Genomic DNA, 141663 nt, shown 5'->3' with positions numbered 1-141663 from the left:
GTCTTCTAGGTCCTTCCCTTGGTGATCCTGTCCCGCAGCTTCTCAGCCTGTGGTACTCAAACTGTGGGGGCACTTCCGTTTCACGAAGGGAAGTGCCGCCATGTTTTGAGTGTTACCGGTTGAGAGAGTAGCTTCCACTTGGGGAAATGGTGTCAGTGCTCCTTGCCATTCCTTTTTAAACTCTAGTATGAGTGGTCTTTGGTCGGGCTGTCTCCTGTGAATACACGTTAAGTATTAACTGGGGCCTTGGTATGAATGGGGAAGTTCTCTTCCAGGAACAGTTTCCAGTAACTCAGACCGGGATGCTCAAAATGGGAGCGCTTGCCGATTTGTGACTGGAAAGTGCTCCCATTTCGAGCGTCCCTGTTTGGGAAAACCATCTAAGGGCTGGAATCTGATTAGACTAGCTGCTCGCGTTCCCTCAGTTTTGTCGGAGATTTCTGTCAGCAGCCAACTGTTTCTGTTCTGTCCAGGGTTTTACAATTCCAGGGCTTGTCCTAATGCTGAATAGTCAACACCACCTTCAATGTTGTCAAATCTGCAGTGTTCAATACAATGCTCCATTAAAAGCTCTGCCTATTGTAGTTGTATTTCAAGCTCTTGGTTTAAATGTTTTAATAAAACAGTATACCTATATTGCGTGTGTTATTTATTTCCAAAGTTGGAAACACTATGGGGAGTTTCTGGGGGGTTGCTGGAAACTGGGTCTATCTTAGTGCCTCAGGAATCTCTAAGGCAGGAAAAACGTGTTTTCCATTAGCATTGTGGGACCCTTGTATGAAGTGGGTAAGGCCATCCTTAAAATGTAAGGGGTGCAGTTTCAATCCCTAGAGGGAAAACGATGAAGATCCTGCATGTTGCTGGAGGTAGTTTCTAGGGCTCTAGCAATCTGACTCCCTGGGTTGGGGACTAGGATCACACAAGAGCCAAGTCCAGAAACTTGGATGTGTTACCTGTTCTCAAACGAGGAACCAGGGACTAGTTATGTGGGAGACAGTTTCATAAGGGGATGGGGGCATGGTTCATGTGAATCAGAAGTGGGGAGCTGCAGATAAAGGTTTGCTTGCGCCTCACCTCCTCTGTGAGCCTCCATCCCTATGCAGCCGGGGTGGAGGTCTCTAATATTGGGGGATGGCTGCCATGGTTTTAACATTTTTTTTTCCCCCCAAGTTTTGGCTAGTAGCACTTGGGGCATAAAATACCCTTAAGGCTAAAAGGAATTTGTAGCTTTCTGACAAGCTTCACAGATTGCAGAGTGTTAAAAGTGCACAAATGGTGTTAAAGGTTTCCCTGGCGGCTCAGAAGGGTAAAAGAATGCCTAAAATATCAGTTTGTATCTGATATGTGGCTTCCCAGGTGGCTCGGTAAAGAACCCAGCTGCCAATGCAGGTTACATAAGAGATGGGTTTAGTCCTTAGGGGTTGGGAAGGTCCCCTGGAGAAGGGAATTGTAACCCACTTCAGTAAACCCTGGAAAATGGGGACAGGCGTCTGGCAGGCTACAGTCCATGGGCTCCCAAAAGAGCCAGACACCACTTAGCAACTAAACAGTCTGGGCGTTTAACATGGAATGTTACGAATTAAATAACAAGTTTAGAATTTGTTCACAAGTTCAAGCGGCTGAACTATGATCTTAGAATCAATGGGCTAGCAGTCTGCCGAGATCCTTAACCTGTAGGTAAATGTGGAAAGTCACTTGCCAGGTCTCGTGCTTAGAATTGAATTTAGAGATACAGCTTCATGTAAGTTTTATTGATAATTGGGTAATTCTGGAATCTACTAAAATACAGTTGATAAGATTACAGGTGTGTAGTAATGGTGATTCACAATTTTTAAATGTTATACCTCATTCGTAGTGGGAAATCCTGTCCATTATAATTGGGACATCCCATCTCTGAGAAGTTGCGCCCTGTAGTCCTCCCCAAACCACCCCAGCCACTGGACCTTGAGTGTCCAGTGATTAAATCCTGGGAGTCTTGTGTTGCTTGTTTTAAACTAAGGCTTACCCGATGGCTCATCGGTAAAGAATCTGCCTGCAATGCTGGAGACAGTTCTGACTAAAAACCAGAAAACTCTTACCTTCACCTTAAGGTGTACTCTCAACTTTTATGCCCACAGGTTTCACTAGCCTTCAGCTTTATGACATCCTGTGCATGTGCTAAGTCCCTTCAGTCATATGTGACTCTTCGTGACCCTGTGGGCTGTAGCCTGCCAAGCTCCTCTGTCCATGGGATTCTCCGGGCAAGAATACTGTTGCCATGCCCTCCTCCAGGGGATCTTCCTGATCCAGGGATCAAACCTGTGTCTTTTACGTCTCCTCCATTGGCAGGCGGGTTCTTGACAAGTAGCGCCACATGGGAAGCCCTTATGACAGCCTAGGGGTTGCTTTAAGTGGGTCAGGTTACCCCTAGTTCAGTCAGCCTTAAAAAGCTTGCTCGTGAATTTAGGGTTCCCCTCCCCCAGAGGGGAAGGATGGGGGGAAGGGATAGTTTGGGATGGAGAATATACTGCTATATTTGAGATGGATAACCAACAAGCAGCACCAAGTTCCTTATCGGGAACTTCTGTTATGAGTAAACTCAGGCAAGCAGACCTGGCCAAGGTGGGGGATTATGGTCAATAGTTCCCTAACACTTCGTCGTGAGAAATGTCGGTATATTTTTATTTTATACGATGTTTATAGCAGGACTTCACAAACTCTCCCCAGCCCAGTGACCTCTGACACTACCGGGTGTCCTGGGAGGGGAGAGGTTGGGGGGACTGACAAAAATCACCCTCAGTTGAGAGCTTCTGTTCTAGAATCATCTGGGGCACCCTGCCCTGAATTCTCTCCATGGCACCAACTCTCCAAACTAAAATTCCACCCTCTTGCACAGTGATCGCACAGACCCCAAGCAGCAAAGAGTATCCTGCAGAGGATATTGTCTCTTGAGGACGTTAAAGAGACAGAGATCCTCGTGGATTCACGGGTCCTGGGACGGTCCTCTTCTGTCCTGACTTCAAGAGAAGAGCCAGCAGCTGCAGCCACTCAGCAGCCAATGTCCAAGTAAGGTTTTGTCACTCGAAGTGCCGCCAAACTTCGGTGGGTCATTTTATTCAGGTCCATTCCAAACAACCTGAGGACACAAGATGGGAAATATTACAGGCCGCCATGGAGGCATTCAGTCCTTACAGCAAATCTCTCACACATCCTGCTTGTTTAAAATATGTTAATTCCGTTAAGTAGTTCTTCATTGTAAATCAAATCCTACTGGGAGATAAGCTTGCTCTAAGCTACACCCCATTTTTAAGACCCTAGCCTGCAAATTTAATTTGTAATTATCTTATGAAAGGGCTTCCTGTGGTGGCTCAAACAGTCAAGAATCTGCCCTCAATGTGGGAGACCCAGGTTTGATCCCTGGGTGGGGAAGATCCCCTGGAGGAGGAAATGGCAATCCACTCCAGTATTCTTGCCTGGAGAAGCACATGGACAGAGGAGCCTGGGGGCCACAGTCCATGAGGTCGCAGAGAGTCAGACTCGACTGAGTGACTGGGCACACTGCCTCCGGACCCCAAGCCCCGGGTCCCGTCTCCTCCAGAGGCAGGGACCATCTCTCACCAGAGGACTCGAAGTTTGCAGGCCGGGTGGCTCAGCCTCTCGCACAGCAGCCTGACACCTGTGTTCCCCAGGGCGTTGTTGGTCAGATAAAGGTCTGTGAGGGTCTGGTTGACGCCCAGGGCAGAAGAAATGTCCTCACAAGCTTTGCCTGTGAGGCTGCAGCTGTCGAGCCTGTGCAAGACGAGAAGTGGTTGAAGCAACGTCGGCGGTTCCTGTTGGAAAGTGTCAGCTTCGAAGGGAATCAGGGTGATGTTTTTAGGGACCAGTTTAAGAAAGAAGTAGACTAGAATCAGATCAGTCCAGGTTAAGGCCGATGCGGTGAGGGAAAGCATTTAATAACGGCATTGAAAGACACCTCCCTTTGCTGTACAGTACAATCTAACACAACGTTGTAAAGCAACCATACTCTGATAAAAATTTAAGTTTTTAACAATTTTAGTTATTTTTAATTTTTGGTTGTGCTGGGTCTTCATTGCTGTGTGGGCTCTGGTTGTGGTGAGTGGGGGCTACTCCCTAGTTGCGGTGCTCGGGCTTCTCACTGCGGTGACTTCTCTTGTTGCAGAGCCTGGGCTTCAGCAGGTTCAGCTCATGGGCTCAGTAGCTGTGGCACTTGGGCTTAGTTGCTCCCTGACATATGAGGACTTCCTGGACCAGGAATCGAACCTGTGTCTCCTGCCTCTGCAGGCAGACTTTTTACCACTGAGCCACCAGTGAAGCCCCAAAATTAATTTTTTAAAACAAAAGAAGAAAGAAAGAAAGAAAAAAGACTTCTCAACTCACAGCTCCATCTGTAATGGATATCCTGATTCTGCAGCCAAGAATTTCTCCTTCTGGTAATTCTATCCCAATTTCTCACTGAAACCCCCATCTCAGGGATTAATGTCTACAAGCTCTAGCAGTAGATATAGGGTCCAGGCCTAAGCTGGTTGGTTTCCTTGTCCCCAGCCACCACGAGTGGTTCCCTCTGGGCACAGGATCCATCCAAAATGAGTGAATCAGAATCACACTTTCCCTAGAGATTTTTTCGTTCAGAACTTGCACCTGAAAAGAAGTCATCTATAGAGCTGTAGGCATTTTGCCACCATGTATTGGATTAAGGCTAACCTTAACTCATAATGGAGCCAATACAGCAATAAGTAGAGAAGATAATGGAGATCAGCATCTGAATGCCTAGATCAAGCCATACCTGAAACCTACATTCCAGTTACACAACTTGATCAATGCTCTCCCCCATCTTTTTTTTTTTTTTAAAGAAGCCAGCATGATTTGGGCTGCTTCCTGCCCCACCCCACACTATGCTATCTGATTTTCTCTGGTTTCTATTCTGTAATTGTGTTTCTTTCCTGTATTCCATGCTGTTACAGTAAAAACAGGTAGCATTATTGAAGTGTTGTTGTAGCTGGGATGTTAGATGGAAATATTTTCATCTTTAGCTGAGGCTGTGAGGCAATATGTGCCTCCAAACAAGGTATAAGGCAACAATTCTGTACTCACAGGTACAGAAGAGTCAGGAGTAGGACATATGGTGAGAGCTGGGGAGGGGATTGTGGAAAGAGCTTGACCCAGATCATTCCATGTCAGGAGCACCTCCTCTGGGGTCCCCATGAGAACACACGTATGATCCCCACGAGAGAGGTATCATTTGGACACCTGCCAGACTGGGAGGGGGTGGTACTGACATCTCAGAGGGAACCTAGCCGCACCAATGAAGGGAGAGGTGGGGCTTCCTTGGTGGTCCGGTGGTTAAGAATCCACCTGCCAATGCAAGAGACGTGGGTTAGACTCCTGGTCTGGGAAGATCCCACAAGCTGAGGAGCCACTAAGCCCATGAGCCGCAATCACTGAGTCCGTGCTCTGGAGCCTGCGCTCTGCAAAAAGAGAAGCCACCGCAATGAGAAGCCTGTGTGCTTCAACTAGAGAAAGCCCTCTCGCAGCAACCAAGACCCAGTGTGGCCAAAAATAAATAAATAAAAGGGAGATATGCTGTCCCTAAGCCCTCACCTTTGTTTCCAGTTACCCAGGGCCCCAGATAAGCAAGAGATTCACGAAGGGAAGAAAATTAAAAATAGATAAGCCTGGGCTTCCCTGGTGGTCCCGTGGTTAAGAATCTGCTTGCTCATGGAGGGAGGTGAGTCACAGCGACTGCAGCCTTCCTGCCTAGATCCTCTAAGAGATTTTTGACCATCTGAGCCACCAGCAGAGACTCACAAGAAGAAAAACCAAGGCAATGAGAAGCCCTTGCCCCGCAACAATGAGTAGCCCCCGCTCTTTGCAACTAGAGAAAAGCAGTGAAGACCCAGCACAGCCAAAAATAAGTTAACTAATACATACAATTAATTAAAAAAATAGACACAGCCTCCTTTCATTCTAAGTCTTTTGGGAGGAAGGGGTGGGCTGATGTTGAGAGAAAGGGGAAGGAAGAAAGGTTCATTAACATTTGGCTGAAGTTTATTCTGGACCAGACTGAATTTTTTTAAAAATATTTATTTATTTATTATTTATTTGACTGCATCACGTCTTAGTTGAGGCATGTGGGATCTAGTTCCCTGACCAGGCATTGAACTCAGGCCCCCTGCATTGGGAGCGAGGAGCCTTAGCCACTGGACCACCTGGGAAGCCCCAGATTGAACTTTTATTACATAAAGGTTACCAGAAAGCTATAAATCTGCCCAAGTAAATGCCTGGAGAAAAGGGAAGTTTTACAGAACATACTCAGAAGCAATGACTGGATGGAAAATTTCGGCATCTTCTGTTTGTATTCCAGAGGCTGAATTACTCTGCGACTCGTTCACACAGCTTTTCTTTCCACCTCTGAGCATCTCATAACCTCCAGAGAAATGGAGGGATGGAAGGATAACCGTCCAACAGAAAAAAGACAAGGACAGGAAAACGCTTGGTGCCCCCCACCCCACCCCCGCCAGGGACCAGCATGACAACCAGCAGCCCTGCCTCCCAGCCACTCACCACAGTTTCTGGAGCCTGCAGGTGGGGTGTCGCAGCCCCTCACACAGCAAGGACATGCCGCGGTCTCCCAGGTCGTTAAAGCTCAGGTCCAGCTCCCGAAGGTGGGGGCTGACCCCAAGCACAGCAGAGAGACCCTCACAGGCCGCAGAGCTCAGCCGGCAAATGCCGAGCCTGGGAAGACATGAAGCACAGGAGAGAGTTGGCGCATTCCTTCTGAAGTTTTTTGGGGGAAAGAGAGGGGTTGGATCTCAGTTCCTCGACCAGAGATTGAACCCTGGTCCTCGGCAGTGAAAGCAGGGAGTCCTAACCACTGGACCACCAGGGAATTCCCAGATGTCTGCAGCTTAATGGGGTAGAAAATGCTGCTGAATACAGCAAAACTACGCAAAAGAAGCAGACTCACAAAGAACAAACTAGTGTTTACGGTGGGGAGAGGGGATGGGGGAGGGGCAAGACGGAACTGACAGTCTTGCTGCTTTTTTTTTTGCCCCACCCAGTAGCTTCTGGGATCTTAGTTCCCCAACCAAGGATTGAACCCCAGGCCCCAGCAGTGAAAGTGCAAAGTCCTAACCACTCGACCGCCAGGGAAATACCCAATTTCCTTTTTTTTTTCATTTGCTTTTTCATCTGTTCCACCATTTAAAAATATAATCTCTGAGCCAGATCTTATGCTAGCCATTGGAACACGTTGTTGCCACAATGTGTTGTTCCTGTACTTCCGGAATACAACACACACACACACACACACACACACACACACACACACACATTTTGATAAGTGACACTGAGGAGGAGAATAAGGTCAAATAGGATCCTAAAAGTAATCTTATCTAGGGGTTGGAGAAGGTGTGCATGAAGAAGCATTTGCTTTGAGTCCTAACAGATGAAACAGGTGTTATCAGGGTCAAAAAAGGAGAAATCAGAGCAGAGGTGCATCTCAGGGGCACTTCCTTGGTGGTCCAGTGGCTAAGACTCCAGGCTACCAATGCAGAGGGCCTGGGTTCGATCCCTAGTCAGGAAACTAGATTCCACCTGCTGAAACTAAGAGTAAAGATCCTGCATGCTGCAAGTAAGACCCCGGGGGGCAGCTAAATAAATAAATGATAAATAAAATAAATATTAAAAGAAAAAAAAAAGGAGTGCATTCCAGGAAGAAGGAACTGCTTGTGTGAAGGCCCTGTGGCAGAAAAACCTTTGACAGGAGGCCAATGGAGCTAGAGGTTAGGAGAGGAGGGGAGGGAGACGGCCCCACTGAGCCAAGGCAGGAGGGCAGGAATCATGACTTTGGACCCCTAGAAGGGTGAGGAAAGCGGGGACTCACCGGAGGGTCTGGAGTTTGCACTGGGGGTGCCTGAGGCCCTCACACAGCAGCAGCGCCCCGGGGTCCCCCAGGTCATTCAGGCTTAGGTCCAGCTCCATCAGACTCTGGTTCACGCGGAGGGTGGACGCCAGGTCTTCACACGCAGCACCAGTGAGGAGGCAGATCTTCAACCTGCAGAAAATCCAGTTCAGCGTGTGTTAGGGAGGGTTTCCCGTATAATGCTGATGCTATCCTCCCTGCCCCCAATCTTTTTAAAGAATGTTATTACAGTAGACTTGCTTTACAATGTTCTGTTAATACCTGCTGTGTAGCAAATTGACTCAGTTATACATATGTGTTCTTTCTCATATTCTTTTCCATTCGAGTTTATCACAGGATATTGGATACAGTTCCCTGTGCTGTACAGGAGGACCTTGTTTATCCATTCAGTTTATAACAGTTAGCGTCTGCTAACCCCCAACTCCCAGTCCTTCCCTCCTCCACCCTGCCTTCCCCTTAGCAACCACAAGTGTGTTCTCTGCAACAGTGAATCTGTTTCTGTTTCATAGATAAGTTCACTTGTGTTGTATTTTACATTCCACGTGTAAGTGATACCATTTGTCTTTCTCTTTCTGACTGAGTTCGCTTAGTATGATAATCTCTAGGTCCATCCATGTTGCTGCAAATGCCTGCCCCCCATCTTAAAAGTAATGTTTTCAAATAAACAGCTTGTTTGAAATACGGCCAAAAGCCTAAATAGACATTTCTCCAAAGAAGACATAAATGGCCACAAATCACGTGAAAAAAAATGTTCAACATTATTAATCATTAGGAAAACGCAAGTCAAAAGCACAGTGAGATATCACCTCATACCCGTTGGGATAGACATTATCCAAAAAACAGAAAACAACAGGTGTTAGTGAGGATGTGGAGAAATTGGAACCTCTTTGCACTGTTGGTAGAAATGTAAAATGGTGCAGTGGCTACGGAAAATAGTATGGTGGTTTCTCAAAAAATTAAAAATAACTGTGTGCGTGTGTGTTCAGTTGTGAGCAACTCTTTGCAAACCCATGAACTGTAGCCTGACAGGCTTCTCTCTGTCCATGGGATTTTTCAGACAAGAATACTGAAGTAGGTTGCCATTCCCTTCTTCTGGGGATATTCCCCACCCGGGGTTTGAACCTGGGTCTCCTGCATGGCAGGCAGATTCTTTACCGTCTGAGCCTCAGGGAAGCCCATATGAAGTCCCTAGAGGAGTCAGAATCACAGAGACACCAGTAGAACTCACCACAAAATCCGCAGCCTACAGACTGGGTGCCTCAAACCTTGACACAGGAGCCTCAGGCCCAAGTCTTCCAGCGCATTTCCTGTCAGGTCCAGCTCCAGCAGATGGCGACTGGTGCTGAGCACAGAGGCGAGCTCCTGGCAGGCCCCAGCCTCCAGCTGACACTTCCTCAACCTTGGGAGGAAAGAGAAGAGTTGAAGAGGGCACCATCTTGCTTTTCCATGTCCTGATGGTTCCTGCCCTGGCCCATTGAATCAGCCAACATGCTTCCCTGGTGGCTCAATAGAAAAGAACCTGCCTGCCAATGCAAGAGACGTGGTTTCGATCCCTGGGTCAGGAAGAACCCCTGGAGGAGGAAATGGTAACCCATTCCAGTATTCTCTCCTGGGTCCTGGGAAACCCCACGACAGAGGAACCTGACAGGCTACAGTCCATGGGTTTCGAAAGAGCTGGACACGAACCTACAATCGTCCCTAAAGTTACAGAGACAAACAGGATTTTGTCATTTCCAGAAAGGAGAATCCTGTCTAATTAGACAAATGAGTAATTATGATCCAGTATAGGTGGTCTCATGGAGGCAGCATACACAGCAATAGTTCAGAGCAGGGTCTCTAGGGTTCAACAACCTGTTCCCCACCCCCCATACTTTGACCTCAAGGGAGTTTTTTTGTTTTGTTTTTTTGGGTTTTTTGTTTGTTTGTTTAGCTGCACCCCATAGTGGCTTGTGGGACCTTAGTTCTGAGACCAGGGATTGAACCCTGACCCTTGGCAGCGAGAGTACAGAGTCCTAACCACTGAACCACCAGGGAATTCCCTCAAGTGAGTTTTCATCAGGTCTCAGCTCTCTGTTACATGTGCCACCATGTCTTAAGTCACTGACTAAAATAAGGATAATAATTGTGCCGGCCTCTGAGGGTTGTTGTGAGGATCACATAATCTATGAAAAGCAGTGGGTGTAGAACCAGCCTGACGTGTGGTCAGTGCTGCATCACATGAGTTACTGTTTGTTGAACATCCTGGTGGAGGCGCCTCCTCACCCAGCTTTGGCAAATGGTGTGCAGTGAGGGAAGGCTCTCGGGGAGGATTTGAGCTGGTTCTCGAAGGGTAAATAGAAGTTGATTTGGAGGAATAAGATGAGGGGCAGTGAGATAATATAAAAAAAAATACACACACACACACACACACACACACACACACATACACTGGTCTCTGCTCTGGCTCCTGGCACAGAGTTCCTAAATCTCTAATTTCCTAAGTGATAAAACAAAAGCAAAAACATGGGACTTCCCTGGTGGTCCAGTGGTTAAAATCTGCCTTGCAATGCAGGGGACACATCCAGGCAATGAAGCCTTACTCTGACGCCATCTCCAGGTAGATAGTGTTAGAACCAAGTTAAACTCCAGGACACCCAGTTGGCGTCACATGCCTTGGTGTGGGGATAATCCACACATAAAAGTGCCAGAAGTAGAGCGCTGGGGGACTTCCCTGGAGGTCCAACAGTTAAGAGTTTACCTTCCAGCTGGTGGGGGGAGGCGGTCTGGGTTTGATCCCTGGTCCGGGAACTAAGATCCCACATGCCTTGTGGCCAAAAAACCAAAAATATAAAACAGAAGCAATATTGTAACTAATTCAATAAAGAGTTTAAAAATGGTCCACATCAAAAAAAGAAGTCTTAAAAAATGGGGAAAAAATGGAGGGTTGTTATGAGTAGTAATGACCCAGAGGTGGGAAGGCAGGGTGATTTTTTAAAACAGCGGCACTGCAGAAAAAGGAAGTTGCACAAGAAAAGGATCTTTGCGCGGAGACCTCTGGGGTTCTGACTACTCAGGATGTGGTCAATAAATAGGATGTGGGTTCTGGGTGGGCAGGTGGCCCCAGGGACTCCTCACCATGTGGAAATGAGTGGGGTCAGAAGAGGCCAGAAACAGGTTCTCCAAAATGCAAAGAGTCCAGGGTGGGGGTCTCAGGTCAAGGGTCTAAGGGCAGCTCTAATTCGAGGTCACTATACCACGAGGCTCAGTGGTAAAGAATGTGCCTGCCAAGCAGGAAACGCAGGTTCGAACCCTGGGTCGGGAAGATCTCCTGGAGGAGGAAATGGCAACCCACTCTAGTGTTCTTGCCTGGAGAATCCCATGGACAGAGGAGCCAGGTAGGCTACAGTCCACAAGGTGGCAAAAGAGTCAGACACGACTGAAGTGACTCAGCACACTCGCACAAACTGCAGAGCCCGGGAGTGGCAGGGGAGGGCATCTCAGGTCACAGGTCCAAGGGCAGCTCTGATGTGACGTAGGGGTTTGGGGATCAGCATTTGGGAAGATGCTTCAAGCCCCGGGACACAACCAGCTTGTCCCAGGAGGTCACAGAGGTAAAGGACATGCTCTCGGGGGGGGGCACTCACAGCACCACTTGCAGCCTGCACTTGGGGTGCTGGAGCCCCTGGCAAAGCAGCTGCATGCCTGGCAGCCCTAGGGAATTGCCACTGAGGTCCATCCTCAGTAAGTGCTTGTTGGTGATCAGCACGGTCGTGAGGTCCTGGCACACGGAGCTGGAAACTCGGCATCTCTTCAACCTGGGATGCAAAGAAAAGAGCCTGGTGATTTCATTTGGGGTTGTTTTGTAAAGGGGCTTCCCAGGTGGCACTAGTAGTAAAGAACCCGCCTGCCAGTGTAGGAGATGTAAGAGGTGCAGATTCAATCCCTGGGTCGGGAAGATCCCCTGGAGGAGGGCATGGAAACCCACTCCAGTATTCCTGCCTGGAGAATCCCATGGACAGAGAAGCCTGGCGGGCTGCAGTCCATGGGGTCACAAAGAGTCAGACACAACTGAGCGATTAAGCATGCATAGCTGGTTTGCAGTGTTGTGTTAGTTTCAGGTATACAGCAAGGTAAGGTGATTCAGCTATACTGAATATATACATATATAAAAATATATATGAATACATACATGAATATATATATATATATTTCAGATTCTCTTCCTTTATAGGTTATTACAAAATATTGAGTAGAGTTCCTTGTTCTCTACAGTAGATCCTTGTTGATTATCTATTTTATATATGAGCTTTCCTGGTGGCTCAGAGGTAAAGAACCCACCTACCAATGCAGGAGATGCGGGTTCAGTCCCTGGGTTGGGAAGATCCCCTGGAGAAGGCAATGACAACCCACTGCAGTATTCTTGCCAAGACTACAGTCCATGGGATCACAAAGAGTGGGACCCGACTCAGCAACTAAACAACAACAACAACAAAGTGTGTATATTTTAATCTCAACCCCCTAATTGATTCCTCCTCTCCCCATTCTCTCTTCTTTTCTCCATCACTACAAGAAGGTAATTAAGTTAAAGTGAGGTCATTAGGGTGGACCCTGGTCCAATGTGACTGGTGTCCTTATATGGAGAGGAGATTAGGACACAGACACACAGAGAGGAAAGACCGTGTGAGGACACAGGGAGAAGGTGGCCGTCTGCAAGGCAAGGAGAGAGGCCTCAGAGGAAACCAAGCCTGCTGACACGTTGATCCGGAACTTCCAGCCTCCACAGCTTTGAGAAAATCAAAGTCCATCATTTAAGTCATCCAGCCTGTGGTGCTTTGTTATGGGAGCCCAAGCAAACATCAGCCTATGATTTTTTTTTATTTTGGCCACACCACACAGCTTGCAGGATTTTAGTTCCCCAACCAGGAATTAAACCCATGTCCCCTGCAGTAGAAGCAGGAAGTCTTAACCACTGGACCACCAGGGAAGTCCCATCCTATGCTCTTTCTGATGGAGCCCCTTGAGATGGAACGGTAGGGCCCCCAGAAGCTCACAGACCAGCCTGGACTCACCTCAGGTTCTGCAGTCTGCAGTTGGGGTGTCTGAGTCCTTGACATAGCAGCTTCACTCCCCGGCTTCCCAGGGCGTTGCTGTGCAAAGCCAGCTCCACCAGGTTGGGGTTGGTGCTGAGGGCAGCAGCGAGCTGCTCGCTGTAGATGTCAGGTAAAACGTGCCTCTCGGGGCTGCAGGAAGGACAGACAGGACCGTCGATTTACGGAGATGTTTGGCCCCTGCATGCGTGCTCCGTCCCTCAGTTGTCTTCCACTCTTTGCCCGCCAGGCTCCTCTGTCCATGGAATTTCCCAGCAAGAAGACTGGAGTGGGTTAGCATTTCCTTCTCCGGGGCATTTTCCCAACCCAGGGATCGAACCCACATGTCCTGTGTCTCCTGCATTGGCAGGTGGGTTCTTTACCACTGAGCTTGAGGGCTTCCCAGGTGGCGCTATTGGTCAAGAACCCGCCTGCCAATACAGGAGACGTAAGAGACAGAGGTTCGATCCCTGGGTCGGGAAGATCCCCTGGAGGAGGGCATGGCAACCCACTCCAGTATTCTTGCCTGGAGAATCCCAAGGACAGAGGAGCCTGGCGGGCTACAGCCCGTGGGGTCGCAAAGAGTCGGACACAACTGAAGCGACCTAGCACACACATGCACCAGGGAAGCTCTAAATTTGAGTATGGACTGGGTATTAGAAGATATTAAGGAATTGTGTTTTTTGGTTGTTGTTTTTGGTTTTTGCTATGCTGATCGATCCCTGGGTTCAATACCAGATTGAATCCAGACCCTTCACAGTGACAGCGGGAAGCCCCAACCACTGGAAAGTGAAAGTGAAAGTGAAAGTGAAGTCACTCAGTCATGTCCAACTCTTTGCGACCCCATGGACTGTAGCCTATCAGGTTCCTCCATCCATGGGATTTTCCAGGCAAGAGTCCTGGAGTGGGTTGTCATTTCCTTCTCCTGGAGATCTTCCTGACCCAGGGATTGAACCCAGGTCTCCCGTATTGTAGGCAGATGCTTTACCGTCTGAGCCACCGGGGAAGTCCCTTAACCACTGGACCACCAGGAAATTCCCAGGAGTTGTTAGTTTTGTTGGGAATGAAGATGCCATGGTGAGGGAAGCGGGCACAGGTTCGATCCCTGGTTGGGGAAATAGGATCCCACAAGCCTAGCAGGAGCAACGCTCCCCAAAATTTTTTTTGAGGAAAAAATAAAATAGATGAAGCACATTTGGCAAAATGTTGCTAACTGGTCAAATAAATGATGAATATATATATATTCATCTATCTATCTATATGTACTCTGTGTATATTTGAAATATTCCATTGTAACTTTTTTTTTTCAAAAGCATTAGCCAGCAATTCAGAGAGCGCAGAAAACCACACAGCTCTGCTCCTTGTTCACTTACTTACTAACAGGGAGCTCTTTACATTTATTGGTTTATTTATTTTGGCCGTGCCATGCAGCATGGGGGATCTAAGTTCCAACCAAGGATCGAACCCACTGCCCCTGCCGCAGAAGCACGGAGTCTTAACCACTGGACCACCAGGGGAAGCCCCAGGGAGCTCTTTAAAGCCTTTCATCTGTACTTGCGGTTCTCAAGTGTGGTCCCCAGGCCAGCAGCATCACCTGCTCTGCCGGTCTTCATTCTCTTTCAGTAAAGTTTGGGTGTTTCCCCCTGTTACGCTGTCTTACGTCAATTTAATTCCTAGGTCCAGCCAGAGACCCTAAGAAGGAAAAGGATTCTTCTTCCACTGTGGTTCCAAAGCTGATGAAATCATTGTGAGACTGCACAAACAATGATTCCATCCATTTTCCCACACATTTGCCTTTCCACAGTTTGCCGCACCGGACACTCACAACCCTTTTCTTTTGTCTCGTCACAGCCCTAAAAACGTTCTTTTGTTAAGACTGTACGTAAGCCCAAATTCTTTTTGTTTAAAATTTATTTTTAATTGGAGGATAATTGCTTGCCTGGAAAATCCCATGGACAGAGGAGCCTGGTAGGCTACAGCCCATGGGGTCGCAAAGAGTTGGACACGACTGAGCGACTTCATTTCACTCACTTCACTCACTTCATACTTTATCACTGGAGAAGGAACTGGCAACCCACTCCAGTATTCTTGCCTGGAGAATCCCATGGACTGAGGAGCCTGGCAGGTCATGGCCCATGGGGTCGCAGAGAGTCGGACACGACTGAAGTGACTAGGCACAATTGCTTACAACACTGTGTTAGTTTCTGCCATACACCAACATGAATCAGCCATAGGTATATGTATGTCCCCTCTCTCTTGAACCTCTCTCCTGTCTGCCACCCCCCTAGGTTTTCACAGAGCACCAGGTTGAGCTCCCTGAGTCAAACAGCAGATTCCGGCCGGCTGTCTGATTTACACATGGCAACGCATATGTTTCCATGCTCCTCTCTCAGTTCCACCCACCCTCTCCTTCCCCCACTGTGTCCGCAAGTCTGTTCTCTTTGTCTGTCTGTGTCTCCATTGCTGTCCTGCAAATAGGTTCATCAGTACCATCTCTCTAGATTCCATATATATATATATATATATATATATATATATATATGCATAAGCCCAAATTCTACGGATCCCTTTGGGTTACTCATTTCCGGGTCCATCCACGTGTAAGTGGGAACGAACCTGCCAATAAACTTTTTTTTTTTTTCCAGCTTGTGAATCTGCCTTTTGTAAGTCTAATTTATAAGCCCCCAGTTTCACAACCTAAGAGAGGAGAAGGAAAAAAGAACGTTTCCTTTCTACTCCACTTACGTTGAAAGCCTTGCTTCTAAGGTGACTCCTCAGGGAACCCAAACCAAAACAAAGTCCTAGCCAAACACACACACAAAGAACGTCACTTCTCAGAGTTTCCTTCACTGACCACCTCCTTTCACGTTGCCCTTCCCCCTCCAAGTCACTGTCTGTTATATAATATTACCGGGTTTTATTTTCTTCGTAATAGGTAACTCTGCTACACCTTAATCATCAATTTCATTTCATTTACCTATTTGTTTATTTATTCTTGTTTGTCTATCTTCCTTCTCCATTGGATATTTGCTCTGTTACGGGCACTGACTGGCTTATTCATACTGTCTTCAATCTATTAAAAAAAAGTGCCCAGCAACAGGGACCTACTTACTGTATAGCACACGGACCTATACTCAATATCTTGTAATAAGTTACAATGGAAAAGAGTCTGAAAAAGTATATACATATGTATTGTATCTGAGTCACTTTGCTGTACACCTGAAACTAACACAGCATTGTCATCAACCACACCTCAATGTGAAAAAATTTTTAAGGAAAAAAAAAAGGCCATATAGTAAGTTTAGAAAATCCCTGGGAATTCCCTGGAGGTCTAGTGCTTAGGACTGTGCGCTGTCACTGCTAGGGGCCCCGGTTCCATCCCTGCTCAGGGAACTAAGATCCCCTAAGCCCGGCAGGGCAAGGACGAGGGAAAAAAACCTGAAAAAAAAGGGAGAGCCCAGCCCACAGATATAAGGCCCTGGATAATATGTGTTGACTGCATACATTCTCCTTGACATGGGTCACTATTTAGTCCTGATAAGTATTGCTTAGGGCTTCCCTGGTGGCTCAGTGGTAAAGAATCCGCCTGCAATGCTGGAGACCTGGGTTCCATCCCTGGGTCGGGAAGATCCCCTGGAGAAGGGCATGGCAATCCACTCGAGTATTCTTGCCTGGAGAATCCCATGGACAGAGGAGCCTGGCAGGCTACAGTCCGTGGGGTTGTAAAGAGTTGGACACAACTGAGCCACAGTTAGTGGTTTTGTTCTTGTTGTTTAACAACAAGAAAACGACCTGGGCACTGTTGACACTTTGGAGCCAAATCGTTCTTAGTGATGGAGGCTGCCCTGTGCATTGTAGGATATTTTTGCAGCATCCCTGACCTCCACATCTGTCTGATCTCCCCCAACTGACAGCGAAATCCTTCTCCACATATTGCCAACTATCTCCTAGGATGGGGAAGACAATCATCCGCTTTGAGAACATGAACTTGGTTAAGGGCAGGAACTTGGGGAGCGAACCCCAGCAAATACTTACGATGTTGCTAGGGGCCATCTCAGCCCGTCTTCTCCATCCGCTTGGTAGGCAGCCCCGAACAGCTGCAGCACCTCGGCGTTCCTGCAGCTCTTCACACAAAAGGAGGACACCATGTACTCCATCTTGGTGGTGATGCTGTTGACCACGACCACCTGGAAGTGGCTGAGGGCTTGTTGGATGAATTCCTCCTCCTGGAGCTCGTACAGGCAGCCGAAAACCTCCAGGGCGCCCCGCTTCAGGGTGGACCCCTCGCTCCGAGCCTTGCGGTGGATCCACTCGAGCAGCTCCGTCTTGACGCCAGGCGAGACCTTCCAGCCCAGCGTCTTCTCCAGGTAGCTCTTGGTCTCCTCGTTCAGGAGTCCAAACAGGAAACGGACCGTGAGGGCTAAGAAGCTCCTCTCGGAGAAGGCGTACTCGGCCAGCAACCTGCTGAGGTCCCGCTCGGGGCCGGACCCGCTCTCTCCATCATCCAAGACGTAGTGCATGGCTGCGAAGAACTCCTGGAAACTCAGGTGGATGAAACTGTAGAGCGTCTCGCAGTTGATGTCCTTCTGGAAGATGTTCATATTGAGGAAGGAAGAGACGTCGACCGCGTTCAGGCCGTGCTCCCGGAGGTCGCGCTCCGCAAAGAGGATCTTCTGTTCCCAGAGGCCGTGGGCTGCCAGGGCACACAGCCCCCTCCGGTTGGGCGGCGACGGCAGGGTGGGGGTCCCCGGCTTGGGTTGCATCAGACTCAGGAGGTAGAGCAGGTACACGGCCGTCGTGGTCCTCGACCTCCGTCTTAAGAGCCCCCCGCCCTCCAGCTGCTGCTTGAGGCAGGTGCAGACCACCCAGCACACCATGGGGACAAAACACAGAGTGAAGAGGGGCTCGTCGTCCCTCACGAAGCTGAAGACCTGGCCGGCCTGCTCCCCGTCGTGGAAATACCTGTGGAAGTACTCCTTGCGCTCGGCCTCGGAGAAGCCCAGGATCGTCACGTGCCTGGGATGCTCGAGTGAGCGCTGGAGCTTGGCCAGAGCGGTGGGCCGCGTGGTGATGAGCAGAGACAGCTCGGGCAGGAGCTTCTTACGAATCAGGCTGCCCAGGAGGACCTCCGCGGGCGCTTTCTTCTCCCAGCAGAGGCACCAGGGGCCCTGCGGGTCGTGGAAGGAGGGTCTGAGCTCGTCGAAGCCGTCCATGATGACGAGGAGACGGTCAGGCACGCGGACGAGCTCCTGGAGAGGAGCGCAGGGCTCCGGCCAGCAGCTGGCCAGGAGGTCTCGCGCGCTGCGCTCCGCGGTGCCCCGGTTCATCTCCCGGCAGTTGATGTAGCAGACGTAGTCGAACCTGTCTTGGAAGAGCTTCCCGTCGGCCCAGTCGACCATCACTTTGTGGGCCAGCATGGATTTGCCCATGCCCGCCGCGCCCTGCAGAACCACGGTGCGCGGGGGCTCCGGGCGCTCTTCATCCGGCTCGAAGAGGGCCTCGATCTGGATGAGGCTGGCCGGCTGGCCGGCGGTCCCCGCGTGTCCCCGGCCCATGTCCAAGAGCTTCTGCTGGGCCCCCCTGGGGCTGGAGTGTTCCTTCGCCAGGAGGAGCCGTGTGTACCGGTGGCTGAGGTTGACGCATTCCCCCAGGCGCGCGTTGCGGTCTTCCATCAGCCGGAATTTCCTGCGGACGTAGTCCCTGTAGGTTTCCTGGGGATCTAATGGAGAGGAATGAAGGACCGTGGAAGATTGGTCAGTAGCCTTTAATGAATGCATGCATTAATGCACAGCGTGGTCTAGTGAACTATCTGCTTTGTGATGACCTTGGAAGTTTTTTCTAGATGGAGCCTGGGAACTTTGGTCCTTGGGTACAACAACACAGATCTTGCCTCCTTGTGGGAAGCAGAAGCATCAACATGGGAACTATTCTTTTTTTCTTTTTTTTTTAACTTCCCAGGTGGCTCAGATGGTAAAGAATCCGCCTGTAATACGGGAGACCTGGGTTCGATCCTTGGGTTGGGGAGATCCCCTGGAGAAGGGAACAGCTACCCACTCCAGTATTCTGGCCTGGAGAATTCCATGGACAGGGGAGCCTGGTGGGCTACAGTTCACAGGGTCACAAAGAGTCAGACACAACTGAGCGACTTTCACACTTGATGCTAGTAGGTGACCCAGTGGTAAAGAATGTGCCTGCCAGTGTAGGAGATGCGGGTTCAGTCTGTGGCTTGGAAAGATTCCCTGGAGAAGGAAACGGCAATCCCCTCCAGTATTCTTGCCTGGGAAATGCTATGGACAGAGGACCCTGGAGGACTGCTGTCCATGGGGTCTCGCAGGAGTCAAACATGGCTGAGCTCACATGCAGTGATAGTTGATTTATTTTACAGTGTTGTACCCATCTCTGCTGTACAGCAAAGTGACTCACTTATACACATATGGACATTCTTTTTCTAAATATTCTTTTCCATTATGATTTATCACGGGATATTGAATGTACTTCACTGTGGTACAGTAAGACCTCATTGTTTGTCCATCTTATATAGAAGGGTTTGTATCAGCTAATCCAAAACTAGTCCGTCCCTCCCCCACCCACCTCCCCCTTGGCAATTAGGAGTCTGTTCTCCAGGTCTGTGAGTCTGTTTTGTGGATAGGTTCATTTGTGCCATATTTTAGATTCTACACATAAGTGATGTCATATGGTATTGTCTTTCTGACTTCACCAAATGTGATCATCTCTAGCTGCATCTACGTTGCTGTAAATGGCATGATTTCATTCTTTCTCACGGCTGAATAGCATTCCAGCTTCTTCAGGCTGGAATGGATAAAGAAGACGTGATATATATATATATATATCTTTCTCCATTCCTCTGCCGATGGACATTTAGGTTGTCTCCATGTCTTGGCTATTGTGAATAGCGCTGCTGTGAACAGAGGGGTGCGTGGATCTTTTTGAATTAGAGTTTTGTTCGAGTATATGCCCAAGAGTGGGATTGCTGTATCGTACGGTAATTCCGGTTTTAGTTTTCTGAGGACCCTCCATGCTGTTTTCCACAGTGGCTGCACCAGCTTACATGGCTCGCGGCTCACCTTTTCCTGGAGCGGCAGGCAAGACTTCTAGAGAACATGTGGACTCGCTGCCCAGTGAGGGTGGGCCACCAGGTGGAGCGTCTGGAAGAGAAATTTTGCCAGATCAGCTGGCGTGTATCTGACTAGCCCTTCATGACATTAACTTCCATTACACCAAACTGTCTACGTGATAATAACTCACTGCCCATGTGGGTATCGATCATAGTGATTGGCATCTCCACCCATCTGATTAATCCCTCAGCCAGGGAGTTCTGCGTCGGCTTGGATTCCTCCTCCCCTTCAGCCCCACACCAGAAACTAGCATTTTTGAAATGTCTTTTATACATGTGTACCTGGCATATTTTTTGATTCGATACTTATCTATTGAGCATCTTCTATTCTTTCATGGACTCCAAAATATATATTTATTAGGCATTTAGTATGAAAAGTGGAGTTTCCAAGCCAGCCAGGGTGACTGAGGATAACGAACACGGGGAGGGAGAAAATGAGTAAAGGAATCACAGAGAAAGCAGTGCCTTCAGGGTTCTGACGGACGAATAGGAGTTTTCCAGGTGAAGAAGATAGAGGGAGGTACTCCAGGCAGCTTGAACAAAGGCCAGGGGGATGGGTTAGAGGCGGGTCTAGGGAGCCCAGCGATCATCAGAAAGGAGAAGAAGGGGATCTTCCCCAGTGGTCCAGTGATGAAGAATCTGCCTTCCAATGCAAGGGGCACAGGTTCAATCCCCGGTGGGGGAACTAAGATTTCACAGGCCTCCGGGCAACTAGAGAGAGAAGCCAGCATGCTACAACAAGGACCCCACACGCCACAATTAAGACCAGGTGCAGCCAAATTGATTAATTAATTAATTTTTTAAAAAGGAAGCAGCAGAAAAATCTTGAAAAAAACACAGCCAACAAAAACACAAAAGAAGGCAATTGGTGGGTGGCAGCCTCGGCCTGGGCTGTCACCTCCTTACCCCTCCCTCGGTCCTCTCCCTGGCCTCTCTCCCACAGGTCCTTCCTGTTGATCCGCTGAAAGATGCCGAGGGCCAGCAGCCAGGCCTCCTGCGTCCCGAAATGAGCTGCCAGCAGCTGGGCCATTTCCAGGGGACCCGCTGGCTCCATCCGCCCCCAGGGGATCTTGCCCTCCCCCATTTCGGTGGCAGTCCCCAGGTATAACTTGAACTTCTTCAGCTCCACGGCCTCCAGTTCCTCCAAGTAGGAGCAGAGGCGACCCAGGTCACTCCTGAGCGGGGCTGGGGACATGGGGGCACCGTGGACTCTCCAGGAGAGAGGCTGGAGGGGTGTTTCTATACCCAGGAGGAGCAAGTGTCCATGCCCAGCGCTGACCACCGCAGGCAGAGACGTGAAGGCAGAAGGACTGTCCTTCTGTTGAAATAGCGTCTCCTCCCCCTTTGATTCCTTCCCACCCTCTCCCCACCACGCCCCCACCTCACCAACAGGTCCGCTTTGAAGAGGAGGAAGTGGAGACAGATTGGGAAATAGCAGGAGGCCTTGAGTCGTAGTGAGAAAGAACTTTCACTTCTCTCCCTTCTTCCCTGCTCTCCGGACCAAACACTCTGTCCTGCCTACTGTCTTCCTTGCCTCACTGGGTCCGAGGTAGATCATTATCAAAATAGTTACTGCCCTTGGGGGTTGGGGGACGTTTCCCTGGTGGGGCTAGTGGTAAAGAGCCCGCCTGTTAATGCAGGAGACATAAGAGAGGGGGGTTCGATCCCTGGGTCGGGAAGATCCTCTGGAGGAGGGCATGGCAACCCGCTGCAGTATTCTTGTCTGGAGAATCCCATGGACAAAGGAGCCTGGTGGGCTACAGTCCATGAGGTTGCACAGAGTGGGCCATGACTGAGGCAACTTAGCATGCATGCTTCCTCATGGGAGAATTAGACCTCCTTTCCGATGATATCAGACTTGGATGTGTCGCTTGCATTAACCAATGTCGTGGGATCAAATGTGAACGTGAGATGTGGGCGAAGGTGAGCAAATTTCTCTTCCAGGTATTAATGAGGGAGACAGAAGCTCAGAGGGGTACATGGATTCTCCACCATCACACAGCTAAGCCAGAGCAGAGGTAGACATCTCATCTCCTTCAGACCAGGAAGCTGCCCTCGGATGAATTAAAAGGGCATAGTCGGGACTTCCCTGGTGATCCCATAGTTCAGAATCCCTCTTCCAGGGCAAAAAAAGAAAATACCGTCTGGAGAAGGATGTAGCTCAAATAGCTATCAGGTGTTAATGCTGGGGAAAGATTTAGGTTGGATGGGGAGAAAGGAGGGATCTTATAATTAGATATTCTTTTTTTTAAAAGATTTATTTATTTATTTATTTTTGGCCATGCTGAGTTTTCAGTGCTATACACGGGTTTTCTCTAGCTGTGGCGAGTGGGGGCTATTCTTCCTTGTGGTTCTCATTGCGGTGGCTTCTCTTGTTGCGGAGCTCAGGCTTTAGGCCGATGGTCAGTAGTTGTGGCCTCGGGGTTACTTGCCTCACGGCACGTGGGGTTGTCCCAGACCAGGGATAAAATCCATGTCTCCTGCACTGACAAGCTGATTCTTATCCACCGTGATGCGTGTATGCTAAGTTGCTTCAGTCGTGTCTGACTTTTTGCGACCCTATGGGCTGTAGCCCGCTAGACTCCTCTGTCCGTGGGATTCTCCAGGCAAGAATACTGGAGGGGTTTGCCATGCCCTCTTCCAAGGAATCATCCCAACCCAGGGGATCGAACCCACATCTCTTGTATCTCCAGCATCGGAAGGCAGGTTCTTTAACACTAGAGCCACCTGGGAAGTCCCTTATCCGCTGTTCCACCAAGGATGTTCGGGGAGCCAGTGAATGGTTTTGAACACGGCAACAAGGTGAAGAAGGGGTTTGGGGGAAATGATTTGGTTTCTAGGTCTTTCCAGGGACAGTGATGCAGTGTGGATACCCTCTATGGTCTTTATAATCCTCTCCTCCCACCCCTCGCCCTGGGGCTTTTCTGGTCAAGTGAGAGCCTGGAAGAGCTTTCTAAGTTTCCCCCTAAACTTTTACAGGCTCGGTGAGAAAATGAAGAAATAGGACACCGCATAAGTCTTCCCATAGTTTATGTAAACTGGGAATTTCAGAGATGAGGTGTCTGGCTCTGACGCTTACATGTGACGTGCTCTAATTGTCCTGTTCTCACTTCCCTCTTTCCTCAGCCACCATCCCCACTGGAAGTCTGCCTCTTCAACTGCCAGTGCTTCTAGAAGCAAAGACAGGACCGCTGTGCTTAGCAGAAAGAGGGCGGTTTCGTGAGGGCCAGTCAAGCTTTCTGGACTCAGAATAGAGCTGGATCCATCTGTAAACAATATGGCTTTTTCATGTAATAAACTATAGTGAAATTGATTAATATATATATATTATATGACTGAATCACTTTGCCGTATGCCTGAAATTGGCACAATACTGTAAATCAACAATGCTTCAGAAAACATTTTCAGTGGTTAAGGAATGGAACTGGGGGTAGTGAACGTTTCTGGGTACAGTTGCAAAATCATGTCTCCAGGCAGCGATTCTTCAACCCTCATGTGCACCACCAGGAGATCCTACTGAAATAAAAATTCTATTTTAGTGGGTATGAGGGTCTATATTTCTTTCTTTTTATGAATTTTATAGGAGTATGGCTTCTTTACAGTGTCGTGTTAGCCTTTGCTGTACAGCAAAATGAATCAGCCATCATGTGCACAGACCCCCTCTTTTTTGGGTTCCCTTCCCATTTAGATCACTGCAGAGCACAGAGCAGAGCCCGAGTGCTGTACAGAAGGTTTTCACTGTTACCTGTTGTGCATATATGTCAATCCCAATCTCCCGGTTCATCCTTACTTTCCCCTTGGTATTCATACATTTGTTCTCTACGTCTGTTTCTGCTTTGCAAATAAGTTCATCTGTACAATTTTTCTAAATTCCACACATGGGCAATATTATATATTTGTTTTCAAGGTTCAGCATGTAATAGTATATGTCAGTACCTCATTCCATTTTTGGGGGAGCTTCCCTGGTGGCTCAGACGGTAAAGCATCTGCCTACAATGTGGGAGACCTGGGTTCGATCCCTGGGTCGGGAAGATCCCCTGGAGAAGGAAATGGCAACTCACTCCAGTATTCCTGCCTGGAGAATCCCATGGATGGTGGAGCCTGGTGGGCTACATTCCATGGAATTGCAAAGAGTTGGACACAACTGAGCAACTAACACTTCATTCCTTTTTATGGCTGAATACTATTCTACAGTGGGACTTCCCTGGGAGCTCACTGGTGAAAAATCTGCCTGCAATGCGGGAGACGCAGGTTCTATCCCTAGGTCGAGAAAATCCCCTGGAGGAGGAAATGGCAACCCACTCTAGTATTCTTGCCTGGCAACTTCCATGGACAGAGGAGCCTGGTGGACTGTGGTCCATGGGGTCGCAAAGGAGTCGGATATGAGTTGTTGACTAAACAGCAACAATATTCCTTCATACAATATGGAATGGTTTTGAGCATGGGAGGGATGGAGTCACACCTGCACCAGGAAAGATGTTTCAGGGTGATAATGGACAATGAACCAAAGGAGGCAGCCTGGAGCCATGGTGCAGGCTCTGAGCTGGGACAGGGAATGCATCCGAGGAATTCAGGGGTGAGAAAGGCAGGGTGTGAGAAAGAAGGTGGTGCTAGGCTGCACCCTCTAAGGGTTAGACCTGGGCTTCCTGGATGACGTGCTCATTATCTTACCTCTTCCCCTCCTCTCCCAGGAGGGAAAAACGTAGTTCTAGGAATTCAGAGGGGAGGGAAGCTGAATTGCTAACCTGTTTCCTAACACTCTTTCAAGAAAACCCTTCTTTCTCATGGGAAGGAAGAGACTTGGCAATTTCTGGGCCTTCCGGGGCTCAGCACTGTTTCTGGAAACACACGAAAGGAGGCATTCCAGTGAATCACTTCAACTTCCGCTTCTACAGACAAGGAGGGACAATTTTTTTTTTTAAAGCCAATTCAGAAAACACATAACATGCTTCCTGAGACTGTTCCCTCTCACCAAGAAAATGTGATTTTCTGATCTTAGACAATGACATCTCTGTCTCTGTCTCTTTTTTGGCATGTGAGATTTTTAGTTCCCTGCCCAGGGATGGAACCTGTGCCGCCAGCAGCTCAGAGTCTTAACCTCTGGACCTCCAGGGAAGTCCCAGCAATGCCATATCTTTATTTATACATATTCTAGTGTGTTAATAAGTGGACGGAAATGTAAGGAGTTGAAGAAATTCAGGGGCTTTCCAGGTGGCTCAGCAGTAAAGACTCTGCCTGCCAATGCTGGAGACGCAGGTTCGATCCCTGGGTCGGGAAGATCCCTGGAGGAGGAAATGGCAACCCCCTGGAGTATTCTTGCCTGGAGAGTCCCACGGGCAGAGGAGCCTGGTGGGTGACAGTCCACAGGTTTGCAAAGAGTCAGGCAGGACTGAGCGTCTGAGCATAAGCTTGGTAAAGGATGCTGAAGAATCAATCTCTGGCCGAAGTCTGAGACACGATTTTCTTGTTGACTGTAAATCTAAATTCCCTCATGTAGGGGAGACATATCCTAGTTTTTTAAGACATATTCTTGCTTTTTCTTAATGGAGTTTTTTTTTTTTTTTACTATATATACATATTTTTAAATTTGTCTGTGTTGGGCCTTAGTTGAGGCGCATGGGATCTTTGTTGAGTTGTGGTATCTTTCATTGATGTATGGACTCTCTAGTTGTGGTACTCAGGCTATTTTTGGCATGCGGGCTTAGTTGCTCCTCAGCATGTGGGATCTTCAATTCCCAGGGACTGAGCCCATGTCCCCTGCATTGTAAGGCAGATTCTTAACCACTGGACCACCAGGGAAGTCCCAGTGACTAAAGGGAATTTTTAATTGTCTTACTCTATGCGGTATGATGAAAACTCTCTCTGCCCTCTTTCAGCCCCATCATCGGTGTAATCTACGTTACTCACTAACACATTGTAAGCTGGACTTGCTTTTGCATGAGATGTGACCAAATGCTGAGTTCTTAGCTGCAACTGAATGAGACTACAGGCTGCTCCGTGGGGCATCACAGTGGTGGTTTACATACCTTGTTGTTGTTGTTGTTGTTCAGTTGCTAAGTGGCTTCCGACTCTTTTCCAGCCCATGGATGGCAGCACGCCAGACTTCCCTGTCCTTCACTATCTCCCCGAGTGTGCTCAAACTCATGTCCATTGAGCCAATGATGCCATCCAACCATCTCATTTTCTGTCACCCCCTTTGTTGTCACATAAAGAAAACATAAAGCGCTACCCCCTCAAACATGCTCATCACCACCAGCATCACCACTAGCATCCCCAGCTCATAACCAACTGACCAAAAAGAGAAACCATCACTCCCAGCTTACAGATGGGGAAACTGAGGCTCAGAGGGAGGCCCAGAGAGTGTGACCTGTACAGCAGGGCTAGAAGATATATGACCTTCAAACTCAAGTCAGTCTGGCTCCAAAGTTCAAGCTTTTAAACGCTGAGCAGCTGGAAGGGCACTTATCAACCCAGCAGACCACTGCTCCAATTTGAAAGGGGCCAAAGAAGTGAAGTGACCTGCAAACCATCACACAGCTCCCTAAAGCTGTTATGGGGTCAGTCCTCCCACTGCCCAGGGACCCACTGTCAACAGGTCCCAGTCGCGCCTCCTGTGCCCCGAGGTTGTGCAACTTCCTCAGCCATGTCCCTACTCTCTCTGACCACAGACCTCAGCAGAAAGCTCCCAGCCCAACTGGTGCCTCCCCCACTGCATTTGAGGAACAGTCAGATATTAACAGATCATTGCCCCAGAGGCTCCCACTGTTCCTGCCCGGACCACCACTCGCTGATGATATTGAAAATGAACATTGAGGGGGCTTCCCTAGTGGCTCAGTGGTAAGGAATCTGCCTGCCAGTGCGGAGACACGGGTTCAATCTCTGGTCTGGGAAGAGCCCACAGGTGGAGAAGTACATAAGCCCGTGGGTCACAACTACTGAGTCTGTGCCAGAGAGCCCGGGAGTTGCAACGACTGAGCCCACAAGCCGTTGCTACTGAAGCCCGCACTCCCTAGAGCCCATGCTCTGCAACAAGAGAAGCTACTGCAATGAGAAGCCCGCGTACTGCAACTAGAGAGTAGCCCCCAAAGCAATGAAGACCCAGCACAGCCAAAAATAATTTTAAAAATAAAATTTATTTGAAAAATTAACAGAGAGCAAAAATGGGTGGTACTTAGAGAAAACTTGTCAGGTTCCTAATATCACAGACCAGCACAAGTCTTGTCCCTCTTACAAGCTCTCCTAGGATCGCGGACTTAGCCTTCATGGCAAACAGCGTGGTTTGCAGCTATTGATAGGTATCGCCCTTGCCCAATTAGCCTACGACCACCAAGAACAGACCTGTAAGACTGAAAAAGCTAAGTTTATTCCAGAGGAAACAGGGTGAGACCTGAGACAGGACAGGGAGGGAGGCAATGGAGAACTCTCACCCCATCTCTGGTTTCTGGATTCCTGAACAAGTGTGGTCCCTGGAGCCCAGCCTGTTTTGTATTGGAACACCCTCTCCAACCCAGAGTGCACACCTTTTTTACTTCCACAGCAGTTCTCTCCCCCATCTTTGTCTTCCTTCCTTTCTTTTTTTTTTTTTCCCTTGGCTCTGCAGCCCGTGGGATCTTAGTCCCCTGCACAGGGATTGAACCCGCAGCCACCAGCAGTGAAAGCAGAGTCCTAACCACCGGACGGCCAGGGAATTCCAGGTTCTGTCCCTTTAACTTGGCTTCTCCAGCCCAGGTTTTACTCTGAGAATTTTTTTTTTTTTTTTATAGCTGTATTACCAGGGAAGTTGATGGTAAGCTGATGTAACCAAGAATCCTAGGGGTGAGATAAGATAGACCTTCATTTTCACTCGCAGAGGATGTCCGCTGTTGAGGCAAGGCCAGCAGGTGGCGCTGTTCCACACGCTTATCCAGAGACCCAGACTGACGGGGTGTGTGTTGTTCGGTGGCTACATTGTGGACGACTCTGCAATCCTCTGGGCTGTAGCCCTCCAGGCTCCTCTGTCCACGGGGTTTCCCAGGCTAGAATACTGGAGTGGGTAGCCATTTCCTCCACCAGGGGATCTTCCCAACCCAGGGATCGAACCTGTGTCTCCTGCGTTGGCAGGTGGATTTTTTTAACCATCGAGGCATCTGGGAAGCTCGACGGGGTCTCTACTTTCAACAGTTGCTTCCACCTCTTGTCCTTCCACAGAGGTCACATTCCCCAGGCAGCAGGAAGATGGGAGGGGAAAAAATGGAGAGAAGGCAGTTTTCTTATGAAATCACAGTCCACGAATCACACAGATCGTTCCACATACACCCCATCTTCTAAGACTTAGTCGTGAGACCAAAGGAGCTGCAGGAAGGAGGGGAAATGTGGTCCCTAACTGGACATTATGTGTCCGGATACAATTCAAAGTCTTCTGTTACTAACCTGGAGACTGGATAAGCAGAATGACTAGCATTCTCCATCAGTTCAGTTCAGTGGCTCAGTCGTGTCTGACTCTTTGTGACCCCATGGACTGCAGCATGCCAGGCTTCCCTGTCCATCACCAATTCCTGGAGCTTACTCAAACTCATGTCCAGTCTCATGGTGACTACCAAATGATTGTGCTTTCTGAGCAGAGGAGCAATCCATTTCATCTTCTATTCTGCGGGAACGCAGAAATAACCACCATCAGCTTTCCCACTAGCAAACCTTTTCTCCAAGGCCTTCACTGAAAAAAAGAAATGGATTAAATCCCGAGCAGCCCCTCTGGAAGCCTTAGGCTCTGAGTTTCTTGGGAGAAAACCTCAGCCTCCTCGATCAGCAAATCCCTGCTAACTTTCCGGACCAGCTCATTCCTCAGGCAGCAGATGATGGGTTTCACCAGGGTCGACATGATCGCGTGGCAGAAAGTCCCTCCTTTTTAGAGCTCCAGCCACGTGGTCTGCCTGGGGCTCCGGTACACGGAGGAGGGGCGGGGCGGGGGAGGCTGAGCAGCTTGCGGAGGTGAGGGAGACCACCAGGACGTGGGAAGAGCGGGTGGAGAAAGCCTTGCGGCGGCCCCTCGAGGCAAGCAGGTGCAGGCCTATGCCAATGATGCAGAGCCGTAGGACAGGCCGGGCCCCGCCACGGCGCCGGCCAGGGCGCACACGGCCATCAGGAAGGACGCCAGCGGCAGGGGCTGGGTGGCCGCGCACACCAGCTCCAGCAAGGGTGTGCTGTCGCAGAGGGAGTGGTCCAGCATGCTGGGGCCACAGACGGGGAGAGGACCCAGGCGAGGGGCCCAGTGAGGAAGAGGAGGCTGCCCGCCCAGCCGCCTGGTCCGAGGTCCAGGCAGATGCGCACGCGTGCAGGACGCTGGGTACCACGGGGGCAACGTGGCCCGGCAGCAGTCTGCGGACATCCCCGCCGCAGCAGGAGCTCCGCGGGGCCCAGGGCGAAGCATCCGGCTCGGGAGACAGTCCCGCGTCCCGTCCTGTGGGCGGTGGGCCCACAGCTGCAGGGTCACGGCCGAGGTGAAGCCCACCTCTGGCAACGAGAAGGGCCGCAGAAAGGAGTCCCTGGCGGATGGCCAGGTGGCGGTCGGCCAGGGTCAAGGTGATGATGAGCAGGTTTTCCGGAAGGGTCAGCACCTAAGGGACAAGGAACACCGCGAAGGGCAGGGCCTAGTGACCTCCAGGAGCGTGAACCGTCCCCCCGCCCCGGCCCGGCCTGGGGGGTCCTCTCTGGGGGTTCGGTGTGTGGCCCGCGGTCCGAGCGCCTGGTTTGGTTCTGGCTCTCTAGGGCTTAGCCTCTTTGGGGTCTCCTCAGTGATGCAGGGATGGGAAGAGTACCCACCCCAGGGGGGAGTCGTGAAGAGGAAATGAAGGAAAACTTCGAACAGGACTCGGCTGGTCATAAACACCCTCCTGGATGCTCGCTATTATCTGTATGTAGTGGAAGGAATATTTCATCAGAATTTTCCAGGACTTCCCTGGTGACCCAGTGAATAAGAATCCACCTGCCAATGCAGGAGAGGCAAGTTCCATCCCTGGTCGGAGAAGAACCCACATGCCTGGGAGCAGCTAAGCCGGTGTCCCACAACGACTGAACCTGAGCCCCCTAGAGCCCCTGCTTGGCAATAAAAGAGGCCACCACAGTGAAAGGCCTGGACATGCCACAAAGAGTAGCACCCGCTCTCCACAGCTAGAGAGAGCCTGCTTGCAGGAACAGAGCCCCACGGCAGCCAAATGCATAAATACAACTATAAGAAATTTTTTCCTCTTGCCTCCCACAAACCCTGTTATTTACTTATTTATTTGACTGCCGTGTCTGTTGCTGCAGGCATGTGAAGTCTAGTTCCCTCTCTAGGGATTGAACCCAGACCCCCTACATTGGGAGCGGGGATCTTAGCCACTGGACCACCAGTTCAGTTCAGTTCAGTTCAGTCGCTCAGTTGTGTCCAACTCTTTGCGACCCCATGAATTGCAGCACTCCAGGCCTCTCTGTCCATCACCAAATCCCAGACCACCAGGGACATCCCCAAACCTGTTATTTACTGATTAAATACTTTGTTAATCTATTGACAGGTGAGGTCTGTTACTTGAAGGGCTTTTATTGTCTACAGAGTGAGTTCATATAGATTGGAACCAGAAAAAATAATATAGAGGACTGCGGTTTTGCTTTTCACAGCTATTTAGGTATCTGTTTGCTTATGTTTATGAATGGTAATGTCATGTACTTTTTCAGAAGTGCATGTGTCATTACTGGTTTTTTTTTTTTTTGCACTGCTGCATTTTCTCAAATAGAGCATACAGTTGCAACCAGCACCCGGATCAAGATGCAGAGTAGAACAGCACCTTGTGTCCCTCATAGTCACAACCCCCCTCCCGAAAGTTCTTCCCTGGTGACTCAGTGGTAAAGAACCCTCCTGCCAATGCAGGAGACCCGGGTTCCATCCCTGAGATGGGAAGATCCCCTGGAGGAGGAAATGGCAACCCATTCCAGTATTCTTGTCTGGAAAATCCCATGGACAGAGGAGCCTGGAGGGCTACAGTCCATGGGGGTACAAAGAGTTGGACAGGACTTAGCTCCTGCTTGTCGCAACTAGAGAAAGCCCGTGTGCAGCAACAAAGCCCCAGTACCCTCAAAAATAAATTAATTAATTAAATTTTAAAAAGAGAATTCTACTGCTCAAAAATAAGTTAAAAAAAGAAAAGTGCATCTGATTGATTTAGGAAGTCTGTATAAAGTTAACATTTTTTAAAAAAATATAGATTTTTAACCCGTGCCCCCTGAAGTGGAAGCACCCAGTTTTAACCACAGGACTGCCAGGAAAGTCTCAAGCCAAAGTAAAAGTTTGCTCCTCTTATCATTGATCTACTGTGGCAACCAGTTTAGGGTAGCCAAGTAAAATGCAGGGGGCAAGGTAAATTTGAAGTTCCAATAGACAATGAATAAGATTTATTTATTAAATGTGCATGTGTCATGTAATTTAGGGTAAATTTGCTGGGGACATGGTTGTGCCAAGGGTAGTGAAGCAGTCATGCTTGCCCCCTTACCTCCTCTCTCTTCTGCCTCTGTACTCATCTCTCCCAGCAGACAAGAGCTGCTTGAAGAAGAGGACTAAGTTGCTTTCCAATTCTTCATCCTCTTCCATCCCACATGTGCGATGCTTGTTATTAATAAATGCTTGTGTTGCTTGAATTAACATCCGAGATATTAAACTCCCTTTCTCCTGGTTGGAGCACAACTGGGCTAGGGGTCCCCCACACTGGAGTGTGTCAGGTCGCGTGCAGACTGTGGGGAGTCGAGTCGCAGAAGAGGACTGGGAAGGAGCAGGGTTAAGTGGGGTCCTGAGTCTCACAGCCCATACTTCTCAGGGTCCTTGATGACCAAATGAATTCAAGTGTCCCCAGAAATAATCAATAAGCAATCTGTAATTGGAATAAGAAAGAGTTTTATCTGAGCTGAACTGAGAACTATAGCAAGGGAGACAGTGTCCCTATAGCTCTGGGAAGCTGCTCCATTGAATCACGGTTTCCAGCATCATCTTACACCTCATCCAAACAAAGTGCACACATCAACAGGGTACATTCCTTCAAGGTTTCCAAAGAGACAGTACAGAGACAGCGAGGCAATAGCACACCGGTGTCTGGGAAAGAAACTTGATCTCCCAGGGATTGTTAACATGGACATCATGAGAAGGGAGTTATTCATTCTTATCTTCCAAATAGATGCTCTTTACCTCAGTGGTTAAAGCAGATGAGCTGTGAGGGTTGGACAGGCTGTCTTTGTTCACACACAGTTCAGGCTGAACCATGGATGAGCCAAAATGACGTTCCCATTCCTCAATATGTGAATGTTTTCTCCACCACGGGCATATAAAAATCTTAGAACCATATGATCTAGCAATTCTACTTCTGAGAATATATCCAAAAGAATTGAAAGCACACTCTGAAAGAGTTACTTGTAAACGCTTGTTCATCGCAGCATTATTCACAGTAACTACAGCATGCTGCTGCTGCTGCTGCTGCTAAGTCACGTCAGTCATGTCCGACTCTGTGCGACCCCACAGACGGCAGCCCACCAGGCTAAAGCAAGTCAAATGCCCATTGACCAAGAAAGGGTAAGCCAAATGTGGTATGTGCCAATAATAGAGTATTATTTATCATTACAAAGGAAGGGAATTCTAACACATGCTACAACATGCAGGAATCTTGTGGACATTTTACTAAGTGACATAAGCCTGACAGGAAACACTAATAAATATTCTGTGATTCCACTTAAGTAAAGGACCTGGAGTAGTCAGTTTCATGGAGACTAGAGAGCAGAAGGGTGATTGCCGGGAACTGTGAAGGAGAAAGGGGGAATTGTTGATGGATGGATGCAGAGTTTAAGTTTTGCCAGATGAAAAAAAGTCCTGGAGTTTGGTTGGACAAAATGTGAATGTACTTAATGTGATTGAACTGGACACTTGAAGATGGTTAAAATGGTAAATTTTATATTATGAATATTATACTGCAACAAAACCCATCTTGGAACTATTCCCTGAGGGTAACCACAGAAGAGTCGGGGCTGATAGCAACACGGCAGATGCTCCCGCCCGCCCAGCCCCATCTCCACCCCAACAACCCAGGGGTGAGGAATGTCTTCTGTGCTCAGGACTCCCCACTTCGGTTCTTGGAGATGTCTCAGCTCCAGCCCCGCACGGCTTAACCTCAGCCTCCCTGACTGACCCAGGGTTCCAGGCTCTGCTCCAAGGATCCAGTAAGTCTCGGGTCACCCTCTTCTGTGGAAGACTGGGCGCTGAGTTCACAGTCTCCCAAAGAGACCTCTGCAATCCCAGAGTGCAGGGGGATCAGCCTGGCTCCAGCCGGAGGGTGGAGAGACCAATTTTCCAAATGAAAGCAGGAGCTGGGAGCTGGGGGTGTGTGTGAAAAAAGGTGTGTGGGGGTGAAGAGGGGTGATTGGACAAGTGTCCTGATGATATATGAGTATGTTTGACTCATATAATAACAATAATTACTCTTATACAGTGAATGTGACATGTGGATCACTGATTTCAGTCTTCACTATACTCTCTGCCCTCCGTGTCTGTGGGTTCCTTATCTGAAGATATGGGAGTGACTCCAAGGAACTTGGGCATCTTCGGATTTGGGTATTTGTGAGGAGTGACAGTTTGGTGATTTATATTATATAACTTTTGGGTTTGCTACACCCAGCCCTGGTGGCTCAGATGGTAAAAAATCTGCTTGCAGTGCAGGAGACCTGGTTTTGATCCCTGGGTCTCAAAGATTCCTTGGAAGAAGAAATGGCAACCCACTTCAGTATTCTTGCCTGGAGAATTCCATGGATAGAGGAGTCTGGCCGGCTGCAGTCCACGGGATTGCAAAGAGTCAGACACGACCGAATGACTAGCACACACACACCCAGCAACTCTGTGAAGCCAGTTCTAGTATTTACCATTGGTAGCAATTTAAACAATGGTGGTATAATACAAGTTACATGAAATTTACCACCTTAGCCTTTTTTGAGTGTTGTTGTTCATTCACTAAGCTGTGTCTGACTCTTTGCAACCCCATGGACTGTAGCCTGCCAAGCTTCCCTGTCCTTCACTATTTCTTGGAGTTTGCTCAAATTCATGTCCATTGAGTCGATGATGCCATCCAACCATCTCATCCTCTGTCACCCCCTTCTCTTCCTGCCCTCCATCTTTCCCAGCATCAGGGTTAACAAATTCAATTTGCTTCATATGGGGGGGGGAGTAAAAATTCTGAGGCACATGGACAATTAGGTAATTGAGGGTTACACGCTCCCCTGAGCTAAGGAGAAGGAAGTAGGGATCTGGGGCTTCAAAAGGGAGGAAGACAACTTATAGGAAAATGGGAAGAGCAAATGCTTGAGAAAAAATGTTTGCAGCTCCAGGCAGGAGAGTCTTTCTGAGATAAAAAGTTATCCCTGGTAATAGGTCCTGGTATAGGTCGCCTAATCTAAATGATTTTGAGCCATAAAGCAAGAGGAAAAAAGATTTTTTAAATTAAATTAATTTATTTATTTTAAATGGAGGCTGATTACTTTAAAATATTGTAGTGGTTTTTCCCATACATTGACATGAATCAGCCATGGGTATACATGTGTTCCCCATCCTGACCCTTCCTCCGACCTCCCTCCCCATCCCATCCCTCAGGGTCATCCCAGTGCACCAGCCCTGAGCACCCTGTCTCAGGCATCAAACCTGGACTGGTGATCTGTTTCACATATGGTAATATTCATGTTTCAATGCTATTCTCTCAAATCATCCCACCCCCGCCTTCTCCCACAGAGTCCAAAAGTCTGTTCTTTACATCTATGTCTCTTTGGCTGTCTCGCAAATAGGGTCATCGTTACCATCTTTCTAAATTCCATATATATGTGTTAATATACTGTTTTGGTGTTTTTCTTTCTGACTTACTTCACTCTGTATAATAGGCTCCAGTTTCATCCACCTCATTAGAACTGACTCAAATGCATTCTTTTTAATAGCTGAGCAATATTCCATTGTGTATATGTACCACAGCTTCCTTATCCATTCGTCTGCTGATGGACATCTAGGTTGCTTCCATGTCCTGGCTATTGTAAACAGTGCTGCAATGAAATTTGAGGTACACGTGTCTCTTTAAATTCTGGTTTCCTTGGTGTGTATGTCTAGCAGTGGGATTGCTGGGTCGTATGGCAGTTCTATTTCCAGTTTTTTGAGGAATCTCCACACTTTTCTCCATAGTGGCTGTACTACTTTGCATTCCCACCAACAGTGTAAGGAGGTTTCCCTTTTCTCTGCACTCTCTCCAGCATTTATTGTTTGTAGACTTTTTGATAGCAGCCGTTCTGACTGGCATGAGATGGTTCCTCGTTGTGGTTTTGATTTGCATTTCTCTGATAATGAGTGATGTTGAGCATCTTTTCATGTGTTTGTTAGCCATCTGTATGTCTTCTTTGGAGAAATGTCTGTTTAGTTTTTTTGTCCATTTTTTGATTGGGTCATTTATTTTCCTGGAATTGAGCTGCAGGAGCTGCTTGTATATTTTTGAGATTAATTCTTTGTCAGTTGCTTCATTATTTTCTCCCTTTCTGAAGGCTGTCTTTTCACCTTGCTTATAGTTTCCATCCTTGTGCAAAAGCTTTTAAGTTTAATTAGGTCCCATTTGTTTATTTTTGCTTTTATTTCCATTACTCTGGGAGGTGGGTCATAGAGGATTCTGCTGTGATTTATGTAAGAGAGTGTTTTGCCTATGTTTTCCTCTAGGATTTTTATAGTTTCTGGTCTTACATTTAGATCTTTAATCCATTTTGAGTTTATTTTTGTGTATGGTGTTAGAAAGTGTTCTAGTTTCATTCTTTTACAGGCAGTTGACCAGTTTTCCCAGCACCACTTGTTAAAGAGATTGTCTTCTCTCCATTGTATATTCTTTCCTCCTTTGTTGAAGATGAGGTGTCCATAGGTGCGTGGATTTATCTCTGGGCTTTCTATTTTGTTCCATTGATCTATATTTCTATCTTTGTGCCAGTACCATACTATCTTGATGACTGTAGCTTTGTAGTATAGTCTGAAGTCAGGCAGGTTGATTCCTCCAGTTCCATTCTTCTTTATCAAGATTGCTTTGGCTATTCAAGGTTTTTTTGCAAGGTTTTTTTTTTGTATTTCCATACAAATTGTGAAATTATTTGTTCTAGTTCTCTGAAAAATACTGTTGGTAGCTTGACAGGGATTGCATTGAATCTATAAATTGCTTTGGGTAGTATACTCATTTTCACTATATTGATTCTTCCAATCCATGAACATGGTATGTTTCTCCATCTCTTTGTGTCCTCTTTGATTTCCTTCATCAGTGTTTTATAGTTTTCTATATATAGGTCTTATGTTTCTTTAGGTAGATTTATTCCTAAGTATTTTACACTTTTCATTGCAATGCTGAATGGAATTGTCTCCTTAATTTCTCTTTCCGTTTTATCACTGTTAGTGTATAGGAATGCAAGGGATTTCTGTGTGTTAATTTTATATCCTGCAACTTTACTGTATTCATTGATTAGCTCTAGTAATTTTCTGGTGGAATCTTTAGGGTTTTCTCTGTAGAGGATCATGTCATCTGCAAACAGTGAGAGGTTTACTTCTTCTTTTCCAATCTGGATTCCTTTTATTTCTTTTTCTTCTCTGATTGCTGTGGCTAAAACTTCCAAAACTATGTTGAATAGTAGTGGTGAGAGTGGGCACCCTTGTCTTGTTCCTGACTTTAGGGGAAATGCTTTCAATTTTCCACCATTGAGGATAATGTTTGCTGTGGGTTTATCATATATGGCTTTTATTATGTTGAGGTATGTTCCTTCTATGCCTGCTTTCTGGAGGTTTTTTTTTTTATCATAAATGGATGTTGAATTTTGTCAAAGGCTTTCTCTGCATCTATTGAGATAATCATATGGTTTTTATCTTTCAATTTGTTAATGTGGTGTATCACATTGATTGATTTGCAAATATTGAAGAATCCTTGCAGCCCTGGGATAAAGCCCACTTGGTCATGATGTATGATCTTTTTAATATGTTGCTGGATTCTGTTTGCTAGGATTTTTGCATCTATGTTCATCAGTGATATTGGCCTGTAGTTTTCTTTTTTTGTGGCATCTTTGTCTGGTTTTGGCATTAGGGTGATGGTGGCCTCATAGAATGAGTTTGGAAGTTCACCTTCCTCTGCAATTTTCTGGAAGCGTTTGAGTGTGGTATGTGTTAGCTCTTCTTTAAATTTTTGGTGGAGTTCACCTGTGAAGCCATCTGGTCCTGGGCTTCTGTTTGTTGGAAGATTTCTGATTACAGTTTCGATTTCCATGCTTGTGATGGGTCTGTTAAGATTTTCTATTTCTTCCTGGTTCAGTTTTGGAACTTCATACTTTTCTAAGAATTTGTCCACTTTTTCCAAGTTGTCCATTTTATTTGCATATAGTTGCTGATAATAGCGGAGTAGACACTGGCACCCCCCTCCAGTACTTTTGCCTGGAAAATCCCATGGACGGAGGAGCCTGGTAGGCTGCGGTTCGTGGGGTCGCGAAGAGTCGGACACGACTGAGTGACTTCACTTTCACTTTTCACTTTCATGCATTGGAGAAGGAAATGGCAATCCACTCCAGTGTTCTTGCCTGGAGAATCCCAGGGATGGGGGAGCCTGGTGGGCTGCCGTCTATGGGGTCGCACAGAGTCGGACACAACTGAAGCGACTTAGCAGCAGCAGCAGCTGATAATAGTCTCTAATGATCCTTTCTATTTCTGTGGTGTCTGTTGTGATTTCTCCATTTTCATTTCTAATTTTGTTGATTTGATTCTTCTCTCTTTTTTTCTTGATGAGTCTGGCTAATGGTTTGTCTATTTTATTTGTCTTCTCAAAGAACTAGCTTTTAGCTTTGTTGATTTTTGCTATGGTCTCTTTTGTCTCTTTTGCATTTATTTCTGCCTTAATTTTTAAGATTTCTTTCCTTCTACTAACCCTGGGGTTCTTCATTTCTTCCTTTTCTAGTTGCTTTAAGTGTAGAGTTAGGTTATTTATTTGACTTTTCTCTTGTGTCTTGAGGTAAGCTTGTATTGCTATGAACCTTCCCCTTAGCACTGAGTCACATAGGTTTGGGGTTGTTGTGTTTTCATTTTCATTCATTTCTATGCATATTTTGATTTCTTTTTTGATTTCTTCTGTGATTTGTTGGTTATTCAGAAGCGTGTTGTTTAGCCTCCATATGTTTGTATTTTTAATAGTTTTTTTTCCTGTAGTTGACATCTAATCTTACTGCATTGTGATCATAAAAGATGCTTGGAATGATTTCAATTGTTTTGAATTTACCAAGGCTAGATTTATGGCCCAGGATGTGATCTATTCTGGAGAAGGTTCCGTGTGCACTTGAGAGAAAGGTGAAATTCATTGTTTTGGAATGAAATGTCCTATAGATATCAACTAGGTCTAACTGGTCCATTGTATCATTTAGGGTTTGTGCTTCCTTGCTAATTTTCTGTTTAGTTGATCTATCCATAAGTGTGAGTGGGGTACCAAAGTCTCCCACTATTATTGTGTTACTGTTAATTTCTCCTTTCATACTTGTTAGCATTTGTCTTACACATTGCAGTGCTCCTATGTCGGGTGCATATGTATTTATAATTGTTATATTTTCTTCTTGGACTGACCCTTTGATCCTTATGTAGTGTCCTTCTTTGTCTCTTTTCACAGCCTTTATTTCAAAGTCTATTTTATCTGATATGAGTATTGCTACTCCTGCTTTCTTTTTGTCTCCATTTGTGTGAAATATCTTTTTCTAGCCCTTCACTTTCAGTCTGTATGTGTCCCTTGGTTTGAGGTGGGTCTCTTATAGACAGCATATATAGGGGTCTTGTTTTTGTATCCATTCAGCCAGTCTTTGTCTGTTGGTGGGGGCATTCAACCCATTTACATTTAAGGTAATTATTTATAAGTATGATCCCATTGCCATTTACTTTGTTTTGGATTCTAGTTTATAAACCTTTTCTGTGTTTCCTGCCTAGAGAAGATCCTTTAGCATTTGTTGAAGAGCTGGTTTGGTGGTGCTGAATTCTCTCAGCTTTTGCTTGTCTATAAAGCTTTTGATTTCTCCTTCATATTTGAATGAGATCCTTGCTGGGTACAGTAATCTGGGTTGTAGGTTTTTCTATTTCATCACTTTAAGTATGTCCTGCCATTCCCTTCTGGCCTGAAGAGTTTCTATTGAAAGATCAGCTGTTATCCTCATGGGAATCCCCTTGTGTGTTATTTGTTGTTTTTCCTTTGCTGCTTTTAATATTTCAAAACAGATTTTCTTTACCTCGAGGTTAAAGCAGATGTGCTGTGAGGGCCTGACAGGCTGTCTTTGTTCACACAAAGTTCAGGCTAAACTACAGTAAGCCAAACTGACTTCTGCCTGTCTGTCTGTGAACACCTTCTCCATCACAAGCAGCTAAAAATCTTGGAACCATATGATCCAGCAATTCTACCTCTGAGGATAAACCCAGAAGAGTTGAAACCACACTTGGGGAGAGACGTGTACACTCGCGTTCACAGCACCATTATTCACAGTAACTAAGACATGAAAGCAACCCAAGTGCCCATTGACTAAAGGATGGATGAGCCAATGTGGTAGGTACCAATAACAGTGTATATTCAGCATTTAAAAAGAGAATATAATTCATGCTACAATAGGGATACACCTAGTGGACATTATACAAAGTAAAATAAGCCTGACAAAAGAGGACAAATACTGGATGATTCCACTGAAATGAAGTGGTCAGAGTGGTCAGATTCATAGGGAGAAAGTAGAATGGTGATAGCCAGGAACTGGGAAAGGAGAAAGGAGGAATAGTTGTTGAATGTGTAGAGTTTCTGTTTTGCCAGAGGAAAAAAGTCCTGGAGTTTGGTTGCACAAAATGTGAATGTACTTAACTTGGAAATGGGGCAGGTTGTTGACCCCCATGTCCTTTGCCTGCCTTCTGTCTGTGGTAAAAGCTTAACCAAAGAATAAGGTTAATCCAAGAAGTGAGAACATGCAGAAACCAAGGAAAGCAGTCAAAGGAGAACAAATAATAATTATAATATGGTGACTAGGCATAGTTATGGACCTTTGGTTCCTTGTCAAGGGCTATAGACAATATTCTGAGAACATGTAGATACAGACATTTCCACCAGCTGGAAGAAGTTAACTAACTGATGACCAGAGTGTAGCCGTGACAACAGCTGTCCCAGTTCTGAGAACTGGCCTCAAGGAAATGGGAATGAGCTGATGTTGTTACTGAAGATTAACTGTACCTAAAACAATCAAGACAATGCTGGTCAGCTCACTGATGACCAATTTCAAGATGACTGTCAGAGTGGACTGTGCTGTTTCTGAATGTATCCCCCTCCCTGTGTCCATAAAAGCTCTTGTGCTGTGCGCAGTCATGTCTGACTCTTTTTGAACCTATGGACTGTAGCCCATGAGGCTCCTCTGTCCATGGGATTCTCCAGGCAAGAATACTGGAGTGGGTTGCCATGCCTCCTCCAGGGGATCTTCCCAACCCAGGATTTGAACCCAGGGCTTCTGCATTCCAGGCAGATTCTTCACTGTTTGAGCCACCAGGGAAACCCAAGGATACTGGAGTGGGTAGCCTATTCCTTCTCCAGGCAATCTACACAAACCAGAAGTCGAAGTGGTATCTCCTGCACTGCGGATGGAATCTTTACCAGTTGAGCCACCAGTGAAACCCATTAAAGCTGTTACTGTCTGCTTGTTGGGGTGGGCAGGGAAGTTGACCTTTGGCAGTAGTATAACCCCCTTCTCCCCCATTGCTGGCATCCAAAATAAAGCAAATTTTTCTTCCACCAACCTGGCCTCCTTAATGGCTTTTGAGTAGCCAGCAGCTGGACTCTGCTTTTGGTTACGACATGACTGAACTGATTACTTAAAGACGGTTAAAATGGTCAATTTCGTGTTATTTGTACATTGGTGGTGGTTTACTCGCTAAGTCGTGTCCGACTCTTGGGATCCCATGGACTGTAGCCTGCCAGGTTCCTCTGTGCATGGGATTCTCCAGGTAAGAATACTGGAGTGGGTAGCCTATCCCTTCTGCAGAGGATCTTCCCGACCCAGGAATAGAACCTGGTCTCCTGCATTGCAGGCAGATTCTTTAGCGACTGTGCTATGAGGGAGATGTCATTTGCACGTTACCCCAAGTAAAAAAAGTCTTTGAAAATCCCCTGACAGTAACCACAGAAGTGTTAAGGGCTGACAGGAACTTTGCATAAGCTTCCGGTCCTCCCAGCCTCCTCCCCACCCAATTACCTAGGGGTTAAGGGTTGTCTTCTGTGCTCAGGGACTTCCCTCTTTGGTTTTTGGACAAACATCAGCTCCTGCCCTGAGCGACTTAATCTCGGCCTCCCTGACTGACCCAGTGCCCCAGACTCTGCTCGAAGGATCCAGTAAGTCTTGGGTCACCCTCTTCTGTAGGAGACTGGGTACTGAGTTCACATCCTCCCAGAGAGACCTCTGCAATCCCAGAGTGCAGGGGGTCAGTCCAGCTCCAGCCTTAGGGTGGAGAGACCCATTTTCCAGATGAAAGTAGAAGGAGCTGGGAACGGTGTTTGCATGAGAAGAGGAGCTGGGAGAGATTGGACCAATGTCCAAAGGCTCTTGGGCTGGTTTTAGTCTGGTGCTCACACAACACTAAGATGACCCTCATATAGAGTTTGTGATACGAGTACCACTGACTTCATTCTCCTGTCTCCTCTCTGCCCTCCATGTCTGCTGATGCCTTATCTAGGAGCTGAGCATTCCGCTGAGGATGACTCAGTGGCGTTTTGTGTTAAATTACCTTGGAGTTGTGTACACTCAGCAGCTCTGTGAAGCTGGCTCTCCTGTTTATCACTGGCATCATTTTTTTTAAATTGTGGTAAAATACACGTAAATTTGCCATTTTCACCATTTTTAAATGAACCATTCAGCAATCTTGGGTAAATTTACGCAGCTGTGACACCAATTTGCAGAACCCTTTTCATCTTGTAAAACTGAAACCAGGCTCTAATTTAACAATGACTCCCTATTTTTCCTCTCACCCAGTCCCTAGCAAACCACCGTTCTCTTTTCTGTCTCTGTAAATTTGACTATATCAGGTACTTCAGAGAAGTGGAATCATACAGTATTTGTCTTTTGGAGACTGGCTTTTTATCATTTAGCATATTGTCCTCAAGTTTCTTGTCCACGTTGTAGCATAGGTCAGCGTTTCCTGTCTTTTTATTCCTGAATAATATTCCTCTGTAGGTACAGATCACTTTCTGTTCATCCATTTTCCGTGGCTGGCCATTTGGGTTGCTTTCATCTTTCAGCTATTGTGAACAATGCTGCTACAAACATGGGTGTGCAAACATCTCCTGTGACCTCACTTTCAGTTCCTTTGGGTGTACTCTCAGAAGTGGGACTGCCCAACCATGATGGTAATTTCAGTTTTGGTCTTTTGGAGGAACCACCATACTTTATCCATAGCAAATGCAGCATTTTACGTTCCTAATGACAGTGTTCAAAGGTTTATCAGCAGCGTTTGACCAAGAAGGAAACACAGGTCTAGAGATGTATGTGACTTGTTCAAAGGCTGAGAGGCGTTGGTGGGGCCTAGATGCTAATCATAGCTTCCTGACTCCTTGAATGGTTGCCCTCAACCATGATGATAAACTCAGACCCTAGAGTAACGTGGACAGAAACCCCCTGACCTTAACTCGTGTTCACCGAGTCAGCCTGGCCCTGCAGAGCACTGTGGTGGGGAGACATTTTATGTCTCAAAGGATAGAAAACACAGTCTGTCATTTCTGATTCAGAATGAAGATTAGTCCTCCCTCCCTCCAGGCACTTGGGAGGCCATCTGTTTTTCCTTTTTTCAAATTTTAATAATACTTTATTTTTTTTTAAATTTTACCATTTTTTTAGTTGGAGGATAATCGCTTTACAATGTTGTGTTGGTTTCTGCCTTACAGCAAGGAGACTCAGTCACAATTGTATGTATATATCCCCATCCCTCTAAGTCACCACGGAGCGCCAGACTGAGCTCCCCATGTTCTGCAGCGGCTTCCCACGAGCCATCTGTTTCGCACATGATCGTGTATAGATGTCAGCGCTACTTTCTCAAGTCGTCTCACCCTTTCCTCCCCTCAACTGGGTCCACAAGTCTGTTTCCTACGTCTGCATCTCCATTCATTCCCTATAAATAGGTTCATCTGTACTTTTTTAGATTGCATATATGCATAATATACAACATCTGTTTTCCTCTTTCTGAGTTTCTTCACTCTGTATAACAGACCCTATCTAGGTTTATGCACCTCACTACAAGGGACTCACATTCATCCCTTTTTGTGGCTGAGTAATACTTCATTGCACATGTCTGCCACCTCTTCTCTATCCATGCATCGGTCTATAGACATCTAGGTTGCTTCCGTATCCTGCCTGTTGTAAACAGGGCTGCAATGAACATCTGGGTACATGTATCTTTCTGATTTGGTTTGATTTGATTTTGGTTTTCTCAGGGTTTATGCCCAGTAGCGGATTGCCCGGTCGTGTGGTAGTTTTAGTCCTAGTCTGCTCAGGAATGTCCGTCCTGTTCTCCACAGTGGCTGTGCCAGTTTACTTTCCCTCCAACCGTGCAGCAGAGTTCCCTTCTCTCCACATCCTCTCCAGCATTTATTGTTTGTAGATTTTCCGATGGTGACCATTCTGACGGCTGGGAGGTGAAAGCTCCCTGACGTGTGGACCCAGTGGGGGAAGGGGAGGGTTGAACAGACTGGGGGATTAGGACTGACATATACACACCACATGTGCAAAACGGCTAGCTAATAGGAACCTGCACAGAGCACAGGACCCTCAGCTTGCAGCCGTGTGGTGCCCTAGAGGGCTGGGATGGGGGACAGGGTTGGAGGGGGGCCCAACAGGGAGATGACATGTGTATACATACAGCATTCACTGGGCTTCCTTCCTTTGTGGCTCAACAGTGAAGGATCCACCTGCCAACGCAGGAGACACCGGTTCGATCCCTGGGTTGGGAAGATTCCCTGGAGAAGGAAATAACAACCCACTCCAGTATTCTTGCCTGGAGAATCCCACGGACAGAGGAGCTGGTGGGCTACAGTCTATCGGGTGGCACTGAGTCAGACACAACTGAGCGGCTAAACAACAACAAAGCTGTTTCACTTCTTTGTGTCTCAGAAACTAACACAACAATGTAAAGCAATTATACACCAATAAAAAATCAAAAAGGGGAACACTCATAGAAGTAAAACCAGAAATGAAAGTGGAGAGATTATCAATGGTACCTCAAATATACACATTTTTTATACTATGAAAAAGTATACGCCAACAAATTGGATAGACTGGAAGGAAAAAATAAACAATCTGAGTAAAGCAATAACAAGAAAGGAGGTTGAATCAGTGATAAGAAACCTCTCAATACAGAAAAGATGGTTTCATTGGTGAATTCCAAAAAACATTTGATTTAAAAATGTTTTAAAACAATTTCGGCCTCACTAGGATTTTGTTGCTGCGGGAGGACTTTCTCTCTAGTTGCCGTGATCCCGGGCTACTCTTCACTTTGGTATGCATGCTTCTCCTTGCGGTTGTCACTGTTTTTCTTCAGTCCCTCAGTCCTGTCTGGCTCTTTGGGACCCCATGGACGGCAGCACGCCAGACTTCCCTGTCCTTCTCTGTATCCCGGAGTTTGCTCAAACTCATGTCCATCGAGTCAGTGATGCCATCCAACCATCTCATCCTCTGTCGTCCCCTTCTCCTCCTGCCCTCAATCTTTCCTAGCATCAGGGTCTTTTCCAATGAGTCGGCTCTTCACATCACGTGGCCAAAGAATTGGAGCTTCAGCATCAGCGGGTAGATTCTCACCCACTTGTACCACCAGCGAAGTCCAAAAAACTAAGAATTGTAACAAACACAAGAGACTACATTCATTCCTAGATTCCTTCCTTTTATAAGATAATGGAGAAAACCCGTTTGTCAGTGTGTATTCTTTCGAGGGTCCCTTCCTAATGGAAGAATCTTTGATGCACCGTGATTGGGAATTTTCTCATCCTCTTCCCATGTCACATGGTTTTCTCTCAACTCCCCTCTGATTTGGTTTCCATCCTGTCAGGGCCAGCCTGGCTTAGGGATTTGGACAGTTTCCATTTGCAGCCAAGGCAGGAAATCCACTGGCCCAAGGCACTGTAATGAATGTATGTCAAAAACAGGATGCATGGGGAGATGGGGCAGTAGGAAGAGAGAAACAGAGACAAAGAAGTGTTCCCATCTGAGACAGAAAAGAGGCAGGAAGTGAAATGAAGTCGCTCAGTCATGTCTGACTCTGTGCGACCCTGTGGACTGTAAACTACCAGGCTCCTCCGTCCATGGGATTTTCCAAGCAAGAGTACTGGAGTGGGTTGCCATTTCCTTCTCCAGGGGATCTTCCCGACCCAGGGATCGAACCCAGATTTCCCACATTGTAAGCAGATGCTTTACCATCTGAGCCGCTAGGGAAGTTCAAAAGAGGAAGGAGGAGGAGGCAAAGACAGAAGGATTAAGACACCAAAGACTGGTGAGGGGATGGGGGCTGATTATCAATTGTGAATTACAGGTCACCCTGAATGCAACATCAGTTTAAATAATTCACATATAATGTATACGCAAAGCACCCAAACTCAGCAGTGGTTATAGAATTGAGCAATAATTTCAGATACTTCAGGAAATACATGAAAAAGAAAAGCTGTTAGTATTTGAGAGATAGAGGTCAGAAGGCTGGGAAATTAGGGAAGGGGTGATGATCAGGACACTCACCTTGAAATACAGGGCGGCTGTTCAATGAAAAAGGAAAAAGAAAAGGAATGTGCGCATATCTCTGATACCTCAGTCCCGTGAGATGTATTAAAAACATGGGAAATCATATTGAAAAGATGAGAGGGTGGGGAGAAGGCAGCAGAGGTGGACCTGAGTGAGTCTCTCATGAATCATAATGAGGAGAGAGTGCCTGATAACTGGGGTTGTCTACTGGGCTTTCCTGGTGGCTTGGTGGGAAGAAGCCAACGCAGGAGAAGGTGGTAAGCCAATACAGGCAGTAAGAAGCCAGTTGGTCTCCTGCCAATTTAGGAGACATGGGATTGATCCCTGGTTTAGATAGATTCCCCTAAAGGAGAAAATGGCAACCCACTCCAGGATTCTTGGCTGGGAAATCCCATGAACAGAGGAGCCTGGCAGGCTACAGTCCATGAGGTTGCAAAGATTCAGACACGACTGAGTGACTAAACAACAACAGAAGGAACAAAATTCTATACGATGTGATATCAGACGTCCCATCCTCAAGGCTTAAGTGTCTGTTCTTACATTATTTTAAACTCTGTATGTTTTCTCCTATAGTTGTGTGAAAAGTCAGACTCTTAAACGATGTGGAATTTTTTCAACATATGTAGGTGGACTTGATTCCAAATGTCCTTCTGTTGTTAAAGAGGGGAGTGCTCCTTACTTCTAAATCCCCAATGCCTACATTAGATGTCTTTTATCTTTTTCTAAATTTATACTCTCACTTGTTTGGCTGCCTCAACCTGAATTATTTTTTTTTAATTTATTGAAGTATAGTTGATTTACAGTGTTGTGTTAATTTCTTCTGTAGAGCAAAGTGACTCAGTTATATGTATGTATTGATATGTTCTTTTTCATATTCTTTTCCATGACTGTTTATCACAAGATATTGAATATAGTTCCCTGTGTTATACATTAGGACCTTTGTTGTTTATCTATTCTATATACAATAGTTTGCACGTGCTAATTCCAAACTCCCAATCCTTCCTTTCCCCTCTTCCTTGGCCATCATAAGTCTAGTCTCTATATCTGTGAGTCTCTTTCTGTTTCATAGATAGGTTCATTTGGGTCATTTTTTAGACTCCATATATAAATGATATCATACAGTATTTGTCTTTCTCTTTCTGATTTACTTCACTAAGTATGATAATCTCTAGGTCCATCCGTACTGCTGTGTGTGGCAGTTTCATTTTTCATGGCTGAGTAGTATTCCACTGTCTGTCTGTCTGTCTGAATATATATATTTGTTGTTGTTTAGTTGCTAAGTTCTGTCTGGCTCTTTTGTGACCCCGTGGACTGCAGTTGGCCAGGCTCCTCTGTCCATGGAATTTCCCAGACAAGAATCCTAGAGTGGGTTGTCATTTCCTTCTCCAGTGCATGAAAGGGAAAAGTGAAAGTGAAGTCGCTCAGTCGCGTCCGACTCTTAGCGACCCCATGGGCTGCAGCCTACCAGGCTCCTCCGTCCATGGGGTTTCCCAGGCAAGAGTACTGGAGTGGGGTGCCATTGCCTTCTCTGCAATAATTATGAATGATGGCCATCTTTCCTGTGTATGTTGGCCATGTTTTAGATGTCTCTTTTAGTGTCTATTTTAGGATGCCTTTTGGCAATATTAGCTGGATGAATTCTGTACACTGCTTCTTTCCCTTGGCCACATACTTTATTAGTGAAAGAAAAGTGAAAGTATTAGTTGTTCAGTTGTGCGCAACTCTTTGTGATCCCATGGACTATAGCCTGCCAGACTCCTCTGTCCATGGGATTCTCCAGGCAAGAACACTGGAGCAGGTTGCCATTCCCTCCTGCTGAGGATCTTCCCTACCCAGGGATCGAACCCATATCTCTTGTGTCCTGCATGGCAGGCAGATTCTTTACTGTCTGAGCCACCAGGGAAGTTCACATCATATTGTTGAAACATTTAAACTTTACTGCTGTTGGGGCAGAATATCTTGTTCTCTATCCTCTTAGGTTCTTTGTCTGGAGTCTGCAAAGTAGACACATGAAGGGCAGATGAACAAGAGAAAGAACTACATTTACAACTAGCCTTCTGTTTACATTTCCTAAGAAAGGAGGCCAGTGGGCTCTAGGCTAGATATTTACAGTCAGCCTTATGTTCCCACTTGGAGATGGAAATGACAGGAACAGAGTAAATAGCTGGGCTTTGCCTGCTATGGACACTGTAATATAACAATCACGGCAGGAACAGAGAGGGCTAAACCCTGTGTGTGTAAAAGATCAAGAGGTCACATATTTTCTATTTTGGGGGCACTGCACAGGCACAGAAAGTCTCCTTGGGGGGCAAAAAGGAGGGGGTGCCATCCCATAATAGGTGATGTCCAGGCCCCCACAGGCCTGTGTGCTGGAATCCATCGAGGAAAAAAGCTGCACACACCTGTCAGGGAGTGTCCTAGGGCAGGGCAGGTAATTAGCCAAAGGCAAACAAAGACAGGAAGAACTGCCCTGTATAGAGGATTTAGCAGTCTGTTTACAGAGCTCCTCCTCCTTCGGGAGGACGCCCACAGCCTTCTCTTGGTTATGAACTCTGCCTGGCTTCTGTCTTAACTAAACAAACTGTTCCTCTGTGCTCCCCCAAGACTGTGCTGTGACTCCAGCAATGCACTTTTACCATATTTTTAGTTTTTGCCTCCTGGAGAAATGCCTTTTTTACTGGGGGCAAGAGCCAGGAGAACCTTGTTTCTAGTTTCTAGCTGCTGGTGGACTAGAGATTAGGATTCCTGGTTTTTCACCCAGGCCAGCCGGGTCCAACTCCTGGGCAGAGAACTAAGCCACTTCTAATGGTTGTCTCTCCTGGAGATCATTGATGCTGAAGCCCAGGATTTCAAGGTAAACTGCAGGTCTCCCCAAACTGCTGGCTGGAGACCTCTGCCTTTCTCTCTCCCACGAGAACTTGCTTACTCTCACTCTCTGCTTTGTTCCCTTTCCAAGACCCACAGGGCTGAATCTAGGTCCGCTCAGTGAAGGAGCCCTAGTTACGTTTTTCTCTCTCCTCTCCCTTTCTCCGGAGAAGGCAATGGCAACTCAGTCCAGTACTGTTGCCTGGAAAATCCCATGGACGGAGGAGCCTGGTGGGCTGCAGTCCATGGGGTGGCGAAGAATCGGACATGATTGAGCAACTTCACTTTCACTTTTCACTTTCATGCATTGGAGAAGGAAATGGCAACCCACTCCAGTGTTCTTGCCTGGAGAATCCCAGGGACGGGGGAGCCTGGTGGGCTGCCATCTATGGGGTCGCGCAGAGTCGGACACGACTGAAGCGACTTAGCAGCAGCAGCAGCAGCAGCCCCTCTTTCTCTTGTTCTGCCTAAACTACAACTCCCAGCATGTCCCTCGCTCCAGAAGTGCTTCCTCATCGGCTTTGAGAAACACGCCGGGAGTCAGAGCTGGGCGCCTCCCGCCGCCACCAGCAAATCGCTCCCAGCTATGTTGTTGCTGTTCAGTTGCTCTGTGGTGTCTGAGTCTTGCAACCCCATGGACTGCACCCAGCCAGGCTCCAAGTTCTCTTGCTCCTGCAGATTCTTCTGTAATTTTAAGATACTGTATTTGTGAAAAGAAAAAATGCTAAGAATCATTTGACCATCACATGGTTGCCATAAACCTTCAATTTATAAGAAATGGTAGTATCTTTGCTGCTGCTGCTGACATCAATTTGCAGAACCCTTTTCGTCTTGTAAAACTGAAACCAGGCTCTAAGTTAACAATGACTCCCTATTTTTCCTCTCACCCAGTCCCTAGCAAACCACCGTTCTCTTTTCTGTCTCTGTAAATTTGACTATATCAGGTACTTCAGAGAAGTGGAGTCATACAGTATTTGTCTTTTGGAGACTGGCTTTTTATCATTTAGCATATTGTCCTCAAGTTTCTTGTCCACAAGGGTATTGTCCACGTTGTAGCATAGGTCAGCGTTTCCTGTCTTTTTATTCCTGAATAATATTCCTCTGTAGGTACAGATCACTTTCTGTTCATCCATTTTCCGTGGCTGGCCATTTGGGTTGCTTTCATCTTTCAGCTATTGTGAACAATGCTGCTACAAACATGGGTGTGCAAACATCTCCTGTGACCTCACTTTCAGTTCCTTTGGGTGTACTCTCATAAGTGGGACTGCCTAACCATAATGGTAATTTCAGTTTCGGTCTTTTGGAGGAACCACCATACTTTATCCATAGCAAATGCACCATTTTACGTTCCTAATGACAGTGTTCAAAGGTTTATCAGCAGCGTTTGACCAAGAAGGAAACACAGGTCTAGAGATGTATGTGACTTGTTCAAAGGCTGAGAGGTGTTGGTGGGGCCTAGATCCTAATCATAGCTTCCTGACTCCTTGAATGGTTGCCCTCAACCATGATGATAAACTCAGACCCTAGAGTAACGTGGACAGAAGCCCCCTGCCCTTAACTCTTGTTCACCTAGTCAGCCTGGCCCTGCAGAGCACTGTGGTGGGGAGACATTCTACATCCCAAAGGATGGAAAACACAGCCTGTCACTTCTGATTCAGAATGAAGATTAGTCCTCCCTCCCTCCAGATACTTGGGAGGCCATCTGTTTTTCCTTTTTTCAAAATTTAATAATACTTTTTTTTTTTTAATTTTTACCATTTTTTTAGTTGGAGGATAATCGCTTTACAATGTTGTGTTGGTTTCTGCCTTACAGCAAGGAGGCTCAGTCACAATTGTATGTATGTATCCCCATCCCTCTAGGTCACCACGGAGCGCCAGACTGAGCTCCCCATGTTCTGCAGCGGCTTCCCACGAGCCATCTGTTTCGCACATGATCGTGCATAGATGTCAGCGCTACTTTCTCAAGTCGTCTCACCCTTTCCTCCCCTCAACTGGGTCCACAAGTCTGTTTCCTACGTCTGCATCTCCATTCATTCCCTGTAAATAGGTTCATCTGTACTCTTTTTCAGATTGCATATATGCATAATATACAACATCTGTTTTCCTCTTTCTGAGTCTCTTCACTCTGTATAACAGACCCTATCTAGGTTTATGCACCTCACTACAAGGGACTCACCTTCATTCCTTTTTGTGGCTGAGTAATACTTCGTTGCACATGTCTGCCACCTCTTCTCTATCCATGCATCAGTCTATAGACAGCTAGGTTGCTTCCGTACCCTGCCTGTTGTAAACAGGGCTGCAATGAACATCTGGGTACATGTATCTTTCTGATTTGGTTTGATTTGATTTTGGTTTTCTCAGGGTTTATGCCCAGTAGTGGATTGCCCGGTCGTATGGTAGTTTTATCCCTAGTTTGCTCAGGAATGTCCGTCCTGTTCTCCACAGTGGCTGTGCCAGTTTACTTTCCCCCCAACCGTGCAGCAGAGTTCCCTTCTCTCCACATCCTCTCCAGCATTTATTGTTTGTAGATTTTCCGATGCTGACCATTCTGACGGCTGGGAGGTGAAAGCTCACTGACGTGTGGACCCAGTGGGGGAAGGGGAGGGTTGAACAGACTGGGGGATTAGGACTGACATATACACACCACATGTGCAAAACGGAGAGCTAATAGGAACCTGCACAGAGCACAGGAACCTCAGCTTGTAGCTCTGTGATGCCCTAGAGGGCTGGGATGGGGGACAGGGTTGGAGGGGGGCCCAACAGGGAGAGGACATGTGTATACATATAGCATTCACTGGGCTTCCTTCCTTTGTGGCTCAGCAGTGAAGGATCCACCTGCCAATGCAGGAGATGCCAGTTCGATCCCTGAGTTGGGAAGATTCCCTGGAGCAGGAAATAACAACCCACTCCAGTATTCTTGCCTGGAGAATCCTGTGGGCAGAGGAGCCTGGCAGGCTACAGTCCATGGGGTAGCACGGAGTCAGACATGCCTGAGCGACTAAACAGCAACAAATCTGATTCACTTCTTTATATAGCAGAAACTAACAGAACATTGTTAAGCAGTTATACTCCAATAAAAAATATAAAAAGAGAACACTCAAATAAATAAAATCAGAAAGGAAGAGATATTATAAATGGTACTTTAAATATGCACGGTCTTATAAGAAACTACTATGAAAAACTATGTCAACAGATTGGATAACCTAGAAGAAATAGACCAAGGTTTTAGAAATATCCAAATTACCAAGACAAAATCAGGGTTAAAAAAAACCAATACGAATAAACCAATAACAAACAAGTAAGGAGGTTAAATCAGTGATAAGAAACTTCTCAACATAGAAAAGATAGTTTCACTGACGAATTTTACAAAACACTTATTTTTAAAAAACTGTTAAAAATGTTGGCTGTGCTAGGTTTTTGTTGCTGCGCCTGGGCTTTCTCTATGGTTGTGGCGAGGGGGCTGGTCTTTGCTTCCATGTGCTTCATGCGGTGGCTTCTCTGATTGTGGAGCACAGGCTGAGTAACTAGGGAGCACAGGCTGAGTAACTAGGGAGCACAGGCTGAGTAACTAGGGAGCACAGGCTGAGTAACTAGGGAGCACAGGCTGAGTAACTAGGGAGCACAGGCTTAGTTGCTCAGTGGCTCGCGGGATCTTCCCAGACCAGCAATTGAGCCTGTGTGCCCTGCATTAGCAGGTGGATTCTCATCCATTGTGCCACCAGGGAAGTCCAAAAAACTAAGAATATTAACAGACGCAAGAAAACTACACTTATTTCCAGAGTCCTTCCTTTTACAAGATAACGGAGAAAACTCGTGGAGGGTGTGTGTTCCCGAGAGGGTCCCCTCGTAAGGGAAGAACCTTTGATGGCACCATGATTGGGAATTCTCTCATCCTCTTCCCGTCTCACATGGTGTTCTCTCAACTCCTTTCCGATTTAGTTTCCCTTCTGTCAGGGCTAGCCTGGCACAGAGATTTGGCTTGGTTTCCAAATGCAGCCAAGACAGGAAATCCACTGGTCTAAGGCACAGTGATGAATTCATGTCAAAAACAGGATGCATGGGGGAGGGGGCAGAAGGCAAGAGGGAGACAGAGTTAGACGAAGAAGTGTTTCCATCTGAGACAGAAAAGAGGCAGGAGGAGGAGGCGCAGATGGGAGGACTAACGTGCTGAAGACTGGGGTGGGGGCAGGGCCGGGCGTGGGCAGGTCATCAACTGTGAATCACGGGTCACAGGGAGCTCAACATCAACTTCAAATATTCACATATAATGTAAATACAAAGCACCCAAACTCAGCGATGGTTATAGAATTGACTAATAATTTTAGACACTTTAGGAAGTACATAAAAATGAAAAGGTGTTAGTATTTGAGAGATAGAGGTCAGAGGGCTGGGAAGTTAGGGGAGGGGTGATGATCAGGACACTCACTTTGAAACACAGGGTAACAGTTGAATGAAAAAGGAAAAAAGAAGAGGAATGTGAGCGTGTCTCTGGCTGTTACCACAGTCACCGTGAGATGAATTAAATACATGGGAAATTATGTTGGAAAGATGAGAGCGTGGGGGGAAGGCAGCAGAGGTGGACCTGAGTGACTCTTTCATGATCATAACAGGAACACAGTGCCTGACAATTGGGGTTGTCTACTGGGCATCCCAGGTATATCAGTGGTAAAGAATCTGCCTGCCAACGCAGGAGACCTGGGTTTGACCCTTGGGTTGGGAAGATCCCCTAAAGGAGGAAATGGCAACCCACTCCAGTATTCTTGCCTGGAAAACCCCATGGACAGAGGAATCTGGTGGGCTACAGTCCATGGGGCCACAAAAGAGTCAGACATGACTGAATGATCAAACGATAAGAAAATTCTATACAATGTGATATCAGACATGCCATCCTCACTGCTCAAGTCTCTGTCCTTACATTATTTCAAACTCTGTATGTTTTTTCCTATTATATTACAGTTGTTTAAAAAGTCAGATTTTTTTTTAAAACCAGTGTGGAATTTTTTTCAATATAAGATATGTGGGCTGGATTCAAAATGTCCTGCTGTCGTTAAAGAGGAGAGTGCTCCTTACTACTAAATCCCTAATGCCTATTTTAGATGTCTTATTTTTTTTTAATTTAGACTTTCACTTATTGGCTGCTTCAATTTGAACTATTTTCATTTTATTGAAGTATAGTTGATTTACAGTGTTGAGATAATTTCTTCTGTACAGAAAAAGTGACTCAGATATATATATATATTGATACATTCTTTTCAATGACAGTTTATCACAAGATATTGATTATAGTTCCCTGTGTTATACAGTAGGATCTTGTTATTTATCTATATATAATAGTTTGTATGTGCTAATCCCAAACTCTCAATCCTTGCTTCTCCCTCTCCCTTGGCCATCATAAGTCTGGTCTCTATATTTGTGAGTCTCTTTCTGTTTCATAGATAGGTTCATTTGGGTTGTATTTTAGATTCCACATATAATTGATATCATATGGTATTTCTGACTTGCTTCACTAACTATGATAATCTCTAGGTCCGTACTGCTGCAACTACCATTATTTCATTTTTCATGGCTGAGTAGTATTCCACTGTATGCATGCATGAATATATATGTATGTGTATATATATATATATATTTGTTGTTGTTTAGTCACTCAGTTGTGTCTGGCTCTTTTGTGACTCCATGGACTATAGCCTTCCAGGCTCCTCTGTTCATGGGATTACCCAGGTAGAATACTGGGGTGAGTTGCCTGACCCAGAGATCGAACTGGGAACTCTTGCATTGCAGCCAGATTCTTTACGTCTGAGCCACCAGGGAAGCTCTCATCATATTGTAGAAGCATTTAAACTTTATTGCCCTTGGGGCAGATAATCTTGCCCTCTATCCTCTTAGGTTCTCTGTCTGGAGCCTGCAAAGAAGACACATGAAGGGCAGATGAACAGGAGAAAGAACTACATCTACAACTAGCCTTCTTTTTACATTTCCTGAGGAACAAGGCAGGTGAGGTCTAGGCTAGATATTTACAACTAGACTTCTGTTTGCACTTGGAGATGGAAATGACAAGAACAGGGTAAATAGCTGGAGTTTGGCTGCTGTGGACATGTTACTATAACAGTCATGGCAGGGACAGAGAGGGGCTAAACCCTGTGTGTGTAAAAGATCAAGAGGTCACATATTTTCTATCTTTGGGGCACCACACATGTCTCCACAGAAAGTTTCCTTGGGGGCAAAAAGGAGGGGGTGCCATCTCATAATAGGTGATGTCCAGACTCCCACAGGCCTGTGTGCTGGAATCCATCTAGGAAAAAAGCTGCACACACCTGTCAGGGAGGGTTCTAGGGCGGGTCAGGTGTGGAAAAAGAAACCGGGTAATTAGCCAAAAACAAACAAAGACAGGAAGAGCTGCCCTGTATAGATGATTTAACAGTCTCTTTACGGAGCTCCTCCTCCTTCCGGAGGACGCCCACAGCCTTTCTCTTGGGTGTGAACTCCGCCTGGCTTCTGTCTTAACTAAACAAACTGTTCCTCTGTGCTCCCCCACGACGGTGCTGTGTCTCCAGTAATAACACTTTTACCATATTTTTAGTTTTTGCCTCCTGGAGAAATGCTTTTTTTTTTTCCACTGGGGACTAGAGCCAGGAGAATCTTGTTTCTAGTTTCTAGCCCCCAATGGACCGGCGACTAGGAGTCCTGGTTTTCATGCAGGCTACTCAAACCCAATTCCTGGGCAGAGAACTAAGTCAATGTTCATGGCTGTCTCTCTCTCTCCGAGATCATTTGGGGCTGAAACCCAGGATTTCAAGGTAAACTGCAGGTCTCCCCAAACTGCTGGCTGGAGCCTTCTTTCTGACTCTCTCTCTCTCTCTCTCTTGCAAGAGAACTTGCTCTCACTCTCTGCTTTGTTCTCTTTCCAAGACCTGCAGGGGTTAATCTAGGTCCGCTCGATGAAGGAGCCCCAGTTATCTTTTTCTTGCCCCTCTCCCCATTTCTCTCATTCTGCCTAAAAGACAACCCCCAGCCTGTCCCCCACCCAAGCAGAGCTTCCTCATCACCTTTGGGAGAACCACGCCCAGAGTCAAGGCTCAGCACCTACCACCACCACCAGCAAACTGCTCCCACTTTGTTGTAGCTGTTGTTTAGTCGCTAAGTCATGTGTGACTCTTTTGGACCCTGTGGACTGTAGCCCACCAGGCTCCTCTGTCCATGGGATTCTCCAGGCAAGGATACTGCAGTGGGTTTCCATTCCCTCCTCTGGGGCACCTTCCCCACCCAGGAATCGAACCTGGGTCTCCTGTACTGCGGGAGGATTCTTTATTGTCTGAGCCCCCAGGGAACCTCAACCCGGGAGGATCCCCTTTAAAAGCCAGATGGGCCAAGAAAAGGAAAACTCAGGTTTGCTTTAACAATGTCTGGCCTTTATTTAAGTTGGGGATTGGAAAGTGGCCTAAAACTTGGATCTCTAGATTATAATGCTATCTTACAATTAGATCTTTGTTGCCACAAAATGGGGAAATGGACTGAGGTTACTTCTCCTGACATTCTAAAATGACCCCCTTCTAACTTCTCCCAGCTCTCAAGGGGAACCCAAGCTTCCCCCATGCCTGTCATTGTTGTTGTTTAGTTGCTCAGTCTTGTCTGACTCTCTGCAATCCCTTTGACTGTAGCCTGCCAGGCTCCAGGTTTCCCTACTCCTTCAGATTCTGTAATTTTAAGACACTGTATTTGCAAAATGAAAAATTGCTAACCGTCATCTGACAATATATGGTTGCCACAAACCTTTATTTTTTTTTTTTAAAAAAAGGCTGTATATTGAGGCACAATAAATGGATGTATGTTTGTGCTTGTATATGTACATTTGAGCAGTTAAGGGAGAGATAAAAAGCTTTTCCTGAGCCTATGGGTCTTAACTGCCTTCAGCTCAAGACAATCCAGGGATTCCCCAGGGGTCTCAGTGGTAAAGAATCCACCTGCCAATGCAGGAGACACAGGAGACTCAAGTTCAATCCCTGGGTTGGCAAGATCCCCTGGAGAAGATCATGGCAACCCACTCTGGTGTTCTTGCCTGGAAAACCCCTGACAGGGGAGCCTGGCAAGCTGCAGTCCACGGGGTCTCAAAGAGTCAGACAGGACTGAGCACATACACACACCAAACAATCCATATTCCAAGGGGCACATTTTGGGGGAGACTTAATCCATTCCACCTCACTTGTCTTTAAAAAGCCTTTCCAGTAACTTTGAAACATGCTAAAAGATTTCTTTGTGTTTGAAGAAACCAAAGGTCAGAGATGGAGACATTGTCCCAGGTGTCCTTTTACCACCTGCCCCTCATGGTGCCACTGCTCTGTGGAATTGGGCTCCTAGAGCCAAGGGCAGATGGACCTTGTTGATGGCTTCGTGTCTTGTTTTCTTAGCAGATCACAGCTCCTCAACTCCATCTAGGATGCGGTGTCAGGATCTCCACCAGTTCGGTCAGAAGCTGGTCCGCAGGCGGCTCCTGGAGCGCAGCGAGGATTCTGAGAGTCCCACGGCTCCTCTGAACACCCTGAAGCTGGTAGCCTTCAGCGTGGCCAGCACCCTGGGGGCCGGCGTGTACATCCTGGTGGGAGAAGTGGCCATGTTCATCGCTGGACCAGCGATCATCATCTCCTTCTTGGTGGCTGCCCTGTCTTCTGTGTTGTCTGGGCTCTGCTATGCCGAGTTTGGGACACGGGTCTCGTGGACCGGTTCTGCGTATCTCTACAGCTACATCAGCGTGGGAGAGCTGTGGGCTTTCGTCACTGCCTGGAACCTCATCCTGTCCTGTGTCGTTGGTGAGAGGATGGGTGGCGGGTAGGAGTGGGGCTGAAGTTCGGGAGACCAGGAGGGAGGGTTTGGGTCTTCGGTCGTGCATGAGAACTGCGTCATCCACTCTGTGAGGGCAGGAGGGCAATAACGTCAGGAAAAGTCCACAGCTTCATTCTTCTCAGCTCTCCCCTGCTTTCCTTAAATGATGGACCAAGAACCCAGATCGGAGGGAACTGTCTGGAGTGGGTGAGAGGGAAGTGTGGCCCACAGGCTCATCCCCTCACCATACTGAAGTCTCTGCTTGGCGGTTGCCTTCATAGAGTTTCCATTAGCATTTGAACTAAAATCTTAATCCTCATCGCTCAGACAACTTGCTCCCGCTTCCCTCGTTTCTTGTATAACTTTGATCTCCCACTAACATTAAATAGTTGACCTATTTTAGAATTATCTGGGTCTATTTTCCCCACCCCATGAAAAGAAACTCTTTGAGATTTGGTATTTTGTATTTTTTCCCCAACACACACGACTTTGTGTATTTGTTGCTGTTGTTTGGTCACTAAATTGTGTCCGAGTCTTTGCAACCCCGTGGGCTACAGCACGCCAGGCTCCTCTATCCTCCACTATCTCCTGGAGTTTGCTCAAACTCATGTTCACTGAGTCAGTGATGCTGTCCAACCATCTCATCCTCTGAGGCCCCCTTCTCCTTTTACCTTCAATCTTTCCCATGTTGGGCGCCTTCTGACCTGGGGGGTTCCTCTTCTGGCATCCTAACTTTTTGCCTATTTGTGCTGTCCATGGGGTCCTCCTGGCAAGAATGCCGGGGTGGGCCGCCATTTCCTTCTCCAGTGGCCCACGTTTTGTCAGAACTCTACACTGTGACCCGTCCTTCTTGAGAGGTCCTCCCTGGCAAGGCTCATAGTTTTATTGAGCTATGCTAGCCCATCACCACGACAAGGCTGTGATCCACGAAGGGGTCTTGGTGTTTCAGGGGGTAAAATTTATAATTGTCAACTAACATTCCTTCTTATTCTGCTGTAGCCACGGGCAGCGTGGCCAGGGCCTGGAGCATCGCCTTCGACAGACTGATTGGGAATCACATCTTTCAGGCTTTAGAGGGAACTTTCTCTCCGTATATGCCCTACTACCTGGCCAAGTACCCAGACTTTATCGCCCTGTCCCTGGTGCTGTTGCTCACAGGTGAGACAGGGATCCAAGTTAGGATGAGAAGACTGGGATGTGGGGTGGCGGGGGACCTAGGGTGGGAAAGGCCTGAGGTGGCAGAACTGTGGAAACTAGAAATTAGGGTCTGTGATATGAAAGATAGGAAGTCATGACATAGACCGTTGTTTCCCACCCTTGGCATTGCTGACCTTCTAGGCTGAAACAGCCTTTGGTGTTGGGGGCCAACCTGTGCACTGCAGGATTTTCTTAATTAATCACTCTCAGCTGTGTAGCATCTTTGGACTTCATTCACTAAACACCTGTGACTCGTATTTCCCAAACTGTGACAATCGGGATGTCTCCAGATGTTGCCAAAGGTCCCTTGGGGACCCAAGTCACCCCCAGCTGAGAATCATTTACTTAGAGTGATAAGTTTGTTCCTCTGTGCCGAGACTTTTTTCAATTGGGAGGAAATTAACATAGCATAAAATTAGCCATTTTGTTATTTTCCTTAGCCTTATTGATATATAATTGACATACAACATTATATAAACTGAAGGTGAACATCATGATGATTTGATAGATGTGTATATTACGTGACTGGAGTAGGAAATGGCAACCCACTCCAGCAATCTTGCCTGGAAAATTCCATGGACAGAGGAGCCTGGCAGGCTACAGTCCATGGGGTCTCAAAGGGTCGGACACAACTGAACAACTGACCCCATATTATATGATAATGGCGACAGTAAGAAATGAACCATCTTAAAGCAGGCAATTCAGTGGTACTTAGGGCATTCAAGACATAACCATCACCTTCATCTAGCTTCAAACATTTTAATCACAGCGAAAGGAAACCCAGTACCCACTGGGCAGTGACAGTCCATCCATCTTAACCTCACAGCCCCCTAACCCCTGGCAACTACTAGTCTGCTTTCTGTGTTTATGGATTTGATTTGGTTATCTTGGAATGTCTCACATTCCATCTTTCCCACAGGAGTACTGGTTCTGGGAGCTCGTGAGTCAGTCCTGGTTGGAAAAATATCCACAGGCATCAACCTTTCGGTTCTCAGCTTCATCATCATCTCTGGCTTCATTAAGGGAGATTTGCACAACTGGCAGCTCACGGAACAGGACTACACATTGAACACGTCTGAATCCGGTGACACCTATAGGTCAGGAGGGTGCTCCTGGTCCTTGTCATGCTTGTGGGGGCTGATGCAGAGCTGGGACCTGGCGGGGACTAAAGAGATCTGGGCTGGGGGATCCGGATAATGAGGCCCTGGAGCCCAGGGCTTGTAAAGTCAGGTAGAGATGATAGAAGCACCTCCCTCAGGGTCTTTCTTGTTCCCTCTCTCACTGTAGCTTGGGCCCGCTGGGCTCTGGAGGGTTCGTGCCCTTTGACTACGATGGAATTCTCCATGGAGCAGCTCTGTGCTTCTACTCGTTTGTGGGTTTTGATGACATTGTCACTAAAGGTAACAGGGTCACTGTGTGTGCCATCAGGGGACTGGGCTGCCCTTGGGCAGAGGGGTTGAGAGAAGATTTTAAAAACCTTTTAAAAGCCTTTCAAATTTCAAGAGGAAAGTGGATTTTGTTCTGTGCCATCAATGTTTTCCTAACCCGAGACATTCACCCCCCCTGCAGGGGAAGAAGCCCCAAATCCTCATCGCTCCATCCCCATCAGCATCATGACCACGGTCTTCATCTGCTTTGTGATGTATTTTGGTGTCTCGGCGACTCTCACCCTCATGGTGCCCTACTACCAGATTCAGCCTGAAAGCCCCTTTCCGCAGGCTTTCCTCCACGTTGGGTGGGGCCCTGCCCGATATGTCGTGGCTGTTGGCATCCTCTGTTTTCTTTTATACAGGTCAGTGTCAAGGCTTTCTCTCCATGAACTCTCAGATGCTCAGGTGTTTCAGCCCTTGGGATTGAGAGACGAGAGGGAGAGACCCCTTATCCCAGGTAGACTAGGGAGCCAAAGCCCTGGTCTCTCCTGCTTCTCAGCATCCCCACCGTGTTCCCATCGTCCCTTCCAGACTCCAGAGCTCCTTGTTCCCCGTGCCTCGGGTGATCCAGGAAATGGCAGAGGACGGGCTCCTTTTCCGAGGTCTTGCCCGGACCCCTGCCCGCACGAAGACCCCCATCATGGCCACCGTGTCTCCTGGAATTCTCGCAGGTGAGCCTCAGAGCCCACTCCTCCTTTGATCACTGTCCTTATCTGGATACCAGTGGTTTCTCACTGCCATCCCCCGCCTCGTTCGTGCCCTCATTTTAGGGATCCTGGCGTTGCTCTTTGAGTTCAGTGATCTGGTGGACCTCATGTCCATTGGACACCTGCTGGTTTACTCCTTGGTGGCGTTTTTTGTCCTTGTCCTCAGGTGAGACTCCACTGCACCCTGACTGGGGCTCTTACGTTCCTAAAGACTGAGTGGCGGTTCATCCTCTTCAGCCTTCTAAACTCCTGCTCTGCTTAAGGCAGGAAAGCTGTGCATTGGGCTGCCTGTGTTTGAATGAGTAGGGACTGCTGTTAATATTCCCGTAATATCTCTAATGCAGGTACCAGCCAGACTGGAATTTAAGCAAGAATGAGAAAATAGAAGACAACATTCAGATGAAGCCTCTAGTTAAGGAAAATCCTTTGGCATCTGAACCTGAAGCAGGAACCTCTAAGACTCTAAAGAGTGTGTGGTTCCCTCCCAGCACCACCCCTACGCTGAAATCTGGCCAGATTGTCTATGGATGTGCCTTCCTGCTGGGTGAGCGCTGGGACTTCTTGGTCATATTTTGAAATTGACGGGATGGAGTGAGTGTGTATATTTTGTCAGTGGAGGAGTCTGGGAGATATGATGGCCCTTCCTGATATTGGTGGTTTCAGGGAAGGGTGTGACCCGAGGTCCTGACATCTTTGTCTTCTGGGTCCAGCCTGCTCTCCACTTTGACCCTTGCAGTTCTCCTGCTGATAATCCTGAGCGTGATCCTGGCCCACTGGCCCAGCCAGGTGTTCTCTGGAGACCCCGTGCTCACAACCATGGTTGTGCTGCTGCTGCTGCTCATCACTGGGGTCACGGGCATCATCTGGAGGCAGCCCCAGGACCCCTCTCCTCTTCACTTCAGGGTAGGTGACCTCATGTGTCCAAACTGTCCACATTGAGTGAATGAAGTCTGTGTCCTTTGACGGCAAAATATCCTTTCCTGGACAGGGAATGAGGGGAGTTACTGAAGCCAGTGGGCTCTTCCCTGACCCACACTCAGTGCTTGGCACACACAGTCTCAGTGGGCAATGAACGCACAGCCTGAGGAGGACAGGAGTCTCCCGCCCACATGGGGTCGGGTCTCCCTCTCAGACGTCTGGGCTGTGCTCAGGGATGAACTGACTCTGCCCACAGGTCCCTGCTCTGCCTGTCCTCCCCCTGGTGAGCATCTTCGTGAACGTTTACCTGATGATGCAGATGACCTCTGGGACCTGGGCCCTGTTTGGCATCTGGAATGTCATTGGTAAGTTGCTTTCTGGGATAAAGAGGTTTCTTGAATGACTGAACCCAGCATCTTCCCACTGTTTCTCCCCGCACTGTATCAGATGCCATAGGAGTTCTACTGGGCATTTGTAAGTAAGGAGAGCACCTACATTTCCTTCTTATCGTCTCATCTCCCTACTAGGATTTCTCATATACTTTGGATATGGGATCCGACACAGCCTGGCAGGGAACAATCATCAACAGCCACCAGCCACCAGCCTCCACCTCCCAGACTCTTGACAAAAACATCCCTGGTGCTGAGTCGTCTTAACCACAGGAAGTAGATGCTGCGTGGAATCCCCCCATGCCCTGGAGGATCTGCTGGTTCAAGGGACACTGTGAGCCTCGGTGGAGTGTGAAGGTGGATACCTAAAACCCTGTATTTATTGCTAGTGGACAAAGTGACTGGACCGTTGTGCAATTTTCAGTAAACTTTTAAAAGCATACTATACATACTTATAAGTGCATGCTTCATAAGTGTGCAGCAAGATGAATTTTCACAAACAAAGTGCCACAATGTAACCAGCAAGTAGAGGAAGAAATAAATTATTAATGGGCACATTGGAAGCACTTTCTTGTACTTATTTCTAACAAGAACACAGAGACTGCCCCACTGGAAGGAAACTCAGGTGAGTACATATTATGTGAAGAGTTATACTCCAGGGACTTCCCTGGAAGTCCAGTGGCTAAGACTCCACGCTCCCAGTGCAGGGGGCACGGGTTCTGTTCCTGGTTGGGGAATAAAGACCCCGCATGCCCCATGGTGTAGCCAAAACAATTGGTTTAAGAATGACTGACTTTCCTCCCCTAGCTTCGCCTTAGTAAACATACAGGTGGACCACACGGACAAGAGAATCTCCAGTTGCAGGTGGGACACTCAAGCAAGACAATGTCCCAGGGAAAATAGGAAGTCAGCAGGCTTGCAGCTATGGAAAAATGACACTGACTTCCTGCCTTAACGATTAACTGAGATTGTTTCCCTTTAAAGACGGTCATGGCTGAGCAGAACTGTCATGGATGCAAGTCCACCTTCTCCTCAGATCACTGGCTTTTCTGAATAAAGCATCTTTTTTCTCAATGAAAGCTTGCCCCTTGATTTATTGTCTGTTGAGCAGCAAGTGGCTGAACCTGCATTTGGTTACAAATCTAACTCCGGGTGCAGAATAGCCAATGGGTCCATATGGGTCACCATGTCTCTAAGTTAATATGCTCAGGGCGAATCTTCTATCTTCAAGAGCAAAGAGTGAAAATGGTAATTTATTATTAGGATGGCCTGATGCTGGAGCCTGGGCTATTGCAGATTTTAAAGCATTTATACCTTTATGGCTTACGTCATTTGTTCAATGGGTCTGGTTGGGTAGACTTTATTAAGGCACAGAGAGATTGGACAATGTGGGAAAAACTAGGTACCCAATTTCTGTAAAATCTTGTTGTTGTTGTTCAGTTGCCAAGTCATGTCAGACTCTTTGTGACCTCATGGACTGCAGCATGTCAGGCTTCCCTGTCCTTCACTATCTCCTGGAGTTTGTTCAAACTCATGTCTGCTTAGTTGGAAACTCCCTGAGAGATTTCTTTATTCTGAGAATTGAAAAAACCAGGATTCTCTTAATTCTTTCAGAATCAATCAGTAAGCCTGTCTTAGTGATGTGTGCATTTACAAAGTCCATTCTCACCCTTTGCGACCCCATGGACTGTAACACTTCAGCCGTGTCCGACTCTCTATGACCCCATGGGCCGTGGCCTGCCAGGCTCCTCTGTCCATGGGATTCTCCAGGCAAGAATACTGGAGTGGGTTGCCATTTCCTCTTCCAGGGAATCTTCCCGATGCAGGAATCTAACTGGTGTCTTCTGCTTGGCAGGTGGATTCTTTACCACTGAGCCACCTGGGAAGCCCATGAGAAGGGAGTTACTCATCTTTATCTTCAAAACAAATGTTCTTTACCCCAAGGGTAAAATGAGATGAGCTGTGAGGGTTGGACAATGCAGCCTTGGTTCACACACAGTTCAGGCTGAACCATGTATAAGCCAAATTGACCACCCCTCAATATGTGAACATTTTCTTCATCATCAGCAGGGAAAAATTTTAGGACCCCATGATCCAGCAATTCTACCTCTGAAGATATACCTGGAAGAATTGAAAGCACACTCTGGAAGAGATATTTGTATACCCATATTCATAGCACCCGGAGAAGACAATGGCAACCTACTCCAGTACTCTTGCTTGGAAAATCCCATGGACAGAGGAGCCTGGTAGACTACAGCCCATGGGGTCACAAAGAGTGGGACAAGACTGAGCGACTTCATTCCACTCACTGCACTCACTTCATACTTTATCCCTGGAGAAGGAACTGGCAACCCACTCCAGTATTCTTGCCTGGAGACTCCCATGGACAGAGGAGCCTGGCAGGCCATGGCCCATGGGGTCGCAGAGAGTCGGACACGGCTGAGGTGACTGAGCAATTCATAGCACCATTATTTGCAATAAGTAAAGCATGAGAGCAATCCAAGTGCCCAGGGACTGAGAAATAGATGAACTGATGTGGCAAGCACAAATAATAGAGTATTATTTATCATTAAAAAGGAAGGGAATTCTAACATATGCTACAACATGAAGGAACCTTGTGCACATTCTTCTAAGTGAAATAAATCTGCCAGGAAAGGACAAATATTCTGTGATTCCACTTAAATGGAGTATCTGGAGTGGTCAGATTCATCAAGACAGAGAGGAGAAGGGTAATTTCCAGGAACTGGTGGAGGAGAAATAGCTCAGCTGGAATTCCATCACCTCCACTAGCTTTGTTCATACTGATGCTTCCTAAGGCCCACTTGACTTCACATTCCAGGATGTCTGGCTCTAGGTGAGTGATCACACCATCGTGGTTATCTGGGTCATGAAGATCTTTTTTGTATGGTTCTTCTGTGTATTCTTGTCATCCCTTCTTAATATCTTCTGTTTCTGTTAGGTCCATACCATTTCTGTCCTTTATTGTGCCCATCTTTGCATGAAATTTTCCCTTGGCATCTCTAATTTTCTTGGAGAGATCTCTAGTCTTTCTCATTCTGTTGTTTTCCTCTATTTCTTTGCATTGATCACTTAGGTAGGCTTTCTTATTTCTCCTTACTATTCTTTGGAACTCGGCATTCAGATGGATATATCTTTCCTTTTCTCCTTTGCCTTTCTTTTTCTTGGGGATAGTTTTGATCACAGCTGTGAAAGTGCTGCACTTAATGTGCCAGCAAGTTTGGAAAACTCAGCAGTGGCCACAGGACTGGGAAAGATCAGTTTTCATTCCAATCCTCAAGAAAGGCAATGCCAAAGAATGTTCAAACTACTGCACAATTGCACTGATCTCACATACTAGCAAAGTAATGTTCAAAATTCTCCAAGCTAGGCTTCAACAGTATGTGAAACAAGAACTTCCAGATGTTCAAGTTGGATTTAGAAAAGGCAGAGGAACCAGAGATGAAATTGCCGACAACCACTGGATCACAGAAAAAGCAAGAGAGTTCCAGAAAACACCTACTACTGTTTCATTGACTATCTAAAGTCTTTGACCGTGTGGCTCACAACAAACTGTGGAAAATTTTTAAAGAGATGGGAATACCAGACCACGTTACCTGCCTCCTGAGAAATGTGTATGCAGATCAAGAAGCAACAGTTAGAATCAGACATGGAACAATAGACTGGTTCCAAATTAGGAAAGAAGTACATCAAGGCTGTATATTATCACCCTGCTTATTTAACTTATATGCAGAGTACACCATGAAATGCAGAGCTGGATGAACCACAAGCTGGAATCAAGATTGCTGGGAGAAATATCAATAACCACAGATATGCAGATGACACCACCCTTATGGCAGAAAGTGAAGAGGAACTAAAGAGCCTCTTGATGAAAATGAAAGAGGAGAGTGAAAAGCCTGGCTTCAAACTCAACATTCAAAAAACGAAGATCATGGCATCTAGCCCCATCACTTCATGGCAAATAGTTGGGGAAACAATGGAAACAGTGAGAGACTTTATTTTCTTGGTCTCCAAAATCACTGCAGATGGTGACTGCAGCCATGAAATTAAAAGACGCTTGCTCCTTGGACGAAAAGATATGACCAACCTAGACAGCATATTAAAAATCAGAGGCATTACTTTACTGACAAAGGTCCATCTAGTCAAAGCTATGGTTTTTCCAGTAGTCACATGTGTGCGTGAGATTTGGACCATAAAGAAAGCTGAGTGCCAAAGAATTGAACTGTGGTGTTGGAGAAGAACTTTTGAACTTTGAACTGTGGTGTTGGAGAAGACTCTTGAGAGTCCCTTGGACTGCAAGGAGATCCAACCAGTCCATCCTAAAGGAAATCAGTCCTGAATAGTCACTGGAAGCACTGATGCTGAAGCTGAAACTCCAATACTTTGGCCACCTGATGCAAAGAACTGACTCATTGGAAAAGACCCTGATGCTGGGAAAGATTGCAGGCAGGAGGAGAAGGGGACGATAGAGGAGGAGATGGTTTGTTGGCATCCCCAATTCAATGGACATGAGTTTGAGCAAGCTGCAGGAGTTGGTGATGGACAGGGAAGCCTGGATTGCTGCAGTCCACAGGGTCACAAAGAGTCAGACACAACTGAGTGACTGAACTGAACTGACGGAGAACAAAGCAGGAGTTGCTGATGAATGGGTACAGAGCTGAAGTTCTGCAAGATGAAAAAAGTCCTGGGGTTTGGTTGCACAAGTGTGTATGGACTTACTACTACTGATATGGAGACTTAACGATGGTTAAAATGGTCAATTTTATGTTATGTGTGTTTTACCCCAATAAAAAAAAAGCCCTCTCAGGATCTCCCCTGAGGATAACCACAGAAGTGTCAAGAGCTGATAGCAACATTCCTCCCCGCCTGCCCAGCCCCATCCCCACCCCAATAACCCAGGGGTGAGGACTGTCTTCTGTGCTCAGGACTCCCCGCTTCGGTTCTTGGAGATGTCTTGCCTCCAGCCCCGCATGGCTTAACCTCAGCCTCCCTGACTGACCCAGGGCTCCAGGCTCTGCTCCAAGGATCCAGTAAGTCTCGGGTCACCCTCTTCTGTAGGAGACTGGGCGCTGAGTTGACATCCTCCCAGAGTGCAGGGGGCTCAGCCCAGCTCCTGACTGAGGGCGGAGAGACCCATTTTCTAGATGAAGCAGGAGATGGGATTGACAGATGCGCCTGAAAAGAGAAGGGGGGGGGTAGTGGGGGGGGAATGACTGGATCAGTGTCCTTACATATAAGACTATTCTGACTCATGTACAAATAGTAATTACGCTCGCACAGTGAATGTGACATGTGCAACACTTACTTCACTCCTCACTCCACTGTCTGCTCTTCGTGTCTGCAGATGTAGGGGTTACTAGGAGGAACTCGAGCACCCACGGATGTGGGTATTCGTGAGGGGCGACTGTTTGGTAATTTATATTATATCACGTTGAGGTTTGCTACTAACAGCAACTCTGTGAAGCCGGCTTTATTATTTACCATGGGCAGCAGTTTAGGAAAGTGGTGGTAAAACACACATAACATAAAATTTACCGTCTTAACCGTTTTAAGTGAACAGTTAAGCAATGTTGAATATATTTAAATTGTTGTACATCCAATCTCCAGCACTCTTTTCATCTTGTAAACTTGAAACTGTGTCCCCATTTAGCAATAACTCTCTGTTTTTCCCTTCACCCCTCCCCTGGAGAAGCAACTGTTTTTCTTTCTACCTCTATAAATTTGACTACTTTAGGGACTTCACACAGGAAGAAATACACATATTTGTCATTCTGTGACTGTGAGATCACTTATCATAATGTCCCAATGGTTCCTCCACATTGTAGCATGGCCCAGAATTTCCTGCCTTTTTCACGCTGAATAATATCTCGATATGTACAGACCACACTGTGTTTATCTGTTCCTTCCTGCATGTACCTTGGGCTGCTTCCAACTCTCAGCTGTTGTGAATAATGCTGCTATGAGTATGGGTCTACAAAGATTTCTTTGAGATCCTATTTTCAGTTCTCTTGGGTGTACACCCACTGGAGAAATTGCTGGATCACACAGTAACTGCATTTTTAGTTTTGGGGGGAGCCACCATAGCAGTTGTACCATTTCACATTCCTACTAACTGTGCACCACGGTTCATCAGCCCATTTAAACAAGAAGGAAGCAGAGGGCCAGAGAAGGAAATGAATTGTTCAAAGGCACAGGTGGTATCAAGATTCTAACCATACTTTCCTGGTTCTTTGAATGTTTATTCTAACCAAGATGATAAACTCGGCCTTTGGAGTATCACAGGCAGAAATCCCATGGCAGTAACTCGTGGTCACTGGGTCATCCTAGGCCTGCAGAGCAGAGTAGTGAGGGGACATTTCACGCCCCAAAGGAGCAGAGAGCAGAGGCCTGTCCTTTCTGATGCAGAATGAAGGGTAGTCCCTCCCTCCAGTTGGGAGACCACTCTGGTTCGATGCTCTGACTGATCTGGGCCACAACGTGTCCCTCCTACAAATTCTACCTCCTTTGGCCGCAAAGCAGAGTTCCTATTCCAAGTCACTCTGCGAGCAACGAAACAGGAAGATAACCAGTTTCAGGATCCTTGGTGAAGAAATGTGTGGAGTCTGAACTCTCTGATCATCAAGCTCCTAAAAGAGTCACTTCAAGCATATCAAAGAAGGGAGGGAATAATGATGATAGTAAAGTTCCCTGTTTTATGGAGTAAAAGTGTTAGTCGCTCAGTATTGTCCAACTCTTTACGACCCCATCGACTGTAGCCCTCCAGGCTCCTCTGTCTGTGGAATTCTGCAGGCAACTCTACTGGAGTGGGTTTTCATTCCCTTCTCCAGGGGCTCTTCCTGACCCAGGGATTCAGTAAAAGGAGACAAAGGGTGGTATGTAGCTTGTGCAAAATCAGACAAGCTAATATGTAGCAGAGTGAAATATGAACCAACAGATGGATTTCTATTCAAAAGTCAGCATTCTTATCCACTCAACTCATACCAACTAAGCAGCTACTCTGTGCCTGGCACTTTGCTGGAAGCCTTCGCTTCTGTAGGAGCAGAAAATTTTTCTTTATAGGTGCTTTGACTGGTCTAATAACTAAATTGGCGTAAGTTAGATTAACAAGTTTAATTTGTTATGTGTTGGAGCCCCATGAAAACTCAGAGGCTCAAAGACAGGCATTTGAGGCTTATATGCCCCCCTGAGCTAAGGAGAAGGGATTAGGGATCTGAGGCTTCAAAAAGGAGGAAGACAACCCACAGGACGAGGGGACGAGCTAGTGCTTGGGAAACAAACGTCTGCTGGTCCAGACAGGTAAGTCTTTCTGAGACAAAAAGCTATCCCTGGAAATAACTCTCTTCCCGCCATGCTGCTGCTAAGTCACTTCAGTCGGGTCCGACTCTGTGCGACCCCACAGACGGCAGCCCACCAGGCTCCCCCGTCCCTGGGATTCTCCAGGCAAGAACACTGGAGTGGGTTGCCATTTCCTTCTCCAATGCATGAAAGTGAAAAATGAAAGTGAAGTTGCTCAGTCGTGTCCGACTCTTCGCGACCCCATGGACTGCAGCCCACCAGGCTCCTCCGTCCATGGGATTTTCCAGGCAAGAGTACTGGAGTGGGGTGCCATTGCCTTCTCCACTTCCTGCCATAGGTCCCCTAATCTACATTATTTTGAGCAGTTAAGGGAGAGACAAGGAACTTCTCTTGAGTCTGCTGGGTCTTAACTGACTTTAGCTCAAAGAAACCTGCATGCCAAAGTGGGACTTTGGGGGAGATATAGTCTGCTCCCCTTCACTTCTCTTTAAGCAAACTTTCTAGTAACTTCAAATCGTATTAAGAGTCTTCTTTATGCTTAAGAAACCAAAGCTCAGAGATGGATAACTTGGCCAATGTGTCCTTTGTCCACCTGGTCCCCATCACGCTGTTCATCTGTGAAACTTCCAGGGCCAAGGGTGGACAAACATTCTTGATGGCTTTGTGTCTTGTTTTCTCAGCAGATCTTACTTCCTCAACTCTGTCTAGGATGCGGTGTCAGGATGTTCGCCAATTTGGTCAGAAGCTGGTTCGAAGGCGACACTTGAAGCCCACTGAGGGGTCTGAGAGTCCCAAGGCCCGTCATCTGAACACCCCTGAGCTGGTGGTATTGGGCGTGGCCAGCACCCTGGGGGCCGGTGTGTACATCCTGGTGGGAGAAGTGGCCATGTTCGTCGCTGGACCAGCGATCATCGTCTCCTTCTTGGTGGCCGCCCTGTCTTCTGTGTTGTCAGGGCTCTACTATGCTGAGTTTGGGACACGGGTCTCGTGGACTGGCTCTGCATATCTCTACAGCTACATCAGTGTGGGAGAGCTGTGGGCTTTCGTCACTGGTTGGAACCTCATACTAGCTTATGTCATTGGTGAGATGATGGGTGGAAAAGGTGTGGAGCTTGAGATCAGAAATTAGGAGTGAGGAGTTGGGTCTTTGGTCATTCACAAACACTTTGTCATCCACTTTGTTGGAGGAGGAGGAGGGTAATGGTGTCAGGAAAACTCCACAACTTCATTCTACTAAGCTTTCTCCTGCTTCCTTAAATGATGGACCAAGAACCCAGAGGAAAGGGAACTGTCGGAGTGGGTGAGAGGGAGGCGTGTCCCATAGGCTCCTCCCCTCACCGTATTGAAGTCTCTGCTCCATTGCTGCATTCATGGGATTTTCCTTTACCACTTGATTTAAGATTTCAACCCTCGTCTCCCATCTTTCCTGTTCCCACTTCACTGTTTTCTTACATAACGTTGATCACCTGCTAACGTGTTAAATAGCTGACCTCTTTGGTGATCATTTGCATCTACTCTCCCCACCTCATGAAAAAGAACTCTTTGAGAGTAGGTATTGATGCAAAATCTTGGCTCTCTGTGCACCAACACCAAACAGAAACACAGAGCCAGAGTCAAGGAGGAGAAGGAGAGAGTGGCTTTATTTCTTTGCCAGGCAAAGAGGGAACAGAGTAGGTTAATGCCTTAAGAACTGTGCCCTCACTCCCTGGGGAATAGGGAGAGGTTATACAGTCAGGGCTCCTGGTCAGAGTTATCCTGACAAGCTTATGGTATGTGCAGAGTCTCAGGTGATCAGGTCTCCTAATTATTTTTTAAGTTTTTCTTTCTTTATTTCTTGAATATTTATTTATTTGACTGTGTGAGGTCTTAGTTATAGCACACAGGATCTTTCATTGTGGGGCATGGACTCTCTAGTTGTGACGCTGGCATTTAGTTGCTCTGTGCCGCATGGGATCTTAGTTTCCTGACCAGGAATCGAACGTGAGTCCCATCATTGCAAGGCAGATTCTTAACCACTGAACCATCAGGAAAGCAACCAACAAAACACCTAATATTGATGAGCTTCTGTGGTCCCTTTAATCTTGCCTCGTGTGGCTTCTTGGCCCCCCTGCCTTGATTAGCAACTCTTTGAATCTGTCCTTTGGAACCCAGGGAAGGTCATGGAGGCTGGAGTTTTGCCTACAAGAATTGGGGGACAAAAAGGCCTCTGTGCCTAGAGTCCCACAGAGCCCTGCTCAGCATCAGTATTTTGTAATTTTCCGCCAAAATATATCCTATGGCACACAGAGGGGTTCAGTTTATGTTTGTTAACAAACGTTCCTTCTGCTGCTGTTGCAGCCGTTGCAAGTGTGGCCAGGGCCTGGAGCCACACCTTCGACAGCCTGATTGGGAACCACATCTCTCAGGCGTTAGAGGGAACTTTCTCTCCGTATATGCCCTACTTCCTGGCCACGTACCCAGATTTTGTTGCACTGGCCGTGTTGCTGCTTCTCACTGGTAAGCTGGGGATTTTCATGACAGGATGGGAAGAGTAGGGTGTGGAGGGGGAAGTGGGGTGGGAAAGGCTTGAGGTAGCAGCATGGTGGGGGATTAGAACTGGGAAGAATGGTCTGTGGTATGAGAGACGGGAAGGCAAGATATAGACCGTTGTTTCCCACCCTAGGCATTACTGATCTTCTAGGCTGGAACAGCCTTCGGTGTGTGGGCTCACCTGTGCACTGTAGGGTTTTCTTAATTTAATCATTGTTGGATGTGTAGCATCTTTGAACTATGCTCATTAGATATGGGTGACACCAACCCCCCAAATTGTGATAATCAGAATGTCTCCAGGGAGTTTCTTGGTGGCTTCACTTCAGTTCAGTCACTCAGTCATGTCCAACTCTTTGCAACCCCATGGAGTGCAGCACACCAGGCTTCCCTGTCCATCACCAACTCCCTGTCCATCACCAACGAGTTTGTCCATTGCTCAAACTCGTGTCCATCGAGTCAGTCATGCCATCCAACCATCTCATCCTCTGTCGTTCCCTTCTCCTCCTTCTTTCAATCTTTCCCAGCATCAGGGTCTTTTCCAATGAGTCAGTTCTTTGCATCAGGTGACCAAAATGTTGGAGTTTCAGCTTCAGCATCAGTCCTTCCAATAAATATTCAGGACTGATTTCCTTTAGGATGGACTGGTTGGATCTCCCTGCAGTGCGAAGGACTCTCAAGAGTCTTCTCCAACACCACAGTTCAAAAGCATCAATTCTTCGGCGCTCAGCTTTCCTTATAGTCCAACTCTCACATCCATACATGACTACTGGAAAAACCATAGCTTTGACTAGATGGACCTTTGTCGGCAAAGTAATGTCTCTGCTTATTAATATGCTGACTAAGGTGGTCATACCTTTTCATCCAAGGAGCAAGCGTCTTTTAATTTCATGGCTGCAGTCACCATCTGCAGTGATTTTGGAGCCCAAGAAAAGAAAGTCTGTCACTGTTTCCATTGTTTCCCCATCTACTTGACCTGAAGTGACGGGACCGGATGCCATGATCTTCGTTTTCTGAATGTTGAGCTTTAAGCCAGCCTTTTCACTCTCCTCTTTTACGTTCATCAAGAGGCTCTTCAGTTCCTCTTCACCTTCTGTTGTAAGGGTGGTGTCATCTGTGTATCTGGTGGTTTAGTGGTTAGGATTCTGGGTTTTCACTGCCATGGCCCAGGTTCATCTGTGGCAAGGGAATGGAGATCCTACAAACCATGGCATGGCCAAAAAACGAACCCAAAACAAAACAAAGAGAATGTCTCTTGGGGAACAAAACCACTCCCAGCTGAGAAGCATTTACTTAGACTGACAAGTTTCTTCCTCTGTACTGAGATCAAACTTTTTTTTAATTGAGAGAAAATTTACATAGCATAAAATTAACCATTTAATTATTTCTCCCCAATTTTATTGAGTTAATTGACATCCAACACTGTATAAGTTTAAAGTGCATAACATGATGATTTGATAGACATGTCTACAGTAAGATGACGGCCACAGTGAGAAACAAGCCTTTGGAAAGTGTACTTAGTGGGACTTAGTACCTTCAAAGTGTGGTATAACCATCACCTCCATCTAGTTCCAAATATTTGTATCACAACCAAAGGAAACGCTGCACCCACTGAGCAGTCACTGTCCATCTATCCACCACCATCAGCCCTCCTGACACTGTAGCCACTGGTCTGCTTTCTGTCTCTATGGATTTGGTTATTTTGGATGTCTCATATTCCATCTTTCCCACAGGACTACTGGTTCTGGGAGCTCCTGAGCCAACCCTACTTTACAAAGTGTTCACAGGCATCAACATTTTGGTTCTCAGCTTCATCATCGTCTCTGGCTTCATTAAGGGAGACCCGCACAACTGGAAGCTCACAGAACAGGACTACGCACTGAACACATCTGAATCCAGTGGCACCTCCAGGTTAGGAGGGTTCTCTTGTCCACAGCAACACTTGTGTGATGGAGGGTGCAAGTCTGGAAATCTGGTGGGGACTAAAGAGTGGCCACCCACTCTAGGATTCTCACCTGGAGAATCCCATGGACAGAGAAGCCTGGCAGGCTACAGCCCACGGGGTCGAAAGAGTCGGTTATGAGTTAGTGACTGAACCACCACCAAAGAGACCTGGGCTGATGGATCTCAGTGATGGGGGTCCTGGAGCCCAGGACTTGTGGTATGAAGTGAAGAGTCCAGTAGAGATGGCTAAACTCACCTCACCCATGTTCTTCCTCATTCCTTCTCTCACCATAGGTTGGGCCCTCTGGGTTCTGGAGGATTTGCACCTTTTGGCTTTGATGGGATTCTCCGGGGAGCAGCTATGTGTTTCTACATGTTTACTGGTTTTGATGCCATTGTCACTAAAGGTAATATAGTCACTGTGCTTCTTATTAGGGGCTTGGCCACAGATTAGGCTGCCCTTTGGCATAGCGGTCGGAAGAAGGTTAGGCTGCTTTTGGTGGTGCAAGACAGAAGGAGATATTGTGCTTTCACTCACTGCTTTTTCCTAACCTAGTATATCCATGCATCCTGCAGGGGAAGAAGCCCTAAACCCTCAGCGGTCCATCCCCATGAGCACCATGATCACGATCTTCATCTGCTTTTTGGCGTGCTTTGGCATCTCAGCCTCACTCACCCTCATGGTGCCCTACTACAAGATTCACCCTGAGAGCCCCTTGCCGCAGGCTTTCCTCCTTGTTGGGTGGGGCCCTGCCAGATATGTGGTGGCTGTTGGCACCCTCTGTGCTCTTACATCCAGGTCAGTGTCATGGCTTTCTCCCCATTGACTGTCAGATGCTCAGGTATCCCAGCCCTTGGGACCGAGAGACAAGAGGGAAGGACACCTTGCCCCACGTGGACTAGAGCGTGGGAGCCCCGGCCCTCCCTTCCTGTCTCTCCATGTCCTCAGATACGTTTCCATTTTCTTTTCCAGTCTCCTCGGTGATATGTTCCCCATGCCTTGGGTGATGTACATGATGGCAAAGGACGGACTCCTTTTTCGGGGACTTGCCCAGATGCATGCCCACACAGGCACCCCTGTCATGGCCATCATGTCTTCTGGAAACCTTGCAGGTGAACAAACAAAACCCATCCCTTGTTTGATCATTTCCTTACCTCTGATATTTCCGACTGTTCCTCACTCCCTTCCCCACCTTGTCTGTGCCCTCATCCTAGCGGTCATGGCGTTACTCTTCAAGTTCAGCCATCTGGTGGACCTCCTATCAATCGGGACCCTGCTTGCTTACTCCCTGGTGGCTCTCTCTGTCCTTGCTCTCAGGTGAGACTCCGCTACACCTTGGCTGGGGGTCATGGACTCAAGGGGAGCTAAGATTCTTCTAGCTTCGTGTCCTGCTCTGCTGAAGTCGGGAAAAAGTTGGATTAAACTCTCTGGTGATGGATGAGTATATGGTCTGTTGTTCATACTGCCTTAATATCCTCTCACTCAGGTACCAGCCAGATCAGAATTTCAGCAAGAAGGAGAAAACAGGAGAGGAAATTGAGATGAAGCCTGAAGTTGAAGAAAACCCTTCAGAGCCTGTATCTGAAGCAGGAAACTCAAACATTCTAAAGAGTCTCTGGTTCCCTGCCAGCACCAGCCCCACCCAGAAATCTGGCCAGATTGTCTATGGATGCACCTTACTGCTTGGTGAGCATTGGGATTTCTCTTTGGTCATATTCTGATATTGATGGGAAGAGTGGGAGTGTATATATTGTCAGTTGAGGAGTCTTGGAGATACGATGACCCTTCCTGATGGGGGCAGCCTGGGGAGGGGTGTGACCCGAGGCCCTGACATCTTTGTCTTCCGGGTCCAGCCTGTTCTTCTCCTCCTTGACCCCTGCAGTTCTCCTGCTGACCATCCTGAGCCTGATCCTGGCCCAGTGGCCCAGCCAGGTGTTCTCTGGAGACCCCGTGCTCACAGCCGTGGCTGTGCTGCTGCTCCTGCTCATCACTGGGGTCACGGCCATCATCTGGAGGCAGCCCCAGGACCCCTCTCCTCCTCCGTTCAGGGTAGGTGAGGGACTTCCCCGGTGGTCCAGTGGTTAAGAATCCACCTTGCAATGCAGGGGATGCAGGTTAGATTCCTGATGGGGGAACAAATACCCCACATGCTGCAGGGCAACGAAGCCCACGCCTCACAAGTAGAGAAACCCCCGGGCCACAGCTCAGTTCTGACACAGCCAAATTAATTAATTAATTAATTAAGTTTTAAAAAGTAGATGACCTTATGTGCCCAAACTATCCACCTTGACTGAATGAAGTCTACCTGCTTTGAGGTCTAAACATCCTTTGCTGAATGTGGGAAGATGGGAAATTGCTGAAACCAATGGACCCTTCCCTGATGCACATTCAGTGCTTCACACTCCCAGCACCGAACACACAGCTTCAAAAGGACTGGAGTCTCCCTGCCCACATGTGGGTTGGGGGCTTCCTTTCCGGCATATGGGCTGTGTTCACGGATGAACTGACTTTGCCCACAGGTCCCTGCTTTGCCTGTCCTCCCACTGGTGAGCATCTTTGTGAACATTTACCTGATGATGCAGATGACTTCTGGGGCCTGGATCCAATTCGGTGTCTGGAATGCCATTGGTAAGTGGCTTTTTGCGATTAAGAGACCTCTCAGTGGACTGATCTCTGTCCTCTTCCTACCACCACTGCCGAATTCTGTGTCAGACACCCTCACAGGAGACCTAGTGAGCAAGTGTGGGCTTCCCTGGTGTCTCAGTGGTAAAGAATCCACCTGCCAATGCAGGAAACATGAGAGACACGGGTTCAATCCCTGGGTCAGGAGGATCCCCTGGAGGAGGAAATAGCGACCCACTTCAGTACTCTTGACTGGAGAATCCCATGGACAGAGGATTCTGGAGGGCTACGGTCTGTGGGGTCACAAAAAAGTCAGTCACAACTGAGCATGCACACGAGCGTGTACACAAGCATGCAACAGTGAGGAGAGCACCTACTTCCCCTTCTCATCGCCTCATTTCCCTACCAGGATTTGCCATATACTTTGGCTACGGCATCCGACACAGCTTGGAGGAGAATAATGAGCAACAACCACCAGCCTCCACCTCCCAGACTCCTCACCCAAGCATCCCTGCTGCTGAATCATCTTAACCACAGGACACAGATGCCGTGTGGGATCCCTCCGTATGCTAGAGGAATCCTCTGGTTCAAGGGGCACTTTGAGCCTCTATGGACTATGAAGGTGCAAGGCATTTAGGGACCTGCATTTATTGCCAGTGGACAAATGACTTACATGCCGAATAATTTTTAAGTATTCTTTTCAGACCATGATACACATACAAAAAAGGGCATGCTTTATAAGGGTGCAGCAAGATGATGTTTCACAAAGAATGTATAACAATGTAAGCAGCAACTGGAGAAAGAAATAAAATATTAACCTGCTCATACAAAGCTCCTCCTCGTGCTTCTTTTTAGCAAAAATGCAGAGATGGCTGCCTGGGGAGAAAAGACAGGTAACTGTATACTGTGCCCAGTGCTGCCTTTGAAATATTAGGACAGAGGTAAGTTGGAAGTAAAAGGAAGGGAACGGATGCACTGTGCAAACAGTAACGCAAGAAAGCTAAGGTAGCCATATCACTATCAGACGAAGTAGATTTTAAGAAAAGGAGGAGAATAACAGATAAATGGATCATGTCATCAGGGTAAAATGATCATTTTTGTCTTTTCCCTCAGCTTTATGGAGACATAGTGTAATCTTTTGTAAATGACTATTTCTGTTTACTTTTCTGTCACAGACTCTTGGTGTTACACAGTAGAGTTGATGGTGGAAAGTTCTTCATTGGAATAAAGAAAAAACACCTGCATTGTCAGATATGAGGGAAAGAAGTAGTAAGTAGTGATTTCTTGATAAATGATTACGATTGAGTGGAACTAAAAGACAGGAAATGAAACTGGATAGACATGTTAAAGAGTTATTGCAGAACAGAGGGCCTGACGTTGAGATTATGCACATTCAAGAATTGATAATAAGGAAGCAGAGGGTTGTTGGCGAGAATGAGCAACTGCACTAGAGTGAAGGAGGGATACAGGTCAATAAACTGAGCAGCAAGATATTAGATGAATGAAAATGCAGATGGAGGTGGACGAACAGAATTAGGAATATCACTACCTTGCCAGTTCTCATGACAGTACAGGCTTAGGAAGAAATTAATGGAGATTGAAACTGTCAGGTGAAACTTTGTCAAAAGGGGTTGACATCACCTGATTGCTGTTCTTCGCTTACTGCTGTGGGCCAATCAGATAGCCTGTGCTACCAATGTGCTGTAACAGGCAACACAGAACACTGCCCATGAAAGAGGCTTGATGAGAAATTGGATCAACCCTTCCAGGTTCTTCTGGCCAGTCTAAGGATTAAATTGACATGAGATAGCTTAACGGGAAAAAATCAAGTGATAGCTCAATAATGTGATGAAGGTGAAAGAGGAGAGTGAAAAAGCTGGCTTAAAACTCAACATTCAAAAAGCAAAGATCATGACATCTGGTCCCATCACTTCATGGCAAATAGATGAGGAAATAATGGAAATAGTGGCAGATTTTATTTTCTTGGGCTCCAATATCACTGCAGAGAGTGACTGCAGCCATGAAATTAAAAGACACTTGCTCCTTGGAAGAAAAGCTATGACAAGGTTTCACCGTGAATTAAAAAACAGAGATATCACTTTGCCACCAAAGGTCCGTACAGCCAAAGCTATGGTTTTTCCAGTAGTCATGTATGGATGTGAGAGTTGGACTATAAAGAAAGCTGAGCACCAAAGAACTGATGCTTTTGAACAGTGGTGTTGGATAAGATGCTTGAGAGTCCCTTGGACTGCAAGGAGATCCAACCAGTCCATCCTAAAGGAGACCAGTCCTGGGTGTTCATTGGAAGGACTGATGTTGAAGCTGAAACTCCAATACTTTGGCCACCTCATGCGAAGAGCTGACTCAATGGAAAAGACCCTGATGCTGGGAAAGATTGAGGGCAGGAGGAGAAGGGGACGACAGAAGATGAGATGGCTGGATGGCATCACTGACTCAATGGACATGAGTTTGAGCAAACTCTGGGAGTTGGTGATGGACAGGGAGGCCTGGCGAGCTGCAGTCCGTGGACTGAGTGACTGAACAACAGTACAGGGGAGAAACCAAAGAAAACTGAGCAACTTGCCAGAATAACCAAGTCCTTTCCCTTCCATACAGTTAAAGGCTAAAGAGAGTGTTGGGGGTAGTGGTTTGGGACTTGAGAGAGAAGGAACGCAATTCACATGAAGATAGAAAAACAAATGGTGGGTAGACTCATGTTAGCTGGGCCAGGTAGAGAAAATGAGGCAAAGAGGGGACTCGGATCTGCAAGTCTCAGTGGGTTTCCTGATAACTCTGAAACATTTCCTTGCATGCAGAGATGTTTGCCTTAGTAATTTTAGTCATTTTAATTACACATATTAATCTGAATTCTTAACCCTTAGAAACTTTAATTTCTAGTGAGAAACAGGAAGTAAACAATTGTGAACTATTTGTTACATCAGTATTTTTTTTTAATTGAAGTATCTCCAATTGAAATGAAATAATTTTTTTAAATAAAAAAATGCTATCAACTTATAAAAATCGAAGTATCATTGGTTTACAATATAACATCAGTTTCAAATATACAGCACAGTGATTTGGTATTTTTACAGATGATACTCCAGTAGAAGTTATACAAGATAATGGCTATAATTCCTTGTGCTCCAAACATATCCTTACTGATTATGTATTCAGTTCAGTCACTCAGTCGTGTCCGACTCTTGGCGACCCCATGGACTGCAGCATGCCAGGCCTCCTGTCCATCACCAACACTCAGAGCTTACTCAAACTCATGTCCACCGAGTCAGGGATGCCATCCAACCAGCTCCTTTTCTGTCGTCCCCTTCTCCTCCTGCCTTGTATCTCTTAATCCCACACCCCCAGTTTGCCCCTTCTCCCTTTCCTCTCTTCACAGATAGCCTCTTGTCAGTTTTCTGAATCAGTGAAGCTGTTTCTGGTTTGCTATATATACTCATTTATATTATTTTTTCAGATTCTACACATAATATTATACAGCATCTGTAAAACTACTGAACTCACTAGGCGGTATACCTAAAAGTAATATTATAAACCAAGTCTATTTCAATAAATAAATGAACAATGAGTTAGACATCCACTCAGGAGGAAAAGCACCTCTGTGGGTGTTGGGGACACAGCTCGGTCTGCCCAAGGAGCCCTGGAGGAGTCTTGTCCGTCTGTGCGTCCGGGCCACAGGCCGACAGACCTTGCTATGGGCTGCAGACTCTGCAGAGCCAGGGAACCTGCCTGGACCCCTCTGACGGTGATGCTGCCAGTGGTGGTGGTGGTCGTGGTGGTGGTGGTGGGAACCCAGGGAGTACTGACCTAGAGACGCCATGCAAGGGAGGGGATTTGCAGAAGGCCAGCCTTCACTAGGGGCTTCCCCAGAGGCTCAGCGTAGAGAACCCGCCTGCCAATGCAGGAGACACAGGAGTCACGGGTTCGACCCCTGGGTTGGGAAGATCCCCTGGAGGAGGACATGGCAACTCCCTCCAGTATTCTTGCCTGGAGAATCCCAAGGAGAGAGGAGTCCGGTGGGGTAGGGTCCATAGGGTTGCAGAGTCGGACAGGACTGAAGAGACTGATTTCGCATGCAGCCTTCACTGAGAGGGGAGGATTCTGGCAAAAAAACCCAAAAAGGAGTCTGATCAAGGCTTATGTAGCAGACGCTTTCCCCTCCCCCTCGCAAGGAACCATCCCACGGGGTTGATCTCCCACCACAGAAAAAGCTGCCCTAGTTCTGCAAGACATCCCTGAGGACACCCGGTTCTCTCCAGCAGCACCGGAGACCTGAGCGGGGACCCCCAAGACGAAGGAGAAGAAGGGTTTTGAGGAAGGGTTTTGGTAAAGAGGCTGATAAACACTGCGAAGGGTGCGAAAGTGACCGCTCCCCACAGGCAATTCACCGAGAAGCTTCTGGGCGCACCACACCCCAGAACGTCCCTCCTGGGCACCCAGGCACCCTCAGTGCCCCGAGTGCTGGACCCACACCTCCCCCCACTCTTCGGGGACTCCTTGTGCGACCCTCCCCCTGCAGCGCCCATGGGAGCTCTGGAAGGGAAGGAGCAGGCTCAGAAAACTGGCCCCTATTCTGGTCAAGGGCTCCCACAGGCTTGAGTTCTAGTGCCACCTTCTGGAAATCCAAAGACAGGTTTCCAGGAGGCAGCCTGGTGAGTTGTAAGAGCAGTTCAGTTCAGTTGCTCAGTTGTGTCCGACTCTGCGACCCCATGGACTGCAGCATGCCAGGCTTCCCCGTCCATCACCAACTCCCGGAGCTTGCTCAGACTCATGTCCATCGAGTTGGTGATGCCATCCAACCACCTGTGGTCCCCTTCTCCTACTGCCTTCAATCGCCACATCAGGGTCTTTTCCAGTGAATGAGCTCTTCCCATCACGTGGCCAAAGGATTGGAGTTTCAGAGTCAGCATCAGTCTTTCCAATGAATATTCAGGACTGATTTCCTTTAGGATGGACTGGTTGGATCTCCTTGCAGTCTAAGGGACTCTCAAGAGTCTCCTCCAACATCACAGTTCAAAAGCATCAATTCTTCGGCGCTCAGCTTTCTTTATAGTCCAACTCTCACATCCATACATGACCACTGGAAAAACCATAGCTCTGACTAGATGGACCTTTGTTGGCAAAGCAACGTCTCTGTTTTTAATATGTTGTCTAGGTTGGTCATAACTTTGCTTCCAAGGAGTAAGCGTCTTTTAATTTCATGGCTGCAGTCACCATGTAGCCACAGGGTCTTTTCCAATGAGTCAGTTCCTTGCATCAGGTGGCCAAAATATTGCAGCTTCAGCTTCAGCATCAGTCTTTCCAATGAATATTCAGGACTGATTTCTTTTAGGATCGCAGACCAGACAGAAGCACTTAAGAATTCTCCCACAAGAGGGAGCAAGGAGAGTGGAGCAGGTGTAGGGAGAGAAAGACAGGAAACCGTAGGTATTAACACCACCGGCAAACAGAGTACCCCGGCGGGAGGGAACCACCAGAGACTGAAGGCTGAGTCTGCTCCTTCGAATGTGAGAGCACCAATGAAAGCCTACAACACATAAAATAAAATAAAAAATCAAGCACATGTGCCATCACAAATAAAAATACTATGTTTCCAATAAGCTACAACATGGATGAACCTTGTGGCCATTACACTAAGTGAAGACAGTTCCACAGGAAATGACAAAGACCGGAGGGTTCCACTTAAGGGAAGGACCTAAAAGGGTTAGATTAATAGAGTGAAATGCGATTGCCAGGAACTGCAGAGGAGGAAGAGGGAATTTTAGTTTAATGTGTACAGTTTCAGTTTTGCAAGATGAAAAAAAGTTCAAGAGATTGGTTATACAAACTATGAATGTCCTTAACACTTTTTTTTGATCCTTAACAGTTTTGAACTGGACGCTTATAAGGGCTAAAATTGTAAATTTTCCATTACGTGTATTTTACCACAATAAAGACCATCTCAGAATTACCTGCTGAGGTAACCACAGGAGAGTCAGGGCTGATAGCTACACTGCAGGTGTTTCTCCCCCCCTGACCCCATCCGCACCCCAGCAACCCGGGGTGAGGGCTGTCTTCTGTGCTCAGGACTCCCCGCTTCCGTTCTTGGAGATGTCTCAGCTCCAGCCCCGCACGGCTTAACCTCAGCCTCCTTGACTGACCCAGGGCCCCAGGCTCTGCTCCAAGGATCCAGTAAGTCTCGGGTCACCCTCTTCTGTGGGAGACTGGGTGCTGAGCTCACATCCTCCCAAAGAGACCTCTGCAACCCCAGAGTGCAGAGGGTCAGCCCAGCTCCAGCTTGAGGGAGGAGACATATTTTCTAGATGAAAGTGTCTGCGGTGTGTGTGTGTGTATGTGCGTGTGTAAGGAAAGGTGGGGAGATTAGATCAGTGCTCTGAGACTCTAAGACAATTTTGCTCATGTTCAAATAATACTAGCGATTAATTACCCTTAAGTAGGGGTTATGATGTGGACACTGATTTCAAGCTCCTGTATACTTCTGGCCCTTGGAATCTATGGGTTCCTCCTCTTCTGCAGATATTGAGGTAGCTGTAAGGGATTTGAACACTCACAGATTTAGGTTTGTGTGGAGGACAAATGCAAGATGACTCATATTCAGTTCCCTTTGGGTTTGCTACACCCGGTAACTCTGTGAAGCTTGTTCTATTACTTATCATGGGCAGCAATTTTTTAAAATGGTGATAAAATACACATAACATTAACCAACCAATTTTAAGTGTACAGTCCAAAAATGTTAATTATATTTACATGGTTGTGCACAAAGTCCCTGGGACACTTTTCACCTGTGTCCCCGTTGAACGATAACTCCCCACTTCCCCCTTTACCTCAGCCCCTGGCCAACAACCATTCTACATTTGTCTCCATGGCTCTTTTCAGTACTTCATAGAAGTGGAATCATGCAATATTTGTGTTTTCGTGGCTGGCTTAGGTCACTCAGCATAATGTCCTCAAAGTACTTCCACGTTGTAGCATGCGCCACAAGTTCCTGCCTTTTAAGGCTTAGTAATATTCCATTGTGGGTATAGACTGCCTTGTGTTTATCCATTCTTTCGTGGATGAATATTTGTGTTGCTTCCAACTTTCAACTTTCCATCTTGCTGGGAAAATCCTGTGGACGGAGGAGTCTGGCAGGCTACAGTCAATGGGGTCCCAAAGAGTCGGACACGACTGAGCGCCTTTAATTTTCAACTTTCAGCTCCTATGAATAATGCTGCTACGACCCTGGGTGTACAAATATCTCTTTGAGAATCTATTTTCATTTCATTTGGTGTATTTCATGAAGTGGAATTGCTGGATTATTGCAAATTATTTTTAACTTTGGAGCATCCACCATATGTTATCCAGAGTAGGTGCGCCATTTGACACGCACAAGGGCTCATCAGCAGAATTTAAACAAGAGGAAAACACAGGTCCAGAGAACTAAATGACTTCCTCAAAGGCACAAGTTGTTGGCGGAACCGAGATTCTGATCAGAGCTTCCTGGGTCTTTGAATGATTACTCTGAACAAAAATGCTGAACTTGGACTTTGGAGCAACGGTGGTGGAAGCCCCCTGGAAGGTGACTTCTGTTAATTGGGTCAGTCTAGCCTTGCAGAGCCCTGTAGTGAGGACGTATTTCATGCCTCAGAGAGCAGGGACCAGAGTCCTGCCATTTCTGATTCAGAATGGAGACTAGAGCTCTCTCCCTCCAGGCAGTGGTGTTTTTTTTTTTTGGAATATAATTGCTTTACAATGTTGTGTTGGTTTCTGCTGTACAACAACGAGAATTAGCCATGTGTACACGTTTATCCCCTCCCTCCTGAGCCGCCCCCCTCCCTCCCACCCCCATCCCACCCTCTAGATCATCACAGAGCCCCCTGCTGAGCTCCCTGTGCTACACAGCAGCTTCCCACTAGCCATCTATGTTACACATGGTCGTGTGTATATATCGATGCTACGATTTCAATTTGTTCCCCACCCTTCCCTGCCCTGTGCCCATATGTCTGTTTTCTACATTTGCTCCTCCATTCCTAACCCGTAAATAGGTTCATCAATACCTTTTTTTTTTTTTAAGATTCCATATAGTTGCATTAATATACAATAGGTCCTGTAACACAGAGTGAAGTAAATCGGAGACAGGCCACTCTGGTGTGAGTGGGGGGCGTTGTGGGAGAATGGATACATGAATATGTATGGCTGAGTCCCTTCGCTTTTCACCTGAAACTGTCACAACACTCTTAATCGGCTATACCCCAATGCAAAAAAAAGAGTTTTTAAAAAGAAAAGAAAGAAAGAGGTCACTCTGGTTTGATGATTTGACCGAGCCGGGCTAGAGTCTATCCCTCCCTACAAATTCCATTTCATTCTGCCCCAAAGCAGCATTCCAATTTCATGTCAGTCTGCAAACAATGCAACAGAAAGCTAACAGGTTTCGGGATCCTTGGTGAACAAATGTGTGGAGTCTGAGTTCTCTGATCAGCAAGCACCTTAAAAGACACTTCATCCTATCCAAGAAGGCAGGGATAATAACCTCCCCTGAATTTACAGGACAGCAGGAAGGAGACAGCAGGCACTTTATGCAAAATCAGACCAGCTGAGAGGTGGGGAGCTTCGATGTGAACCAGCAGAGTAGGTTGACTTCAATTAAAAAATCATCATTCATATCCACTCAGCTTTTACTGATTAAGCAGCTACTGCGTATACCCAGGACTATGCTGGAATCTTTTGCTTCTGAAGAAGCAGAAAGCTTTGCTTTCTAGGTGGTTTGGCTGATCTAATAATTAATTTGACATGAGACAAATGAATAAATTTGCTTTGTTATGTGTGAGAGTCCCATAGAACTCTTTCTGCTTAATTTATTTTTTAATTGGAGGATACTTGCTTTACAATGTTGTGCTGGTTTCTGCCATACAACAACTCAATTTAGTCATGATTATACATATATCTCTCCCTCTTGAGGCTCCCTCCCCTCCCCCAACCCACCCCTTTAGGTCACCACAGAGCACCGGGCTGAGCTCCCTGTGTTATACAGCGATTTCCCAGTAGCTCTGCTTTACACATGGAGGTATGTCAGTACGACTCTCAATTCTCCCCACCCTCTCCTTCCCCACGAGTCTGTTCTCTGTGTCTGCCCTGTGGGGCTCCCAGGCACAGAGGCCTTTCTGTCCCCCGTTTCTTGTAGGCAAGTCTCCGGCCTTGATGACCTTCCTTGCGTTCCAAAGGGCAGATTCGTGCAGTTGCTGATCGAGGGAGGAGCAGCCCCAGAACCACCTGAGATTAAAGGAACCAGAGAAGGTCATCAAGACTGGGAGAGCTGACCACCAAAGACCCCGGGTCCCCCGAGATGAGATTAAGGGAGTGCAAGCCCTGCTCACCCCGCAGTCTTGTCAGGGACCCCACCTTGGGCCCACAGTTGTAAAAACCCTGATTAAATTCCCCGGGGTTGAGACACATCATTCTTTCGAGGCAGAAGCCTGGTGTGTCTCCCTTTGCCTGGTAAATAAGAAAGCTCTCCACTTCTACTTCCCCCAAAATTGTCTTGGGGTCTGATTCGGCATCGGTGTACAGAGTCTGAGTCTTTGGTAACACGAGGGCAGTCAAGTGTGGAAACAGAAACCAGAAAACTGGCCAAAGGCAAACAGAGACCCGGAAGGACTGCCCCGTATAAATGATTTACCTCCTCGTGGGGTGGGGACCCCCACACCGTTTCTTTCTGGGCGTGTAACTGCCTTGCTTCTGTCTTAACGGAACAGACTGTGTGCTCTCCTGCTTGTTGGGCTGAGTCTCTATAATACACATTCTACCTGTTTTCGTTTTTTACAGCTTTTGCCTCCTTGAGAAATGCATTTTTCAATGTGGGCAAAAGCTGGGGGAACCTTGTTTTGAGCCTCTGGGTCCTGGTGGATGAGCGGCTAGGATTCCTGGTTTTCATCCAGGCACCACCACCACCCCCACCCCGGGTCCAGTTCCTGGGCAGAGAACGAGGCTCTGGCTTCAAACCACCGCTCACGGCTGACTCTCTCCGAGATCATTGGTGCTGAAACCTGGGATTTCAAGGTAAAGCAGGTCATCTCAAACTGTTGGCTGGAGACTTCTGAGTTTCTCTCTCTCTCCATGAGAACTGGCTCTCACTCTCTGCTTTGTTCTCTTTCCGAGACCCACAGGTTTCAATCTAGATCCGCTCAGTGAAGGAGCCCAAGTTCTGGTTTTTCTCTCTCCTCTCTCCCTCTCTCTCGCTCGGGTAAACTACACCCCTAGCATGTCCCCTGCCTTCATCAACGTTGCGAGCAAGGCGCTGGGAGCCTGGCTCACCTCCCACCACCTCCAACAAATAGCTCCCTGCTACACCCATGCTTTATCCCCCGGGCCCCACTGTCTTGTAACGTATTTCTCCCTGAGCAGCCCGCCAGCACAAACACTGCCTTTCTCTAATTTTTTTTCCTGTGATTTTCTTTCCTACTTTACTCAAGAAGCAAGACTTCTTTCTCACCTAAACTTTATGTCCCCTTCAGCTTTACCCCAGACACCAGACAAACAGGGTGATAGACTTGGGGTGCTCCTGCTGTTTAATCTCCCACCATGCCCAGTGCCCGCAAATCCCCCCTGGGAATCCTCCTGCCTCCAGGCCCTCAGGTCCTCCAGCAAGCCCCCCCCCCCCAACTCCGGGCAAGGGACAGCCTGCTGGGCTGGCCACGTTCCAGCAGACCTCATTGCTGCAAAAGACGCCTCTCAAGAAAAGTGTTGACAATGCCTCATAGGAGGGACTGGCCCACCAGCGATGTCTGGTCACGGATCAAAGGTAGAGCAGAGGATGCTGAAAATCCCACCAAGCACAGGATTTGAGGGAAATCCAGAAATCACTCTGAGCCGCCATCAGGTGCCGACCTAGGAATGTTTCTGGCTTCCCTGGTAGCTCAGACAGTAAAGAATCTCCCTGCAACACAGAAGACCCGAATTTGATCCCTGGATCGGGAAGATCCCCTGGAGAAGGGAATGGCAACCCACTCCACTATTCTTGCCTGGGAAGTCCCATGGACAGGGAAACCTGATGGGCTACAGTCCATGGGGCTGCAGGGAGTCAGACACGACTGAGTAACTAACACTCCTGCTACTACCAAGAATGTTTCTGGGATGCAGGACTTTATTTCCAAGAGTGCAGTTCTTGGTTGCAGGTTGCTCAACATGGAGCCAGAGAGGCTGAGAAAAGGAAAACTAGGTTTTGCTGTAATGTTGCCTGGCCTTTATTTAAGTTGGGGCATGAAAAAATTTGGTCTCTAGATTATAATACTATCCTACAATTAGATCTTCATTGCCAAAGTATGGGAACATGGATGGAGGTTAACTCCCCTACATTCTAAACGATCTCTCTCAATCTTTTCCCAAATCTTGGGGGGAAATCAAGTTTTCCCCACTCCTGCAAGTTCCCTTATTCCTTCAGATTGTTCTCATCAGCCAAATGAGAACAATGGAATACACACACACACACATACACCCATAAACAAAACCAAGACAGTCAAAAACTAAATAAGTAAATTACAAGAGATGGACCTGGCAAGCAAAGGGAAACAAAAATGATAGTCACCGGTTAAAAACCAAATTAACTAAAGCTCAAACTGGAAAATAAAACCAAATCAAGGTGCCAACTGGGGAAAAAAGCAACAGAAACGAAACAAACAACAAACATGGTGAAAAAAGACAGACGAGGAAGAAAGAACAGGAAAAACAGTTAAGTAGCGGTAGATAAAGATTTATGTATATTCAGGAATAACTACAACAGGAAAATAGCAATAAGAAAAGCAAAAGAATAAATGTAGAAAATAATAATAATAAAATTTTAAAGTTTAAGAATTAACAAGGAAAACCCCAGAGAACCACAGAAGGCCAACAGAGGCAGAAGTATAAACAGGAAATAAAAAATGTGGTTAAAAAAAAAATTCTCCCTGGGGGGAAGAATTCTCGAAGGCTTAAGTAGATTTAATAGTACTAATAAAATCAACTACTTCAGCAACAGAATGGGGGGAAAAAAGAAAAAAAAAATCCAGAAGCAACTAGATAACAAGTCAAAATGTAAGAATAATTAATGTTTTTCTTGGATCTCAGCTGTCAGCGTCCTTCCCCTCACTGGGAGTCACCATGCACCTCGCCTCCCCGGGATGCCCTCCAGCACTGCGCTGGTCTCTGGCCCTGCTGCGTGGGCCGCTCAGATTCTAGTCTGGTCCTACTCCTGCCTGTTCTTGCCTCCAAGGTCCACAGCTGCCAGAGCTGCTGTGGTTTCTTCTATGGGAGCCCTCAGTATCCTTTCATATATTCCAGAGACACAGAGTCTGCCTCCTTGATCGTGTGGATTCAATCCGCAACTAGTGCAGCAGGTGGGAAGGTTCTGAGTTCTCCTTAGCCTCACTGCCTCTGGGTTTCAGCTGTGGCTTTGTCTCCACCTCTGCCTGTGAGTCGTCCACAGGGCTTTGCTCCTGAGGCTGCCCTGGAGGGCGTGGGTCTGCCCCAGGGAGGGCGGGGTGCGGGGAGTGCAGCTGCTGGGGTGGCAGGGTCCGGGGCACCAGGGGCTCAGGGGAACTGGCGGCTAGGGCCGCAGGAAAGGGGCTTTTTCTAGCCTCTGGCAGCTCTGGCCCAGTGGGGATCTAGCGTGGAGGTGGTACAGCTGCTTGCTTGGATCACAGGGTGCCGGGAGCCAGCTCACGAGATCCCCACTCATGACAGAGTCATGAGGAGAAGGACTGACAAGCAGAGTAACTCAGGCCTCAGGGATTCTCGAGAGGCTGCCTCAGCGCTCACCTTAAAAATGAGATCTCTCTTTCTGACGCTTGCTATAATAAACCTCTTCTTATTTTCTATGACTTAGGCAAAAGGCCTTTCCTGATTCCCTTCTAAAATAGATCATTCTGAAACCTCAAATCAACAAGGCCCCTGAACGGTAGCACCCTAAATAAAATTATCTGGGATATAGAGTATGCTGATCTAAATTCCTTTTGCTAACATATTGGTTTGTTTAATAAATGTACCTGTGCCTTTGGAGCTAATGTGCATAACTGCTCCCTAGTGATAAAACAGCATTGAGAACCTCCGCACAGAAAGCCCCTATGGACACAAAACCCTTCGCACGAAAAAAGGCTTGTTAGGAAATATAAAAAAATATTGCTTTGTGAAACTGTTACTTAATCTATATTTACTCACTATGTTTTTACTCTTAACATATTTAGCCTATATAATGAAAGCATAATAGTTAGAGATTTATATAAATAGAAGTTTAGCTTTAATACAAATAATAAGACAATTGTTGATTTAACTGATGATTCTTACTTAGAGCTGAACTTCAGCTTGCTGTTCTATGACTATGGAACCACATTCTTTTCTGTTAAGCTCAAGGCATGGAGTAAATTACCAAAAATAGGTTTTACCTTAAAACTTCCTGTTGATAAATTCTTTCCTGATGTGCTTGATACAAAAGTGTTCTGACTGATCAACCTTTATCAATGGAGAGTCACAAGGTGTTAGCAGGCCCCAGGCCAGAAGATGATGTAAACAAAATGAGGCTTTTTGTAACTAAAGACATGCAAACAGCTTCCATGAGGGTCGAAGCTGCTGGCCCATTGAGCTAACTTGATAGGCCCATTAAGATATGCCCCTTAAGCTAAATTGGTATGTCCCTTAAGCTGGATTGGTATGACTCTATACTTTACATTTGTTTCTATATACCACTAAAAATATAAAAGCTGTCTTAAAAAACAATAAAGTAGAAGACACTTGGAAACACCAAGACTCGCTGTGTCTTCTCATTCGTATCGCCGATGCCGTCCATCCTGAGGGAACTCTGGACCCGCTGGAGCTGGACTCCGGCAACGGGGACCCTGGCAATGCTGGGTACAAAGGGGCTGTTGTCACAGGAGATACGGTGCCATTAGGGCTTTTTCTAGCCTCTGGCAGCTCTGCCCCAGTGAGAACTGAGCGTGGAGGTGACACAGCTGCTCGGATCGTGGGAACTCTGGGGGTGCCGTGTGTACAGGGACCCCCCAGCTGTCTCAGCCGAAGGGGCTCTGGCCCTCCCAGGGTGTCGTCCTCGCCTCTGGCAGCTGCGGTCAGAGCGCCTCTGGGGCCGGTCCTTCTCTACAGCGATGGCTCCACCGCCTGGGAGTGACTCAGCAGGATCGCCCTGCCTCCGCGGCTGCCAGATTTCCTGCACAGGCATTTCCCACTGCCACCTCCTCCCTAGTGTCCCCTCGGGCGTCTCCCCACAGTCAACAGCTGACCTCGCCCTGGGATCGCTCCACAATCCCTGCGCTCCCGCTCCCAGCCCTGTGCCTTCCAGGGGACTTGCGTCCTTGCGTCCCTCTCTGGGGAACGTGTGGCTGCGGCAAGGATTGTCTCTGTGATTCTCACAGATCCGCTACTTCACCCTCAGCCTCAAGGGCTTCTCCTCTGTCCTCTGAACAGTTTCCTCACCTCCAAGGGCACCCACGTGGGGATCGGACCCCTGCTTCAGTCCCCCCACCTTCCGAGGGCAGGTCCATTCCTACCAGCTCTCCTCTTTTCCCCCCACTTCCTTCACCCTACCGAGTTTTGTGTGGTTCTGTATATTCTTCTCTGGTGGCCAGGAGCTCCTGCCTGCTCTCAGCTGGTGTTCTGCAAGATCTCCCGTGTCTGAAGGTGTCTTCCTGGTGTATCTCTGGAGAGAGACGAACCCTATGTCCACCTGCTCCTCCACCATCTCTTTCCCCCTCATCTGATCAAACCAAGACCCCATCTCCCCAGAGGGACGATCCCTGCTGGGACAGCATTTTATCAACCAGTCTGTCATTCTTATCTGGGCCAATTTGAGCACTATCTGGTCTAAGTTTTAGCTATAAAACTTTGACTAGAGAAAAGAAAGATGACATTTTATGATGACACGGCGTGGCCACAAAATTCTCTGGACTCCAGAGAAAACTGGCTAAGATAAAACTTTTTGAAATTGGGTGGAAAAAAAAAAATCTGAAACAACAAAAACAACCTCCCCAAACAAAAGCCAACAAACAAAAAACTGGTTCTGTTTGCATCTGCAATTAGAGAAAGCTAGCTCTTAAAATACTTTTTTTTCCCCCCTCAGAATTCTGACACTGAGAGAACAAGTCCTGCTAAAAGAGCATGGCTTTCCCTGCGCCTTAAGATCAGCACTCTCAGGCCCATTTCCCTTATCTAGTCTAATAATCTCTAATTCCTGAGACTGAGGGGGGAAGTGGAAAGGAAGTATTTTAAACTTACACTTATTAAAACGGTTGTTTATAAACCAGTGAGTTTTATAATACCCGATTCATGACTAAGTTTAGAAAATAAAGCTGTAGGATCCCTATCTGGATGTATGTATGTCTCAGTATTTGCCTTTGTTTTGGACTTTTGAGATTAACTTATAAAGGAGCTCTATTAAATTGGCTTAAAGAAAAGTAAGCACTTACAAATCAAACAATTCTAAAAATAAGAAACATTAAACTAAATGAATTTCAGGCTCACGTGATCTGGGAAATATTCAGTGTTAAATATTGGATATGAAAGTTAAAGTCTCAATATGGACTTCAGAGTCATATTAATCATTCTTAATGTGTCTTTAGAGTCATTAATATTAAATATAATACTTTTATTGTACCTGAATGGACTGAACGTCATTAAATTTATGCCATGTATGTTACATTTGTCAGCAAAATCTAACTTGGTATAGGATAAAAGCTTTTGCGTGAACACTTTGGATATAATTATGTTTTAGGCTTTCCAGATTTTTGGTAACTTGGAACTACAGAATTTTACTAAATCAAGTCAAATAATAACTCATTAAATGTCTAAATTATTTTTAAGATAAAATACTGGAACATGGATCACTGAACAAATCTACATTTACCTACTTTTGTCTTCTTGGGAGAGCAAAACTAAAAATCTTGGGTTTATTGGACATGCTTTGTATTATGTTGGGAAAAGAAATTGCAACCTGGGAAAATGCAAGCTATGGAATATGCTCTTAAGTTTGCCAATCAAAAATTGCTAATGTGACCAATGGCTTGCAATTGCTTTGTTCTTGGTTTTCAATATAGGTTAAGGTTTTAAGAGCTGAGGATTCTACTTGAAAGGTCCTTAAAGCTACTGGAAGCAATAAAGGAAATATTTTGGAATACAGTAGGACAGTTGTGGCAAGGGAGACACTGCACATGTGCAGAAAGGCTCCTTGGGCATCAAAAAGAGGGGGGCACCATCCCATAATAGGTGATGCCAAGGACCCCCAGAGGCTGCTGGGCTGATATCTGTCTTGGAAAAAGTTACACAGACATGTTGGTGAGGGTCCTAGAGCAGGTCAGGACCTAATTGGCTAACGGTAAACAAAACTGGAAGAAATGCCCTATATGAATGATTCAGCTGTCTCTCTTTTTTTTTAATTTATTTATTATTATTATTTTTTTAAATAAATTTATTTATTTTAGTTGGGGGCTAATTACTTTACAATATTGTAGTAGTTTTTGCCATACATTGACATGAATCAGCCATGGGTTTACATGTGTTCCCCTTCCTGGACCCCCCTCCCACCTCCCTCCCCATCCCATTCCTCTGGGTCATCCTATTGCCCCAGCCCTGAGCATTTGTCTCATGCATCGAACATGGAATGGTGTTCTGTTTCACATATGATAATATACATGTTTCCATGCTATTCTCCCAGAACGTCCCACCCTCACCTTCTCCCTCAGAGTCCATAAGACTGTTCTATGCATCTGTGTCTCTTATTCTGTCTCGCACATAGGGTTATCGTTACCATCTTTCAAATTCCATATATATGCATTAGTATACTGTATTGGTGTTTTTCTTTCTGGCTTACTTCACTCTGTATAATGGGCTCCAGTTTCATCCATCTCAATAGAACCGATTCAAATGTATTTTTTTTTAATGGCTGAGTAATATTCCATTGTGTACATGTACCATAGCTTCCTTATCCATTCGTCTGCTGATGGACATCTAGGTTGCTTCCATGTCCTGGCTATTGTAAACAGTGTTGCGATGAACATTGGGGTACATGCGTCTCTTTCAATTCTGGTTTCCTCGGTGTGTATGCCCAGCAGTGGGATTGCTGGGTCATATGGCAGTTCTATTCCCAATTTTTTAAGGAATCTCCACACTGTTCTCCATAGTGGCTGTACTAGTTTGCATTCCCACCAACGGTGTAAGAGGGTTCCCTTTTCTCCACACCCTCTCCAGCATTTATTGCTTGTAGACTTTTGGATAGCCAGCTGTCTCTTTTTAAAATTTTGTTTTATTTACCTATTTATTTTGGCTCTGATGGGTCTTCGCTGCTCTGCGGGCTTCTCTCTAGTTGCAGAGAGCAGTGGTGAGTCTCCAGCTGCTGCGCTCTGGCTTCTCACTGCGGTGACTTCTCTTGCTGTGGACCACAGGCTCTAGGGCTCCCTGGCCTCCCTAGGTGCTGCGGTTCCTGGGTTCGAGGGCACAGGTTTGATTGTCGTGACTCATGGGCTTAGCTGCTCCACGGCCTGTGGGATCTTCCAGGACCAGGAATGCAACCCGTGTCTCCGGTATCGGCAGGGGGATGTTTATCACTGAGCCACCAGGGAGGCTTTGATTTAACGCCTCTTTGAGGGGCTCCACCACTTTAGGGAGGATGTCCACACCGTTTCTCTCCAGGTGTGTGTCTCTGCCTTGCTTGTGTCTTAAGGAGACAGCTTCTGTCTGTGCTTTCCTGCTTCTTGTGCTGTGTCTCTAATAATACACTTTTTTTCCCCCACCATTTTGCCTCCTTGAGAAATGCATTTTTCAATGATGGCAAGAGCCAGGGAAACCTGGTTTCTAGCCTCTAGCCCCTGGTGGATGAGCAGCTAGGATTCCTGGTTTTCATCCAGGCCACCCAGGTCCAATCCCTGAGCAGAGAACTAAGACTTTTGCTTCCATCCCCCACTCACGGCTCTCTCTCTGTCTCTGAGATCAGCCCCACTCGGTTTCAGAAGGTGGGAACTGCAAATGATTGGTAAACAAATCTTTGCCATTCCATGCTGACAAGTCTTTCAAAGGCAAGAAATTATGTCATAACAGCTCTTTTTTCTGACATAGATCCCTTAATCTAAACTATTTTGAGCCGTGAAGGGAGAGGCAAAAGGCTTTTCTTTAGGCTGCAGCATCTTAATTGCCTTCAGTTCAAAACAATCTACAAGCCAAAGTGCAACATTTTAGAGTGGAAATTCTGCTCCCCACACTTCTCTTTAAGCAACGTTTCCAGTATATAATAATAATGTATTATATGAAATATATTTAAAGATGCTGAAGCTCCAACACTTTGGGTACTTGATGCGAAGAGCCAACTCATTTGGAAAGACCCTGATGCTGGAAAGATTGAAGGCAGGAGGAGAAGAGGACGACAGAGGATGGGATGGTTGTATGGCATCACCGACTCAATGGATATGAGTGTGAGCAAACTCCAGGAGATAGTGATGAACAGGAAAGCCTGGCATCCACACAGTCCATGGAGTTATAAAGAGTTGGACAAAAGTTAGTGACTGCACTGAACTGAATGGATGTTTAAGAAACCAAATCTCAGAAACAGGGAACTTGTCAACGTGTCCTTTTTTCACCTGCTCCCTATCACTCCTCTGCTCCCTAGAACTGGACTCCCAGGGCCAAGGGCACATGGACTTTCTTGACGGTTTACTGTGTCATTTTCTCAGCAGATCTGACCCTCCTCAACTTTATCTAGGATCAATTTGGTCAAAAGCTGGTCTGCAGGCAGCTGCTGGAGCCCAGGGAGGGGTTTGAGAGGCACACAGCTGGTCATCTGAACACTCTGGACCTGGTGGCCTTGGGTGTGGGCAGCACCCTGGGAGCTGGTGTGTACATCTTGGTTGGAGAAGTGTCTGTGTACGAGGCTGGACCAGCGATTGTCCTCTGCTACTTGCTGGCCGGTCTGTCTACTCTTTTGTCCGGGCTCTGCTATGCGGAGTTGGCGGCCTGGGTACCACGCTCCGGTTCTGCCTATCTCTACAGCTACGTCACCATGGGTCAGCTGTGCGCCTTCATCACTGGCTGGAACCTCATCCTGTCCTATGTCATGGGTGAGATGATGGGGTGGGGGAAGGTGTGAGGCTTCAGATCAAAAATTCAGAGGAGGTACTGGAGTCTTATTAATTTAGGAAGACTTTGTTGTCAATCTTGTGGAGTGAAGTGGGTAATTGTAGAGGAACTTCATAGTTTAAAACTTTATTCTACTTGGGTCTATGCTGCTTTCCTGAAATGATGGGAGCTAGAACCGAGAAGGAAAGGAACCTGTAGGGAGTGGGTGAGAAGGAGGCATGTCCTACAGGGTCCTCCCTTCCCCGTAGTGAGGTCTTTGCTCAGCTATTTCCTTTTATCTCCTCCTAACATATTAAATTGGAGAAGGAAATGGCAACCTACTCCAGTATTCTTGCCTGGGAAATCCCACGGACAGAGGAACCTGAGAGGCTACAGTCCATGGGCTCACAAAGAGTCGGACACGACTGAGTGACTATCAGCAACAACAATAATATATTAAATAGTTGACCTGTTCTGTGAATCATCTGGGCCTACTCTCTCCACTCCATAAAAGGAAACATTCTGAGATTAGGGATTTTCTCTGTGTTTTTTCCCCCAAATACATCGCACGGTACATAGTCAGGGTGCAGTTTGCGTTTGTCAATGGGTCTTCATCTTTTGCTGCTGTAGCGACTGCCTATGAGGCCAGAGCCTGGAGCTGTGCCTTTGACAGCCTGATTGGGAACCGTGTCTCTCGGGCATTCCAGGAGACCTTCTCTCTGCACGGGCCTTACTTCCTGGCTACCTGTGCAGACTTTCTTGCCTTCGTCCTGGTGCTGCTGCTCACAGGTGAGACAGAGGTCAGCTAAAGTGAGGTGTGGAAGGGGAGCTGGGGTACAAAAGGCTTGAGGTTCCAGAATGGTGGGAGGATTAGGACTGGAATGAAGTGTCTGAGATAAGAGCGATAGGAAGGCAAGACACAGACCATTGTTTTCAGCCCTGGCAGTACTGACATTCTGGGTTGAATCACTCTTTGGTGTGGGGGGCTATCCTGTTCATTGTAGGTTTTGCTTTCAGCCATTTCCTTCTCCAGGGGATCTTCCCGACCCCAGGATCAAACCTGCATCTCCTGCATTGGCAGGTGGATTCTTTACCACTGAGCCACCAGGGAAGCCACCGTTTGTCTTTACTCACTAGAAAAATTGATGCCCTCCACCCAAAGTATGGTGATCAGAATGCCTCAGGATCTTCAGAGACAAAGTCACCCCCACCTGATAATCATTACTTAGGCTTACAAGTTTCTGCCTTGTACTAAGACTGAAGATGTTTGTTTAATTCAGAGGAAATTCACACAAAATAAAGTTAACCATTTTACTATACTCCCCCAGTTTACTGAGATATGATTGATATACAAGATTATATAATTTTAAAATGAGGAAAGTGATGATTTTATAGACCTGTCTACTATGAGATGACTGCCACAATAAGAAATGAGCCATTTCAGTTCAGTTTAGTTCAGTCTCTCAATCGTGTCCGACTCTTTGTGACCCCATGAATCTCAGCACGCCAGGCCTCCCTGTCTATCACTAACTCCCTAGGTCCACCCAAACCCATGTCCATCGAGTTGGTGATGCCATCCAACCATCTCATCCTCTGTCGTCCCCTTCTCCTCCTGCCCTCAATCTTTCCCAGCATCAAGGTCTTTTCCAATGAGTCAGCTCTTCGCATCAGGTGGCCAAAGGATTGGAGTTTCAGTTTCAACATCAGTCCTTCCAATGAACACCCAGGACTGATCTCCTCTAGGATGGACTGGTTGGATCTCCTTGCAGTCCAAGGGACTCTCAAGAATGTTCTCCAACACCACAGTTCAAAAGCATCAATTCTTCGGCCCTCAGCTTTCTTTATAGTCCAACTCTCAGATCCATATATGACCACTCGAAAAACCATAGCCTTGACTAGACAGACCTTTGTTGGCAAAGTAATGTCTCTGCTTTTTAATATGCTGTCTAGGTTGGTTATAACTTTCCTTCCAAGGAGTAAGCATCTTTTAATTTCATGGCTGCAGTCACCACCTGCAGTGATTTTGGAGCCCAGAAAAATAAAGTCAGCTGCTGTTTCCACTGTTTCTCCATCTATCTACCATGAAGTGATGGGACCGGATGCCATGATCTTAGTTTTCTGAATGTTGAGCTTTAAGCCAACTTTTTCACTCTCCACTTTCACTTTCATCAAGAGGCTCTTTAGTTCTTCTTCACTTTCTGCCATAAGGGTGGTGTCATCTGCACATCTGAGGTTATTGATATTTCTCCCGGCAATCTTGATTCCAGCTTGTGCTTCCTCCAGCCCAGCATTTCTCATGATGTACTCTGCATATAAGTTACACAAGCAGGGTGACAATATATCCTTGACATACTTCTTTTCCTATTTGGAACCAGTCTGTTGTTCCATGTCCAGTTCTAACTGTTGCTTCCTGACCTGCATACAGGTTTCTCAAGAGGCAGTCAGGTGGTCTGGCATTTCCATCTCTTTCAGAATTTTCCACAGTTTATTGTGATCCACACAGTCAAAGGCTTTGGCATAATCAATAAAGCAGAAATAGATGTTTTTCTGGAACTCTCTTGCTTTTTTGATGATCCAGCAGATGTTGGCAATCTGATCTCTTGTACCTCTGCCTTTTCTAAAGCCAGCTTGAACATCTGGAAGTTGACGGTTCACGCATTGCTGAAGCCTGGCTTGGAGATTTTTGAGCATTACTTTACTAGCGTGTGAGATGAGTGCAACTGTGCGGTAGTTTGAGCATTCTTTGGCATTGCCTTTCTTTGGGGTTGGAATGAAAACTGACCTTTTCTAGTCCTGTGGCCACTGCTGAGTTTTCCGAATTTGCTGACATATAGAGTGCAGCACTTTCACAGCATCATCTTTTAGGATTTGAAATAGCTCAACTGGAATTCCATCACCTCCACTAGCTTTGTTCATAGTGATGCTTTCTAAGGCCCACTTGACTTCACACTCCAGGATGTCTGGCTGTAGGTGAGTGATCACACCATTGTGATCATCTGAGTCATGAAGATCTTTTTTGTACAGTTGTTCTGTGTATTCTTGCCACCTCTTCTTAATATCTTCTGCTTCTGTTAGGTCCATAGCATTTCTGTCCTTTATCGAGCCCATCTTTGCATGAAATGTTCCCTTGGTATCTCTAATTTCCTTGAAGAGATCTCTAGTCTTTCCCATTCTGTTGTTTTCCTCTATTTCTATGCACTGATCGCTGAGGAAGGCTTTCCTATCTCTCCTTGCTATTCTTTGGAACTCTGCATTCAAATGGGTATATCTTTCCTTTGCTCCTTCGCTTTTCACTTCTCTCCTTTTCCCAGCTATTTGTAAGGCCTCCTCAGACAGCCATTTTGCCTTTTTGCATTTCTTTTTCTTGGGGATGGTCTTCATCCCTGTCTCCTGTACAATGTCACGAACCTCATGCATAGTTCACCAGGCACTCTGTCTGTCAGATCTAGTCCCTTAAATCTATTTCTCACTTCCACTGTCTAATCACAAGGGATTTGATTTAGGTCATACCTGAATGGTCTAGTGGTTTTCCCCAACTTTCTTCAATTTAAGTCTGAATTTGGCAATAAGGAGTTCATGATCTGAGCCACAGTCAGCTCCTGGTCTTGTTTTTGCTGACTGTATAGAGCTTCTCCATCTTTGGCTGCAAAGAATATAATCAATCTGATTTCGGTGTGAGAAATAACAATCTGTAAAAAAAATATATATATACTATACATACCTTGATTTAAAAATATTTTTTTCTGAGATATGGTGAACACTAAGTGACAACACAGTGGCCACAAATCCTCAATTTGGGAAAAATGCAGCATTGGTGAAAAGTGAAGCATGTGTGTACATGTATAATCAATATGCATAAAATATATAACCGTATAAGATACATGGATTAAATGTACACTTCACTTGTTTCACTACAAAACAAAGCTAGGAGCTACTTAGTTAAAGGAGACAACTGGAGCCTGAGCACCAGAGCACCAGGTCCAGACCAGGTGTCAGGCAAATTCTCCTGAGAAGAACCGAGATCTCGGGGACTTCCCCGGTGGTCCAGTGGATGAGAATCCACCTACCGACCCAGAAGACACAGGTTCAACCCCTGGTTCAGGAAGATTGCACAGGCCTCGGAGCAGCTGTGCCTGTGTCTACAGCTACTGAGCCTGCGCTCAAGAGCCCAGAAGCCCCCCGCGATCAGCAGCCCACGCGCCCCAACCGGAGAGTAGCCCCCAGTCGCTGCAAATAGAGAGACCCCGCACGCAGCAGTGAAGACCCAGCACAGCCAAAATAATAATAAATACAGGAAGTGATAGAGATGGCATCTCCTTTGTCTACTAATGATCGGGTTGTCACCCCTCCAACTCCTTCTATCTGGGTCGGTCACACCTGCATTAACAGGAAGCGATGCTGAAAGCTCAGCCTCTCTGAACACCAGTGTGGAGTCCAAACTCAGAGGCAGAGGTTTGGGTGGAGGAGGAAAGAACAGCTTTATTGCTTTGCCAGGCCCAGGGGACAGAGCGGGCTCCTGCCATTGAAACTGAGTCCCTACCCAGGTGAGTTCAGTGAGGAGTTTTATGGCAACTGTCAAGGGAGGAGTTGCTGATAGATCAGGGTGTGTGCAGGGTCTCAGGTGGTTGGTCTCCTAATCTTGACAAAGATTAAAATTTAAAGGGTCTCTGGTCCCTTTAATTTTGGCTCAGGTAGTCTCTCAGCTGCTCCTTCCATGATTCAGTTCAGTTCAGTTCAGTCACTCAGTGGTGTCCGACTCTTTATGACCCCATGGACTGCAGCACGCCAGGCCTCCCTGTCCATCACCACCTCCCGGAGTTTACCCAAACTCATGTCCATTGAGTTGGTGATGCCATCCAACCATCTCATCCTCTGTCATCCTCTTCTCCTCCCACCTTCAATCTTTCCCAGCATCAGGGTCTTTTCCAATGAGGCAGTTCTTCGCATAAGGTGGACAAAGTGTTGGAGCCTCAGATTCTGTGAGTAGCAACTGCTTGAAGCTGCTGTTTGGAATTCAGGGCAGGTCATGGAGGCTGGAGTCTGCCTACAAGAAACAAGGGACAGAAATGAACTTACTTACAAATCAGAAAGAGACTCACAGACTTAGGAAATGAATTTATAGTTGCCAGGGGAAGGGATAGTTAGGGGCCTTGGGAGGTCATGTACACACGGCCGTATTTAAAACAGAAAACCAACCAGGACCTACTGTAGACACAGGGAACTCTGCTCCAGGTTGGGTGCGGCCTGGATGGGAAGGGACTTTGGGGCAGAATGGACACATGTACGTGTGTGACTGAGTCCCTTTGCTGTTGACCTGAAACTACCGCAACATTATTACTTGGCCACACCCCAATACAAAAGGTTTTTGGTATTAAAAAATACTTTTTAAAAAAGTGACAGGGCTCAGAAAAAAGCTTCCATGCCCAGGAGCCCCATATGGTCCTGAGGTAGGAGCTAGGTGGGCTCCAGGCTGGGCATTTACAATCAGACTTCTGTTCACATTTCCTGAGGAAGGAGGCAGGTGGGCTCCAGGCTAGATAGTTACGAGCAGCCTCCTGTTGGCACTTCAAGATGGAAATGACGAGAACAGAGTGAGTAGCTGGACTCTGTCTCCTGTGGACACTTTCAGGCAATGATTGTGGCAAGGCTAAACCCTCTTTGATTTAAAGGTCAGGAGGGACAGATTTCCCAGCCTTGTGGCCAGGGAGACATGGCACATGCTGAGGGTCAGAGAGGAAGAGAGCATCCCCCCATAATAGGAGCTGCCGGGACCCCACCCCATCCCGCGGCCTCCCGGCTGGAGTCTGTCTTAGAAAACAGTTGCATAGGAGAGTTGGTGAGGGTACTAGGGCAGGTCAGTTGTGTTAAAAAAAAGTGGATAATTGGCTAAAGGTAAACAAACCCAGAAGAACCGCCCTGTGTGAATGGTTTTACTGCCTTTATGGGTTATGGGTCTCCTCCTCCAGGGAGGACGCCACACTCTTCCTCTCCTGGTGCGTCTCTCTGCTTCTGTCTAACTGAACACACTTCCTCTGTGCGCTCTCTCCTTGTGGTGCTGTGTCTCTAATAATACACTTTGTACCTGTTTTAGCTTTTTTAAAAAAATTTTGCCTCCTTGAGAAATGCATTTTTCAATGGAGGCAAGAGTCAGGGGAACCTGGTCTCTAGCGTCTGGCCCCTGGTGGACGAGCGGCTAGGAGTCCTGGTTTTCCCCCAGGCCACCCGGGTTCAATACCTGCACTCAGAGCTAAGCCACCCCTCACGGCTGCCTCTCTCCGAGAACATCTGATGCTGAAACCCAGGATTTCAAGGTAAAGCACAGGTCTCCCCAGACTGCTGGCGGGCGACCTCTGAGTTTCTTCTCTCTCCCATGAGAACTTGCTTGCTCTCACTCTCCGCTTCCAAGACTCACAGGTTTTGATCTAGATCCGCTCGGTGAAGGAGCCCAGGTTCTGTTCTCCTCTCTCCTCTCTCCCTCTGTCTCCTGCTCTCCTTGAATTGCAACCCCCAGCGGGTCCTCAGCCCAGCACTGCTGTCTCATCAACACTGCGAACCGTGTGCAGGGACTCGTTGGCACTATCAGCAAATTGCTCCCTGCTACACGCCACACTTTATTTCCTAAGGATGGTAGAAAAATTACATCCCCCCAGGTCCTCCAGTATATTTCTTCTCAGGCAGCCCACCAGCACACACACTGCACTTTTCTCTTTTTATCCTGTGATTTCCTTTCCTACTTTACTTGAGAAGACCCAGGTTCGATCGCTGAGTTGGAAGATCCCTGGAGAAGAGAATGGCAACTCACTCCAGTGTTCTTGCCTGCAAAATTCCATGAATAGAGGAGCCTAGCAGGCTACAGTCCACGGCGTCACAAAGAGTTGGACGGAACTGAGCAATTAATACTTTCACTTTCAAAGTTTCTTTTTCATTTAAGCTTTATGTCCCCTTCAACTTTACCTTAGAAGCCACACAAACAAGTGCAATGTTATCAGGCATAATTCTAGTTATTTTCTGGGAGTGTTTTAAGTCACAGCAGTAACCCAGCTACTTTGTCAATTGCATTGCAATCAAATTTTTAATGTGAAAATCCCTAGAGACTATTTAATTAATTGATTTAATATTTGACTGTGTCTGGTCTTTGTCGCTGCGGGCTGGCTTTCTCTAGTTGTCTGAGCGGGGGTGGCTCTCCAGCTGAGACGTAAAGCCTTCCCTTTGTCATCACGTCTCTTTCTGCGGAACCCAGGCTCCAGGGTGCGGGCTTCTGTGGTTGTGGTGCATGGGCTTCGTTGCACAACACCATGTGGAAGCTTCTGGTTCAGGGATCCAACTGCATCCCCTGCATTGGCAGGTGGATTCTTTACCATTGGACTCAGCAGGGAAGTCCATAGTCAGGCTTGAAACATGCCTTCTGAAGTCTTTTCTTTACATATATACAGTTACGCTTTCACTCTGATGCCTTTGCAAAAGTGCTACCTCTTCAAGATCTATAGAGAGGGCTTTCCAACATTGAATCAAAACTAATTAGGTAAATAAATGTTGTTATTAACAGTAAGCTGTTGCCACACTGGAATATGCTTTTCTCTGTCTGTTAAGAGAACAATGTGTCCTTGGAGTGCTGCTTTTGATAACAGACTGTGTGAACTTCTTTGGGTCTGAGTGATTTGTATTTGCTTTTGAGATCTTTCATTACTTTGGTTGAGAAAATAAGGACTATTTCACAATGATCTCTGAAGATTATGGCATATGTAGATAAAGTTCATTCTGCTTGTATAAAACTTAACCTTTATTGTCAGACTTTGAACATCCTGATATCTTTGTGGCATAGCAACTGAAAGTGAAAGTGTCAGTCACTTAATCATGTCTGACTCTCCGTGACCCTGTGACTGTAGCCCTCCAGGCTCCTCTGTCCATGGAATTCTGCAGGCAAGAATACTGAAGCGGGTTGCCATTCCCTTCTCTAGGGGATCTTCTCAACCCAGGGATCGAACCCTTGTCTCCTGCAGATTGCAGGAAATTCTCCACCATCTGAGCCACCAGGGAAGATCATGGCAGAGGTCTACACCTAATTGAGGGAATTTAAAATGGGTAAACAATGGCTGTTAACTAAACGGTCAGGGCTCTGGTATTTCCAAGACGACTGCCTGGCTTTTCCTGGCTGCCTGGCAAGTCTCATTTTTATTTGATGGTTTAAAGCCTTTCCTGGCTGCAAGATTGATGCCCTTACAGTGAAAAGAAAATTGTAAAAAATAAATATGCATTCCACTTGGAGTGTGCTTTCCACAATCTCCAGCGATCAAGGTACTCACCTCCCTGGACTAATCAGACCAGCCTTAACAATCAGACCAGCCTTAACAATCAGACCAGCCTTAACAAAAACCTCACAACCTTCTGGCAACTATCACTGGCACTGTCATCCTTAATCATCAGGCCAGGTCAACAGAACTAATAGAAAAACTGGACTCAAAGGGAACAGAAGTGAATTACACGGCATTAAATGAACTGCTGGGCTTCCATGGTGGCTCAGATGGTAAGAACCTGCCTGCAATGCAGGAGACTTGGGCTTGATCCCTGGGTCTGGAAGATCCCCTGGAGGAGGAAATGGCAACTCACTCCAGTATTCTTGCCCGGCAAATTCCATGGACAGAGGAGCCAGGTGGTCTATAGTCCATGCAGATGCAAAGAGTTGGTCACATCTGAAGGACAAACATGCACAAATGAACTGCTAAATATGATTATAATCTTTGTGACTTTTGTATGGCAAATTATTGGCTTCTAATTATTGTTTTTTCAAACATAAGAAGACTGTTCTACTCAAACTACTTAGGATTTACAGCAATCTGTTAATTTACACTTGTGGGTAAAATTAAAACCTGTTTCTTCTGTCTTGGGCTGGTTGCTCCAGAAATTGGAGACCCTTGGGTCATGAAGAGCCTTAACAGGTGAATAGAAAGCACTGTCTGTTGACATTTCAAAAATATTTGGGGGTCTCTAGTAGAAAGAAATCTAGGGCATGGGGAGGATCCTAGGGCAGGTCAAGTGTGGAGAAAGAAACCAGGCAATTGGCCAAAGGCAAACAAACCTAGAAGAACTGCCCTGCATGAATGATTTACCTGCATCTTTATGGGGATCCTACTCGTTACGGGGATGCCCATATCTTTTCTCTCCAGGCATGAACTCTGCCTTGCTTCTGTCTTAAATAAAAAGCAAAACACAAAAAACTATTTCTCTGTGTGTTCTCCTGCTTGTTGTGTTGTGTCTCTAGTAATAAGCTGCTTTCTTAATTTTAATTTTTCTTCAGTTTTTGCCTCCCATTTTTCAGTGGGGGCAATAGCCAGGGAAACCTTGTTTCTAGCCTCTAGTCCATGCTGGACAAGCAACGAGGATTCCTAGTTTTCATCCAGGCCGCCCAGGTCCAATTCCTGGGCAGAGAACTAAGACCTCCCTTCAAGCCTCCGCTTACAGCTGCCTGTCTCTCTCTCTGAGATCAGCCCCTCTTGGGCTGAAGATGAGAAGAGCAAATGATTGGTTAACAAATGTTTGCCCTCCACGCTGGCAAGCCTTTCTAAGACAAGAAGTTCTCTCTGATAATAGCTCTCTGGGGACCTGGAGCTGTTAGGGGACCTGGCATAGGTCCCCTAATCTAAATTATTTTGAGCCGTGAAGGGAGAGGCAAAAGGCTTTTCTTTAGGCTGCAGTATCTTGATTGACTTCAGCTTAAAACAACCCCAAACCAAAGTGGTACCCTCGGGAAGAGGTATTCTATCCCCCTTCACTTCTCTTTAAGCAGCCCTTCCAGTAAGTTTGAAGCATATTAAATGTCTGATTTATGTTTGAGGAAACCAAAGATCAGGGATGGAGAACTTGCCCATCGTGTCCTTATACCACCTGCCCCTCATCGCTCCCTTGCTCCATGGAATTGGACTCCCAGGGCCAAGGGCAGGTTGACCTTCTTGATGACTTTGTGTCTTGTTTTCTCAGCGGAAAGTAACCTGCTCAACTCCATCTAGGATGCTGCGTCAGTGTGTTCGCCAGTTTGGTCAGAAGCTGGTCCGCAGGCGGCCACTGGAGCCCAGAGAGGAGTCTGAGAGTCGCAGAGCCCCCCTGAACACCCTGGACCTGGTGATGTGGGGTGTGGGCAGGACTCTGGGCGCTGGTGTGTATGTCCTGGCCGGTGTCATGGTCATGTTCATCACTGGACCGGCGATCATCCTCTCCTTTTTGGTGGTCGCCCTGTCTTCTGTGTTGTCTGGACTCTGCTATGCCGAACTTTGGGCTTGGGTACCACGCTCCGGTTCTGCCTATCTCTACAGCTACGTCACCATGGGAGAACTCTGCGCCTTTGTCATTGGCTGGAACCTCTTGCTGTATTTAGTGGCTGGTGAGATGATGGGGAGGGGGACGAAGTGTGGCTTAAGATCAGGAAACTAAGAGGGTGACTGGGGTCTGCACTCATTCATAAACACTTTGTGATGGAGCTTGTAGAGGGAAGCTCTAGAAAGCCCCACAGCTTCACTGTACTGAGCTATCCTGTTTTCTTTAAACGTGGGCCAAGAACCCAGAGGAAAGGGAACTGTAGGGGGTGGGTGGGAGGGAAGCAGCTCCCACAGGCTCATCCCCTCACCGTATTGAAGTCTTTGCTCAGCTGTTGCCTTCATGGGATTTTCCTTTACCACTTGACTTAAAACTTCAACCCTCATCTGCCAGCCATCCCAGGTCCCACTTCACTGTGTCCTTTTCTTGCATAACATTGATCTCCTCTTCACATATTAAATAGTGAATTAAATTTTGTAAATCATCTGACTCCTCTCTCCCCAATCCCATGGAAAGGAACTATTTGAGAGTGAGTATATTGTCTGTTTTCCCCCTAAATACATCCCAGGGTGCATTGTACGGGTTTAATTAATGTCTGTTAATCTCCCTTCTTCTGCCCCTGCAGCTGCTTCCTGTGTGACCAGGGCTTGGAGTTATGCCTTTGACAGCCTCATTGGGAACCACATCTCTCAGGTGTTAGAGAGAACTTTCTCTCCACACATGCCCTCTTTCCTGGCCCCGTACCCAGACTTCATTGCCCTGGGCCTGGTGCTGCTGATGACTGGTGAGAAGGGGTCAGATGTAGGATGGAAAGAGGGGGATTTGGAGGGGAACTGGTGTGGGAAAGGCTTGAGGTGGCAGAAGGTAGAATTAGGACTGGAAAGAAGGACCAGGGTTATGAGTAAGGGAGGCAAGACATAGAGAATTGTTTCCCACCCTGGGTCTGTCCTGTGGTCCATATTGCAGGGCATTTTTTTTTTTTTTTTAAATCACAGTCAGATGTTGAATAGCATCCCCAGCCTTGCTCACTAGGTACTGGCTAAACTGTGATCATCAGAATGCCTCCAGGCAATGATAACTGTCCCTTCAGTGATAAAGTCATCCCAGCTCAGAATCAGTTACTTAGGGTGACAAGTGTCTTCCTTTGTATTGAGACCAAAGATTTTCTTTTTTAATTGAGAGGAAATTCTCATAGAATAAAACTAACACATTGTTTTTCCCACTTTTATTGAGATGTAACAGATATACAATGTTGTGTAAGTTTAAGGTGTACAACTTGATGATTTGGTAGATATACATTGTGAGATGACGGCCACAGTAAGAAATTAACCATCTTAAAGTGCACTTGGGTGTCTGGGCACTAAGTTGATTCAGTCATGTACGACTCTTTGCAACTCTATGGACTGCAGCCCACCAGCCTCTTTTTTCCTTGTGATTCTCCAGGCAAGAATGCTGGAGTGGGTCACCATGCCTTCCTCCAGGGGATCTTCCTAACCCAGGGATTGAACCTGTGTCTCCTATGACTCCTGCACTGCAGGCAGGTTCTTTACCCCTGAGCCACCAGGAAAGCCCCTCAAAGTGTGCAACCCACTGATACTTAGTCCATTCACAGTGTGGTAACCATCACTCCATCTAGTTCCAAACATGTTCATCTCCCCAAAAGGAAACCGTGTACCCACTAAGCAGTCACGGTCTAGCCATCTGCCCCCCACCACCCCAACCCTCAAGGCCTGGCAACCACTGGCCTGCTTTCTGTGTCTATGGGTTTAATTACCTTGGATGTCTCCTATTCCATCTTTTCCACAGGACTACTGGTTCTGGGAGCTCGTGTATCAACCCTGATTATCAAAGTGTCTATAGGCTTGAACATTTTTGTTCCCATCATCATGATCATCTCTGGCTTCGTTAAGGGAGACCTGCGCAACTGGCAGCTCACAGAACAGGACTACACATTGAGCACATCTGTTTCCAGCGTCACCTTTAGGTCAGGAGGGTCCTCTTGGTAATACGTGGGTGGTGTTGGTTCAGAGCTGGGAAAATGGTGGCAACTAAAGACATCTGGGCTGGTGGATCCGGATGATGCGGGTCCTGGAGCCCAGGACTTGAGCTGTGAAGGGAGGAGCCCAGTAGAAATGGCTGAACACACCTCACCCATGTTCTTCCTCTTTCCTTCTCTCACCATAGCTTGGGCCCTCTGGGTTCTGGAGGGTTTGTGCCCTTTGGCTTTGAAGGAATCGTCCAGGGAGCGGCTATACTTTTCACCTCATGCTTTGGTGTTCACGCTGTTGTCACTGCAGGTAACATGGTCATTGTGTGTCCCATCAGGGATGTGGGCACTTGTTGAGCTGCCCTTGGGTACGGGGGTTGGTAGAGGGTAAGACCCTGATGCTGGGAAAGACTGAGAGCATAGGAGAAGGGGATAACAGAAGATGAGATGGTTGGATGGCTTCACGGACTCAATGGACATGAGTTTGAGCAAACTCAGGGAGATGGCGAAGGATGGGGACACCTGGCGTGCTGCAGTTCATGGGGTCACAAAGAGTCAGACATGGCTGAGCGACTGAACAGCAGCAACAAAAGCCTGCTTTTGGATGTGCAACAAAGGGGATTTTCTGCTTTTGCAGCAGCATGCTTTCCTGACCCAGTACTTCCTCCTGTCCTGCAGGGGGAGAAGCCCCAAATCCTCAGCGTTCCATCCCCTTGAGCATGATGATCTCCATCTTCATCGGCTTTCTGGCGTACTCTGGAGTCTCAGCGGCGCTCACCCTCATGGTGCCCTACTACCAGATTTACCCTTACAGCCCCTTACCGCAGGCTTTTCTCCATGTAGGATGGGCTCCTGCCAAATATGCCATGGCCGTTGTCTTCCTGTGTACCCTTTTATACAGGTCAGTGTCCTGGTTTTCTCCTCAATCTGCTGTCAGATTCTCAGATATCCCAGCCCTTGGGATTGAGAGACAAGAAGGAAGGGCACCTTACCCACGTAGACTGGGGACTGGATGCCCTGGTCTCTCCTGCATCTCCACGTCCTCACACGTGTTTCCATTTTCTCCCCCAGCCTCCTGGGCTCCATGTTCCCCATGTATCAGCTGATCTGCGCAATGGCAGAGGACGGTCTCCTTTTCCAGAGACTTGCCCGGATCCACGCCTGCACACACACCCCTCTCATGGCCATCATGGCTTCTGGAATACTTACAGGTGGATAAAGGAAGTCCATTCTCTCCTGTGACCAATTTCTTTAACGTGGGTGTCTCCAGCACCTTCTCACTCCCTCCCCCCTCCCTCATTCTAGGGTTCATGGCATCACTCCTCAGGATCCTTGATCTGGTGAAATTCATGTCAGCCGGGATCCTGCCTGCTTACACCCTTGTGGCTGTTTCCATACTTGTCCTCAGGTGAGACCCACCAACCTTGGCCGAGAGCCTTGGACTCTCGGGGGTGATGGGCAGGTGATCCTCTTCTGCCTTCTTGCTGCCTTCTATATGTCTCACTAGGCTTAAGGCAAGAAAGAGGGGGATTATACTGTCTGGTGTTGAATGAGTAGGGGCTAAAGTTAATACTGCCTTGCTATCTATTCTTCAGGTACCAACCAGACCAAAATTTAAGCAAGAATGAGAAAACAGAGGAGGGAATTGAGATTTCTGATCTTGAAACAAGTCCTTCAGAATCTGTACCTGAAGCAGGAACCTCAAGCATTCTGAAGACCCTGTGGTTCCCTGCCAGCCCCATCCCCACCCAGAAATCGGGCCAGATTGTCAATGCATGTGTCTTCCTGCTCGGTGAGCAGTGGGACTTCTCTTTGGTGGTATTCTGAAATTGCCAGGATGGGTAGGAGTGTATATTTGTCAGTTGAGGAGTCTTGGAGATACGATGGTCCTTCCTGATGGGGGCAGCCTGGGGAGGGGTGTGACCTGAGCCCTGATATCTTTGTCTTCTGGGTCCAGCCTGCTCTGCTCCTCCTTGACCCCTGCAGTTCTCCTGCTGACCATCTTGAGCCTGATCCTGGCCCAGGGGCCCAGCCAGGTGTTCTCTGGAGACCCCATGCTCACAGCCGTGGCTGTGCTGCTGCTGCTGCTCATCAGTGGGGTCACAGGCATCATCTGGAGGCAGCCCCAGGACCCCTCGCCTCTTCACTTCAGGGTAGGTGACCTCATGTGCCCAAAGTGTCCACCTTGAGTGAATGAAGTCTGTGTGCTTTGAGGTCTACACATCTTTGTTAGGCCACAGAGTAAAGGGAACTGCTAAAACCGATGGACCCTTCCCAGATCCACACTCAGTGCTTCACAAATCCAGTCTCAGCAGGCACTGAACACACAGCCTGAGGAGAACTGGAGTCTCCCTGCTTTTCCTGGGGTAGAGTCTCTAATTCAGACATCTGGGCTGTGCCCAGGGATGAACTGACTCTGCCCACAGGTCCCGGCTCTGCCTGTCCTCCCCCTGGTGAGCATCTTTGTGAACGTTTACCTGATGATGCAGTTGGACACTGGGACCTGGGTCCAATTTGGCATCTGGATGGGGATTGGTGAGTAGCTTTTTGGGGTGAAGAGTCCTCTTGAGTGACAGAAGCCAATCCTCTTCCTGGAAGCCCTCCCCAAATATGTCAGATGCCATTATAGGAGACCTATTGGGCATTTGTAAGTAGGGAGAGCACCTACTTTCCCTTCTCACTGTCTCATCTCGCTACTAGGATCTGTCATATACTTTGGATATGGGATCCGACACAGCTTCAAGGACAAAAATGAACAACAGCCACCAGCCTCCACCTCCCAAATGCTGGACAAAAACATGCCCAGTGATGAATCATCTTAACCATGAGAAATAGATGCTGTGTGGAATCCCTCCATACACTGGAGGGATCTTCTGCTTCAAGAGACAATTTTAGCCTCAGTGGGCTGTGACTGTGGAATGTACTTAGAGCCCTGCATTTATTGTTAGTGGACAAGGTGACTGTAACATTGTACAGTTTTTACATACACTTTTCAAAGCATAATATGCATACAGAAAATTGCATGCTTCATAAGTGAGCAGCAAGATCAATTTTCACAAAAAAAGTGTAATGTAACTAGCATTTAAAGGGAGTAATGGAAGATTAATGGGCATATAAGAAATACCTTCTCATGCCTATTTCCGGTGAAAGCACAGAGCCTGTGACCTGGGAAAGAAATGCATGTAACCATATTTCGTGTCTAGTGTTACACTTCAAATATTAGGACACAGATAGATCGAAAGGGAAAAGAAAGGAACAAATATATTGTTCAAACAGTAACTCAAGAAAGCTAGGGTAGCTATATCAATGTAGGAAAAAGTAGAATATAAGAAAAGGAGAACAACAGAAAAAATGCATTATTGAAGAATGACAAAGAGAAATGTACATTTTAATCTCTTCCCCCAGCTTACTGAGATATAGTGTAACATCGTTTAAATGATCATTTTCTCTACATTTCTGTCACCAAAACACTGTTATACAGTAAATAAATGTGTGTGATGAGGGAAAGTTCTTAAATGAAAAAAAAAAAAAACCCCACAATAACAACAAGAAGTGCATTGGTAGAGAAAGGGGAATGGAATGGGAAGTAATGATTAATAAATGCTTACAGTTGGATGGAATGGAAAGAAAGTGAAACCGAAAAGTCGGGATAAAAAATGGTTCCTGAAGAAGAGAATGCTAGAAATTGAGATCATGAACTTTGACGATGTTGGTAAAAATGAAGTTAAAGACTGTTTGTGGGAACGAGCAACTGAAGAAGAGTGAGGCGGGACAGAGGTCAAGAAACTAACAGCAAAATTATTAGATGGATTAAAAAATAAATGGAGGAGGATTAACTGAATTAGAAACATCACCATGCTATGAGTTCTCAAGAAATTACAGACTTAGGACACAATTAATGGAGACTGACAATGCCAAACAATGTTGAAACTACCGCACAATTGCACTCATCTCACATGCTGGTAAAGTAATGCTCAAAATTCTCCAAGCTAGGTTTCAACAGTACATGAACTGAGAAATTCCAGATGTTCAAGCTGGATTTAGAAAAGGCAGAGAAACCAGAGATCAAATTGCCAACATCCATTGGATCATAGAAAAAGCAAGAGAGTTCCATAAAAACTTCTACATCTGCTTTATTGACTAGGCGAAAGCCTTTGTGTGGATCACAGTGAACTGTGGGAAATTCTTCAAGAGATGGGAATACCAGACTACCTAACCTGCCTCCTGAGAAAGGTGTACGCAGGTCAGGAAGCAACAGTTAGAACTGGACATGGAACAACAGACTGGTTCCAAATAGGAAAAGGAGTTCGTCAAAGCTGTATATTGTCACCCTGCTTATTTAACTTATATACAGAGTACATCATGCCAGGCTGGTGAAGCACAAGCTGGAATCAAGATTGCTGGGAGAAATATCAATAACCTCAGATATGCAAATGACACCACCCTTACGGCAGAAAGAGAAGGAGAACTGAAGAACCTCTTGATGAAAGTGAAAGAGGAGGGTGAAAAAGCTGGCTTAAAACTCAACATCCAAAAAAGGAAGATCATGGCATCCAGTCCCACTACTGCATGGCAAATAGATGGGGAAACAATGGAAACAGTGATAGGCTTTATTTTCTTGGGCTCCAAAATCACTACAGATGGTGACTGCAGCCATGAAACTAAAAGATGCTTGCTCCTTGGAGGGAAAGCTATGACCAACCTAGACAGCATAATAAAAAGCAGAGACATTACTTTGCCAAAAGGTCTGTCTACAAAGCTATGGTCTTTCCAGCAGTCATGTATGGATGTGAGAGTTGGACCATAAAGAAAACTGAGCACTGAAGAATTGGTGCTTTTGAACTGTGGTGTTGGAGACGACTCTTGAGAGCCCCTTGGACTGCAAGGAGATCCAACCAGTTCATCCTAAAGGAAATCAATCCTGAATATTCATTGGAAGGACTGATGCTGAAGCTGAAACTCCAATACTTTGGCCACCTGATGCAAAGAACTGACTCATTGGAAAAGATCGTGATGCTGGGAAAGATTGAAGGCAGGAGGAGAAGAGGACGATAGAGGAGGAGATGGTTGGTTGGCATCCCCAATTCAATGGACATGAGTTTGAGCAAGCTCCAGGGGTTGGTGATGGACAGGGAAGCCTGGTGTGCTGCAGTCCATAGGGTCGAGAAGAGCTGGACATGACTGAATGACTGAACTGAACTGAACTGAATTGACACTGCTAGGTGAAACTTTGATGGAACAGGTTGACATCACCTAATTAACACTCTACCCTTCCTGATGTGGGACAACCAGACACCAATAAAGAACACTTCCTGCAACATAGCCGTGATGAAAAGTTGAATCAGAATATAATCAAGCTTTTGGATCAACTACCACCTCATAGCAGATATAAGGGACAGATTCATATTTCAACTGAAAACGCAATCAGCCAAAACTGGAGTGTGGGCAGTTTTGCAGAAAAGAAAATGGTGCACTCTCTGTAATATTAGTGGAGGGAATTCCTTGGTGGTCCAGGGACGAGGACTCTGCTTCCACTGCTGGGGGCTCAGGGTCCATCCCTGGTCAGGAAACTAAGACCCAGTGAGCTTCAAAGTGCAGCCAATAAAATAAAATAAATGGTGTGACCCAAACAAGAGATTCATTAATTAATTCAAAAAGATCACTCATACAGGCATATCTTGGAAATACTGCTGGTTGGGTCCAGACCACCTGAATAAAAAGAATTGGTGATGAAAGGAGACCTAATTTTTTTAGCTTCCCTGTGCATGTAGAAGTTATGGTATACTACACTCTAAGTGTGCAATAACAATCTGTAAAAAAAAAAAAAAAATACTGTACATACCTTGATTTAAAAATATTTTTTTCTGAGATATGGTGAACATTAACTGACAACACAGTGGCCACAAATCCTCAATTTGGGAAAAATGCAGCATCGGTGAAAAGTGAAGCATGTGTGTACATGTATAATCAATATGTATAAAATATATAACCATATAAGATACATGGATTAAATGTACACTTTACTTGTTTCACTACAAAACAAAGCTAAGAGCTACTTAGTTAAAGGAGACAGCTGGAGCTTGACTACACGTCTCCCCAGAGCACCAGGTCCAGACCGGGTGTCAGGCAAATTCTCCTGAGAAGAAACGAGATCTCGGGGACTTCCCCGGTGGTCCGGTGGATAAGAATCCACCTGCCGATCCAGAAGACACAGGTTCAGTCCCTGGTTCAGGAAGATTCCACAGGTCTCGGAGCAGCTGAGCCTATGTCCACAGCTACTGAGCCTGCGCTCGAGAGCCCAGAAGCCCCCGCGATCAGCGGCCCACGCGCCCCAACCGGAGAGTAGCCCCCGCTCACCACAGATAGAGAGAACCCGCACGCAGCAGTGAAGACCCAGCACAGCCAAAATAATAATAAATACAGGAAGTGATAGAGATGGCATCTCCTTTGTCTACTAATGATCGGGTTGTCACCCCTCCAACTCCTTCTCTCTGGGTCGGTCACACCTGCATTAACAGGAAGTGATTCTGAAAGCCCAGCCTCTCTGAACACCAGTGTGGAGTCCAAACTCAGAGGCAGAGGTTTGGGTGGAGGAGGAAAGAACAGCTTTATTGCTTTGCCAGGCCCAGGGGACAGAGTGGGCTCCTGCCACTGAAACTGTGTCCCTACCCAGGCGAGTTCGGTGAGGAATTTTATGACAAAGTTTCCAGGGAGAGGCTGCTGACAAGATTAGGGTGTGTGCAGGGTTTTGTGTGGTCGGCCCCCTAATCTTATGACTATCTGATTCCTTTAATCTTGCCTTAGATGGTTTCTCAGCTGCTCCTTCCATGAGTGTTGTTATTCAGTCGCTCAGTTGTGTCTGACTCTTTGCAGCCCCACAGACTGCAGCATGCCAGGCTTCTCTGTCCTTCACCAACTCCCGGAGTTTACTCAAACTCATGTCCATCAAGGTGGTGATGCCATCCAACCATCTCATCCTCTGTCATCCCCTTCTCCTCCTGCCTCCAATCTTTCCCAGCATCAGGGTCTTTTCCAATGAGTCCGTTCTTCGCATCAGGTGGCCAAAATATTGTAGCTTCAGTTTCAGCATCAGTCCTTCTAATGAATATTCAGGACTGATTTCCTTTAGGATTGACTGGTTCCCTTGCAGTCCAAGGGACTCTCAAGACTCTTCTCCAACACCACTTTCCAAAAGCATCTATCCTTCAGGGCTCAGTCTTCTTTACGGTCCAACTCTCACATCCATACATGACTACTGGAAAAACCATAGCTTTGACTATATGGACTTTTGTTGGCAAAGTAATGTCTCTGCTTTCTGATATGCTGTGTAGGTTGGTCATAGCTTTTCTTCCAAGGAGCAAATGTCTTTTAATTTCATGGCTGCAGTCCCATCTGCAGTGATTTTGGAGCCCAAGAAAATAAATAAAGTCTGTCACTGTTTCCATTGTTTCCCCATCTATTTGCCATGAAGTGATGAGACTGAATGTCATGATCTTCATTTTTTGAATGTTGAGTTTTAAGCCAACTTTTTCACTCTCCTCTTTCACCTTCATCAAGAGGCTCTTTAGTTCTTCTTCACTTTCTATCATTAGGGTGGTGTCATCTGCATATCTGAGGTTATTGATATTTCTCCCGGCAATCTTGATTCCAGCTTGTGCTTCATCCAGCCCAGCATTTCACATGATGTACTCTGCATATAAGTTAAATAAGCAGGGTGACAATACACAGCCTTGACGTACTCCTTTCTCAATTTGGAACCAGTCTGTTGTTCCATGTCCGATTCTAACTGTTGCTTCTTTACCTGCATACAGGTTCCTCAGGAGGCAAAGTAGTCTGCTATTCATTCCCATCCATGGAATTGGAACACCCATTCAAGCAGTTGCTAATCATTCCTTTCGTGAGTAGCAACTGCTTGAAGCTGCCCTTTGGAACTCAGGGAAGGTCATGGAGACTGGAGTCATGCCTACAAGAAACACAGGGACAGATATATGCCTCCATGCCCAGGAGCCCTATGTGGTCCTGAGGTAGGATCTAGGTAAGCTTTAGGCTGGGCATGTACAATTAGACTCCTGTTTACATTTCCTGAGGAAGGAGGCAGGTGGGCCCTAGGCTAGATATTTACAACCAGCCTCCTGTTGGCACTTCAAGATGGCACTAACAGGAACAGAGTAAGTAGCTGGACTTTTCCTCCCGTGGACACAAGATAACAATCACGGCAGGGTAAACTCTATTTGATTAAAAGATCAAGAGATCACATATTTCCCATCTGTGGGGCAAGGGAGGCATTGCACATGCCCAGAAAGGCTCTTTGGGGGTCAAAAAAGGGGGAGGCACCATCCCATAATAGGTGATGCTAAGGACCCCCTCACAGGGCTCTGACCTAGAATCTGTCTTGGAAAAAAGTCTCATATGCATGTTGGTGAGGGTCCTTAGGGCAGGTCAGGTGTGGAAAAAGAAACCAGATAATTGGCCAAAGGTAAACCAACCCAGAAGAACTGTCCTGGTATGAATGATTTTACTGCCTTTCATGGGGCTCCTCCTCCTCCTGGGAGGACGCCCGCACTCTCTCTCTCCAGGTGTGTAGTTCTGGCTCGCTTCTGTCTTAACTGAAAAAACAGTTCCTCTGTGCGCTCTCTTACTGTTGTGCTGTGTCTCTAATCGTACACTTTGTACCTGTTGTTTTGTTTTGTTTACAATTTTTGCCTTCTTGAGACATGCATTTTTCAGTGAGGGCAAGAGCCAGGGAAACCTTGTCTCTAGCCTCTGGCCCCTGGTGGACGAGCAGCTAGACTCCTGGTTTTCATCCAGGCCACTCAGGTCCGATCCCTGGGCAGAAAACTAAGACCTCGCTTCAGGCCACCCCTCGTGGCTGTCTGTCTCCAAGACTGGGATTTCAAGGTCAACTGCAGGTCCAGTCCCCGGGCCGAGAACTAAGCCACGGCTCCTGGCTGACTCTCTCCCAGATCACTGATGCTGAAACCCAGGATTTCAAGGTAAACTGCTGTTCTCCCTGCACTGCTGGCGGAAGACTTCTGACTTTCAGTCTCTCCCGTGAGGACTTGCTTGCTCTCACTCTCTGCCTTGTTCTCTTTCCTGGATTCAGAGGGCTGAATCTAGGTCCAACCAGTGAAGGAGCCCTCGCTATATCTTTCTCTCTCCTCTCTCCCTCTTTCTGCCTGAGCTACAACCCCAGCAGGGCCCCCACCCAAGCAGTGCTTCCTCATTGACGTTGCGAGCAGCGCGCTGGGAGCCGTAGCTCAGCACCCGCTACCCCCACCCTTTATCCTCTGGGCCCCACTGTCTTCTAGTCTGTTTCTCTCTGAGTACCCTGCTAGCACAAACACCAACTTTCTCTTTTTTTTCCTATGATTTTCTTTCCTGCTTTACTCGTGAAGTAAGGTGGTGGTTGTTTTGTTTGGTTTTTTTTATCCCACCTAAGCCTTATATCTCCTTCATGTTTATCTTAGACGCCAAACAAACAGGGCAATAGACCTAGGGTACTTCTGCTGTTTAATCTCCCACTTTATTCCATGTCCAAAAATCCCCTATGGGAATACTCCCACCTCTCAGCCCTCAGGTCCTGACCCCCATGGCATTTTGCATTGCAGTCAGCTCCCATGACTCCAGCAGTCCGCCCCCGCGCCACCAACCCCAGGCTCTGACAGTCCACACACTGCAGTGGACAGCCTACTGGGCTGGCTATTTTGAACCATACCACAAAGCAGCAACAGATGCCACTCAAAGAGAGCCCTGGTGATGGACTGGCACTGGTTCAAATATCCACACCCCACTCCCTGGACCCCTGGCACAAGGAGGGGGTTGACCAGAGATGTCTGGTGGAGGATGCTCGAAATTCCATGAAGCCCAGGATTTGAAGGAAATTCAGAGGACACTCTGGGTCTTCCTCAGGGGCCCCTGAGTCATGTTTCTGGGAGGCCAGACTTCATTTCTAGGAGCGCTGTTCTTGGTTGCAAGTTGTTCAGCATGGGAGGATCCTCTTTCTAAGCCAGATGAGCTAAGAAAGGGAAAACTTAGATTTTGCTGTAACATGACCTGAACTTTATTTAGGTTGGGGGATGCAAAGTGGCCTAGAAATCAGGGTCTCTAGATTGTAATACTGTCTTACAATTAGATCTTTATTATCACAGGATTGGACAATAAATAGAAATCAACTCTCCTGAACTTCTAAATGATCCCCATCAACTTCTCCCAACTCTCAGGGTAGGGACACAAGCTTCCCTGACTCCTGCAATTTCCTCTACTTTTTCAGATTCTTCTGATCAAACAAAGACCCCCACCTCCCCAGAGGGACAATCCCTGCTGGGGCAACATTTTATCATCCAGTCTGCCCCTGTTATTAGGGCCAATTTGAGCACTGTCCTGTCTAAATTTTAGCTATGAAACTATGACTACAGAAAAGAAAGATGATATTTTATTATGACATGGTGTGGCCACAATATTCTCTGGACTTCAGAGAAAATTAAGATAAAAATCTTCTGAAATTGGGGGAAAAAACCTGGTTCTTTTTGCATGTGCAGTTAGAGAAAGCCACCTTTTAAAATACTTTTTTTCTCTTTCAGAATTCTGACCCTGAGAGAACAAGTCCTATTAGGAGAATGTGGCTTTCTCTCCCTGTACCTTGGCACCAGGGCTCCCAGGAACACTTATAGCACTTAATAATCCCTACTTACTCAGACTGGGGGAAAAAATGAGGACAAAGCCTTTTAAAATTTTACTCATCCCAATTGTTATTTATAAACCAGTGAGTTTTATATTGTAATTCCTGATTCATGACTAAGTATAGAAAATGAAATTATGAGATCGCTGTCTGGATATACTTGTGTATTTACACTCTGATGCCTTTGTAAAAGTGCTCCCTCTTCCAGATTTGTAGAGTAGACTTTCTAAGATTAAATTAAAATGAATTAGGTAAATAAATTTTGTTAGTAACAGTGAGCCGGTGCCAGACAGAAGTCTGGCTTTCTCTCTCTGTGAAGAGAACACAGTTTTCTTGGAATACTGCTTTTGATAACAGACCATGTGAACTTCCTTGCCTTTTTCCTGTTACTTTGATTGAGTGAATAAGTATTATTTCACGACTATCTCTGAAGATTACAGCACATGTTGATACAGTTCATTCTGCTTCTACAAAACTCAACTCCTTGTTGTCAGACTTTTGCCCATCCTGATGCCTTGTACCATGGCAATGGTCTACACTTAAGTTAGGGAAGTTAAAGTTGGTGAACAATAGCTGTAAATTAAAGTCACATTTATGGGAAATCCAAGATGACCATTTAGCTTTTCCCAGCTCCTTGGCAAACCTCATTGTTATTTCATGGGTTAAAGCCTTTCCTGACTACCTGCCTTTGTTGTCCTCATGATGGAAAGGAAGTGGTTAAAATATATGTTCCACGTGGGGTATACCTTCCACAGTCTCTAGTGGTAAAAGTACCCCCTTCACCGTACAGATCATACAAACCTTCCCCTAAAACCTCTAAACTTCTTGAAACTATCACTGTCACTAATCCTCAATCATTAGGCAAGATCAACAGAGCTAATGGAAAAATTGGACTCAAAAAGAACAAACATTAATTACGGGAGATTAAATGAATCACTAAAGACATGCGTGTGTGCATGCTAAGTCGCTTCAGTCCTGTCTGATCCTTGCTACACCGCGGACTGCAGCCCACCAGGCTCCTCTGTCCATGGGATTCTCCAGGCAAGAATACTGGAGTGGGTTTCCATGCCCATCTCCAGGGGATCTTCCTGACCCAGGGATGAAACCTGTGTCTCTTTTATCTACCTGCATTGACAGGTAGATTCTTTACTACTAGCACCACTTGGGAAGCCCCAAACTGCTAAGTATGATTATAATTTTTATGACTTTTTTTCTGACATATTATTGGCTTCTAATCTGGTCTTCAGATATTAAAAAAGCTATTCTCAAGTTGCTTATGATTTACAACAGCTTGGTAACTGACATCTGCAGATAAAATTAAGACATTTTTCTTTTCTCTCTGCTTGGTCCCTCCAGAAAATGGAGACCTTTGGGCTCTGAACAGTTTCATTGGGTTGAAAAGACACGTGCAGAAAACTCAAGTGTTTGGCAGACCTCTATAAGATAGAAATCCACCTAGGCAAAATCTGATGATAGACCTTTGACATGGCTTTCTTGGCCTTAAGGGGCCTTTTGGAAACTTAGTCAGAGATTGCTTCTGAAGAATTACACCAGGGTCACTGTTCCCTCATGGCTCAGATGGTAAAGAATCTGCCTGCAATGTGGGAGACCTGGGTTCGATTGCTGGGTCAGGAAGATCCCCTGGAGAGGGGAATAGCCACCCACTCCACTATTCTTGCCTGCAGAATTCCATGGACAGAGGAGCCTGGTGGGCTATAGTCCATGGGGTCACAGAGTTGGACATGACTGAATGACTCACTCTTTCACTTTCACTGTGGAAGAACCCATGTGGTCACAGGTTAATGGACCTACGATCAGCCAGATCTGCAGATTCAAATCTGTGTTGACTATATATTAACTTGTCTGACTTTGCAAGAACTACATACCACTGTCTGTCCTCCTTTCCTGAGTGATACAGAGAAAACAATTATGTTTGGGGCTTGCCTGGTGGCTCAGTGGTAAAGAAGCTGCCTGCCAATGCAGGAGATGCAGGTTCAATCTCTGGTTATGGAAGATCCCTCAAAGTAAATGGCAACCCACTCCAGTATTCTTGCCTGGGAAGTCCCATGGACAGAGGAGCCTGGCAGGCTACAGTCCACGGGGTCGCAAAAGAGTCGGTTATGACTTAGCAACTACACAGCAATGACAAAACCTTGTCTGAGTGAAAGATCAAGAGGTCACATATTTCCTGTCTTTAGGGCAAGGGAGATGCTGCAATACACAGGAAGGCTTCTGGGGGCTCAAAAAGGAGGGACTACCATCCCATAATAGGTGAAGCCAAGGCCCCCTCGGGCCTCTGGGCTGGAATCCATCTTGGAAGAAAGTTGCACATGTGTGTTGGGAAGAGTTGGAGGGCAGGTCAGGCATGAAAAAAGAAACCAGATAATTGGCCAAAGGTGAGCAAAGATGCGGAAGAACTGTCCGGTATAAAGAGTTTTCCCGCTTCTTTATGGGGCTCCCTTTCGTGAGGGGAGACGCCCACACTCTCTCTCTCCAGGTGTGTGACTCCGCCTCGCTTCTGTCTCAGCTCAATGGGCTGGTCCTCTGTGCGCTCGCCCACTTGCGCTGTGCCTCTAATAATACACTTCGTACCTGTTTGTTTGTTTTTTTTTTAACAGCTTTTTCCTTCTTGAGAAAAGCATTTTTCAACGGGGACAAGAGCCAGGGGAGCCTTGTTTCTAGCTTCTAGCCTCCGGCGGATGAGCAGCTGGGACTCCTGGTTTTCATCCAGGCCACCCAGGTCCAATTTCTAAGCAGAGAACTAAGATATCCCTTCAAGCCACCGCTTGAGGCTGTCTCTCTCTCTCTCTGAGAGCAACCCCACTCGGTTTTAGGAAATGGTAAGAGCAAATGACTGGTTAACAAATGTTTGCCCCTCTGCACTGACAAGTCTTTCAAAGACCAAAAGTTCTCTCCAGTAATAGCTCACTTCCTGTTATAGGCACCGTAATCTAAATTATTTTGAGCCACGAAGGGAGAGACAAAAGGCTTTCCTTTAGGCTGCAACATCTTAATTGCCTTCAGCTGAAAACATTCCACAAGCCCAAGTGGCGCATTTTAGAGTGACGCGTTCTCGTTCCCCTCGCTTCTCTTCAGCCACCCTTCCAGTAACACTGGAGCGCATTCAAGGTTTCCCGCCTCAGATACCAAACCTCAGAGCTGGAGAACTTGCCCAGTGCATCTTTCCTCACCTGCTCCCATCACTCCTTTGCTCCGTGGAATTGGTATCCCAGGACCAAGGGCAAGTGGACATTCTTGACGGCGTTTTGTGTTGTTTTCTCAGCAGATCTGAGCCTCCTCAACTGTGCCTAGGATGTTGCGTCGGTACATTCACCAATTTGGTCAGAAGCTGGCCCGCAGGTGGCGGCTGGAGCCCAGGGAGGGGTCTGAGAGGCACACGGCTCGTCGTCTGAACACGCTTGACCTGATTGCCTTGGGTTTGGGTAGCACCCTAGATGTACGCATGTACATCTTGGTTGGAGAAGTGTCTGTGTACGAGGCTGGACCAGCGATCGTCCTCTGCTACTTGCTGGCCGGTCTGTCTACTCTTTTGTCCGGGCTCTGCTATGCAGAGTTGGCGGCCCGGGTACCACGCTCTGATTCTGCCTATCTCTACAGCTACGTCACCATGGGTCAGCTGTGCGCCTTCATCACTGGCTGGAACCTCATCCTGTCCTATGTCATGGGTGAGATGATGGGGTGGGGGAAGGTGTGAGGCTCCAGATCAAAAATTCAGAGGAGGTACTGGAGTCTTATTAATTTAGGAAGACTTTGTTGTCAATCTTGTGGGCTGAAGTGGGTTATTGTGGCAGGAAAACCCCACAACTTCTTTCTACTTAGATCAATCCCACTTCCTTTAAATGATGGACCAGGAACCGTGAAGGAAAGGGAACTGTGGGGAGTGGGTAAGAAGGGGGCATGGCCCACAGGCTCATCCCTTCACCTCTTTGAAGTCTCTGCTCAGCTGCTGCCTTTGAGGGAATTCCTCTACTACCCAATTTATTTTTTTAATTTTTTTTTTAGTTTATTGGGGTGTGTCGAGTCTTTGTTGCTGGGCACGGGCTGCTTTTCTAGTTTTGGTGTGAGGGCTGCTCATCGCCATGGCTTCTCTTGTTGTGGGCTTAGTTGCCCTGGGGCATGTGGAATCTTTCTGGACCAGGGATCAAACCCATGTCCCCTGCATTAGCAGGCAGATTCTTAACCATTGCACCACCAGAGAAATCCTGCAACTCAATTTAAAATTTTACTCTCGGGACTTCCCTGGTGGTCCAGTGGCTAAGGCTCCAAGCTCACAAAGCAGGGGGCCCAGGTTCGATCCCTGGTCAGGGAACTAGATTCCACATGCCACAGAGTTTGCATGCAGCAACTAAGACCCAGTACAGCTAAATAAATAATTAAAAAAAAAAAAACAGAGGGATTTCCCTGGTGGTCCAGGGGTTAAGAATCTGCCTGCCGATGCAGGGGACACAGGTTCGATCCCTGATGGAGGAAGATTCCACATGCCATGGGGTCACTAAGCTTGTGTGCCACAACTGCTGAGCCTGCACACCCTGGAGCCCGTGCTCCACACAAAGAGAAGCCACAACAGTGAGAAGCCCGTGCCCTGCAACTAGGGAGCAGCCCCCACTCCCTGCAACTAGAGAAAACCCCACGTGTGGCATTGAAGACCCAGTGTGGCCAAGACTAAAGGAATCGATAAACAAAATTTTTAAAAATAAAGAAAAGTAAATAAACTTTCACTCTCATCTTCCAACCTTCTTTTTTTAATTAATTTATTTTAATTGGAGGCTAATTACTTTACAATATTGTAATGATTTTTGCCATACATTCTTCCAACCTTCTTGATCCCACCTTCCAGTTATATTTTTTCTGGCCTCACATTAATCTCCTACTAATGTATTAAATGGACAGACGAGCCTGGCTGGCTACAGTCCAAGGGGTTGCAAAGAGTGGGACATGACTAAGCGATTAAACATAGCACCCAGCAATATATTAAACAGTTGAGCTATTTTGTGAATCATCTGGGTCTACTCTCTCCACTCCATACAAAGAAACATTTTGAGCTTAAGTGATTTGTTGGCTTCTTTCCCCGCACGCTTCCCTTGACATGGCAGGAGTTAAGTTCGTGTCTGTCGATGAACGTATCTTCCTCTGTTGCTGCAGGCACCGCCTGTGTGTCCAGGGCCTGGAGTGCCACCTTTGACAGCCTGATTGGGAACCACATCTCTCGGGCGTTCCAGGAAACTTTCTCTCTGAACGTGCCCTACTTCCTGGCCACATATGCAGACTTTTTTGCACTGGGCCTGGTGCTGCTGCTCACAGGTGAGACAGGGTTCAGTGATGGACCGGGCAGAGTAGAGTATGGAAGAGGGGAGCTGGGGTGCAGAAGGCTAGGGGCTCCAGAATGGTGGGCGGATTAAGCCTGGAATGAAGTGTCTGGGGCAAGAGAGACAGGAAGGCAAGACAGACATAGACCGTGGTTTTCCACCCTTGCCACTATTGACATATAGGCATCTTTGGTGTGTGTGGGGGGTACTGCCCTATTCATTGTAGGCTTTGTTTTCAACCATTGTAAAATATTGAGTAGCACCCCTGGTTTTTCCCTCATAGCTCAGTCAGTAAAGAATCTGCCTGTAGTGCAGGAGACCCAGGTTTGATCCCTGGGTCAGGAAGATGCTCTGGAGAAGGAAATGGCAACCCACTCCAGTACTCTTGCCTGGAGAATCCCATGGACAGAGGAGCCTGGAGGGCTACAGTCCACAGGGTCGCAAGAGTCAGACACGATTCATGACTAAACCACCACCACCCTAGTTTTTACTCACTAGAAAATAGTGAAGCCCACCTGAATTACAGCAATCCGAATGTCTCCAGAGGTTACCAAGAGTCTCTTGAGAGATAAAAATCACCCCACCTGATAATCATTTACTTAGACTTAGAAGTTTCTTCTGTGTACTGAGACTGAAGATGTTTGAGAGGAAATTCACACAAAATTAACCTTTATTTATTTTTTTTTTTACTATATCACCCCAGATTTATTGGGATATAATTGAGATTGCAATATTATATAATTTTAAGATGTGCAAAGTGTGATGTGATGGGTTTATTGTGGGATGGTTGCCACAGTAAGAAATTAACCATCTTCAAAGTGGACAATTCAGTGGCACTGAGTACCTTCAAGACCCTGGTTCGATCCCTGGGTTGGGAAGATCCCCTGGAGAAGGGAAAAGCTACCCACACCAATATTCTGGCCTGGAGAATTCCATGGACTAAGTCCATGGGGTCGAAAAGAGTCAGACACGACTGAGTGACTTTCACTTTCACGTTCACTACCTTCACATTGTTGTAGACCATCACTGCTTCTAGCTCCAGATTTTTTCATCGCAAGAAAAGGGAAACCTGTACACACGGAGCGGTCACTGTCCACCTTCCACTCACCCCCAAACACCGGCCTCTGACAACCGCTCGTCTGTTCTCCGTCTCTGCTTGTTTCATGTTCCCCCACAGGACTACTGTTTCTGGGAGCCCGTGAGTCAACCCTGGTTAACAAAGTGTTCACTGGCTTGAACCTTTTGGTTCTCATCTTCACCATCCTCTCTGGCTTCATTAAGGGAGACCTGCATAACTGGAAGCTCACGGAAGAAGACTACAGATTGGCCACATCTGGATCCAGTGACACCTATAGGTTAGGACGCTGCTCTTGGCCACAGAAACGCCTGGATGTTTGGTGCAGAGCTGGGAATGTGGTGGGGACTAACGACTTCGGGGCTGATGGATCTAGACGATATGAATCCTGGGGTCCAGGGCTTGTGAAGTTAACTGAGGAGTCCAGTGGAGATGAGTGAACACACCTCACCCACGTTCTTTCTTGCTCCTTCTCATCACAGCTTGGGCCCTCTGGGTTCTGGAGGGTTTCTGCCTTTTGGCTTTGAAGGGATTCTCCAGGGAGCAGCAACGTGCGTCTATGCCTTTGTTGGCTTTGATGTCATTGTTACTACAGGTAACACGGTCGCTGGGTGTCTTATCGAGGGTCTGGGCAGGTTGGGCTGCCCTTGGGCACAGGGGTTGGGAGAAGGTTAGACTGCGTTTGGAGGTGCAAGGGGAAATTGGATTTTGTGCTTTCATTCCAGTGTGTTTACTGACCCTGTATTCCACCCATCTTGCAGGGAAAGAGGTCCAAGATCCTCGTCGCTCCATCCCCTTGGGCATCGTGATCACGATCTTTATTGGCTTTTTGGCGTATTTTGGTGTCTCAGCGGCACTCACTCTCATGGTGCCCTACTACCAGATTCAACCCCAGAGCCCCCTGCTGCAGGCTTTCCTCCACGTCGGGTGGAACCCTGCCAGATATGTCGTGGCTGTTGGCACCCTCTGTGCTCTTACATCCAGGTCAGTGTCACAGTTTTTAACCCACCCACTGTGGGATTCTCAGGGATTGTAGTCCTTGGATTGAGAGACAACAGGAAAAGACATCTGACCCCAGGAAGACAGGAAGCAGAAGCCCTGGTCTCTCCTGCTTCTCCACATCCTCACATGTTTCCATTTCCTCTCCCAGCCTCCTGGGTACCATGTTCACCGTGCCTCGGTTGATCTACGTCATGGCAGAGGATGGGCTCCTTTTCCGGGGACTTGCCCGAATCCATTCCCGCACAGGAACCCCCATCTGGGCCATCTTGGTTTCTGGAATGCTTGCAGGTGTGTAAACAAAATCCACTCCTTCTTTGATCAATTTTCCTGACTTGTATGTTTCCACGGTCTCACCCTCTTTTCCCAACTTGTTTGTGCCCTGATTTTAGCGGCCCTGGCTCTGCTCTTGGAGCTGATTGATCTTGTGTACCTTGTGTCAATTGGGACCCTGCTTGCTTACTCCCTGGTGGCCTTTTCAGTCCTTGTCCTCAGGTAAGACTTCTCTACACCTTGGCAGGGGGTCTTTGACTCACAGGGATTGATGCAGAGATAACTCTCTTTTTCCTTCCTGCTATCTTCTAAATGTCCTGCTATCACTAAGTTGGGAAATGATGGATTAGTCTGGGTGATGTTGGATGAGTAGGGGCTGCCATTATTACTGCCTTGATATTTCTAACTCAGGTATCTACCAGAACAGAATTTCAGCAAGAATGAGAAAAAAGATGATGAAATTGATATTTCACAATGGGAAGCAAGTCCTTGGGAACCTGCATCAGAAGCAGGAACTTCAAGGACTCTAAAGAGTCTGTGGTTCCCTCCCAGCACCATCCCCACCTGGAAATCGGGCCAGATTGTCTATGGATGTGCCTTCCTTCTTGGTGAGCAGTGGGACTTCTCTTTGGCTGTATTCTGAAATTGACAGCATGGAGAAGGCACTGTGTTTTGAGCAGTTGAGGAGGAGTCTTGGAAATACGATGGTCCTTCCTGATGGGGGCAGCCTGGGGAGGGGTGTGACCTGAGCCCTGATATCTTTGTCTTCCGGGTCCAGCCTGTTCTTCTCCCTGACCCCTGCAGTTCTCCTGCTGACCATCCTGAGCCTGATCCTGGCCCAGTGGCCCAGCCAGGTGTTCTCTGGGGACCCCATGCTCACAGCCGTGGCTGTGCTGCTGCTGCTGCTCATCACTGGGGTCACGGGCATCATCTGGAGGCAGCCCCAGGACCCCTCTCCTCTTCACTTCAAGGTAGGTGACCTCATGTGTCCAAAGTGTCCTCCTTGAGTGAAGGAGGTCTGCATGCTTTGAGGTCTAAACATCCTTCACTGGACCAGGAATGAGGGGAGTTGCTAGAACAACTGGACTCTTCCCTGATCCACACTCAGTGCTTTACACATACAATCTCAGTAGGCACTGAACACACAGCCTGAGTAGAATGGGAGTCTTCTGACACATATGGGTTGGGGTCTCCCTTTCAGACGTCTGGGGGTGTGTCCAGGGATGAACTGACTTTGCCCGCAGGTCCCTGCTCTGCCTGTCCTCCCACTGGTGAGCATCTTTGTGAACATCTACTTGTTGATGCAGATGAACACTGGGACCTGGGTCCTATTTGGCATCTGGATGGCGATTGGTAAGTGCCTTCCTTGGAAAATGAGTGACTAAACCCAAGTGTCTTCCTATACCTCTCCCAGAAACTGTGTCAGACACCGTAATAGGAGGGCTAATGGGATTTGTAAGTGAGGAGAGCACCTACTTTTCCTTCTCATCATCTCATTTCCCTACTAGGATTTGCCATATACTTTGGATATGGGATCCAACACAGCTTGGAGGAGAACAATGATCAACAGTCACCAGCCTCCACCTCCCAAATGCTGGACCAAAACACGCCCAATTATGAATCAGGTTAACCATAAGATACTGATACTGTGTGGAATCCCTTCACACACTGGAGGTATCTTCCCATTCAAGGGTGACTTTGAGCCTCTATGGAGTCTGAAGGTGAAATGCATTGACAGCCGTGTGCTTATTGACACCAGATAAAATGACTTTACTGTTGAGTAATTTTTAAGTAAACTTTTCAAAACATAATATGTATACAGAAAAGTACATGCTTCATAAGTGGGCTGTTGCTGCTGCTGCTGCTGCTGCTAAGTCGAGTCAATTGTGTCCGACTCTGTGTGACCCCATAGACGGCAGCCCATCAGGCTCCGCCGTCCCTGGGATTCTCCAGGCAAGAACACTGGAGTGGGTTGCCATTTCCCTCTCCAATGCATGAAAGTGAAAAGTGAAAGTGAAGTCGCTCAGTCGTATCCGACTCAGCAACCCCTTGGACTGCAGCCTACCAGATAAGAGTACTGGAGTGGGTTACCATTGTCTTCTCCTCATAAGTGGGCAGCAAGATCAATTTTCACAAAGTACAACTACTAACTACTAACTAAAAGCAAAAGTGAAAGGGAAGTTGCTCAGTCATGTCTGACTCTTTGCAATTTTCCAGGCAAGAATACTGGAGTGGGTTGCCATTTCCTTCTCCAGGAGATCTTCCCGATCCCGGGCTTGAACCCGGGTCTCCTGCATTGTAGGCAGACACTTTACCATCTGAGCCACTAGGGAAGTCCTAACTATTAACTAAAGGAAGTAATAAAATATCAATGGGCATATAAGAAGCACCTTCTTATGCCTATTTCCAGTGAAAACACAGAGATTGTGACCTGGAAAGAAATGCAGGCAACCATACTTTGTGTCTAGAGTTGTGGGAATGACCAACTAAAGTAGAGTGAAGTGTCTGAAATAACATGTGTTCAGCTATAGGAGATGAGACATATAATCAAAGAATCACATGTACATGTAATGTTTTATATGCCCCAAGAGGGAAAAAATTTTATTTAGCAGATGTCATCACAGTGAATGTACAGTATTTATATGGAAAAAAAATTTTGCTCAACTAATTAAAATGGAAAATTGGACTTTAAAGCCGTGTCTGATCTATGAGTGGTGCATGCTGTATCATGTTGCAGGAGAAGATAAATACAGAGAGAAATTGGGGAGAGGAGAGAGAAGAGGGGAGGTGGTGAAGGGTTCTGTGAGATGAGAAGGGGTTCCCTTGATCGGATCTCACTTTCATGTGAAATCATGAACTGATGGATGTAGGTGGGCATCTCACGGAAAGCCGTCAAGGATTTTTAAAATGATTATTCTTGGTGTAGATCGACTAGGAGGAGAAAACAGTTGGCTGAAGCAGGGCAGGAGACAGAGCAGATCATTAACAGGTTATTCCCCTGATATTCATTAAATGGGCGGGTCCCACAGGGAGTCATTGAGTGGTTGTGAGCAGGGCAGCAAGGTGAAGAAGGGGTTTGGGGAGATGACTGAGGGTCTGCTGTCTTTCCAGGGACAGGGGTACAATGTGGACACCCTCCAGGCTTCACACATTCCTCTCCCCGCCACCCCACGCCTCCTCACTTTACTGGCCATGTGAGCCTGGAAAAGTCACCTAACCTTCCCTCTAACCCTCTAAAGGCTGGCAAAGTGAGTTCTTACATAACCTATGTAAGATGGGAATTTCAGAGCTGGGGTGTTTGGCTCTGTTGACGGAAAATTAAATAACAGCCATGGTAAGAAAAAAGAAAAGAGAATTTTGGTTATCTCCATAACACAGAATTTTAAGATAATATATTAAATTTTAAGATAACTTATGACTGATAGCAATTTACTAGGATATATCAAATCACTGTGGACTGTGACTGCAGCCATGAAATTAAACGATGCTTGCTCCTTGGAAGGAAGGCTATGACAAACCTAGACAGTGTATTAAAAAACAGAGACATTACTTTGCTGACAAAGGTCCGTCTAGTCAAAGCTATGCTTGGCAAAGAAGTAGAGAAATAAAACACAGGATGAGTCCTTACATAACCTATGTAAGGTGAGAATTCCAGAGGTGAGGTGTTTGACTCTGTTGATGGAAAATTAAATGGCAATTGAGGTAAGAAAAAGGAAGAGATTTTTGGCTATTTCTGTAACATTTAATATTTCAAGATAATAATTAGAATTATGACTGATAACAATATGCTGGGACATATTAGGCTTTTTACAATTTCATATGGTTTTTTAGAAAAAATATTGATAACATTTATCCTCCTAGTATCACCTTAGAAGGTTCATCATCACTTACTTGACCGTGATAGCCACATAATGATATTTGCCAATTTTCCCAACTATAATGAGTTCAATATCTTTCTCTGAGATGTTGTAGGGGCTCACTGAAAAATCCCCAAATTAGCTAGAGGTCAAAAAAATACTTCACTTATAATATTACTTGGGAGTGACTTCTCTGGTAGTCCAGTGCCTAAGACTCCATGCTCCCAAAGCGCGGAGCCCAAGTTCCATCCCTGCTCAGGGAACTGAATCCCACATCATAACGCAAAGAAGATTTGCCATAGTCAAATAATTTTTTGTGTGTGTGGTAAAGGAATTTGATTTGGGGAAGACTTTCAAAGATAGCACAACTTTTTTTTTTTTCAACCTTGTCTGCAGCTTGCAGAATCTTAGGTCCCATACCAGGGATATTTAACCCAGGCCCCCTGCAGTGAAAGCCCAGAGTCTTAACCCCTGGGCCACCAGGGAAACCCTCCACAAGTTTTCTATAACTTCCCTTATCACACTCTGATTTTCAGTGTTCTGCTTCTCCCCTCCCCCACTTTAATGTCACTTTAGGACAAAATTACTTCCTTTCCCTTTAACAAAATACACGTTCATCCTTATAAGTTTTAAAAAATTTCCTTGAACACAAAGATATTTTCCTTATTACTTCCAGTAGTTTTAATGACACATATTAATCAGACTTCTTAACCTTTGTGCTTAGTTGCTCAGTCATGTCTGGCTCTTTGCAACCCCATGGGCGATAGCCCGCCAGGCTCCTCTGTCCATGGGATTTCCCAGGAAAGAATACTGGAGTGGGTTGCCATTTCCTTACCCAGGGGATCATTCTCGACCCAGGGATCAAATTCCCATTTCCAGTGTCTCCTCCATTGCAGGCGATTCCTTATTCAGTGAGCCATTGGTGAAACCCTATAGCAATTCTAATTACTAGTGAAAACTAAGTAAGTAATTGTGAACTATTGATTATATCAGTATTTCTTTTTAATTGAAGTAGACTTGCTTTACAGTATTATATTATTTAGTTTCAGGTGTACAGCATAGCTACTGAGTAGTTTCACCGATTATTTCACCATCAAAAGTTATTACATGATAAGGGTGACAATTCCGTGTACTCTATGATCTATCCTTGCTGCCTATCTATTTTATACATAGGATAATAGTTTGTACCCCTGCATTCCATATCCGTAATTTGATCCCGCCTCCTTCCCTTTCTTTGGACACCTGATGCGAAGAGCCGACTCATTGGAAAAGACCCTGATGTTGGGAGAGATTGATGGCAAAAGGAGAAGGGGGTGACAGAGGAGGAGATGGTTAGACAGCATCACCAACTCAATAGACATGAATTGGAGCAAACTCCATGAAATAGTGGAGAACAGAGATAGTGCTGCAGTCCATGGGGTCGCAGAGAGTCAGACGCGACTTAGCGACTGAACAAAAACAACCTTCCCTCGCACCGCTGGTAACCAGTAGTTTGCTTTCTGGATCTGTGAGTCTGTTTCTCCTTTGATACATTTACTTGTATTATTTTTTTAAATTCCACGTACAAATGATATCATACAGTCACTGTAAGAATATTGAATCACTATGCTATACACCTAAAACTAATATTATACACCAGCTATATTTCAATAAACAAAGAACAAGTAGACATCCATTCAGGAGGAAAAGCACCTTTTGGAAAAGTTGGGGTTATTTTTCTGCCATACAAAGACGCAGACCTGCTATGTGTATACACGTGTCCCCTCCGCATCCCAGCCCCTAGGCCCTCACAGAGCGCTGAGCTGCGCTCCCCGAGCAGCTTCCCGCCAGCTGTCAGTCTTACACACGCTAGTGCGTAAATGTCGGTGCCACTCTCTCAGTTCGTCTCGCCCTCCCCTTCCCCCGCCTGCTCCACATGTTTGTTCTCTTGTTGTGCTTCTCTGTTCCTGCCCTGCACACAGGCTCATCTGCACTGTTTGTGATTCCGTCCACATACATTAATATGTGGTATCTGTCTTTCTCTTTCTCACTTACTTCACTCTGTGTGACAGACTCCACGTCCATCCATATCACTACAAATAACCCAACCTTGTTTCTTTTTGTGGCTGAGTGACATTCCGTCGTCTATGTACCACATCTTCTCTACTCATCACAGTTAGGTTGCTTCCATGTGCTGGCGACTGCAAACAGTGCTGCAATAAACATTAGGGTACTTGTGTCTTTCTGGATTGTTTTTCTCATGTAACACACTCAGTAGTGGGATTGCTGGATCATATGGTAGTTTTGTTTTTTACGGAACTTCCGTGCTGTTCTCCATAGTGACTGTATCAGTTTAGATTCCCACCAACAGTGCAAGAAGGTTCCCTTTTCTCCACATCCTCTCCAGAGTTTATTTTTTGCAGACTTATGATGATGGCCATTCTGATTGGTGTGAGCTGATACCTCATTGTAGTTTTGATTTCCATTTCTCTGATAATGAACGATGTTGAGCATCTTTTTTTTTTCATGTGTTTGTTGGCCATCTGTGTGTCTTCTTTGGAGAAATGACTGTTGAGGTTCTGCCCATATTTTAGATTGGGTTGGAAAAGCACCTCTGCGAGTGTGGTGGGACTTAGTTCCATGTGCCCAAGGAGCCCTGGAGGAGTCTTGTCTGTCTGTGTATCTGGGTCACAGGCAGACCTCGCTATGGGCTGCAGAAACTGCAGTGCCAGGGAACCTGCCCGGACCCCTCTGGGGGTGGAGGTGTAACCTCGAGAATAATACCCTCGGAAGATTCACATGCGCAAGAGAAAATTTGCAGACGGTCAGCCTTCTCCAGGGAAGAGTCTGGCACTCCAAAAAAAGAATGCAATCAAAGCCAAAGTAACAGAAACTTCCCCCCAACCCCCCAAACACACACACAAGGAAACGTCTCATGGGGCTGATCTCCCACCACAACAAAGGAAAGAGCCCAGTGAGTGTCTGGTTTGCCTAGTTCTGCAGAACACCGCTGGCGACATCTGTGTCTCTATAGCAGCATCCACAGTGCTGACATGGGACCTCCGTGAGGAGGGAGAGGCAGGATATTGGCAAAGAGGCAGATCAACATTTCAAAGGGCGGGAAAGGGATTGCTCTCAACAGGGAACCCAACCACAGGCCTCCTTGAGCACCACAGGCAGGAATCTACCTCCCGCTTCCACGGGCACCCTCAGTGCTTCACCCACACCTCCCCCTGCTCTCCGGGGGCTCCTTGTGGGATCCTCCCCCTGCAGTGCCCAGGGGAGTGTGAGTAGACAAAGCTCAGCAAACCAGCCCCGCTCTGGGTGAGGGAGCCCGCAGACTGGAGCTCTAGAGCCTCCTTCTGGAAATCCAGAGACCCGTTTCCAGGAGGCAGCCTGGTGAGCTGTCAGAGCAGACGAGACAGAAAAGCTAAAGAATTCTCCCACAAGAGGCAGCAAGAAAAGTGGAGCAGGTGTGGGGACAGAAAGACAGAGCAAGTCCCAGATGACAGCACCACCATCCTTACAAAGACTACTCCAGCTGAGGGTAACTAGCAAAGACTGAAGATGTCTGCTACTTCAAATGGGAGCACGTCAATGGAAAGCTACAAAAAAAGCATGAAACATTAAAGAAACACACTGCCACAAAAAGAATATAACCCGTTTCCAATAATTTACAACATGGATGAACCTGTGGACATTTAACTAGGTGACACAAGCCTGATAGAAAATGACAAATACTGAAGCGTTCCCCTGAAGTACCGACAGTGGTCAGATTGATAGAGACAGAAAGTTGTTGGCCATTGCCAACAATCGTGGAGGAGAAAGGGGGGATTTTTGTGGAATGTGTACAGTTTCGGTTTTGCAAGATGAAAAAAAGTTCTGGAGTTTGGTTGCCCAAAATGTGAATGTTCTTAACACTTCTGAACTGGACACTTGAAATGTGTACGTTAAAATGGTTAAAATGGTACGTTATACATTATGTGTATTTAAATGTGTACGTTAAAATGGTACGTTATACATTATGTGTATTTTTACTACAATAAACACCATCTCGGAACCACCCCCTGGGGGTAACCACAGGAGAGTCAGGGCTGACAACAACGCTGCAGGTGTTCCCCCACCCCCACCCCACCAACCCAGGGGTAAAGGCTGTCTTCTGTGCTCAGGACTCCCCGCTTCGGTTCTTGGAGATGTCTCAGCTCCAGTCCCGCACGGCTTAACCTCAGCCTCCCTGACTGACTCAGGGCTCCAGGCTCTGCTCCAAGGATCCAGTGAGTCTCGGGTCACCCTCTCCTGTAGGAGACTGGGCGCTGAGTTCACATCCTCCCAAAGAGACCTCTGCAACCCCAGAGTGCAGGGGGCTCAGCCTGGCTCCACCCTGAGGGAGGAGAGACCCATTTTACAGATGAAAGCAGGAGCTGGGAGCTGGGAGCTGTCTCTGTGTGTGTGTGTGTGTGTGTGTGTGTGTGTGTGTGTGTGTGTAAGGAAGGGTGTGGGGAGATTGGATCAGTGCCTTGAAGCTCTAAGACAATTTTTACTCTTGTTCGTATAATATTAGATATCACCCTTATATAAGATTTATGATGTAGGGTTGGTGATCATGCCCTAGTATAGGTTTTATGATTTCAATATCTTTTTACTGTGGGCCCTTCGAATCTATGGGTTCCTCCTCTTCTGCAGCTATTGGGGTAACTGTATGGGACTTGAACACCTGCAGATTTAGGTGTGTGTGGAGAACGAACGCATGATGCCTTACATTCAGTCACTTTGGGGTTTGCTATGCCTGGGTTCTGTTATTTATCATGGGCAGCAATTTTTTTTTTTTAAATGGTGGTAAAATACACAGAGGGCTTCCCAGGCAGCTCGGTGCTAAAGAATCTGCCTGCCAATGCAGGGGAGGCGGGTTCAAGATCCTTGGTCTGGAAAGTAAGGTCCTACATGCCCGGGGCTCCTGAGCCCACAGGGTCTGGGCCCTGCAGGCCACCACAGGAGGGAAGCCCACAGGGAGCCTGCAATAAACAGTCCCATGCTGCAACTAGGATCAGGGCCTGCATGCTAACTCGCATGAGTCGTGCCTGACTCTTTGTGACCCCATGGACTCTAACTCTTCAGGCCTCTCCGTCCATGGGATTTTCCAGGCAAGAATCCTGGAGTGGGTTGCTGTGCCCTCCTCCAGGGGATCTTCCCGACCCAGGGATCGAACCCATGTCTCCTATGTCTCCTGCACTGGGAGGAGGGTTCTTTACCCCTAGCGCCACCTGGGAAGCCAACTAAGACCAGATGCAGTCTAAATAAATGAACAAATAAAATTGTTTTAATAAAAAGAGTCACTTCTCACATATCAAAGAAGAGAGGGAATAATGATGATAATAATCTCCTCTGAATTACACAGGAAAGGAGGACAGAGATGGTATGTAGCTTGTGCAAAACCAGACAGACCAGCTGAGAGTGGGGGTGCTTGGATGTGAATCAGCAGAGCAGGTTGACTTCAAATAAAAAAATCGTCATTCTTATCCACTCAGCTTTTACCAGTTAAGCAGCTACCACATGTGCCCAGGTCTGGGTTGGAGTCTTTTGCTTTCAAAGAGGCAGAAAACTTTGCTTTCTAGATTATTTGGATGCTGTAATAATTAAATTGACATGAGACAAATTAACAAATTTGATCCCTTATGTATGGTGGTAGTGGTGGCGGTAGAATCACTAAGTCATGTCTGACTCTTTGCAACCACATGGACTGTAGCGCACCAGGCTCCTCTGTCTATGGGATTCTCCAGGCAAGAATACTGGAGTGGGTAGCCATTCCCTTCTCGAGGGGATCTTTCCCACCCAGGGATCGAACCTGGGTCTCCGCCGCGTTGCAGGCGGGTTCTTTACTGACTGTGCCACCAGGGAAGTCCCTAGGCTCAGAGAGAGTCTGGCAATTGAGGCTCACACTCTCCCCTGAGCTAGGAGAAGGGGGTAGGGATCTGAGGCCTCAAGGGGGAGGAAGACAACTTACAGGAGGTGAGAAAAGCAAGTGGTCAGTGAACAGCTGCTTGCTCCTCCAGGCAGGCAGGTCCTTTGAGAGTAAAAGCTGTTCTCTGGTAATAGCTCTCTTCCTGGCGTAGGTCCCCTAATGTAATTATTTTGAGCAGTTAAAGGAGAGACATAGAGCTTCTCCTGAGTCTGCTGGGTCTGAATCGCCTTCAGCTCAAAACAACCCGTATCCGTATCCAAAGTGGAACATTTTGGGGAGATGCATTCTCCTCCTCCTCACGTCTCTTCAAGTAACTCTCCCAGTAACTTTGAAATACTTTAAAAATGTTATTTATGTGTGAAGAAACCAAAGCTCAGAGACGGACAACTTGCCCAACATGTCCTTCTACCACCTGGTCCCCCTCATTCCATTGCTTCATGGAACTGGACTCCCAAGGCCAAGGGCAGATGGATATTCTTTTTTTTTCTTTTATTGAAGTAAAGTTGATTTCTAATGTTGCGTTAATTTCAGCTGTACGGCAAAGTGATTCAGTTATAGATACGGTTTTCATATTTTTAAAAAATATTTATTTGTCTGAGCCAACGCATAGCTGTGGTGTGTGGAATCTAGTTCTCTGACCCAGGATGGGACCTGGGCCCCTTGATTTGGAGCATGGAGTCTTAGCTATTGGACCACCAGGGAAGTCCCTCTTTTTCATATTCTTTTCCGTTATGGTTTATCGCAGGATATTGAGTAGAGTTTCCTGGGCTCCACAGTAGGACCATGTTGTTTAGGATGGACATTCCTGATGACTTTGTGTCTCACTTTCTCAGCAGATCGTACCCTCCTCAGCTGTGTCTAGGATGCTGCGTCTGTATGTTCACCAGTTTGGTCAGAAGTTGGTCGCAGGCGGCCGCTGGAGCCCATAGAGAAATCTGACAGTTGCATGGCTCATCAGAACACTCCACATTTTCGATACAGGATCCAACGCGGCTCGGAGAACAATGAGAGGGCTGGTCCCTTACGGATGGTGCCAATAAATAATTTCTCTGAGAGATAAAGACTGATACAGAATGGATTGAGTCAGATGACCTGAAATCTACTGGGTCACACCTAATGGAAGTTCTCGGCTTAATTCTCACTTATGACCTTACGAATACTGCCAGCTTTGTTATTTGTGTTTTTTCTGTTTCACAAAATTGTTCCTTCTTCCACTACTGAGCCTCTGATAAAATGATGCCGTATAGTTTCATATGAGATCAAGGATGGTAACCGTGTAACTCTAAATGTTGGGAGAAGCAACAAGAGAGAGTATTTTCCTGGACCGTAATGGTCATGAATTGCCTCCCAAACCGTCGCTGAATTTCTGACCATACAGGAGCCCTGCCGACTGAAGCTGGCACTTGCCATCTACCTCTACAAGGATTAAATCAGGAGCTGCTGCAGCTGCTGGCTTTCAACACCCCCCTGAGAGGAGTCTAGGGTGGAGATCAGGAATGAAGCAGTCTGTGCACCGGGGAAAACTGGCAGAACAGGCCGTCAGAGAGTTAGACACTTTCAGAAGATTTTTTTTAATTTATTTTTAATCAGAGGATAATTTCTTTACAATGTTCTGTTGGTTTCTGCTGTACAACAATGTGAACCAGCCATAGGTATACATACGTCCCCTCCCTCTTGAACCTCCCTCTCACCCACCCCCCCCCCACCCCTCTGGGTTGTCACAGAGCACCGGGTTGAGCTCCCTGTGTTACACAGCAACTTCCCATTAGCTGTCTATTTTGCACGTGGTAATGTATAGGTTTGGGAGCTTCCATGGTGTCTCAGATGGTAAAGAATCTGCCTGCAATGCAGGAGACCTGGGTTCCATCTCTGGGTCAGGAAGATCTCCTGGAGAAAAGAATGGCAATCCACTCCAGTATTCTTGCCTGGAGAATCCCATGGACAGAGGAGCCTGGAGGGCTACAGTCCACGGGGTCACAAAGAGTTGGACACGACTGAAGTGGCTTAGCACACACAGTGTATATGTTTCAATGCTACTCGGTCAACTTGTCCCACCCTCTCTTTCCTCCACTGTGTCCACAAGTCAGGAGAAGATGTTAGGAGCCCCGATTCTTTCATCTTCGCATACAAACACTGGCATCACTAATGGTGGCACCTGCTTTGGCTACTGGGGAGAAAACTACAGCTAAAAGTCAAAATGAAGTAATTCAGACATCCAAGGAAATAGCTAGGTGACACTGGGTGTGATCTCAGACTAGGATGCCACCTCCATTCACAGAACAATGTCTGCCGGCAGCTAGTAACTGCAACCTTACTTTTTAAAGGTCTCTTCTTGTAGGTAGAACATTTTTAGACAATGAAATTGCTTTGGCCCCTTTAATTTTGTCTCAGGTGGTTTCTGGGCAGCTCCATGATTAGCAACTGCTTGAAGCTGCACTTTGGAACTCAGGGAAGGTCCCGGAGGCTGGCGTCTGCCTACAGGAAACAGGGAGCAGAAATAACGCCCAGGAGCTCCATTTGGCCCTGAGGTAGGATCTAGGTAAGCTCTAGGCTGGGCATTTACAATTAGACCCCTGTTTACATTTCCTGAGGAAGGAGGCAGGTGGACTCTAGGCCAGACATTTACAACCAGCCTCCTGTCGGCAACTTGGAGATGGAAATGACAAGAACAGAGTGAGTAGCTGGACTTTGTCTCCTGCCGACACTTAAGATAACAATCACGGCAGGGCTAAACTCTATTTGATTAAAAGATCAAGAGGTCACATATTTCCCACTCTTGGGACTGGGGAGACGCTGCACATGCCCAGAAAGGCTCCTTGGAGGTTAAAAAGAAGGGGGCACCATCCCATAATAGGTGATGCCAAGGACCCCCTCATTGGGCTCTGGACTAGAATCTGTCTTGGAAAGAAGTTGCACATGTGTTTTGGGGAGGATCCTGGGGCAGGTCAGGTGTGGAAAAAGAAACCAGACAATTGGCCAAAGGTGAAGAAATCTGGAAGAAGTGCCCTGTGTGAATGATTTAACTGCCATTTTATCGGGCTCCTCGTCCCCAGGGGAAGGCCCACATCTCTTCTCTCCAGGAGCGTAATTCTGCCTCACTTTGGTCTTAACTGAACAAGCAGTTTCTCTGTGCCTCTGGCTTGTTGGGCTGTGTCTCTAATATACTTCGTACACTTTTTCTTTCTTTCTTTTTTTTTTAACAGCTTTTGACTTCTTGAGAAATGAATTTATCACTGGGGACGAGATCCAGAGGAACGTTGTCTCTAGCTTCTAGCCCCTGGTGCGTCTAGGATTCCTGGTTTTCCCCCAGGCCACCCGGGTCCAATTCCTGGGCAGTGAACTAAGCCACCGCTCACGGCTGACTCTCCAAGAACATCAGTTGCTGAGGCCCAGGATTTCAAGGTAAACTGCAGGTCTCCCCAAACTGCTGGGTGGAGACCTCTGAGTTTCTCTCTCTCCCACGAGAACTTGCTTGCTCTCACTCTCTACTTTGTTCTTCCAAGATCCGCGGGGCTACAGGTCCGCTCATTGAAGGAGCCAAGTCCTGTTTCTCTCTCCTCTCTCCGGCTTTCGCTGGCTCCGCAGGAACTACAACTCCCAGCATGCCCTGCGCCCGTCCTCCTCAACGCTGAGGCCGACGCACCGGGGGTCATAGCTTGGCACCCGCCACTGCCTCCAACAAATTGCTCCCTGCTACACACCGCACTTTTATTTCCCAGGAGTAGAAAAATGACAAACCCCAGCCCCGCAGTCTTCCATGTCTTTTCCCCCAAGCAACCCACCAACAGGCATTTTCTTCTTGTCCTGTGATTTTCTTTACTAATTGACTTGAGAAGCAAGGTTTCTTTTTCACCTAAGCCTCATGTCCGCTTCAGTTTTACCTTAGACACCAAACGGGGTGATAGACCTGGGGCTACTTCTGCTGTTTTATCTCCCGCTGCACTCTGTGTCCACAAAGCCGCTGTGAGACTATTCCCGCCCCTTGGCCCTCAGGTCCTGACCCCCATGGCCTTCTCCCTTGTAGCCAACTCCAGGTCCTCCAGCAACTCTCCGTTACTCCAGGCTGCGACAGTCCATCCACCGCAAGGGGTACAGCCTACTGGGCTGGCCACGTTCACGCAGACCTCACAGCTATGGCAGACCCTCCTCGAGGGCGACCCCGGTGACGCTGGCACCGGTTCAAATGTTCCCTCAACCCCACTCCACCCCGCACCTGGGCACCCCTCATGGGAGGCCCTGGGTCAACTACAGACTTCTGGTCAGTGAGCAATGGGAGAGCAGAGGACTCTCAAAATCCCACCACGCACAGGATTTGAAGGAAATGCAGAGGCCGGTCTGGGTCTCCCTCAGGGGCCCCCGAGTCATGTTTCTGGGAGGCTGGACTTCATTTCTAGGAGTGCTGTTCTTGGTTGCAGGTTGTTCAACATGGGACATTGCCCTTTTTAAGCCAGATGGGCCAAGAAAGAGAAAACTTAGATTTGCTTTAATGATCGCTGGTCTTTAAGTTGAAGGATGGAAAATGACCTAAAAAATTGAGTCTCTGGATTATAATATTATACTATCTTATAATATTATAGCATCTTACAATTAAATCTTTATTGCCATGGATGGGAAAATAAACTGAGGTTAAATGTCCTATTCATTCTAAATGATCCCCTTCTAATTTTTTCCCAACTCTCGGCGGCGGCGGTGGGGGCGGGGGGACCAAGCTTCCCCAACTCCTGCAAGTTCCCTTACTGCTTCAGATTCTTCTGATCAAAAGAAGACCCCCTTCTCTCCAGAGGAACAGTCTCTGCTGGTACATTTTATCAGCCACTTTCCCACTGTTATCAGGGCCAATCTGAGCACTCTCTGGTCTAAAATTAACCTATGAAACTATGACTACAGAAAAGAAAGAAGATATTTAATTCTAACATTGTGTGGCCACAATATTCTCTGGACTCTGGAGAAAATTTGTTAAGATTAAAAACTCTTTTGAAATGAAGAAAAAATACTGGTTCCTTTTGCATGTGCAATTAGAGAAAGTTAGCTTTTAAAATACTTTTTTTTTTTTTTTCCAGAATTCTGACCCTTAAAGAACAAGTCCTACTAGGAGAACGATTTTCTCTGCCTATGCCTTGAGACCAGGACTCTTAGGAACGCTTGTCTAAGCCATCTCTAATTTCTGAGACTGAGGATGACAACATGAAAGAATCATTTGAAAATTTCACTTATTACTTATTTAAAAATTTTACATAAATATATTTATTTTAAAGAGTAACTGTATTTTACTGTTACCGTTATTTACAAACTAGTGAGTTTTATACTGTAACAGCTGATTGATGGCTAAGTTTAGAAAATGAAGCTATGAGGTCTCTGTCTGGATTTACGTATGTCTCAGTATGTGTCTTTGCTTTTGGATAGTGTTGCTGATTTGTAAAGGAGCACTATTAAATTGGCTTAAAGAAAAGAAAGCAAATAATTCTAAATACAAGAATGAAGCTAAATGAATTTCAGGTTCACACACT

The 141663-nt window shown here is 46.7% G+C and overlaps 5 protein-coding genes across 27 annotated transcripts; 4 read left to right on the top strand and 1 right to left on the bottom strand.

Moving 5' to 3' along the window:
• Positions 1 to 2637: 2637 nt before the first annotated feature.
• NLRP12 (NLR family pyrin domain containing 12) lies at positions 2638 to 21408 on the bottom strand. 2 transcript variants are annotated; one of them, XM_081510395.1, is made up of 10 exons: positions 21029 to 21408; positions 20073 to 20153; positions 17023 to 18706; positions 12970 to 13140; positions 11545 to 11715; positions 9150 to 9320; positions 7883 to 8053; positions 6562 to 6732; positions 3598 to 3768; positions 2638 to 3115 (listed from the first exon to the last, which is right to left on the bottom strand). In XM_081510395.1, the coding sequence occupies exons 1-10, from the start codon at positions 21315 to 21317 to the stop codon at positions 3028 to 3030; spliced, it is 3168 nt and encodes a 1055-aa protein (XP_081366521.1). In that variant the 5' UTR covers positions 21318 to 21408; the 3' UTR covers positions 2638 to 3027. The 2 variants fall into 2 exon arrangements, with proteins under 2 accessions (XP_081366521.1, XP_081366522.1); XM_081510396.1 differs by having other exon boundaries at positions 6565 to 6732; positions 21029 to 21317.
• Positions 21409 to 41425: 20017 nt separating this feature from the next.
• On the top strand, positions 41426 to 62793 carry LOC145515829 (cationic amino acid transporter 3-like). Of its 19 annotated transcripts, none has more exons than XR_014061035.1 (13): positions 41426 to 41532; positions 54665 to 54772; positions 57187 to 57582; positions 58595 to 58753; positions 59712 to 59889; positions 60080 to 60192; positions 60362 to 60584; positions 60754 to 60893; positions 60993 to 61095; positions 61274 to 61473; positions 61640 to 61832; positions 62104 to 62212; positions 62375 to 62793. XR_014061035.1 is itself a non-coding variant. In XM_081517218.1 (13 exons), the coding sequence occupies exons 3-13, from the start codon at positions 57213 to 57215 to the stop codon at positions 62470 to 62472; spliced, it is 1860 nt and encodes a 619-aa protein (XP_081373344.1). In that variant the 5' UTR covers positions 41426 to 41532; positions 54665 to 54772; positions 57187 to 57212; the 3' UTR covers positions 62473 to 62793. The 19 variants fall into 19 exon arrangements, 10 of the variants coding, with proteins under 10 accessions (XP_081373344.1, XP_081373346.1, XP_081373348.1 ...); XR_014061034.1 differs by having other exon boundaries at positions 57184 to 57582; XM_081517218.1 differs by having other exon boundaries at positions 61666 to 61832.
• Positions 62794 to 64569: 1776 nt separating this feature from the next.
• On the top strand, positions 64570 to 77474 carry LOC145512288 (cationic amino acid transporter 3-like). 4 transcript variants are annotated; one of them, XM_081505887.1, is made up of 12 exons: positions 64570 to 65090; positions 70259 to 70632; positions 71888 to 72046; positions 73810 to 73987; positions 74315 to 74427; positions 74597 to 74819; positions 74994 to 75133; positions 75236 to 75338; positions 75508 to 75707; positions 75904 to 76070; positions 76541 to 76649; positions 77053 to 77474. In XM_081505887.1, the coding sequence occupies exons 1-12, from the start codon at positions 65041 to 65043 to the stop codon at positions 77172 to 77174; spliced, it is 1938 nt and encodes a 645-aa protein (XP_081362013.1). In that variant the 5' UTR covers positions 64570 to 65040; the 3' UTR covers positions 77175 to 77474. The 4 variants fall into 4 exon arrangements, with proteins under 4 accessions (XP_081362013.1, XP_081362014.1, XP_081362016.1 ...); XM_081505888.1 differs by having other exon boundaries at positions 70234 to 70632; XM_081505890.1 differs by lacking the exon at positions 64570 to 65090 and adding an exon at positions 66983 to 69550 and having other exon boundaries at positions 70234 to 70632.
• Positions 77475 to 85695: 8221 nt separating this feature from the next.
• Positions 85696 to 110818, top strand: LOC145512522 (cationic amino acid transporter 3-like). The gene is given in 13 exon segments (XM_081506361.1): positions 85696 to 85701; positions 95362 to 95716; positions 96345 to 96503; positions 107829 to 108006; positions 108207 to 108319; positions 108688 to 108910; positions 109081 to 109220; positions 109315 to 109417; positions 109605 to 109801; positions 109996 to 110162; positions 110436 to 110544; positions 110710 to 110771; positions 110774 to 110818. Coding segments are annotated over 13 exon segments (1857 nt in total).
• An 11182-nt stretch (positions 110819 to 122000) lies between these two features.
• LOC145513281 (cationic amino acid transporter 3-like) lies at positions 122001 to 127991 on the top strand. The gene is made up of 11 exons (XM_081509193.1): positions 122001 to 122373; positions 123851 to 124009; positions 125192 to 125369; positions 125572 to 125684; positions 125851 to 126073; positions 126240 to 126379; positions 126481 to 126583; positions 126773 to 126969; positions 127166 to 127332; positions 127606 to 127714; positions 127870 to 127991. The coding sequence occupies exons 1-11, from the start codon at positions 122001 to 122003 to the stop codon at positions 127989 to 127991; spliced, it is 1884 nt and encodes a 627-aa protein (XP_081365319.1).
• Positions 127992 to 141663: the final 13672 nt, after the last annotated feature.

This window comes from Giraffa tippelskirchi, chromosome 7, assembly GCF_054371585.1.
Source record: "Giraffa tippelskirchi isolate mGirTip1 chromosome 7, T2T-mGirTip1v1.2.pri, whole genome shotgun sequence".
Classification (NCBI taxonomy): domain Eukaryota; kingdom Metazoa; phylum Chordata; class Mammalia; order Artiodactyla; family Giraffidae; genus Giraffa; species Giraffa tippelskirchi.
Note: the sequence above shows the minus strand (reverse complement) of the source record. Positions and strands in the feature narration are given on the sequence as shown.

Excerpts from the sequence above, each read along its gene's own strand:
- NLRP12 (XM_081510395.1), bottom strand. The coding sequence starts at position 21,317 with ATGTCCCCAGCCCCGCTCAGGAGTGACCTGGGTCGCCTCTGCTCCTAC. Across the intron at positions 11,716-12,969 it reads TGCAGACTGCAGAACCTGAG|GTTGAAGAGATGCCGAGTTT; the intron begins GTGAGTCCAGGC and ends TTTGCATCCCAG. Across the intron at positions 8,054-9,149 it reads TGTAGGCTGCGGATTTTGTG|GTTGAAGATCTGCCTCCTCA; the intron begins GTGAGTTCTACT and ends GATTTTCTGCAG.
- LOC145515829 (XM_081517222.1), top strand. The coding sequence starts at position 57,213 with ATGCGGTGTCAGGATCTCCACCAGTTCGGTCAGAAGCTGGTCCGCAGG. Across the intron at positions 61,474-61,665 it reads TGGATGTGCCTTCCTGCTGG|TTCTCCTGCTGATAATCCTG; the intron begins GTGAGCGCTGGG and ends TGACCCTTGCAG. Across the intron at positions 61,833-62,103 it reads CCTCTCCTCTTCACTTCAGG|GTCCCTGCTCTGCCTGTCCT; the intron begins GTAGGTGACCTC and ends CTCTGCCCACAG.
- LOC145512288 (XM_081505887.1), top strand. The coding sequence starts at position 65,041 with ATGCTTCCTAAGGCCCACTTGACTTCACATTCCAGGATGTCTGGCTCT. Across the intron at positions 75,339-75,507 it reads CTCTCTGTCCTTGCTCTCAG|GTACCAGCCAGATCAGAATT; the intron begins GTGAGACTCCGC and ends CCTCTCACTCAG. Across the intron at positions 76,071-76,540 it reads CCTCTCCTCCTCCGTTCAGG|GTCCCTGCTTTGCCTGTCCT; the intron begins GTAGGTGAGGGA and ends CTTTGCCCACAG.
- LOC145513281 (XM_081509193.1), top strand. The coding sequence starts at position 122,001 with ATGTTGCGTCGGTACATTCACCAATTTGGTCAGAAGCTGGCCCGCAGG. Across the intron at positions 126,380-126,480 it reads GGTTTCTGGAATGCTTGCAG|CGGCCCTGGCTCTGCTCTTG; the intron begins GTGTGTAAACAA and ends CCCTGATTTTAG. Across the intron at positions 126,970-127,165 it reads TGGATGTGCCTTCCTTCTTG|TTCTCCTGCTGACCATCCTG; the intron begins GTGAGCAGTGGG and ends TGACCCCTGCAG.